The sequence below is a fragment of the Apium graveolens genome, chromosome 6 (genome assembly GCF_009905375.1).
Source record: "Apium graveolens cultivar Ventura chromosome 6, ASM990537v1, whole genome shotgun sequence".
Taxonomy (NCBI): Eukaryota; Viridiplantae; Streptophyta; class Magnoliopsida; order Apiales; family Apiaceae; genus Apium; species Apium graveolens.
Window position 1 is genome coordinate 25,547,891 of NC_133652.1, and position 144,179 is coordinate 25,692,069.

At 34.4% G+C, this 144,179-nt stretch overlaps 7 protein-coding genes across 10 annotated transcripts; 4 read left to right on the forward strand and 3 right to left on the reverse strand.

Moving 5' to 3' along the window:
• The first annotated feature begins 37,753 nt into the window (after positions 1–37,753).
• Positions 37,754–41,807, forward strand: LOC141666539 (uncharacterized). The gene is made up of 8 exons (XM_074472596.1): positions 37,754–37,999; positions 38,229–38,250; positions 39,405–39,461; positions 39,545–39,626; positions 40,471–40,566; positions 40,677–40,801; positions 40,908–40,926; positions 41,329–41,807. Exons 1-8 carry the CDS (start codon positions 37,900–37,902, stop codon positions 41,587–41,589), a joined length of 762 nt encoding a protein of 253 aa, XP_074328697.1. The 5' UTR covers positions 37,754–37,899; the 3' UTR covers positions 41,590–41,807.
• A 2,706-nt stretch (positions 41,808–44,513) lies between these two features.
• Positions 44,514–45,311, reverse strand: LOC141668770 (brassinosteroid-responsive RING protein 1-like). Its single transcript, XM_074475778.1, has one exon. The coding sequence runs from the start codon at positions 45,158–45,160 to the stop codon at positions 44,657–44,659; it is 504 nt and encodes a 167-aa protein (XP_074331879.1). The 5' UTR covers positions 45,161–45,311; the 3' UTR covers positions 44,514–44,656.
• Positions 45,312–62,365: 17,054 nt separating this feature from the next.
• LOC141664801 (uncharacterized) lies at positions 62,366–64,839 on the forward strand. The gene is made up of 6 exons (XM_074470754.1): positions 62,366–62,759; positions 63,173–63,423; positions 63,499–63,631; positions 63,740–63,944; positions 64,132–64,232; positions 64,346–64,839. Exons 1-6 carry the CDS (start codon positions 62,366–62,368, stop codon positions 64,837–64,839), a joined length of 1,578 nt encoding a protein of 525 aa, XP_074326855.1.
• Positions 64,840–74,924: 10,085 nt separating this feature from the next.
• LOC141666512 (BTB/POZ domain-containing protein At1g63850) lies at positions 74,925–78,015 on the forward strand. 2 transcript variants are annotated; one of them, XM_074472565.1, is made up of 3 exons: positions 74,925–76,125; positions 76,756–77,638; positions 77,823–78,015. In XM_074472565.1, the coding sequence occupies exons 1-3, from the start codon at positions 75,349–75,351 to the stop codon at positions 77,846–77,848; spliced, it is 1,686 nt and encodes a 561-aa protein (XP_074328666.1). In that variant the 5' UTR covers positions 74,925–75,348; the 3' UTR covers positions 77,849–78,015. The 2 variants fall into 2 exon arrangements, with proteins under 2 accessions (XP_074328666.1, XP_074328665.1); XM_074472564.1 differs by having other exon boundaries at positions 74,926–76,125; positions 76,756–78,015.
• Positions 78,016–92,793: 14,778 nt separating this feature from the next.
• On the reverse strand, positions 92,794–93,420 carry LOC141664802 (secreted RxLR effector protein 161-like). The gene has a single exon (XM_074470755.1). It carries the CDS (start codon positions 93,418–93,420, stop codon positions 92,794–92,796), a length of 627 nt encoding a protein of 208 aa, XP_074326856.1.
• A 278-nt stretch (positions 93,421–93,698) lies between these two features.
• Positions 93,699–95,672, reverse strand: LOC141664804 (uncharacterized). The gene has a single exon (XM_074470756.1). The coding sequence runs from the start codon at positions 95,670–95,672 to the stop codon at positions 93,699–93,701; it is 1,974 nt and encodes a 657-aa protein (XP_074326857.1).
• Positions 95,673–108,803: 13,131 nt separating this feature from the next.
• LOC141664276 (homeobox protein BEL1 homolog) lies at positions 108,804–114,462 on the forward strand. Of its 3 annotated transcripts, none has more exons than XM_074470196.1 (5): positions 108,804–109,151; positions 110,221–111,286; positions 111,942–112,324; positions 112,884–112,944; positions 113,617–114,462. In XM_074470196.1, exons 2-5 carry the CDS (start codon positions 110,339–110,341, stop codon positions 114,244–114,246), a joined length of 2,022 nt encoding a protein of 673 aa, XP_074326297.1. In that variant the 5' UTR covers positions 108,804–109,151; positions 110,221–110,338; the 3' UTR covers positions 114,247–114,462. The 3 variants fall into 3 exon arrangements, with proteins under 3 accessions (XP_074326297.1, XP_074326295.1, XP_074326296.1); XM_074470194.1 differs by lacking the exon at positions 108,804–109,151 and adding an exon at positions 109,259–109,700; XM_074470195.1 differs by lacking the exon at positions 108,804–109,151 and adding an exon at positions 109,724–109,954.
• The last annotated feature ends 29,717 nt before the right edge of the window (positions 114,463–144,179 follow it).

The window sequence follows — 144,179 nt, forward strand, 5'->3', positions numbered from 1 at the left end:
CAAATCAGGATCATGTATCAATGAATTAAAATCAATACTTTCATCAATATTCTTAGAGTCAATACCTTTATTAACATCATGTTGCTCAGAATTTTTGTTTGTCCGGGCAAAAATTTGAGGCTCGACTCTATGATCTACATCTCCAGTGACTTCAACCGAGGCAGCGGTAGGAGTATGTTGTGTTTCATTTTCGTAAATAGTTTGCTTCTTCTTGGGTTGAAAATATGATATAATTTATTTTCTCTTGCTCATATTTATTGATGAGATTCAAAGAGAGGGAAGAGATAGAGAGGTGAAATTAGGGATTGTAAATACGTGTCTGATGACTCTATTTATGAGCCATATATTTAGGAGGAACTTCTCTTTATTGATACTTTAATTTTCCAACCTTTTACAAGTGAGGCAATAGCCTTCTATTTATAGGGAGTCCTTAACGGGCTTGCTTTAACGAGATGGGCCTACATTCTATCTCTTTGGGCCTTATTACACATTATATAACTTATTTCCTATTTCCTATTCTTCTTGCCCCAATATTTGTCACGAACGAACGATTTGCAATATCGTTTAGATTTGCTGCTTTATTCCTAAGTCGGTACCTGCACATAATATAAACAAAACCAAAAGTGAGATAAAAAATATCTGAATGATTTTTTATTTTCTTACTTTGACTTCCAAATAAAATATTATTTATATATTTATTTTTTCCTATTTTCAATAGAGTGACACAGGTGTTTTTGTTTGTTCTCGTTATATTTTTAGTATATAATTTATGATGTATATTATTTGTCTCTTAAACTCTTCAGTGTCTCTTCGTCTTCTCCCCGCCTAGAACAAAAGGAGGATGTGCTGCAGTATTTGAAGAGCATTCACTCTCCTTCTTCCCGCATCTCGCTTGTAAGTTTTACTTGGTTCATTACTACTTCCTTTTTTTGTTTTAAGTCTTTTCTCCGTTTACACAGTACCTTTAGAAATAGTGTGTTAAGTTATACTCATGGCTGATTTAGATTCTTCCTCATCTCAAATGCCTTCTGCTCGTAATCCAGGAAAGCGTCCCCTCAAAGAAGGGGATGAAGAGTCAGCCCTTAACCTAGATAATCTGGAAATCCCCAATCTAAATTCTTGTGCTTCGTTTGATTTTATGAACGAGGAAGACATTTTCTTGGATGTCGAGGTTGTACCGAAGACTTCTCCCCCTATGAGCCCATTTACCGTGGCATTTAGGGAAAAAGTTCTTCGGGATAGTTTAGAGTTAGGTCGAATTGAGTTTCCTCGTGGTAGTACTCTTGACTACATCATTCATTACCCTAATCATAAACTAGATATGACAAAGTTAGGTTCTTGGGTAGATTTTAAAAATGGGTATAGATTTAGGGTTCCGGGGGCCGACGACCGTGTGTGGGTAATGCCGGAATTTGGTATGCATGGCATTCCCTTACTCACGTTTGAATACGGCCTTCGACTACTGATGCACCCCTTTCACCTTGTGTTAGGTATGAATACAACACGGAGGGGGGGTGAATGTGTTTTGGCTTAAATGTTTGATTTTCGATTGACTTAGGCTTTAACAGTTGGTTGTTGTTAATGATTTAGTAGAATGGATGTTAAACATAAATAGCTGAGCAAATATGTAAAACAAAGATCTTCAAAACTCACTTAATTTTATATTAAAAATCAAGAAGTGTTTTGCTACAAAATCTCTAAGTTCTTGTTTTAGAACTTAGCTTCTTTCTTGAGAGAGAACACACAATTTTTCTAATCTAATTGTTCTTCTTTTTTTAACTAGAGGACCAGTGTTAACTTTATAACTCAGTTAACTGCTGGTTTACATGGTGGATAATAAACATGCTATTAGCTTTTCTAAACTGTCATTTGTCACTTCTATTTATAGAAAGCAAATCTTCCATTTCTGGCTTAGCATATCTTTAGCTTCCCGTGATTACTTTAATCTCCTCTGTCAGTTAATCTTTTTCATTGATCTTGCACATCTCTCAAGCTGCTTTGTGTAGACTTGTCAATCCAGCTGTGTGAATTGTTTGTTGATTTGCAACTTTGGATATTGAACTGTTCTGCAATTCTATACTTAGAGAAATTTCTTCACTTCGAGATCTCCAATTAAGCCGTAGAGAACTCGACATCTCGATAGGCATGTTGGCTTGTCGATATCTCTGAAACTTCATTGTTGCCTAGACTTATCGACAACTCTGAGTTCTCTAGTGAATTTTGGTTTATCGATAACTCAGAGTTCTCTAATGGACTTTGGCTTATCGATAACTCAGAGTTCTCTAATGAATGTATACTTGTCGATATCTCTGAGTTCTCGACAGACAATTCCTGAGTTCTCTACACCCGGTGGATGTTGCTTATCCGTCAAGTAGTGATGGTTTATCCGTCGAGTAGACATTCCACATCCGTCGAGTAGATATTGCTCATCCGCTGGGTAGATGTTACTCATCCGTCGGTACTCTTTGGAGTTTAAATGACTTCTCGATAATTCATTCTGGAGTTCTCGAATGATTTCTCTATAACACTAATTCTGTGACTTGTAGAGATCTTGACTTAGAATGTTTTACACCAAACAGATTTATTCAACTCCAAGCTTCTTCATAATTCTTCTGAGGCATGATCTTCTTGATCTTCTTTCAGATAGAATTCTTAGGCTTGACACTGTTCAGAGAAAAATGCTCCATTCTTCTCCATTTATATTTTACAGACATTAAGTGTTACAAGTATGAATTTCAGATTAAGGTTACAATACAACTAATCTTAGGGTTGTCATTATGACTTAGTCTTGTTATGATATAGGCATGTCTTGCACAACAATCTCCCCCAATTTGTGAGAAGATTGCTTATCACAAATTCATGTTTGTTAACAAGACCAAACCCAAGTTAAAGAATGAAAATAAAATGATACAAAAGCTGATACAATACTTGTACATTGGACAGTTTACAATAATTAAGTAAAGACTGAGCTGTCTGATTCTTTCTCAATTATGTTCTTAATTTGCACAAGTTTTTCCAATTCTTCTAGGATGGGGGTGTCAGCTAGAGCCTCTATTAGTTTCAGCAAATATGGCTTAGGATATTTAGCTAACATCCATATCCTGTAACTTGACAAAGAGCCAGCTTTTATATTCATAAATCTTCCATCCTTTGATATTCTGCTCTTGCCTGCTGTTGATGATATTATTACCTCCAGTAATCTTTGACATTCTTCTGAGGCATAATTCTTTGACATCATCTATTATATATTACAATCTCCCCTAACTTGTTCATTATGAAATTATGCACAAGTTCTGATTGATGATGTCAAAAACTTTAACTAAATGCAGAAACGAAAACCAGTCTTCCCATCAGGTCTTCTTTTGTTGAGTTGCATTTAGATTTATTCAACATCCATTAGCTATTTTGGCATTTAGATATATTCTCCCCCTTTTTGACATTATCTCCAGGAAGAAAAATCCAGCTAAATGCACATTGTTCAAGCTGCTGTCATTGTCCATTTGGAACATTGTCTACAGCTTCAAGCTCCATTGAGATTCATGGTGATAAGTTTCAAACAATAGAAGTTTCACTTAGATCTGCAGAAAAATCTGTTAGTGATAAAAAAATCCTAAGCTCTCTGTTCTTTTGAATAAGTGGTCTCACCAATTCTCACTGCACTAGTCTCATGACTTTTGAGAGTCAGAGTTCCCTCACAAGGATTACTAAATCCATACATTCATCTACCTCTCCTTTTTCCAGGAAGGATCCTGCCTTTTTTATTCTTTGTTTTTCACTCAATCTTTTCTCTTATTCTCACATGAAAGGCTCAAATGTTGTTTGACCTACATAAATAAGAGGTGGCTGAGAGGAGGTAATTTGTGATCATATGATTAGAGGAAAACCATATAGGGCTAATCATACTCATTTCACAAAAAAAAATGCATAAGCATCTATGACCGGGGTCACAGTTTGACTCACAGATTGCTCTGTGGTTGTGACAGTGTGTTGTCCTCCACTTGTAGTGAGAACTTCCATTGGAATTGGAGAGAATTTGACTGGGTTACTGTCATGTACACCAGCCTCAAACCTTTGTGCACCTTGCAGAGCACTGTCACATAAATGTGATAAGATTGCCCTTTTTATGACATTGTCATAGGCAATTGTTCTTCTAGCTTTGACTGCTGAGACAGCTTCTGCTAGAGTTATGAGGGGAGTTGTTCCTTCTTGAGGAACCTCCAATTGAATTGGAAAGGATTTAGATAGCTTCCCCTCAGGAGTACTACCGTCAAACCTTTCAGTCTATGAAGACTGTTTGTGCACATGAAGGTGCATAAGTGATATTCATGAAAAGCTTGATAAATTTCCATGTTTATGATACCAGTTCCTTTTTCTCAAACAATCTGTACAACTGAAGAACATTTTGGGGATTTTGTCCTGTTGTAAAACAGGTTCCTTTTGAGAGTTACCTGTGTGGGATTGTGTTTGAGTTTGTGTTTGTGTTGATGTTGCTGTTCCATATTTAATGAAAGTTCTGATTCTTGTCTGAAAGTTCTAGTTTGTGTTTGAAATGTTTTAGCTGCAGTTTAACACAAATACATGTTGATTGAAACTTGAATCTCCTGTTATTGTCTGAGTGGATTGTGTTGAACCTGTAATGCATTGAACATATTTATTTGTATTGATTAGGCATAACCATTGAGACATGTAGTTGCAAGTATATTGATTAGGCATAACCATTGAGACATGCAGTTGCAAGCATTATGAGAGGAAAACTGATAATCAATTAATTTGTAAACAAAAGGCAATCATGACATAAACAATCAAGCAACAAAAACAAATTGATAAAGAAGAAGATAATTTCATTGATATTAAATATAGAGTACATTAAGATGCAGATTACATAAAGTAAATCCTAATCCTAACTACTCTAATTTAGACTTCTTCTTCTCAACCTTCAACCTCCTTGCCCTGCGCTGGTAAGCCCTGGACATGGAGTGTGCAAGAGAGATGATCCTCTCCTGCAGCTCCAAAGCAGCAAGGCGTTGCTGCTCAGCTACCCTGGCTCGCCTCTCCTGCTCGAAAGAGGCTTCCATCTCAAAGAAAAGAATGTCGATTTGATCATCCCACGAGAGTCCGTAAGAGACCTCAAGTGGAACATCAAAGGGGCTGTAAACTACCCCCTTGATGCGGATACGAAGTCCGAAAGGATCAAAATACACCAAATCATCATTCAAATGATGAACCGGTAGATAAGCTCCATTAACAAGTCTGTAGAAGACTGGGGCATCCATTTGAATGAGAGAGAGAGAGATGAACAGAAGGTGAGTTTGAAATTTGATGTTCTTGTTGAGAGTAGAAGAGTGATGAGTGATAAAGAGCGAAGCGTTTTAATTTATAGAGGGAGTAAAGATAAAAATCAAGAGACTCTTGAGTTGCCCGAATAATAGGAGTAATAATCACATAAGCCTACTAGACAGCTAGAAATGACTAATGACTATTCCTCATGCAAGTACTCAAGAATATTAGTTTTTTTTTTAAAATAACTATTCCCCATGCAAATAAGCATGTACTCCCTACACAAAAAGTAACTTTCCCTATCAGCAAGCAATCAGATATGATTATCACTATCAGCATACGCAAAACAACACAAATAATGTACTAGTCTGCTAACATTAGACTAACATATTTCCACGTAAGCAAGAAATCATATAAGCATGTAAATGTGTCAATAAGTCAGAGAAAATTAGAGACTAAGTATGTCAAAATTATTTTTGTGAACAGAATTTATGAATTAAATTTGTTCAGTTTTTCATACTTTTTGCTTCTTTTGATATGTTATTTATTAAGCTCACATATTGAAGATATGACGTAATAAATATTCAGTTTACTTAGAGTTTTAAGAAATTCCAAGTTAATATTAATGGAGAAATCTGGGTATTTATAGAAAAAGTAACTTATCGAGAAGTCAAAGATGACTTATCGAGAACACTGATAAATACCCAGTTTGTCCGAAAATGGACTAAAATAATTCTAATTTATTTGAATTGAATCAAATTGAAATCAGAATAAATTTTCCAAAAGTATTTGTCTAAAATAATTCATTGAATTAAATTATTTTAGTTCTGAGTTATTGATAAGTCTTAAAATATCCTTGTCGAGAACTCTGTGAATTTACATTATTAGAGAACTCTTCATGGTCTTATCGATAAGTCATAGTAGAGCTTATCGAGAGGTCATTCGAGAAGTCTGTAAATAGACTTATAGAGGACTCACTCTAGAACTCTAAAATGACTTGTCGATAAGTCATTTTGACTTATCGAGAACTCAGTTCTCTATACTTTTGAGTGCTGTTTTTCTGCCTTGTGTTAATTTTACACATTAAAGATGTAAATTAACAACTAAGCAGTTTAATTAGAATTTGAAATATTCTAAGTTAATTTTTTTTTTAAAGAAAAATAAATATACAGAGATTCTGAAATATTTATAATTCATATTTCAGTTAATTTCTAATTAAATTAAACTAGGTTGATTTATTAGACATTAATCTGCTACAAATTATTAGCTGAGTTCTTGCCTTAGGATGAAGAATTGAGCATTCCAATCTCACTCACAAGTCTAGTGAAGGTTGCTTCATCTAAAGGTTTAGTAAAAATGTCAGCTAATTGTTTCTGTTGGAATAAAAATGAGCTCAATGACACCATTTGCAACATGTTCCCTGATAAAATGGTACCTAACATCAATGTACTTTGTTCTAAAATGATTAATTGGATTAGCTACTATAGATATGACACTAGTATTGTCACACATAATAGGAATTTTGTGTAACACTAGACCATAGTTCATTAGCTGATTTCTAATCCAAAGCACTTGAGCACAACAACTTCCAGCAGCTATATATTCAGCCTCAGCTGTGGAAGTTGACACAGATTGTTGTTTCTTACTACACCAGGACACAAGTCTTCGACCAAGAAATTGACAGCTTCCACTAGTACTTTTCCTATCAACCCTGCATCCAGCAAAATCTACATCTGTGTATCCAACAGCTTCAAAACCAGTTCCCTTAGGATACCATAATCCCAAGTTTGGAGTTCCCTTTAAGTATCTGAAAATCCTTTTTACAGCCATCAAATGTGATTCCTTTGGATTGGCCTGAAATTTGGCACATAGACAAGTAGCAAACATGATGTCTGGTCTACTAGCAATCAGATAGAGCAATGAACCAATCATTCCTCTGTAGCTTGTAATATCCACACTTTTGCCTTTCTTGTCTTCATCCAACTTGGTTGCAGTAGACATTGGTGTAGATGTAGGTGAGCTATCCACCATACCAAATTTCTTCAATAAGTCATTCACATATTTGGTTTGGCTGATGAAAATACCATCACTTCTTTGACTAACTTGAAGGCCAAGGAAGTAACTCAATTCTCCCATCATGCTCATTTCATACTCACTCTGCATTAGCCTAGAGAATCTTTGACAAAGCTTTTCATTTGTAGATCCAAAGATGATATCATCCGCATAGATTTGAACTAGGATCATATATTCATCATGCTTCTTGTAGAAGAGAGTCTTATCAATAGTACCTCTGGTAAAACCATGTTTGAGTATAAATTCTGACAGTGTGTCATACCAGGATCTAGGTGCCTGTTTCAGTCCATATAGAGCCTTGAGTAATTTGTAAACAAAGTTAGGGAATTCTGGATCTTCAAAGCCAGGTGGCTGTTGCACATAAACTTCTTCTTCTAGTTCACCATTAAGAAAAGCACTCTTGACATCCATTTGATACACCTTAAAATTTGAGTGTGCAGCAAATGCCAGAAAAATTCTTATTGCTTCTAGTCTTGCAACAGGACCAAAAGTCTCATCATAGTCAATTCCCTCTTCTTGTGAATAGCCTTTAGCAACCAACCTTGCTTTGTTCCTAGTAACAATTCCATTTTCATCCATTTTGTTCCTGTACACCCACTTAGTTCCAATTATGCTTCTGTTCTTTACTGCAGGGACTAATTTCCAAACTTTATTTCTCTCAAACTGATCCAGCTCCTCCTGCATGGCACATATCCAGTCAGGATCCAATAGGGCTTCTTCAGTTTTCTTGGGCTCTACTTGAGACAGAAAACATGCATGTAGGCATTCAGTAGCAGTTGCACTTCTAGTTCTCACACCAGCTGAGGGATCACCAATAATTGCTTCTACTGTATGACTCATATCCCACTTTCTGGTGTGTGTCTATTGACTAGTGTTACCATGACTGTCATTTCCATTCTCTCCTTCTCCCCCTGAGTTTGTGCCATCAAATTCAGGTGTCTGAAGAGAGTTTTAATTTTCATGATTTTGTTCAGAGATCTCTTTATTTGTCACTTGTTGTGTCACAACTTCATTTTCCTCATCAGAATCACTATCAATGGTTAGATTTCCAAATACAAGGGCTTCAGCATCATTTACATCAAGGCATTCCCAGCCTGGACACTTATCATCATCAAAAGTTACATCTGTGCTTTCCATAATTTTCTTTTGATCAATCACATAAACTTTATAGGCTGTTCTTTCCAATGAATATCCCAGAAAAATTGCTTCAAAAACTTTAGAGTCAAATTTTCCCACATATTCAGAGTTGTCTTTTAGAATATAACACTTGCTTCCAAACACATGTAGATGTTTCACTGTAGGCTTCCTGTTAGACATGATTGAGTATGGTGATTTGCCATGAGCTTTGTTGATGAGATATCTGTTTTGAGTGTAGCATGCAGTATTAACAGCCTCTTCCCAAAAACTAGTTGGCAACTGAGCATCTTGTAGCAAAGTTCTAGCAGCTTCAACCAATGTTCTATTTTTCCTCTCAACTACTCCATTCTGTTGAGGTATTCAAGCTGCTGAAAATTCTTGAACAATGCCTTTGCTTTTGCAGAATTCACTTAATGTTGAGTTTCTGAATTTTGTTCCATTATCACTTCTCAATCTTTTCACACTAACCTTTCCTTCAGCTTGCTTCTCAATTTTCTTGATGTGCTCAATTATAATGTTTGGAGTTTCATCTTTAGAGTACATGAACTCAACCCAAGTGTATCTTGAAAAATTATCAACCATGACAAGGGCATATTTGTTCCTTAAAATGGACAAGACATTTACTGGCACAAACAAGTCCGTGTGAATAAGTTGCAGAGGTGCACTTATAGAATTCATAGATTTTGACTTGTGACTTGATCTTTTCATTTTTCCTTTCTGACAAGCTTCACAAACTTCCAGTTGAGCAAATTCCAGATTGGGCATGTCTCTCAAAAGTTCATTCTTGACTAGGGTGTTGATTGCTTTGAAATTCAAGTGAGATAGTTTTTTATGCCACAAATTGCTTTGCTCTTCTGATGCCTTGGTGTAGAAATAACACATTCCATCCTTATTTGTTAAGTCTAAGTCTGCAACAAACAAGCTTCCCTTTCTTACTCCTTTAAGAGCAATTTCACCTGTCTTTTTGCTAATAAAAGCACAATCTTCTTTGTTGAAAATAACTTGAAAACCTCTGTCTGCAAATTGACTAACACTTCGGAGATTTAGTTCTAATCCAGCAACTAGTGCTACATCTTCAATGACAACATTTTTAGAAACAATCTTGTCATATCCCATTGTGAATCCTTTGTTGTTGTCTCCAAAGGTTACCAAAGGGCCAGCCATCTCCCCAAATTATGATAGCAGGGCCTTATCACCTGTCATATGCCTGGAGCATCCACTATCAATGATCCATATGACCTTCTTTCCTTTTCCCTGCACACAATAAGGATTAAGTGTGTTTAGCTACCCAAACTGTGTTGGGTACTTTCTTCATGTTAACTGATTTTGCAGAAGTAGAATGAGAATTTTGAGATAAAATGGAATTCATAGACTGTTGAGCATTTTCCCTTTCAGATATAGAACCAACTTTTGATTCTATGAGATCAATTCTCAATTTGTAGCAACTCTTCATCACTTTCATGTTGCAGGGAATGCAATCAAACTTGTCACAGAATGAATAGGGATCATTTGCCTTAGCTTCATTGTACTTGCAGACTCCTTCAGGTGGATTGCTAACAGTCTTTTTACAAAGATGAGTTAGGTGATTCATTGATCCACAATTCTCACACTTCTTTCTAGGAGCATCTGCAACATAAGCAAAATTATTGCTTTTGTTTATCCCAATCTTTCCATTTCTATTCTTCTTTTTCCTTTTGACCTGTTTAGCTTTAATCTCCTTCATAGGCTCCTTAGTTTCTTGATTGGCTTTTGCTGTTTCAACATAGATGGAAGGCTGAGTTGTCTCATCATTTTTCTTTTGCTTGTCCTCGTCAGCTATCTCTTGTTTGATGATCAACTCTTCTTCACTGAAGTTCACCTCACATGCCTTGAACAAAGGTGAGTCAACTTTCTTCAAAATAATTGGAACATCTTCAATTTGAGTTGATTTCCCTTTATCACTGACAGACTTTTTCTTGTTGTTCAAATCCTCATAATCAAGACCAATGGCAATGTTTGCACATGGCTTGTTCTTTTCATGATATTGTCCAATCAACTCAGAAGCATTTTTGAAGGATTTCAGCTTCACTTCATTCTTCTCCAGCCTTTCTCTCAACACTGCTTCAATTTCACTTGCACACTTTAATTTATTCTTTAAGTATGCAATTTCTTGTTTATCAGAATCAAGCTCAACCAGCAACAATTCAGTCTCTTGTTTTTCACTCTCAAGTTTTTCATTGATCTTTTTCAATCTGCTAACTTCCTCATTTGCAGCAACCATGCTTGTATGAATGTGGAACATTTCTGTGCTCATCTTTTCAACAGTTTCCTTATATTGACTCGCGTTTAAATCAATTGTGGTGAGAGTTGGTACCTTTAATTTAGATGATGAAGAGTCTCCTTGCTCCAAGGCCATGAGTGCATAGTTTCCAACTTCTTCATCTTCATTATTATCTGAATTATCCCAGCACTTGCCCTCAGCAATATAAGCTTTCCCTTGTTGCTTCTTTAGAAGAGCATCATACTTTGCTTCCAATTCAAGATAGGCCTTGTCTTTTTTTTTGCTTTCTTAGGTTTCCTACATTCTGTAGCAAAATGGCCCAACTCATCACAGTTAAAGCATCTTATTTTTGATCTATCAATAGATCCAGTTTTGTAGCCAGTTTTGATATCAGGAGCGTACTTCCCTTTTCCTTTCCAGCTGTTGTCTTTGTTGAAGAACTGTCCTTTGCTTTGGAAAAATCTTGGTTTCTTTACTCTAATATTAGAGAATTTTCTAGCCAAGTAAGCCATTGATTTGTCCAGCTCATCAAGCTCATCAAGAGTGTAGAACTCATCTTCTTCATCCAATTCCAGTATGACTTGCTCTTCAGTATTATTGACTTTTTTCTCACTTGTAGGAATGACTGGAGTTGGGGATCTTTGCTCATCATTAAAAGTCTGGCCTTCATTCACAATCAGTGCACTTGAGCCATCCATTACATATCCTTGACCAGCCCTTAATGACCTCTTTTGAATCATTTCAAGTTCATAAGTTTTCAGAACCCCATAGAGCACTTCCAGTGTGATTCTACGCAAATCCCTTCCTTCTCTGATTACAGAGATCTTTTGTTCCAAATGGTTAGGGAGAGTGAACAAGAACTTCAAATTCACTTCTTCAACATCATAAAATTTATCATGAAGCTGCAAGTCATTTATCAGCTTATTAAACCTTTCAAACACATCAGTAATACCCTCCTTTGGTTTAGCCATAAAACCCTCATACTGAGAAATCAATATCCTTCTTTGATTTGACCTAACCTCCTCAGTTCCTTCACAAAGTATTTCAATCTTTTCCCAGATCTGTTTAGTAGTGTGACAGTTGACAATGTTATTATACATTACATTATCAAGTGACTCAATTAGTATCAGTTACAAAGCACTGTCTAGGGAAACTTTCTCTTTTTCAGGTTCAGTATACTCAGAAGGATCCTTGGGAGCATAATGAGCTGGAATAACCATATCTCCATCTGTGGTTTCCTCAACTCTAACTACAGGAGTGAAGGGGCCATTCTTGAGGATACCAATGTAAAGATGATTGGCCATTCTTATAAACAGCAACATTTTCTTTTTCCATAAAGTGTAATTGGCCTTATCAAAGGGAGGAATCTTGATACTACTGATTTTCTGTGTATTCATTTTTCCAAGATCTAATCTGTTTATTTTCATATTTTGCTCTGATACCACTTGTTAGGTATGAATACAACACAGAGGGGGGGGGTGAATGTGTTTTGGCTTAAATGTTTGATTTTCGATTGACTTAGGCTTTAGTAGTTGGTTGTTGTTAATAATTTAGTGGAATGGATGTTAAACATAAATAGCTGAGCAAATATGTAAAACAAAGATCTTCAAAACTCACTTAATTTTATATTAAAAATCAAGCAGTGTTTTGCTACAAAATCTCTAAGTTCTTGTTTTAGAGCTTAGCTTCTTTCTTGAGAGAGAACACACAATTTTTCTAATCTGATTGTTCTTCTTTTTTTAACTAGAGGACCAGTGTTAACTTTATAACTCAGTTAATTGCTGGTTTACACGGTGGATAATAAACATGCTATTAGCTTTTCTAACCTATCACTTGTCATTTCTATTTATAGAAAAGCAAATCTTCCATTTATGGCTTAGCATATCTTTAGCTTCCCGTGATTACTTTAATCTCCTCTGTCAGTTAATCTTTGTCGTTGATCTTGCACATCTCTCAAGCTGCTTTTTGTAGACTTATCAATCCAGCTGTGTGAATTGTTTATTGATTTGCAACCTTGGATATTGAACTGTTCTGCAATTCTGTACTTAGAGAAATTTCTTCACTTCGAGATCTCCAATTAAGCCGTAGAGAACTCGACATCTCGATAGGCATGTTGGCTTGTCGATATCTCTGAAACTTCATTGTTGCCTAGACTTATCGACAACTCTGAGTTCTCTAGTGAATTTTGGTTTATCGATAACTCAGAGTTCTCTAATGGACTTTGGTTTATCGATAACTCAGAATTCTCTAATGAATGTATAGTTGTCGATATCTCTGAGTTCTCGACAGACAATTCCTGAGTTCTCTACACCCGGTGGATGTTCCTTATCCGTCGAGTAGTGATGGTTTATCCGTCGAGTAGACATTCCTCATCCTTCGAGTAGATATTGCTCATCTGTCGGGTAGATGTTACTCATCCGTAGGTACTCTCTGGAGTTTAAATGACTTCTCGATAAGTCATTCTGGAGTTCTCGAATGATTTCTCTATAACACTAATTTTGTGACTTGTAGAGATCTTGACTTAGAATGTTTTACACCAAATAGATTTATTCAACTCCAAGCTTCTTCATAATTCTTCTGAGGCATGATCTTCTTGATCTTCTTCCAGATAGAATTTTTAGGCTTGACACTGTTCAGAGAAAAATGCTCCAGTCTGCTCCATTTATATTTTACAAACATTAAGTGTTACAAGTATGAATTTCAGATTAAGATTACAATATAACTAATCTTAGGGTTGTCAGTATGACTTAGTCTTGTTATGATACAGGCATGTCTTACACAACACCTTGCAATGTATGAAGCCATAGGTTGTGGTGTCGCACAATTTTCCCCAAATTTAGCCACACAGATAAGTGGATTTATAGCGTTGTGTGACGAATGCAATCAAATTCCTTTTATCAAGCTATTTTTTTATATACTGTGTCTGTTATCATAATGGGCAGGTGTATTTTGACACTCAAAAGAACCGTTCTAAGATAGTTAGTGTTAAATCTTCAAATTCTGGTTATCATCCTAAATGGATCTATGTCGGTGGGAAAGATCTTAAGTTTGTGAGGCCTTGTCGAAAAGTAACTCAGTCGATGATTAATTAATTAAACAATTTAGACACATTTGATGCCACGTACCTCGATGTATTTCAAGGGTCAAGACCTGTTTTTACTCATAATGATTTGAAAGATCCTCGGTTTCTCGAGGAACACTGTCGTATGAATTTAAATTTTTTGTAATATTGTAGATGATATGTATATTTTTCCTTTAACGCCTCTAGTTTTTTTAATGGATTTTTCTGTTTTGTTGATTTTCCTTTTAGTTTCAGTAAAATCGTTGAAGAAGTTATTGGAGAGTGGGTTTTCGAAGGAAATGGACAAAGCCATTATGATGCTCGTGCAGAAGTCGGCTTCTGGTGTTGTGGATATGTCAAGGGTTGGAGAGAAGCCATCATCGCAGTCAGTATCCATCGAGTTGTTAGATGAATCTGGGAATCGTATTGAATGAGGTTCAGAGAGGATTATTGGTAATACGTCTCGAAAAAGGTCGAGGGTTGAGGTTTCTCAATCGCCCTGTTCTACTGGTAAGAAGATTGTTGAGGGTGTCCCTGGGGATAGTGTGAACAAAATGCTCACTTTGATTGGTAATCGAGGTATAATGCGTCCTACCATCGACGCCACAACAAACAAGGAAGCTTCCCATATTAAGATTCGTCCCTCCGAGCGATGGACTGGGGGCTCAACCGTGCCTCTTTGGGCGTTTCGTGTTTTCAATTTGCCACAAGACTCGAGCCCGTAATTTATTCTCTTGAATAAAGGACGAGAAGCGAGCTCGTGGATCGATGTTTGGGACGCGCGGGACGGGTATCGTTCTTAACTTCCTCTTTTCTTCTTTTTCTCTCTTTGTTTTTTTATTATATTCATTTGCTTATGTTGTTGTTCTTGTTTGGTGTTAGTTTTTGTCCGATGTTACGCATATCTTGGAGGACTATAAAGCTGAGGAAGATTCAAGTCCGCCTTCGAAGCTGAAGGAGGAGTGTGAGATCCTGAGAGGAGAAAAGAAGAAGATGGTCGTTGAGCTGGGGGTTATCAAGGATCGAATCACGGAGCTGTCCAAAGCCAACTCTAGTTATCGGGCAAAGGTACGGGATCATTTCCTTTCCTTCCCTCTTTTTTTTAGTTAACGACGTCTGTATGTTGTTGTCTATATGGCATTTGGTGGTAGTTTGATATGCTTTGTTTTTTATATTTCGTTCAAGTAAGTGAGCTTAAAGTTGCTAATGGAAATCTTGAGAAGGGAATGGAAGAGATTGGAGTAAAAGTGAAGGAGCTGGAGAAATCCCTGTCTGACGAACAAAAGGGAAAAGGAGACTTAGAAGCCGAGCTATCAAACTTCCGTGAAAAGTATCAGGATTTGGAGAAGGAGAATGCCTCCCTTTAGTTAGAAGTGGATAAGGGGATCGAGGACAATGCTAAAGCCCTCGGAGATGGTTATGGTCACTGTTATATGAGGATGTAGTCCGCGGGTCTCGATGTGTCAGATCATTGCTTTGAAAATTACCTCTGGGACTATGATGCCGCTAGGAAAGGGCAAGAGCAAGTTAATGATGAGCCTAACGACACTTGAAGGCGAGGAATGCCTCGTGATTTTATGTAATCTTGACTTATAGATTTTATGTGTTTTGATTTCACTTGGTTTAATACATTGGTTGATTTATTTTGTGAAGACCTTATCTGAACTCATTGAGTATTATTATGCAGCATCAGCAAGCTTATCTCTAATTCGTTTTAACATTCTTTCTTTTCTTTTCATTACTATTCGTTTATGTCATAAATTATTTATGTGCCTTCTATGTTTACAGTAGGGAACATTTTGTTTACTCATGGTATTTTCATATCTCCGAATTTATATGAATAAGTTATCATAAAAATTGGAAATTTATTGTCCATTTGTGACTTACCATTGTTGTAAACATTGTTTTGGTCAATATTATAGTGCTTTTGTGTTTCTCTTCCCTCTCTCGTCCCTATTATTTGTAACAGAGTGTTATATAAGAGGATAAATGTCTATAGAATTTGGAGTTGAATTTCATTTGATTCCCTAGTTTCTTTGCATGAGTTTGTTATAAAATATTCGAATTCAAAGTAGTAGGAAATGGACTTTTATTAATAATTTAATGGAATTTTAACGGGGATCTCATATCAACCCCTTTTCGTTAAAACAATTTCATAGGAGGAAAAAGGTAGCGTTCATTCCTAACTTCTCTTAACAAATCATTGATAAAACTTCTTTAAATGGATGCCATTCCAAGTGTTTTTAACCGGAGTTCCATCGAGCTGCGCTAGTCGATAAGTCCCAAGTGCCACGATGTCGGTTACTTGATAAGGACCCTCCTACGGGGCCTTGAATTTTCCTGTTATAGTGGGTTGTGATGCCGCCGACTCTCGGAGTACTAGGTCTCCAATCAAAAATCTTTTCACCTTCTTGTTAAAGTAGGTCGTTGTTCGTTCTCGGTGTTGGAGAACTTTTGTTGCTGCCTCGTCTCTAACTTCTTATAAGAGAATGTTATGAAAGTTGAGTCCTTCTTGTGAGGTATCAGAATCATTGTGCTCGACCTTTGGAGAGTTTAGAAAGTCTTCGACGGGGGAAACAACCTCGAGGCCAAAAGCCATTTTGAACGGAGAAACCCCCATCGCAGTCCTTGCAGTCGTCCTGTAAGACCATAATACATTAGGAAGTTCGTCGACCCATGGTCTAGGTAGCTCATCGACCATTTTCTTCAGTCCTTGTAGAATTATATGATTAGAAACCTCTACTTGCCCATTGGCTTGTGGGTAAGCCACTGATGACTTGGCATGTTTTATCTTGAGCTGTGACAAGGTCATTGTGAATTTCTCCCCCACAAACTGAGTTCCATTATCAGTAACTACAATTCTTGGTACATCAAACCGGAATAATGTATTCCATCAGAAATTCCACCATTTCTTTCTCATGTATTTTTGCGAGAGGTCGGGCCTCAATCCACTTTGTCGCATAGTCGACAGCGACCACGATATATTGAGCTTGATTATTGGACTTTTGGAATGTTCCTACAATGTCAATGCCCAACTGAAAAAATGGGCAAGGGTTGAGAACATGTATCATCATTTCTACCGAAGGTCAATGTGACACTATACCGTAGATCTGACATGATTTGCATTTTCGGACAAAATCATCACAATCACTTCGCATTGTTGGCCAAAAGAAACCTTGTCGCACTATTTTCAAAGCCAAGTTTTTGCCTCCCAAATGGTCTCCACAAATACCCGTGTGAACCTCGACTATCGAGGCTTGAGCTTCTTCTGGCCCTAAGCACCGAAGAAGCGGTTCTACGAGGCCTCGCCTATAGAGCTTTTCGTTTAATGCATAATAGTTTTTTGCCTTGTAAGCGATGGCTCAGGCTATATTCTTTTCTTATGGTAGCTTGTCCATCAAAATGTATTCTAGTATTGGCTGACGCCAGTCAAGAACTGCAGAAATCTGGTTGACACTTAGTGCTTCGATAGATGACATATTCCTCTCCTCGACAAAAATCGCCTCCGACGTTGTTACCGTCGAGGATGCTAACTTGGACAGGGCGTCGGCCCACTGAATCTCCTCTCGACAGATGTTTTTAATAGTCCATGAAGGAATTTTATTTAGTAAAGTCTTGGAAAGATCTAAATATGCTGACATCCGAGAGTCGTGAGCTTTAAATCCGCCTTGCATCTGTTTTACAACAAGGTGAAAGTCACCAAATATTTCTATAACCTCCACTTCAAGTCATTTGCCAAACGTAATCCTGCAAGCAAGGCCTCATACTCAGCCACATTATTCGTTACCGAGAATAGAAACTTGAGTGTTTGTTGTATTTTGAAGCCTTCTGGACTAATTAAAATCACACCTGCACCACCTGTTAACATTGTGGAAGATCCATCGAAGTATAAAGTCCATGCCTTCTGAGAAAATAAATTATTTTTGTTTTCTAGTGTGTCAAATTGGCATTCTACGATAAAGTCTGACAAAGCTTGGGCCTTCATCACACTTTGAGGGAGGTAATCAATATGGAATTGACTAAGCTCGATGGTCCATGTGGTTGATCAGTCATGACCTTGATCTGTCGACCTTGGAAGTAGTGTCGTAACTTTCTACTTGTTACAACGAGCGCATACACTAGCTTTTCTACTGAAGGATAGCGAGTCTCAACATCCTTTAAGGTGTGACTAACATAGTACACAGGGGCTTCATGTCCCTCGACATTTTTAACCAGAATTGCGACTACCGACCCCTCAGAGGCGGATATGTAGACTTTTAATTCTTCTCGCGGTAGCGCTCTAGCAAGAACATGCGTCTTTGTTAAGAATGTTTTTAATGCTTCAAAGCTATCTTTGCACGCAGCATCCCACACCAATTTTTTGTTCTTTGAAGCTTCTTTGATCACTTTAAAAAAGGACCACAACTTTTGGAAGCTTGTGGTATAAATCTACGGAGGGCTGCAATACATCTTGTCAACCGCTGAACCTCTTTGACTGTCAAGGGATCTCTCATTTCCGTTATGGCTTTTATTTGGGCATGGTCTGCCTCTATACCGCGCTGTGAGACGAGAAAACCCAGGAATTTCCCCGATGCTAAACCAAAAGAGCATTTTGCCTGATTCAATCTCATGTTGTTAAAACGGATGTTTTCAAACGTCTCTCGCAGGTCGATGGCGTGATTGTCAGCAGATTTCGACTTTGTTATCATGTCATCGACGTATACCTCCATATTCCGCCCGATTTTACTTTTAAAGATGTAATCCATCATTTGTTGAAATGTTGCACCCGTATTTATGAGACCAAATGGCATATTTCTGTAGGAGAACACACCTCGATGTGTGATGAAGGTTGTTTGTTCCCAATCTTGATCATCCAATTTGATTTAATTATAGCCTGAGAATGCGTCCATAAATGATAACAATTCATGACCTGTTGTTGCATCGATGAGCTGATCTATATTTGGCAATGGATAGTAATCTTTAGAACAATCTCTATTGAGGTCCGAGTAGTCGGCGCACATTCTCCACTTGCCATTGCTTTTCTTTACTAGTACGACATTCGCAATCCATGTGGGGAATTTTACTGGTTCAATGAAATGAGCGCTTAAACGTCGATCAAGCTCTTCGTCGATTGCCCGACGCTTTTCATCGAAGAAGATACGCTTCTTTTGCTTGACTGGTTTTCTCGAACGGTCGATATGCAATGAACATCGTTCCACGGTAATTAGGATCCCTGACATGTCAAAGGGTGACCAAGAAAAGATGTCAGAGAATTCGCGTATCAGGCTTGTTAACTCCCTCTGCACGTGGGGGCTTAGATCTTTCCGAAATCTTAACTATTTTTTTGGGAAACCTTCTACAACCTCGATTTCAATCATTTCATTAATGGGCGAGACTGCAGGATCTCTCGGGATGTCGAGAGTACCAGAAGGATCCATTTCTACGACTTAGTTTACCGATTGAGGCTCGTATTCCTGTTTTTTATGTACTGTGGTGAAATAACATTGTCGTGACACAGCTTGGTCGCCACACATTTCTCCCACTCCGAACTCCGTCGGGAATTTCATTTTTAGGTGGGGGATCGACGTAATGGCTTGCAGCGCTGAAATTGTCGTTCTTCCAAGTATAGCGTTATGGCTTGAAGCCGCGCTGACCACGTGAAACTTAACGAGTTTCCATACTTGACAAGGCAATGTGCCGAAAAGAACTGGCAGATCAATTATACCCACGACTTTGACTTCATTTCCTGTGAAACCATATAAGGGGGAATGAGTATTATCTAACTTTCTCTCCCCTTTGTCCATTATTGCTAAGGCATGATGATATAAGACATCGACAGAACTTCCATTATCGAGAAGGATTTTCTTTACTGTATTGGTGCCGATTTTGGTTGTGATGACTAAAGCATCTTGATGGCCTCGAATAATATTCGGAGCATAATCATCGGAGAAAGAAATGACAAGAGATGGAGATGTCTTGTGTCTTTTAGGACACTCTGGATTGACATTGCACACCTCACGGGCATATGACTTTCTAGAATTGTTTGACATACATCCGGCCGCATAGCCCCCAAAAGTCACATCGACTATCATGCATCTTGTCTTTGGTGAGTTTGGCCTTGCCCCTCGATATAATGAAGGAAGTGGCATTTCTTTATCTTGGATTTGATTAGATTACTTAATTGATAACATTGTTCGGTGGTATGACCGGTGTCTTCGTGATAGTCACAATAGCGAGAGCTTGGGGGATGACCAGCTTTCATCGGCCTTAGAGGTCGAAAATCAGGCTCCGTTTTTAGAATTGCTAGGATTGTAGCCTTGTCTACAGTGAGTATAGTAAATTCTTTCTCCAATCTGTCCTGACCTTGCCATCTTCGGTCTGATACTGGACGTCTTTGATGTTCGCGATTTCTCGAGGAATATTTTTCCTCTCTCCGAGTGTCTCTTCTTCTCGTGACCTCGGGGTACGAGGGCTATAAGTCTTTGGCCTATCATATCTTTGATAGGAACATCCCGGAGATCGTATACTCCCTACAACCTCTTGTAGTGTCATACGATGCTCGACGATCTGGAAAGCCGCATTAAGGTGTTGAGGATGTTTCTCAATAAGTTCTTCTAGTAGTATGCCATGTCTGTGACGCCCTCAATCTCGGGGTTAGGAAATGAGGACTCACACACCTCTATTCTAATAATTAATTATGCATAAACCCCGATTAACTACTAACAGGATCAGCAGGATAAAGTATGAGACAAGATTACAACTACCAATCACAGAATATAACTTACAAACCCAAAATATTATTAAATAATCCATATCGGTTCCGGCTGGAAACCGACAGATAACCCATTGTATCTTTATACACCTCTTTCTAGGCGCGAGCTCACTCATAACCTGCACTACCTGCTCTGGCAACTGGAAGCCCTCAACACGGTAGGGACCACCAGGTACGCTCTTACGAGCAGTGCGCCTAAGCCTGGCCATCTTCTTGCTTAACTACCATGGTTAGATTAAGACAAAACAAATGAGTAGAAAACTCAGCAAGTAACTATATAGCAGTTCCACAATATCAAATCTCAATATACTTTGAACAAACTAGGGAATTCTACTTTAGTTAATCTAGGTGGCAGATTTCCATATATTTATTTTTGTTTTCTTTGAGATAAGGAAAGGGTATCCGAAGAATAGTTGGGCTTTCAAGAAACAAGGCTCGAAACAGAACAAAAGCCGATATTCTTCACAATTCATTATAGGATCAAAATAGATCTTTCGATAGAGGAAAGCAACAGTATTTCAAGATATAGAATCATTCGTATGATCAACAATTTCAGGAATCAGGGTTCTGAGCTTTAAGCTCCACAATAACATAATCAACTCTTTTCAAAACAGTATAAACCATTTTCATTTCCAAAAATCAATTTACTGAATAAAAGTTTTCAGTTCCCTTTTTAAATAATCATTTAAAACCCTTGATTGGATCACTTATCTTTCCATTTCATTAATACAGGTGATCAGCCCGTATCGACCTCCATTCCGGTCTTTAAGGTACCATTCGGCATAATTTCAGCCTTAAATTGGACTAGTCCCACTAGCCTCTTACCATGACTGGACTAGTCCCACTAGCCTCTTACGTCTCAATCCAATCCATCAGGAATTCATTTGGAAAACCTTGAGTTGGAAAATAATAGGTTTTCTAAAATTCATTTTATCATTACCAAGCCTCTGAAATCATTCGGACTCTTTCAAGTCGAAACTCATTCTTAATTCAGATTTTAAAGAAACAAAGTTCAGGGAGTGAATCAAAGATACGCAAGGAACAATTCTCAAGAATTCTGTATCAAGGATAATAAGGTACTAAATTTGAAGGATCAGTAATAACTTAGGGATCATTAGGGCGATCAAGAGAAACAGGGTATCATTAACAGAGTTATCCAAGATAATTAAAGGTTCAATATGATTCATGGCATTATAGGAAACTGGAACAGAAAGGCAGATTATCAAAGGGTGAAATTAATAGGATTATCAATAACAGGTTATCAAGAACAAGGGTACTTCAAATCAATATCAGGGTTTCATAAAGCAAGGGTTTTATACTTTGACAGTTCAATACTCTACATGATATGAACAACATTTCCTTTATAATCATTTACACAAGTAATCAGAGTTACTTGCCTGAAATTGCTTTCCTGAGGGTTGAACTACTACAACCTAGTATACTTTTCCCTTTCCTAGCCCGAATGCCCTCACGCTCCGAATCTACAATAAAAACCAAAAATCTTAATTAGATTCTCAACTCTCGTTCCCGGAATGATCTCTCTATACGATAACTCGATTATATCTTTGACTCGAACTATACGAGTATAGCTTATACAAATAAGCACACAGCACATAGCACATAGCACAATCCTTTCTCGTAGTTTTTATATCCTTATATTCCTAGCAATCAAAGCGTACTCGCTTGACCTAGGCTATTTCTCAAATCACACTAACACGACTCTTTTACGAGTACTAGACCCATTTACAACCAAACATTTACGTGCATACTATCACTTATATTAATCGACTTAATTCCCTTTTCTTTTATTCCTTAATTCGAACCAAAACAACAATCCAATCAAGCAAAATCAAAGATTTTCAAATATAACACTCAATCATTCTTTCAATTACCAAAATCAAGTTTTGACCTTTATTTCTTATGGCCTATTCGGCCTTAACACTTATCACAATCAAGAATCAAACATGCAAAAATAGATTTTGACATGCAAGGTTATATACCACATTTCTTTCTTGTTTTAATCCCCTATTAAATCATTCCATTCATTAAGTCACCAAACCATGCACTACTTAGTGATTTCAACTTAATCAATCCATCAAATCAACATGCATACACTTAATCACCAAGTTATCCCCTTTTTATCTTGTTTTCATTCGGCAAGAACATAATTTTCAACTCAAAGACTAATTACTAGCATGCACTCATTGATCTCCTTTAAAACTATCATGCAATTGCTTTTAAATCATACAAACTTAGTGTTTACCAAGATTATCTCACCAAATTCAATTTCCTTTCTTATTAACACAAAAATTCGAACCTAAACTTAGCATGCAACAATAATTCATTCCTTATTAATCTAATCACCATCCATCATTACTTTAATCAAGTCTACTCACAACAAACCACTTTAAAGATTCAACCCATTCGGATTTATCAAGAAAATACACATACAAAGATCAATCTTGATATGCAAGTCCTATATCACATTTTCAACTTATTTTAAGCCTTAACTTAGTCATTTAACTCATTTTCATCAAGATTTCTGAAGCAAAAAGCCAAACATCACCTAATGACTCGACTTTAATCAAATTATTCAATCAACATGCTTGCATTCACTTAATCACAAATCAATCTCTTCTAAACCCTTTTTCTATTCGACAAAAATTCAAAATTCACAATCCAAGAACCAAACAAGGACATGCACACTAACTCCTCTTTTAAATCAACATGCAACTCTATTTCCTACTAATTAAGCTTAGTTCATACCAAGATCAAGTCACAAAATTCAATTTCCCTTTTTATTAGCATAAAGCCGAAGCAAAAACTCACATGCAAATCATCAATTTTGATTTTCTAAGCAACAATCACATGCACACATTCATTTTACAATCAAGGAAATCATTTTACCAATCACATACTCAATTTTCAACAAAAGAAACAAAACCCTTTTTCAAGCTTTCAAGAAACTATAACATGCAACATTAAAATCCAACAATCACATCATGGAAAACCCACCGACTCTCCTTTGGATCATTGCCGGTGGTGGTCGAACTTGAGAGAGTCCATGACGGATCTCTTCTCGAGTTTATGACCTCCAAAACCTCTTAAAATCACTCTTATAGTTATGCTTCAAGAAATTGTTTTTCTTAAACACAACCATAGTGATCACTTCAACAAAACCTTTATAATCACTTACATGCAAGTAGGAATTGAAGTATATACCAAGAATAACAACTAATGGAAGCAATATCTCGGTGTTTGAGTGTGTTTTAATGGTTGCATGCGAGTGAGAGAGGTGAGAGATGAGAGAGCCGAGAGGGAGTGAGAGAGAGGGAGTGTGTGTTCGGGAGAAAGAAAGAAAAAGAGAGAAGAGAGAATGAGTGCTCGGGAAAGAAAGAAGAAAATGGGGAGGAAGGGGTTGATTTATACTCCACCAAAGCAAGGGCAAGATGGTAATTTAATAATTCCTTTTTGACTCACACATACTTTCTCTTTTTACTTAAATGCAACAAAATTCAAATATAAAATATATCTCTCTCGGAAAGTCGAGAATTATTGAAAATGACAATTTTAACACGTAGGTCTTGAAATTAGCTTTTTATCCATTACTCATAATAAGAATTTGAGCGAACGGTTGATTTTATATGAATTTCACAAACTTGCTTTAATAAATACATTTTCCACATAAAATCAATTTAAAAATGCAAAGATCAACAATCAAATTCATTTATCATTTTTATAAAGTCTCTAAGGTCTTTACAAGGATAACAGAACAAATCCCATATTTTTATCTTACTCGGATGATTTTATAAAAATGCACGAAGGTTAAATAAACCCTTATTTAAATCAAATAATTCCTTTAAATCCATAAAAATGTCACAGAGCACACAATCATGCACACAGGCTAGCAATCACACATATACGATCATATAACGACTCAGGTCTGATCATAAATTTATTCCTCTTTATATTTGTATTCCCTTTTTATTCTTTATCATCTTTTACGCGTACCGGGTCACGTTCAGTCTGACGGCCTGACGCTCAGCGTTTCGATTACGCTTCTCATTATATTTTCCAATCAACACGTCTCTTAAGACGAAATACTTTATTCATTCACTTCACATATAATTCACATTTTATATTATTTAATTCCATATTAGGACGGGTTCCGTTCTACCTGACGGCCCGACACCACAGCTCGACTTCTAAGCTGACTCTTTAAATTGGAACGTTTTTATTCACGCTCCTTAACTCTAGTATACAGATAAGACAAATAATCACCGCTTAACCACATAATCTCATCACATAACACATACTTTACTTTCTTAATTACGACACAAAATTCTCGGTCGTTACAATCTACCCTCCTTAAAAGGATTCTGTCCCCAGAATCTAATCTAAGCAAATAGATGGGGATACTTTTCTTTCATTTCACTTTCTAATTCCCAAGTCGATTCCTCGACTAGTGGATTTCTCCACAACACTCTAACTAGAGGTACAACTTTATTTCTAAGCGTCCTTTCTTTTTTATCCAAAATTCGCACTGGTTGTTCCACATAGGACAAACCTGGTTGGATTTCTACTGGTTCCAACTCGATCACATGGATCGCGTCGGCATTATACTTTTTCAGGAGAGATACATGAAATACATTGTGCAGATATTGCATTTGCGGCGGCAGCGCCAATTCATACGCCATTTTCCCAACTTGTCGCAATACTTCAAATGGTCCAATGTACCTTGGACTTAGCTTTCCTTTCTTTCCAAATCGAGTTAAACCTTTCCAAGGAGATATCTTCAACAAGACCTTGTCTCCAGTTTCGAATTGCACATCTTTTCGCTCTTGATTCGCGTACTTTGCCTGTAGGTCTTGAGCTGCAATTAATCTCTTTCGTATCATTTCAACTTTTTCCTTCGTTTGCTGCACTAGCTCGGGGCCAATTAACTTGCGCTCACCAACTTCGTCCCAATAAGTAGGGGGTCTACACTTTCTTCCATACAACGCTTCATAAGGCGGCATGCCAATACTTGCGTGATAACTGTTATTGTAGGAAAACTCAACTAAGGGCAAATGATCGTCCCAATTTCCTTTGGAATCTATTGCGCAGGTTCACAACATATCCTCAATTGTCTGAATTGTCCTTTCACTTTGTCCGTCTATCTGCGGATGATATGTTGTACTCATTTTCAATTTCGTTCCCAAATGATCATGGAATTGTCGCCAAAATCTCGAGTTAAACCTCGAATCTCTATCAGACACGATAGATACAGGAACTCCATGACGCATCACGATTTCATCCAGATATAATTTGACTAGCTTCTCTAATGAAAACCTTTCGTTTATCGGCAAGAAATGCGCTGACTTTGTCAACCGATCAATTACCACCCAAATCGCATCATGATTAGACTTGGTTTTAGGTAATCCTACCACGAAATCCATCGCGATATGTTCCCATTTTTATTCAGGTATGTCCAGTGGCTGAAGCAATCCACTTGGCCTTTGATGTTTCGCTTTAACTCTTTGGCACGTGTAACATTTGCTTATCCATTTCGCAATTTCCTTTTTCATGTTTGGCCACCAAAAATTTTCTTTCAAATCCTGGTACATCTTCGTACTTCCAGGGTGAATTGAAAATCTCGAGTTATGCGCTTCTTGCAAAATCTCGTGCTTTAGCTCCACAACATCAGGTATCCAAATACGTGAGTTAACACGGTATATCCCTTTTCCATCCTTTTGAGCTTTAATTTCTTCTCCCGTCAACTTATTCTTTTCGCGATTCATCATTTGCTCTTGACAACATCTAATCTTTTCCAAAATTTTAGGTTGAAACCGTATTGCATAAATGGCTTCACCTCCACATTCTGGAGTCTGCACCACTATTTCCATCTTTTCAAAGTCCTTGATTAATTCTTCTGATGACGTTAACATATTCAACTTTTCCTTTCGACTTAAAGCATCAGCTACCACATTTGCCTTTCCAGGATGATAGTTTATCGCACAATCATAATCTTTGATCAATTCCAACCACCTTCTTTGTCGCATATTTAGTTCTTTCTGAGTAAAGATATACTTTAGGCTCTTATGGTCCGTATAAATCTCGCACTTTTCCCCGTACAAATAATGCCTCCAAATCTTAAGGGCAAATACAATTGCTGCCAATTCCAAATCGTGCGTTGGATACTTTTGCTCATGCGGCTTGAGTTGCCTTGACACGTATGCTATTACCTTCCCGTGTTGCATTAACACGTATCCAAGTCTTTTATAGGAAGCATCACTGAATATCACAAATTCACCTTTATCATCTAGTAATACCAATACAGGGGCGGTTACCAACCTCTTCTTTAACTCTTGAAAACTTTCCTCGCACTTTTCTGTCCAAACGAACTTCTCATTCTTTCTCGTCAATTTTGTCAATGGAACGGCAATCTTTGAGAAATTTTGCACAAATCTTCTATAGTATCCGGCTAATCCCAGAAAACTTCTGACTTCCGTCGGAGTCTTGGGTCTTTCCCAATTCATTACAGCTTCTATCTTGGCTGGATCCACTTTAATTCCTTCTTTATTAACTATATGACCAAGAAATTGCACTTCCTTTAGCCAAAATTCACACTTTGAAAACTTTGCATACAACTTCTCTTTTCGCAGAATTTCCAAGGAAATCCTCAAATGCTCCTTATGATCTTCCTCCGTCTTGGAATAAATAAGTATATCGTCAATAAACACAATCACGAACTTGTCCAAATACTGCTTGAACACTCTGTTCATAAGATCCATAAATGCAGCTGGCGCATTCGTCAAGCCAAATGCCATCACCAAAAACTCATAATGTCCGTATCTTGTTCGGAACGCTGTCTTGGGTATATCTTCCGCTTTGATCTTTAGTTGATGATACCCAGATCTTAAATTAATCTTTGAAAAGCACGAAGCTCCTTTTAATTGGTCAAACAAATCATCGATCCGTGGTAGAGGGTACTTATTCTTGATTGTCAACTTATTCAGTTCACGGTAATCGATACATAATCGCATACTTCCATCCTTCTTCTTTACAAATAACACCGGTGCGCCCCACGGGGATACACTCGGTCGGATTACTCCTTTGTCCAACAACTCTTGCAACTGAGCTGCCAATTCCTTCATTTCAACCGGCGCCATGCGATAGGGAGCTTTTGACACTGGTTCCGTACCAGGAGCCAATTCAATCGTAAACTCGATCTCTCTGTCTGGAGGTAGTTCAGGAAATTCATCAGGAAACACGTCCGGAAATTCTCTTACTACCGGAATATCGTCGATCCTTACAGATTCTTTCTCCACGTCCACGACATGAGCCAAATAAACCTCGCATCCTTGACGTATCAATCTTCTCGCCTCAATAACCGTTAGAAATTTCTTCTCTTGTCTCTTTCCTTTAAATATCACTTCCTCGCCATCCTTGGTTTTTAACTTCACTTTCTTACTTTTACACTCTATTTGCGCCTCATGATTTGACAACCAATCCATTCCTAGTATAACCTCAAATTCTCCTAACTTAAAAGGAATTAAGTCAGCAGAAAAGTGCCGATCTTCTATAGACACATCACAATCGGGACAAATCTTATTAACAACAACTTTCTCTTGATTTGCTACCTCTATAATCAACTTAGGCTCTAGAGGGTACGCAACACAATTTAACTTATCAAGAATGCTTTCAGAAATAAAAGATCTGGTTGCTCCAGAATCCATCAAAACTTTTACTTCTACTGAGTTTATAACAAGCATACCTGCTACCACGTCCACATCTTGCACCGTATCTTTCATTGTCATGTTAAAGGTCCTAGCTCTGGGTTGAGCTGATGGGGCGGGGAGAGACGGCAGTCCAGCAATTCTGAGAACATTAGCCTTCTGCACAGGCTCCTTGCAATTTCTAGCCATATGGCCTACCTTGCCACACTTGAAACAAGCCAAATCAGGCTTCCTTATTTCATTTGAACATTCCGAAGAATAATGCCCCTTCTGGTTGCACTTAAAACATGTTATATCCAACTTATTACACCTCCCCGGGTGTCTCTTTCCACAGTTCCTGCATTCTTGCATCTGGGGTCTGCTTTCCTTTCCCGGTTGTCCAGCTTTCTGGAAACGGTTCTTCTCAGCTCCATTCCCGGGTCTAAACTTCTGAAACTTTTTGTTCTGACCTCCACCATTCTTTCCAAACTTTCCTCTGAACTTTGAACTTCCTTGCTCTTGCTCAGAGCTTTCAAACTTCCTTTTTCTTCCTTCATTTTCTCTTCGAGCAGCTTCCCGCTCACCTTCTACTATCATTGCCTTCTGAACCAAAGCAGCATAGTTCTTGATCTCCAACATCGCTATTTGACTCCTAATCCACGGCTTAAGTCCCTGCTGGAACCTCTTAGCCTTCTTTGTTTCAGTATTCACGTACCCTGGCACGAACCTTGCCAACTCTGAAAACTTCACCTCATATTCTGCTACCGACATTTCCTCCTGTCTAAGATCCAAAAATTTCATCTCCAACTGATCTTGCATATAACTTGGCAAATATTTTTCCAGAAACATCTCAGTGAACTTCTCCCAAGATAAGTCTTTGCCTTCCAACAACGCCTTAGAAGACTTCCACCAGAAACTTGCTTCATCCCTCAAATAATAACTTGTGTACTGAGCTTTCTTATCGTCCTTAACTTCGGCTAGCTCAAAGGCTTTTTCCATCTCTCTCAACCACGAATGTGCTTTAATCGGATCTGGCAAACCTAAGAACTCTGGAGGATGAACAGATTGAAAGTGCTTAAAATTTCCGACTTTTGGGGCCACAGGTTGTTGCAAAAGCTGATCAAGTCTGCTCATCAAAGTGGTTTCTGGGTTTATTTCTGGGTCTTGGGTGGGAATTTCTTCTTCTTGGTGATCTGGTGAGTTGGCCATTTCTTACAAACCTGATTGAGCAATTATGTAGCAATACGATAGCATGGCATATATATAACAACAATTTTTATGAAATCTCTTTTGTGGGTTTAAGTTTTACCCAATTTGCACATGCAATCCTATTACTACATAATTCTCATATCAGTGTTATTTTATCATGGCAAGGAATAGGGTTTTACGATCTTTAGACATGGTTGTATGAAAATATAGCTGTATTTAAAACATGGCATTGAGAACAGTTTATAAGATAAACAAGGTGCACAAAGGAAAGCAAGATAATGGATTTATTTAAATCAAGGGTTACATAGGAAATATTCTGGATTTTAAGGTTCTGAAACAAGGTACAATAAATAGCAGGGTTAAACAGAGGAAAAACTGGAAAACATCCCCCTATCTACCCCTAACTTCCAACTACTACTACTACTACACTGATCTGAAATACAACAAGATAAATGAAAAAGGGATCCCGGCATCTGACCAAGTATCCCAAAGCCTACCGGCGCTGAAAACAACAACAACAATCTACGGGCTCAACCAACAGTCCTGTCTAATCATCTAGGATCTCTCTCAACACAACCAACATCCAGCGAATGATCTTATACAGCCTCCGGGCCTCAGCATCAGCATCACTAGTGGATGGTCCCTCATCCAATCTCCTCCTGGCAACCTGCTCCACCATCTTCACTCGAACTTGCCACTCATCATCCATAACAGAAGCACTCTGCCTAGACTCTCTGGCTAGTCTATCCACCAAAGCTCCTAACTCAGGAATGCGGGAGTACACAAAGTCTCGGTCCTGGGCTATTTTGCCACCAATACTGACAGGAACAGTCTTAGGCATCTCCGACTCTGGCTCAGGGGCAGGGGTCTCTGAATCAGGCCTCAAGGGGGAAATCTGCATAGGGATCTCACTACTCTCAAAAGGGTCCTCCTCTGGGTCTGAACTAACATATACAGGCTCCTCTGGAGAGGGTGGAATAGGGTCCACAGGGGTACCAGTCAAGTTAATCTCTGAGTCTGAATCACTACCACTACTAGGATCCTGAGAGAAAATATAAAACAGCAACCAAGAAACAATGTTAGGGTCAAATAAAGCTTCCAGCTAACTCACACCCTAACTCTAGTTTCTGCTTTACCAATCAAACACTTTCCTTAGACTATAGCTAACTCAACTCTACATGAGTCGAACTCTCTCGCGATATAGATATATTCCCAAAATACCCCTTTTTAAAACCTAACTTGTCTCAGGGACTAGATCCTGTAGCTCTGATACCAACTTGTGACGCCCTCAATCTCGGGGTTAGGAAATGAGGACTCACACACCTCTATTCTAATAATTAATTATGCATAAACCCTGATTAACTACTAACAGGATCAGCAGGATAAAGTATGAGACAAGATTACAACTACCAATCACAGAATATAACTTACAAACCCAAAATATTATTAAATAATCCATATCGGTTCCGGCTGGAAACCGACAGATAAACCATTGTATCTTTATACACCTCTTTCTAGGCGCGAGCTCACTCATAACCTGCACTACCTGCTCTGGCAACTGGAAGCCCTCAACACGATAGGGACCACCAGGTACGCTCTTACGAGCAGTGCGCCTAAGCCTGGCCATCTTCTTGCTTAACTGCCATGGTTAGATTAAGACAAAACAAATGAGTAGAAAACTCAGCCAGTAACTATATAGCAGTTCCACAATATCAAATCTCAATATACTTTGAACAAACTAGGGCATTCTACTTTAGTTAACCTAGGTGGCAGATTTTCATATATTTATTTTTGTTTTCTTTGAGATAAGGAAAGGGTATCCGAAGAATAGTTGGGCTTTCAAGAAACAAGGCTCGAAACAGAACAAAAGCCGATATTCTTCACAATTCATTATAGGATCAAAATAGATCTTTCGATAGAGGAAAGCAACCGTATTTCAAGATATAGAATCATTCGTATGATCAACAATTTCAGGAATCAGGGTTCTGAGCTTTAAGCTCCACAATAATATAATCAACTCTTTTCAAAACAGTATAAACCATTTTCATTTCCAAAAATCAATTTACTGAATAAAAGTTTTCAGTTCCCTTTTTAAATAATCATTTAGAACCCTTGATTGGATCACTTATCTTTCCATTTCATTATATACGGGTGATCAGCCCGTATCGACCTCCATTCCGGTCTTTAAGGTACCATTCGGCATAATTTCAGCCTTAAATTGGACTAGTCCCACTAGCCTCTTACCATGACTGGACTAGTCCCACTAGCCTCTTACGTCTCAATCCAATCCATCAGGAATTCATTTGGAAAACCTTGAGTTGGAAAATAATAGGTTTTCTAAAATTCATTTTATCATTACCAAGCCTCTGAAATCATTCAGACTCTTTCAAGTCAAAACTCATTCTTAATTCAGATTTTAAAGAAACAAAGTTCAGGGAGTGAATCAAAGATACGCAAGGAACAATTCTCAAGAATTCTGTATCAAGGATAATAAGGTACTAAATTTGAAGGATCAGTAATAACTTAGGGATCATTAGGGCGATCAAGAGAAACAGGGTATCATTAACAGAGTTATCCAAGATAATTAAAGGTTCAATATGATTCATGGCATTATAGGAAACTGGAACAGAAAGGCAGATTATCAAAGGGTGAAATTAATAGGATTATCAATAACAGGTTATCAAGAACAAGGGTACTTCAAATCAATATCAGGGTTTCATAAAGCAAAGGTTTTATACTTTGACAGTTCAATACTCTACATAGTATGAACAACATTTCCTTTATAATCATTTACACAAGTAATCAGAGTTACTTGCCTGAAATTGCTTTCCTGAGGGTTGAACTACTGCAACCTAGTATACTTTTCCCTTTCCTAGCCCGAATGCCCTCACGCTCCGAATCTACAATAAAAACCAAAAATCTTAATTAGATTCCCAACTCTCGTTCCCGGAACGATCTCTCTATACGATAACTCGATTATATCTTTGACTCGAACTATACGAGTATAGCTTATACAAATAAGCACACAGCACATAGCACATAGCACAATCCTTTCTCGTAGTTTTTATATCCTTATATTCCTAGCAATCAAAGCGTACTCGCTTGACCTAGGCTATTTCTCAAATCACACTAACACGACTCTTTTACGAGTACTAGACCCATTTACAACCAAACATTTATGTGCATACTATCACTTATATTAATCGACTTAATTCCCTTTTCTTTTATTCCTTAATTCGAACCAAAACAACAATCCAATCAAGCAAAATCAAAGATTTTCACATATAACACTCAATCATTCTTTCAATTACCAAAATCAAGTTTTGACCTTTATTTCTTATGGCCTATTCGGCCTTAACACTTATCACAATCAAGAATAAAAAAAAAATAGATTTTGACATGCAAGGTTATATACCACATTTCTTTCTTGTTTTAATCCCCTATTAAATCATTCCATTCATTAAGTCACCAAACCATGCACTACTTAGTGATTTCAACTTAATCAATCCATCAAATCAACATGCATACACTTAATCACCAAGTTATCCCCTTTTTATCTTGTTTTCATTCGGCAAGAACATAATTTTCAACTCAAAGACTAATTACTAGCATGCACTCATTGATCTCCTTTAAAACTATCATGCAATTGCTTTTAAATCATATAAACTTAGTGTTTACCAAGATTATCTCACCAAATTCAATTTCCTTTCTTATTAACTCAAAAATTCGAACCTAAACTTAGCATGCAACAATAATTCATTCCTTATTAATCTAATCACCATCCATCATTACTTTAATCAAGTCTACTCACAACAAACCACTTTAAAGATTCAACCCATTCGGGTTTATCAAGAAAACACACATACAAAGATCAATATTGACATGCAAGTCCTATATCACATTTTCAACTTGTTTTAAGCCTTAACTTAGTCATTTAACTCATTTTCATCAAGATTTCCGAAGCACAAAGCCAAACATCACCTAATGACTCGACTTTAATCAAATTATTCGATCAACATGCATGCATTCACTTAATCACAAATCAATCTCTTCTAAACCCTTTTTCTATTCGGCAAAAATTCAAAATTCACAATCCAAGAACCAAACAAGGACATGCACACTAACTCCTCTTTTAAATCAACATGCAACTCTATTTCCTACTAATTAAGCTTAGTTCATACCAAGATCAAGTCACAAAATTCAATTTCCCTTTTTATTAGCATAAAGCCGAAGCAAAAACTCACATGCAAATCATCAATTTTGATTTTCTAAGCAACAATCACATGCACACATTCATTTTAAAATCAAGGAAATCATTTTACCAATCACATACTCAATTTTCAACAAAAGAAACAAAACCCTTTTTCAAGCTTTCAAGAAACCATAACATGCAACATTAAAATCCAACAATCACATCATGGAAAACCCACCGGCTCTCCTTTGGATCATGGCCGGTGGTGGTCGAACTTGAGAGAGTCCATGACGGATCTCTTCTCGAGTTTATGACCTCCAAAACCTCTTAAAATCACTCTTATAGTTATGCTTCAAGAAATTGTTTTTCTTAACAACAACCATAGTGATCACTTCAACAAAACCTTTATAATCACTTACATGCAAGTAGGAATTGAAGTATATACCAAGAATAATAACTAATGGAAGCAATATCTCGGTGTTTGAGTATGTTTTAATGGTTGCATGCGAGTGAGAGAGGTGAGAGATGAGAGAGTCGAGAGGGAGTGAGAGAGAGAGGGAGTGTGTGTTCGGGAGAAAGAAAGCAAAAGAGAGAAGAGAGAATGAGTGCTCGGGAAAGAAAGAAGAAAATGGGGAGGAAGGGGTTGATTTATACTCCACCAAAGTAAGGGCAAGATGGTAATTTAATAATTCCTTTTTGACTCACACATACTTTCTCTTTTTACTTAAATGCAACAAAATTCAAATATAAAATATATCTCTCTCGGGAAGTCGAGAATTATTGAAAATGACAATTTTAACACGTAGGTCTCGAAATTAGCTTTTTATCCATTACTCATAATAAGAATTTGAGCGAACAGTTGAATTTATATGAATTTCGCAAACTTGCTTTAATAAATACATTTTCCACATAAAATCAATTTAAAAATGCAAAGATCAACAATCAAATTCACTTATCATTTTTATAAAGTCTCTAAGGTCTTTACAAGGATAATAGAACAAATCCCATATTTTTATCTTACTCGGATGATTTTATAAAAATGCACGAAGGTTAAATAAACCCTTATTTAAATCAAATAATTATTTTAAATCCATAAAAATCTCACAGAGCACACAGTCATGCACACAGGCTAGCAATCACACATATATGATCATATAACGACTCAGGTCTGATCACAAATTTATTCCTCTTTATATCTGTATTCCCTTTTTATTCTTTATCATCTTTTACGCGTACCGGGTCACGTTCAGCCTGACGGCCCGACGCTCAGCGTTTCGATTACGCTTCTCATTATATTTGCCAATCAACACGTCTCTTAAGATGAAATACTTTATTCATTCACTTCACATATAATTCATATTTTATATTATTTAATTCCATATTAGGACGGGTTCCGTTCTACCTGACGGCCCGACACCACAGCTCGACTTCTAAGCTGACTCTTTAAATTGGAACGTTTTTATTCACGCTCCTTAACTCTAGTATACAGATAAGACAAATAATCACCGCTTAATCACATAATCTCATCACATAACACATACTTTACTTTCTTAATTATGACGCAAAATTCTCGGTCGTTACAATGTCGGCTTCCATCAATGCCTACTGCTAAGTAATTTACTGCCAATGGCTCCTCCAAGTCTGTTATTTCAGATATGGCTTGACGAAAGTGACTAAAATAGCTTCTCAGTGATTCGCTAGGTCGTTGTCGCATTGCAATCAAAGATGCTATGATTTTGCCTCCTTTGTTGTGCCCTGCAAGCATGTGGAGAAAAATTGGCAACGGGCAACTTCTGAATGTCCAAAAAACGTCATCTGACCATCAAAAGTGTTGAGAAACCCTGACGGGTCCGAAGATCCATCAAATTAATTGAGAGTCGGAGTTTTTAACGTCCTGTCTATTTTTGCTTTCTCGATGCTTCGAGACAAGGGGCTCTCTATCGGGGCTTCGAACCTCGATTGAGTACGAACTAGATCTCGCAACTGTTCCATATCCTCCTGCATTTTTAAAAATTCCTCTTGTGAGATCGTGTCTGTCGACACCGATCTTTGCGAAGTACCCCCTGATGACGTTGTCTTAGGACGTCGAGGTTTTCAATATATAGATTCCATAGAAACCTCATCCTCATCGTAATAGTAATCATCATTTTCCGAAAGCTCTACATTATCGAGCTCCTTGTCACCACCTTCCTTGATCGACGCTTGCTTCAACTCCTGCTGCAAATATTGAATTTCTCTTATTTTCTCCAGCTTCGCCTCCAATCGTTGAGTTTCAGCTTCCAGCATCTTGAGCTCTTCATCTGAGCCTTCAACACCTTCTACCTCCTGTTCTCGTAAGAGTTTCTTCTGTTGCAACTTTTGCAAATGCAATCTAGCATCACTTGAAAGCACTTGATTCCCCTTTTCTGTGAGGATACGAGTGCGAGTATCCCTAAGTACTCTCCTTTTTACGCTCAACTGGCTGTTTCTGCGCCTTAGATCCTTCAAGTGGAGGGTTTTCCTCCACCGAAAACAACCGTCTTGGCTTGAGGGTCGATGGTACCTTATCATTCTCTGTTGGAGCAATATGCTCTGATCTTTGAACAATTTCGATCTCTGTCGTATTCCCACATTTCTCTTGATCTGTTTCTTCAATAATCATGTTGGAGTATCAAATTCAAGAGCTCCTTTTAACGCCAAATGATGACTCTATTTATGAGCCATATATTTTGGAGAAGCTTCTCTTTATTGATACTTTAATTTTCCAAACTTTTACAAGTGAGGCAATAGCTTTCTATTTAACGGGCTTCCTTAACGGGCTTCCTTTACAAGATGGGCCTACATTCTATCTCTTTGGGCCTTATTACACATTATATAACTTATTTCCTATTTCTTATTCTTCTTGGCCCAACAGTGTCTATTAGGGATTTTTGGGGTTCAAAACAGGTGTTTTGTTTTTGATACTTAATCGATATATTTTTTTGTCTCAAATTGTACTATCTTACATGTTTATTTTATTTCCTATTAAGTAATTAAGATTAAATGAATAAATTCACTAATTTCCATCTAACCTGTATTATTTTAGATAAAATATTTAAGAAAATCAATAAAATTTGTTTATCCAATTCTCAATTTCAATTTTTTTATATATATTTAGGGGTTCCGAGAAAAAATTCTTAGTAAATTTTAATATTTTATATTAAAATTTTGGGGTTATTCCGGAGTTGGCGGAACCAGAGCTCTCTTTGGTCCTATAATTCCTCCGGTGAGTAACTCCCTATATATACAAGTACTACAAATATATACAAATACTACAAATAATTCATGTGTTATTTTTTAACAAATGACCTTTTCTTCACAATTTTTTTTTAAATTTTAAAATTATTCATGCAAAAATTTTAACCATTCAAAAAATAAGGCTCAGTTTTCAGCCCTCATAATTATTAATTACAGCAAGTAGAAAATGAGTTGATGGAGAAGGATCACAGAAAAAAATATAACAGGAATACGAATATTTAAAGAGGTGATTTGCTACGAACGTGTCTACATAATTTTTTTTCAGGCAAGTTGATAAAAAAAACTCGAGGAAAAGTCATATTGTAACTAACTAAAAATGAATTATTTTATTGAAATTGCCATATAGCATAAACTAGAAAATAACAGTTTTCAAACAAAGGTATTTTTGAAAAATATCAAATATATATTCAAACAAAAATAGAAAAATAATGTTATTTAATGATCATTATACCGCTCGAACTATCCATTTGAGATCAATAAAAAATTGAGAATTAATCGGAATAAAAATCAGATTTACTATAAAATTAAATTATATTTAATATATTAGTATGAGTATATTAGTTATTTATTAATAAATATATATTTTTTATATCATAATTTTTATAATTATTTATGTTTAAATGAATATAAAATTTTAATTTAAATAAATAATTATATATATTTCAATAAAAATTCATAAAAATTACCGCGGCTGCAACTAATTAATCGGAATTAATCGGAAGATGGGATTTTGAGAACACACAGGTAAGCAACAATTAGGTAAAGACGGGCCTAGAAACAAGTTGTTATAAAATTCAAAGGAAATAATCCTTTCCCGGAAGCTTCCAGACAAGAATTAGCTGTTTGGCATTCTTTTATAATTTTAAAGTTTGATTTCCCCTAAATTGACTTGAGTCTTTCTATTACCCAAATTCATTTCCTCTACCCTCAGGCGACTGCTTCTTCTCATCGCAAAATTGTGCAACCATGACGTCTCAGGCTAGCTATGAAAAAATGCAGCTCCGTCAAAATTACCGCAATCTCTGGCACTCCGATCTCATCTCCACTATGAAAGTCGACACTCCTTGTACTGTCCTCTCTCTCTCTCTCTCTCTCTCTCTCTCTCTCTCTCTCCCTCCCTCTCTCTCTCTCTCTCCCTCCCTCCCTCTCTCTCTCTCTCTCTCTCTCTCCCTCTCCCTCTCCCTCTCCCTCTCTCCCTCCCCCTCCCTCCCTCTATATCTCTTCTATTTATGGGTATGATCTGTATTTTATATTACTAATTGGATGCTTATTTGTGTGTTATTAAATTTTTGCAGATTGCTGTCTTGCTTTGTGGTGGTAAGTCTTGTCTTACTTTCAAGTATTTTTACGCGGATCTATTATTTTTTTTAAAAGTTCGATTATGTTTGATTTAATCATGACTAGTTAAATACACATATATTTGCGTTTTGTAGATGTTGAGCAATGTCATGATGATTTAGGGTTGACTTTTAATTGCCTCTTACATTAGATTGGTATCTTCTGATTATGTAATTTTGTTGTGGTTATAGATTGATGAACTGCAGCTCGTAGGTTTCATTTTCTTTTGTTTGCTTTGGTATAAATTGTGTAGTTGATATGTTAAATGTGTTATGGCCTTGAATGAAGATTTTCATTAGTGTTTTCCTGGCTTCTAATTACTCGGTTTGACAGTTTCAGAAATGCAATCTAAAAAGTTAATCAGATTACTAAATGAAAGTTTGTGAACCTGCTCGTGCTGTATGTTTATTTGATATTAGACTTGAGTTTGTGCTTGTATCAGTTTTTTGATTACTGGTTATAGTATTTCATAAATGGTACAGCAACATTGTCTGGAAACTTGCTGTAATAAGGCTTTGTTGGCATACAATACCGTGTTTTGGATAAGTACTTTGACTAATTTTCTTAGGCTGTTAGGCAAATAAACACTGTAAAATTAAGTATAAATTTTCGGGTAAAATTACCCAAACAAATAGAGCCAATATGGTTTGCTTGGATCATAGATTATAAAAAACTTAAATATATGCAGCGAGAGCTGTACATATGCATTTTAAAGGTGTAGACAGGGATGCAAATTGTAAATTTGCTGTAGGACAGAGATTATTAATTTAATGGTTTAGAATAAAACTATAACCTTTAAGTTAGGATGTATATCATCAGCAGAAGAGAAAGTTTGAATGGAATAACTGAGAACTGAATTATCCAATGTGCTCCGGAAATAATTAAAGATATCATAGAACCTAAAAATAACTCTAATAATAAGAAACTAGTTACCACTGTGATCAAGATGTACTTCTTGATAGTATTAACTAACATAATTAAATAGAAGTAACTCATTATATTATTCTACTACAGTAAAATAGAATGTTTTTAGTAATCTATTATCTTCTAATAGAAATTGCTTGTAAGTTACAAGCAATGTTTGTGAAAGATGATGTGTTCCAATTTAACGTTTTGTTTCATTGATGTGCCAGTGGACCATGTGTATCGTACTTGCTTCGTAAGCGCGCACTTTACAATGACATGTCAAGGTAATTCGATGACTCTATATTCTTTTAAAGCTAAGTTTTTGGACCGCCTTTACGGTAAATAAGGTGCTTCCTATTCGCCATAGGTACGTGTGCTGTGCTGGTTATATGCCTTGCAGTGGTCGGTGTGGTGAAAGCAAATGCCCTGAGTTTTGCCTTTGCACCGAGGTATGTGACCCAAATTAAGAGCAATTTACCTTCTATCTTCCCAATTTTACATTACCTGTATATATCTAAAGCACACTCCAAGTTGGTGATCGAACCACTTTCATTTACAAGTTGTCGTGGCTAAAGGAGAATTAGAGGGGGGGGGGGAGGGGAGAGGACATCTGGATGATTAACACTATTAGGTAGTCTAGATGCTTAAAACCATAACTCCCCTCATAGTTGCTTCTTATTTTGATTGTGGAGTCTTCACAAGGCTAACAATTATAAAACCTAAAAATGTTAAAGAAGAATTATAATAATGCTTCATTTACATCTTTTTTATGTTAAAATTAAGTAAAACTGCTCCAGTGTCTACCAAAATCTAATGAATTTTTTTATGTGTTGGAAGGCACACTTCTTTGTGAATTTCCAAAAAGAGACCTTATTGAGTGTTTCAAGTGTCCTTCTCAGCTTTAATACCAGTAGAAGTTGGGACTGTCAAACGTAGGTGGGCATATTCGCGGTTTTAAGAACTGATAATTTCAAATTATTATGTGGATCCAGTTTATGCCCAGTTGACTGATTGCATTAGGAATTTTGATAGAAAGATCTATAGTATATCTGTTTCCTGAATCTATTTCCATCTTAAACTTATGTTCAGATGGTGGAGTACTTGGTTATTTGTCTTTATAATCTTGGTGGCTGGCCTAAACCCTATTCTGTTTAACTTGCGGGACTCTCTTTCTGTTATTATATCTATATGTCCTATACTCCTATCACTTTGACTAATTGAGCACCAATTTATAATTTTTGAAGGACATAATATTTATCCGTCGTTATTATTGTTCTGTTCACAAATTTGCAGGTAGTGTGTTGCTTTGGAAATTCAGTAGCTTCAACTCGCTTTCTTCTGCAAGATGAGTTCAACATACAGACAACAAAGTGTGATAATTGTATCATTGTAATTTTTCTGTCCCTCTCGATATCTCATGCACAAACGTGCATGCTAGTCACTCCCACACAAGCACTACAGTTTTGTATGTGGTTAATATGCTTCTAATTGATGTGCAGGGTTTTATGTTCTGCCTTCAACAAGTTGCATGCATATTTTCCATTGTTGCAATGATAGTTGGAAGTGATGAACTTTCTGAGGCCTCCCAGATACTGAACTGTGCAGCGGATCTGGTCTACTGCACGTAGGTTATTCTTTCCTCACCCCGCATGGATTTTAAAAACAATTGTACTATAAGTCTATAATGTACTAACTCTTTTTATTTTACGTTTCTCTTTTTTTTTCTCTAGGGTGTGCGCTTGTATGCAGGTATGAAAATATCCTCTTAACTCTTCCAAATATGTACATATAGTTCTCTTTAATATTTTACAAGCTCTGCTTGAAAGAATGTTACCTGATATCGGCTGCCAGTACTGAACTTACTGTACACGTTTAAAGTGTTAAAACCAGTGATATTTTAAAATTCGTTCATGTTTCTTGTCCTACATAAAAAAATCCACCAAGTATTGAATGTTCAAAGTGTATACTTGGGGATAGTAAAGATTCCGGGTATTGTAGGCTTGATAGACCTTAAATAAAACAAGATGCTTGTTTCACCCTTGGAAACAACCGTAATAATGAATTTGATAGATGAAGGGACTTTTAAGTGACATTGTCGCTGCTATGCATTTATTCATTTTTGCTAAACTACATTCTTTTGGATTTTTGCAGACACAACACAAGATTGAAATGGATAAGCGAGATGGTATGTTTGGTGGACAGCCAATGGGAGTTCCCCCAGCACAGCAGATGTCTCGCCTTGATCAGCCATATCCACCTGCAGCTGGATATCCTCCTCCACAGCCCTATGGGCAACAACCCTATGGCTATCCACCCCCTCAAGCTCAGGGTTATCCTCCAGCAGGTTATCCACCTCCTCAAGCTCAGCCTTACCCTCCTGCAGGTTATCCTCCACAGGGATATCCTAAGTGATCACTTCAAGTTCCTAATACATGTAAATTTGGCATTACATTTGCATCTAGATTCCATTCTCATTCTCTTAGATATTTTTCAAACTGGCATTGCTCTGAACAAGGAGAGATAACAAAGGTTGCTTGTGTGCTGAAGATTTAATGTGTATACTAAGTTGAATTCTGCATGTTTACAATTCAAACCTCTCAGTTTCCCCATCTATTTATATTTTAACATCATCTTGTCCTGAAATGCTTAGGTAAGTCTTTTTCATCCATTTGTTCCGACTTTGCGTGTTTATGATATTATAGCTACAATATAATCCTTGGTGGAAATGGGCATATCAGTAAGATGGTATTAGAAGGTGTATGACAAAATTTTGTCTGATACTTTTGCAAGTGCCATTCAATGAATATCATGGATAGCTAATAAACTTATTAAAATTGAATAGCTACTACAGATTTGATTACTAAATTGAGTTGCATTAATTAGGTCCTGCCATGTACTCCGCCATCACAAGACCTACTGTCAAGTCTTAAATCAAAAACTGAAAAGGGGAGGAGATGAGGGAAACTGTGAAGCAAAGTAAATTGCCACTTTACAAGAACCTCTCGTGGATATGTCTGTTTTCCCATAGAATTGGATGCTAAAAAGTGAGCTTTATTCAAGCTCAACTATCCTGGTGTACATTTTAGAAGCACGCTTCTTTCTAAGAACAATTAGTAGCCTTGTTGAACATTAGTATATTATGAAGTTAAGGTACACAGGTGACGATGAAACTCAAAAGCCACCTCCTCGACCGCAGTAAAGTACTTAAAGTCTTAAAAGAAGGCAAAAGTAGTCCAGAACTAAATTTGAAATAGATATTTTCTAAAGAGTGCGGGTCGGCTGTTACGCCTGCAATTTGAGCAACACACCCAATTTCAAACTTGGAAATACCTAATTTTCTTATCCTAACTGGCCCTTTGTAAATGGAAACTCCAGTTCACATGACATTTCTTCCCCTCTCTCTGGGGATTTCTATTAGAAGCTATTGTATTTGTTTTGCCAGGTAAGTAGGGTAGATAAATGGTATCAGGTTGGTTATAAACAACCTTATAATGGTAACATTACGGAAGTTTTTATTATACCAACATTAAGCTGGAAGTAGCCTAGTATGCTGGACCTGGTGGTGTTTATGATTGACACTGCACATGCATGTTAAGTAGGTCTCGAAGCATCCATCAAACATCTGTTTCAGGAGCCGGGATGGTAGATTGTTGATAACATCAACTCTCGATTTCTCATGAAAAGTGAAGAGTTATTTGCCAAAATGGTTGAAGAATATAGGGTCCATGTCAATGACTATACTTGTTGGCCAGCCATGAAGATTACAAACATTAATCATGTAGCATTGAGCTACTTGCACCCAGAAAAGGGGGTGAGATAGAGACTTGATATTAGCATATTGCTCAGTGTATACACCACTACCAAGATAACAACATCCTTTCTTGCTCACCTAAAGTAACCAGTAACAATATCCCCACACATTGATTAAGAGAGTTGCACACATCTATATATAGTGTGAGTTTAGATCAAATAATATTAAACATACTCTAATTAGAACCAATAAAAAAATCCTTTGAATTTGAGGAATTTTTACATTACTGGGCAGCATAGTTACAGAAATCAGTCAATTTTTTAAAAATTGCAGATAATTCGCTGAAAAATAGGTCAAAAATATTTGACAGATTCATTAAATTTCCTGTAAAATAATGATAAATCATCTGATTTTAAAAAAATTCTGATAAATTATAAATCGATAACTTAACTTATTATTTTTGATTTTCGAAATTTATAATGGAACAGACCTATCATTTTTATGAAAAAAACAATTTATTTTGTTACAGAGGCAAACAAGGTAGGCCTACTGCCTAGTAGTCATTTGATTGGGTAATTAAGTGTGGGCTAATTATGTCTTTAACTTTACCCAGTGGTGAGTGGGAAGTAGCAAAAAGAATGAGGTAAAATCAAAGGCAACGGTGAGGAGTAAAATTGATGTATAAGGAAACAAACAAAGAAGGTACTACTGTCTAATCATTTAATTTATCGACAAGATCCATTTAACCCGGATACTTGCACCCACAACCCAACGAAACCAGTAGGACACTTGTAACTGTTTACTGCTACTCCCACCTATGGCCCCTCCCCATTTCCCTATACTACACCACCCCCACCACATTATTAACTCCTTAATATCTTCTCTAAAGTCTAATCTAATCACCATCTCACAATACTAATTTCTCTTTTCTTTCTAGATTTAAACACTCACATCTAATTATTTTTCATTCCACTTAACTAATTCCTTTCTATTTTATCTTTTCCTTCTTAAAAGTTAAGTTACATTTGATTTGATAGTCAAACTTTCCACATTAATAACACAAATAACTAAGAAAAAATTCCTTCCATCCTTTCTTATCCTTACCTTCAATTACCCTACAAATTTATCACAATATATCATCTCTTCAATAATCACTTGAATTTTAAGGTTTTTAGGTTAAAAAAAATTGACACAATTGCAAAAATCAAAACTAAATAGTTTATAATAATGTTATTCAATTGATTTTCGCTCATGTCAAGATTTATTATAATACATACACAAACAGTTAAGCCTAATTGTTAACAAAAAAAACTAAACAACCTTGGTAAACCAAAATTAGTAGCATAAAATCGCTTAAAAAAGTCGATACCAATTTCATTAAAATTTACATTTGATTTGATAGTTAAACTTTCCAAATTTGTAACAGAAAAGTACTATAAATATTTTTACAAAATTTATCACAACCAATTTTGTGTCCATTAATCATACGAATTATAAGAATTTTTAGGGCATAGAAAGAACGGCACAATTGCAAGAACCAAAAATAAACAACTGTAATTAACTAAAATTAGTAGCAAAAAGTCAGTTAAAAAGCAAAGTCGATACCAATTTCATTAACAAAAAAGCATATCAACTCTCTTGTATATACACTTTTTTTCACCCCACTAAACTTTCCATTACATATACACATCTGTATCTATATATCTGAAATCTCCCAAAAAAAAAACACTACAAATTGGAACTAATCGTGGAATACTCTTCGTAATAATCCGAGATTCCCGAAGCAGCCCAAAGCCTCTCATTAAACTCATCTTGTAAATCGCCCGATATAAACGGCGTTCTACAAAGCGGACACGTCTTCTGATCATGATCCATCCAACGGTCCACACAGTTCCTGTGAAACACGTGTCGGCAGTTTGTCAGCCGTCGGATCTCATCACTTGCATCAAACTCGTACAAACAGACAGCGCAACTGTCAGGTGGATCAATTATGTCGGAGAATTTTACTACTGGTAAGAACTCACGCATTAAGGCTGCGGAGACGCAGGAGTACTCGTCGACGGTGGAGGTGTCGGGTCGGGTCGACCAGGAGACTTCGGGTTCGAGAAAGTCGGAGAGGCCGAGAGTTCGGAGGAGAATGGAAATGAATTTACGGAGCAGGCCGAGGAGTGTTAGAGTGTGGATTAGGAGCTTCGGGAAAAATAGGTCTGTGTAGCCTAGTGGAAAGCCCATAGCTATATATAGAATTTTGTTAGTTTGTAAGTTATGTTGGAGAGAGAGAGAGAGAGAGGGAGAGGGAGAGAGAGAGAGAACGGTGAACGGGGAAAGAAGTGAGGAGAGAATATATAGGGAGAGAGATGAGGGAGAGGAAAGAGAGAGGAGGGAGAAGGGAGAGAGTGCCGTGTAGTTTATAAAATAAATGGATAGGTAGATAGATATGTGTTTGATTGTGTTGTGTACACATTTACTTACTGTCCTTAATGTACCGTGTTATTGAATTTCGACGCCAAAGCTATCTTTTTTAAATATTGGAGAGGTTGACATCATTATTAAAAAAAATAAATTAAGCAAGGTAACAGTTAATATTTTTTAAGAAATACGTGAATGTTGGAAAAACTTGTTTTTACTAGATTCTTTTTATATTTAGATTTGTAAACCTTCAATAACCTTATATAAAGAGTAGTAGCGAACCTTAATTTGATTATTGAATTTTATCAAATTCGTTATTAATGTAAAATAATAATATATTTAATGTTAATAAAATATTTATTAATTAAAATTTGAAAAAAAATTGATTTTACCTTTGATTTTATTGTAGAATAATTTTTGATAAATGTGATTTTACTACAGAGCAACTTTAAAACTATTTCATCAAATTTTAATAAATTTTTGAATAAAAAATTGTGTAATTTCATTTGTAATTTGATAATTAAAATTTATAATTATATATGATGAAAATAAAATAAATTATTTATTTATATTTTTTAAATAATAGTGCTTTATGGATCTTTATCTAAGGTATGGGTGCATATGAGGTGCTCAAATCGATTAGACCGACCCAAACCGATCATATTTTAGGCCGATTAACCAGAATCATTGTAACCTGATATTTTATTGTGTCAGAAAAATATCAACACGACTTTAATGAGTCGGATACGGATTTTTTTAACTGACCCAATTAACCTGATTTTTGAATACGTCACTACAGATATAACATACCTAGTATAAATTAAATTCAATTTTTGGTCAATAAAATACTTCTACAAAGGGCGTGTTTGGCAATCTGATAAGTCAGCTTAATGACTTATAAGTCCGCAACAACATATCGACGAGTGTTTGTCGACTCAATTTATAAGCTGAATTTACTATTTATAAGATGATAAGTTGAATGTGAGTAACGACCTACTTTTTGTCAACTTATTTTTTATTTTTTGATTTTTTATTAATTTTAGTTTTAAAAAATATTTTTTAAATGTTAATCTAACTTAAAATATAAGAATCAAGATAATTATATTTAAAAATTATTTATTTTAGTCTATATATGTACAAAGAATTCTGAATTATAAGTAAAATTATCAAAATACTTTTGATCTTATAAATATTAATTAACTTATCACTTATAAGTCACTTAATAATTTTTAATTATAAGTTATTTATTTTAAAATTTCTCAAACGGGTATTTTGTCATATTTTAGAAGGATGATTATAAAGTATGAAAAGTCATTTGTTCCATTTTAATTTCAAAGGTTCATATGCTACCCCCATTTCAATTTTGAGTTTCGACTTTTGACTAATTACCTCCGCAAGGCTTGTGTACTTCTACTTAGAGCGGACAATTTGGTACACGACACGAAAAATGTGGATATGCGTTTTAATTTTTGGTACACGAAACACGAATGTACACGAACACGAAATTACACGATAGATTTAGTGTCGGGTATGGGTTTCAATTTAGGTACACGAAAGTACACGAAATTACACGAGATAAATATATTTATAAATTAATATATATATATAACACGTACATATATTTATGTAGATAATATAAATATAATTTAATTTTTTACAAGTTTTTATAGAATATTATGTAAATATATATATTTATATATACACTCTCCATATTTCATTAAATTATACATTAAAATAGATTTTTTATATATTATATATATATATAAAAACTTATCACCCAAAACTAAATGCTTATCACCCAAAACTTATCATACTCTTACACATATCCTTATCAATTATACATAATAATCACAAATAATATAATCGAAAGAATAATGATAAAATAAAATCATACCCTTACACATATTCTCACACTTACAAAATAATACACAAAATAGCTTACATACGAACATGGGAGATAATCTTACATTTACAGGATGTCCTACAATTCCGGTAATCCAGAAATATGCAGTAATCAAAACTTAGAGGGGCTTGCACAGCACAAAGCAAATGCTACCCAATATCTTACAGGGGCTTGCACGGCAATAAGCACGTGCTACCCAAAAGGCCAAATCATACACATACTAATCATGGTTATACGTGTCCCACAACTTCGGCCACACACCCATACAATTTAAGTACACCGCATAGGAGGTGCCAAGCACGAAATTATCCGCTCGCGACGGATGTCTTACAAATTCCCAAGTCATACAAATAACATAAATAACTCAAAATAAATACTCAAATATCACACATTCAAATATCTTACATTTCCAAAATCATATATAAATTTATCAAATAACCTCAAAACACTATGACCCAATATCACGAAACAAAATAACATAACAAATCACTAATTATTGATAAGTTCAAATCTGATCAGTTTCAAAAAATATCTAATTACTGCATAAAGATGAAGTCAACTGAAAAAGTACGAAACACGAAAGTCGTAGGAAATTCTGAGACCTTTCCAGAATGGTAAGGCTCGTAAAAAATGAACAAGTAACGAATTCAGAAAACAAATAAATGCGGACTGCAGAACATAATCAGCCCCTGATTACAATTGTATTTTGATGTTAAAGACATCAAAATCACATAATTTAGCAGCAGAATGTAAACGCAAATTGCAGATATCAAAAAGAGCTTTCCAGAATGGTATTGCTCATAATATTTGAACAAATATTCAATTTAATATGATTTTTCAAAGGTTGAATATTCAAATCCCGAAGTCAAACAGGCAGGTCATACAAATTGCAGAAAAACTCATATCTAGAGACCGTATTTCACAAACGGCAACGAACGAAAGTTGTAGATAATTAAAAGACCTTTCCGAAATGACCGAAATCAACAAATTCTAACAGATAACGAATCAGATATGAATTTAACAAGAAATCAGATCGTATACAATGAAGAATACGGAAACGAAAAACAAGAGAACAAAGAAGATATCCGTACCTCGAGATCTTAGTAATCGAGAATGCTAATAATGATTTGAGAAACACAAATCACAAGAACCCTATTCCACAAACGCCAAATTCATAACCCCCAAAAAGTTCTTGATATTCATCTCAATCTCCATATATTTTCTCTTTCTCTCTCCCTCTCTCCTCTCTTCTCCGATCAAATTAACGCAAACCCTTATTTTTTTAGCAAATCCTAACTCTCCCTTCTTTTTCCCTTTTTTTTATTAAAATCCTCACTCTTTTTTAATAAAAGCCTTACTATTTTTTTAAAACCAATACTCTTAAAACAATATTCTGATTATAAATATAAAAATAAACTTACACAAACTAATTTAATTACAACACATTGACATAAATAATTAATTAAATCAAATAATATAACTAAAAATAATTATAAAATATCGGGTTGTTACATGTGCCAATTGTTCGGAAAAGCTGCTTACCATGATTAAATTTGGAAGGAATTTATAAAAGAATTGCGGTATCAAGTCATATCAATTTACAGTTGAAAAACAAATTTACTTTGACAAATGTACTAAACATGCATCTAAACTATCAAATATATCAATATGCATGTACGTTTAGAAGTATGATTAATTTAGCTTTTAGTTGTAATTAAAATACGAAGAATATTGCATAAGATCTAGCTTCGAACATGCAAGTGTTGAGCAAATTATTAAATTGAAGTGTTCAATAATCGAACACCAGCTAATTAATTATCTATAGTACTACAAAACCACATTTGGTAGATCAAGTAATCCAAATTCCAGCAACCTAAGACCATATCAATATTTGTTGACCAGAACTAATTTAGTTTAATCAGTATAGTTGACTAGTTTTTAACCATAGATACAGTGTGTTTGTATATTTGTTACAGAGCTCTACCTACCGCAGCATTAGCATCTGTCCGTCCGAGAAATGTTCCTACAACATACGTAATTGATTTTTTCCCAGTCTCTCCTCGATTACGTATATACATGTTTGTGTTCCTGTTTTTCGGAAAAAATGAATGTTAATAATATTTTTAAACTTATTTCTGAATAATTTTTACGAAAGATATAAAAAGAAAGCGAAGATTTGAAAAAAATATTTTTTTTAATTTTGTAACTAAAATCTTTTTCTCATTTTGAAAGAATTAGAACCAAAAGGAAAATAAAGAATATTCTATTATTTATTTTGTATCCTAGATTGGGGAATATAGCGTAAAGTATGAAAAATGAACTTAATACTAAAAACAAACTAAAATGAATAAATAAAAAGAGTGTCGGACATAAAAATTGTGATAAAGGTAATTGCATGGGCAGTGGCAATGTAAAGCTAAAATTGGATTCATTATTAATGTAGTTTTATCCCCTTTAAAAGCCCCCCACAAAACAGGTGAAAAGAGAGACCCTACACTAATGGAGGATTACAAATGAGAAAAGAAATCAATCATCTCATTTCTTTTGGACATTTCCAATCATTATCATGGAGCTGCAACAAAGTAGTTGCAGCTGATGAGACGACATACGTATGTAGCGAAATTAAAAGAAAACAAAAGAATGTAAAAAAAAAACACTGATAACAGGATAGGCATATGTTGATGATGATGAAATTTTTGGGGTGCCCTAGCTAGGCTTCACCCATCTTGGTTCTATCACATTTATATTATTATTATTATTATTATTATTATTATTATTATTATTATTATATTATTATTATTATTATTATTTTGTTCTTGTATGAATTTAGTTATGATCCAACACAACTAATCAAAGATATGACAGTAGAGTATGATTAATTTGGCATGTGTGTGTTTGTGTGTTGAGGTGAGATCCGGTGAATATGTACACCCCATTTTTATTTAGTGCGACAGGTTCGGGTGTAAATGCATGAACTTAATTAGGTGACAACCTATTTTCCTATATATCTCCCAGTTTCTTTTATGCCATAACTTTTGTTATTGTGAAATAAAGCTCAAACTCCAATTTGTTTATCATGATTTTATAACTAACTTTGGACTCTCCAATTTATTTTGTTTAGTTATCATTGGTGACCGAGAGAGTCGAACGTGAATTTTATGTCAAAACTCTAATATGATGTTAAATGCATTTAAAATTTAAGTGGACGCAAGAGAGGATAGATTCAACTGGATCTATATTAATATTTTTAACACGGAATCCCAAGTTGTTATATGTAAAAACGGAATACACAAAAAAATGTAATGTAGGTGGTTTGGGAGGTTGAGGAGGACGGGGGGAGCATGGATAGATGGTGGGAGGGATCCGGAATAAAATGTATGTGGTAGAAAAGTAGAAATGGTGGGAGGGTGGTAGGGGCGGTGATGGTGGTGGTGAGCCAATCTCCAAATTCAAATTGTGTCGCCAAACTCACTGACATTTCATCCCCCCACTTTCACTATTCCTCACGCTACACCCCCTATTGTTTTTCTTTTTATTATTCCTCCTTCCCTCTACCGCGATTTTGGGCCGACCTCCTTTTTTAACCTAAATATATACTACCTCCTTCCCTCTCAATTATTATCGTTTCGGAAGAGTTTTTGACACCTGTTTTAAGATCAAGAGAAAGTATAGTTTTTTAACTTTTTTTTAAAAAAAATTCTGAATAAAAATTTAAACATTCTATTTTTATTTAGAGAAAGAATTCTTTTTTTAAAAAAATATAGAACTACACTTTCTATTCATCTTAAAATGCGTGTCGGACACTCTCTTAGAAACGATAACAATTGGGAGGGACGGTGGGAGTACTTCACATCGTACCCTCCTTTTAGAATTTATATATGTCAAATTCTTAATATTTAAAATAAATATTATAAAACTATACTTTATATAAATCTTAAAATACGTGCAAATAGTAAACGTATAGAACCCACGGAGTTAGTACTTCCCATCACACCCTCCATTTTAGAATTTATATATGTCAAATTCTTAATATTTAAAAAACTCTCAGCAGTTTCATCTATATTTATTTATTTTACGTGCATTCTTAATAACACTATAATTCTTTAGAAATAGATAGTAAAACATATTTTCAAGTTCGAAGAAAAAAATTGTACTACCCAATAGAAATTGCAAAAAAGAGAAACATTCCTTAAAGATCCTATATTTGTTAATTTCGCGAAAAATTAAACACATCCATTAGTCATTCAAAAGGTAAATCAGTGGGAGGAATCACCATAATGACAGATTAAGATGAACGCAAATAATGGATGCTAGAAGATAGAAAAATTAACAGTACGCAAGATCCAAAACACATAAAGAACTAGAAAATTACATAAAAATAAATCTAAACAGATGACTAATAGTTAAGTAATGAGTCAGTCTAAAATTTTAAGTTGATAGAGAAAGGTCTAAATCTTATATTTTTTAACTCTCCTCTAAATAGTACGATAATTTTTGTTACGATTGTCAATAACAAATATAACCAATACCAAAATTAATATAATAATAATAAATATTAAATTAAATAAATATGGATGAAAGTACTTAAAACCGAATCCCACCCTAAATCGATTTTTGATACTATGTTAAATAATCAGTGTATCTAAAATTTTAAAATGTTAAGATAATAGAAAATACCAAAATAAGATGTTATACTCTTTATCAAATTGTTTTACTTGAACTATACAGCAAAAGAGAAGTTGAATACGGGAAAGAATACATATGTTTGCGTATGTTTGTAAGTATAGATGTGCACTGTACATCATGTGAAATTACACATCCACCCATGATGTATGGTCTACCGTCTTTCTTTGCTTGTCACCGATTTCCACTGGCTTGGCTCCCCCCACTCCCTTTGTCCTTTCCCTTGTCTCTGTGTGTGGTTGTCCCCTTGCCTCATTTTAAACATTTCTTTTTTAATTATTTTCTTTACTTTGCATGTGGTCCTCATTATTCTCTTTTTTCTTACTTTCATGACGCATTTTAACTCAAATTTATTCCTACTGGATGTGGTACGGAAATTTTATATCATTAACTTAACTGCTGTTAATTAAATATACACAGATATGCTTATTTTATAGGACCAAATAATAAATTACCTGATTTTTTTAAAAGTTTATTATATATCATACTCCCTTCGTCCCTCTCAATTATGGGAAAGTGTCCGGCACGTATTTTAAGATGAAAATAAACTATAGTTCTTTAACTTTTAAAAAAAATTATTTTTCTAAATAAAAGTTTAAATAATCTATTTTTAGTCAGAATTTTTTTAAAAATAAATAAATTATAGAACTATATTTTCTATTCATTTTAAAATGCGCGCCGTACACTCTCGTTGGGAGGGATGGAGAGAGTATATGTTTGTTAGATACGACTTCCGTCCCAAAATATAAGTCCATTAAAAAAATGATAACTTTACAAATTATTCTTTAATTTTTTTTTCTGAATATATAGAATTTTATTTCAAGAAAATATTTTAAAAAAAAATATGCGTTACAATGACTTTTATACATTTTAAAGTACTTAGGACGAAGGAGTATTGATTAATACTAAAAAAATAAAAAATAAAGGCAAGAAATTGAATTTACCTGTCTCCAAACACATTCAATCTATATTATATTATAATAGACGAAACATTAAAAGTTTGGTAGTCGGTCGGTCGGTACTTGCTGAAATTACTTAATTACCCTTATTTAATTATTTTAATTCTAATTATTGGGTTGATCAATTCTAATTCTAATTGATATTGAAGTCAACTTCCTCTATTGTTTTACCAATTTCAATTCTATTTTATAACGAACTATATATCATTCTAATTTATATTAAATTCAACTTCTTTTACCAATTTATATTTTAATTCATATAGAGTTTTATATTATTCTAATTTATTACTTTAGGTTAAATTAAATTTAAGCAAACTAAATATAATTATTAAGATTTCGTTGATATATCATGTGATTCGGGTTAAAATAAAATAATAATATTATCAATCCTCCTAAAAAAATAATAATAATAAATTTGGATAAACGAATAATATATGTTATTTATCCAGGATAAAAAAATACATTATACAATTGATTGAGACTAACACAAAACTAAAATAAAAATACAGTTCGACCAACAAAAATAAATTCATATAGGCTTTTCTTTAAGATAAAACCCTCTTATATAGAGAGAACCGTAGAGAAACCTTAATTCTGTTATAGAATTTCATCAAATTCGTTGCTAAAGTAGAATAATATTTATATTTAAATATAATAAAAATTTTAACAATTGAAATTAAAAAAAAATTAATTTGATTATATTGTGGAATAATTTTGGATAAGTGTGAGTTTGCTGTGATTCTACTACAGAATCACTTTAAACTATTTCATCAAATTTCATGATTTTTTAAATAAAAAAAATTATGCAACTTATTTTTTAATTTGGTAATTTAAATTTGTTGCTATATATGATGTAAAATGATACAAATTATTAATTTATATTTTTTTAAATAATGGTTCTCTACGGACTTCTGTCTAAAAGAGCATTCAATGGATTGCCACCTAATTTATATATACTAATTATTCAGTCTAAAATAAAATTATCTTATTGATCTAGACTTTAAAAAAATTAAAATTAAATTAAAAATAATTAGTTTGATTTGATCGGTGAATTGGGCGCCGGGTTAAAATAAATTAATATAAACCACTGATCCGAGATAAATCAAATTTATATTAGACTAAGTAAAATTCGAATCCTATTGATGTGGACTAAAAAAATCAAATTTTAATTAAAACATAAATATTATTCTTTAAAAAAAAAATACACATTAAATTATCAATAAAACTATATTGTTCAATCAGTAATATTGTCTTTTTCAAATATTTTTTATAGAGTTATAGTTAATCGATTAAGTAATCATCGTACAAAAATAATATTTTTTAAGGTTCCAACATAACATAATGGAGACATTATATCTTTACCCTCAATAAAATAATAATTTCGTTATAATAATATTCCCCTACCAATGCTATCACTTTAAATAAGTTTAAATATTCTAAAAAGTTTTGAACATATACGTCTACTAATATAATTATCATTATGTCATATTATTTAAAATTTTAAATGGACAAAATTAAGAATTGAATTCAAAATATTTTTTAAAAAAATTATATAATATTATAGAAAAGGGCCAGAGAGACATTCGTTAGGTAAATTGGAAATATGTTTCTAAGTTTGAGTTGCGGAATTAGGTTATATAATAGAATTAGATTAGGCTGCTCAGTGCTAAACCACCTCTAATTATGCCACCATTTTTTAATGTTTAATTATAACTAAATTACCCACTTGGCTTAAACATATGTACATGCGTGTTTATATTTCTAATTTCCAGCAACTTTGTTCTCCATGTAGTCATTTCTGCTTTTGTGTATGCTATAACTTCCAACTTGGGTACACTTTTCTCTACCTAATAATCAGAAATTGCTCCCCATTAAGCCAAGGAAATGAGACTTACTTGTTCATAATCTCTGTAATTAAGGATTGTTAATTAAGATGGAGTTGTGTCCAACTTTACTTGTCAGGAAATGTCTGCCCATGCTTATCAACAGTACAAGCCGTGCCAGGTAAACTGCTAGTTACTTAATTAGTTAACTAATACACATTGTGGAATTAAGTAATTAAATTCGTACATCAAGTTGCATCATAAAGCCAAAGGCGGTTTTGATTAATTATATCTGTCACGCTCCCTTAAACATGTGAAAACTCAATGATTATAAGTAATGAATGGTCAAGTTTTTAAGGCTAAATTTGGATGTTTGTAAGACTAATTCATTAAATATATCATTAGGAGTTTACTTAGACGCGTGTGCCTGCTTAGCTTTGAGCAATTCTCTTTTACTTGTACATAATTAGCAGTATCATTTACCGGTTCTTTCCTTTTATTACAAAAATAATGTATGAATATATATGAGTCAGCCATTATTAGCATATAGGTGAAGACGGACGAGATGTACTTGATCGTCATGTAAGGAGAGCCTTGGACTAGGGTGAGTAAGGAGCACTGCCGCACAAACACAGAGAACCCAGGATGGAGATGAGAATAATAAGGATTAATATATACGTGAAATTTTATGTAATTTAAATTCGCAAAAAACACCTAGAAATACGTACTTATAACTGGGGAGCACAGGGGAAACATTAATAATGTAAACAGGGTCTAACGAACTGTTCATCATCATATGATCCATGCATGAGGGGCAGTAATATCTGTGGACAACGGTGTCCAGTGAAGAGGCTTATCTAATGAAGACGTTAGGTGATATGTGATTGGAACTCATCATCAAAATCTTTTGACTCCTCACTTGTATTTTCTTTCAATTAATTTACTACTGGGTTTGCTGATTCTGCATGTCCCCATCCTAATCCCCCCTATCTAATCTTTTCTTTTATATGCGAAGTAATCACTGTATGGTGTCATTTCTTGATGTTGCTTGTCTTCCTTATGTTATGTATCATATATCAATCACACTTTCATTTTACGCCATTTCATATATTATTATCAAATTCATAACCATCCTAGTTCTTGAGTTCAGATAGTGATAACTCTGTGCTACGAAAGATATTGCACGTACCGCCATCTACTCTGGTTACATTATACATACATTGATGTTTGACATATATTAATATAGTTTTTAAATTAACAGATATATATCGACGTGAAATGCTAATTTCACCACATTTGAAGTTGATCAACATACCCAATAATTAGAATTAGTGAAATCAGATTCACAACCACATATTTTATTATTATTATTATATACTCCTTCCTTTTCATTTTTTTTGTCCACTTCACTTTTTGCGTATCTTAATGTGCATAGTTATTTTATAAATATTTTTTTTTTATTTTTTTCAGGATAAAAATTAAGGATTTGATTTTTTATTCAATTTTTTTTTTAAAAAAAATGCATGAAACTATGTTTTATTTAAATTTTAAAATAAGTGCAAACAAATAAAGTGGACAAAAATAAGGGACGGGGAATATTATTTATTTCTTAACATAATGTTATTAACTTTATTCCCCTAAAAGATATTAGAACCTCAATATATGCCTGAAAATGAAATATAAACATGAAACTTTGTCCGCTAAAAACCATGAAATAGTTTTGTTTATATATAAGGGAGGGAATAATAGAAATAATAGTGATTAAAGATAGGAGGGGAGACATAAGTGACGAAGGTGGGGACAATGGTGGCATGTGGGATGTTGGTTATGTTTGTCTACCTAATTGATCCTCTCCAAAATATTTCCAATTTATTCAATATCTCTTTGTCTCACCCCCTCATGTGACCCCCCCCCCCCCCTCCCTTGCTCTTCTCCTTCTAGCTCCACGTCCACCCTCTCTTTCACACACCCGCAATTCTCAATATACTGGACTCCTGTACAATTCCCCAGGGTTTTGAGGTACAATCAGGTGTTTATGCGCGTAACAGGAGGTTCCTTGGAACAACTTCAATGAAGGGTGTCAACAATAGTGTTAAAGTTATGTGACATAACGTAGATTGTGGTTAACACTCTATTAGAGTTGAGTGATCCCATTGGGGTGTCAAATGAGTTAACATGGTGTGTCAATTTGTGGTACCAAAAATTGACATCTTATAAATTATTAATTAGGGTGCCAACTTCATTTGTGTCCGAATGTGGTTGGTGCATAAAATATCATTTATCTAATATATTTTAATTAAACATTTTTTTATCAAGTTAATGAAGTTGACAATTAGAGTGTTTCTTGAAAGAAAAATGTTAAAAATGATATGGAAGTGAGATAATTCTAAATATAATATTTTTATTTATGTGACGAAAGTGTCAAATATTGGAGTAGCTCTTAGAAATATATATAATGACGACGTTTTCAGGCATTAAAAAAGAAATTCTTACAATGTTAAGAAATTTCTTTATTATTATAATGTTAATAAACTTCTTATAATGTACAAAAATTATTTACTTTTGAAAGTTAATTGTGTTTCAGCTTAAGATTGCTTCTCAAGTTACTCCTACAATTCATTGTAGCATACATTACCATAAACAAAACTCCAAAGTCACATAACAAATTACTCCGATATATACTCCCTTTAATTTTTATTATATAATATTTGACTTTTTCGCACATTTTAGCTGTATAGTTTAAATATTTTTTCTTTTATAAATTATATATATTAAAAATAGAGAAAATAATTCATATATATATACCACACGCTAGTGGGCTCATTATTTTGTCAATTAAAATTTGCATTCACGTCATATTTGTGAATTTCTATCATTTTCCAGTTCTCATCTGCAAAAATGTTGCCAACTTCTTAAAAGATTTGAATCCCAAAATTCAATTATGAAGAAAACTGAAAAAACCAATTGCGGAAAAGCCCGATACGGTGAGATAGTTCCAAGGCCTTAAACCGACGACATATTTTTCATTGAAAATCATCGTGGCCCAAAATCAGATATATACTCCCTTTAATATTCTAGTATCTGCTTCGATCTATTGATGCAAGGAATCGCAGGTCTGAGGAGCCCGTTTTGGTTGAATCTCCGGAAGGCCCATCAAAGGCAGGACCGGCCTTGTACTTACTACAGATTGATGCTACTACGTATTACGTATATCTTACACTTTAAGCTAAAGATCAGTTTGAGATGTCACATGAATTCAATTGGCTCCCATAAAAGAGATAAGGAGTTAATATACTGCACAGTTACACAATCAATCTAGAAGATATGCATGAGTATTGATATATCATACAATAACCTAGCAGATCCCAAGGAGATCTGTTCATTCTTTGAGATAGTATTGTAATAAGTTTTTATTTATTAATATAATTTTTTTTCTTATCTGTTGAGTTCTTTATTTCAATTTTGATTGTTTAACTGTATTCACCGCTTTACAGTTGATTTAAGGCCTAACAAAAAAAATTTAAAATTATAGTATCTCAAGTGATTTGACACATAAAGTACACACATATATATAGTGCACTTTACTCTAAATGTATTGGAGAATAATGGATGGAAGAACTGAATTCTTCCGAGTATAATTGTTTTTTCTAGCTAATTTCGAGTATAACTTTCAAGTACACCACATGTCTTTGATTTAATTTTGACCACAAGCATATATCTCTATTTTTATTTTCTAAAATATAATAAAATAATAATTTACTAAAATGTAGGGAACTAGAAAGCTATTTTATCGCAAAGGTATTAGAAAAAAACTACCTAAATATTTCATTTTTGGAGTCTAACTATACAAAATGTATAAAAACTCGGAATAATGTTCAAAATAACCCATGTATAGGCATGATGAACATGTGTATATGTTTTATTTAAAAAATCTATATATCTTAATGACTACTCCTTAATTTACCCATGAGTAAATAAATTTACCCATGACCCAAATCCTATATTTTGCCATATCCATGGACTATCCAATTAGTTTCAATTGACCCATCTTAATTACTAATTACCTATTTTTGAATTTCAAAATCAACCTATCTATGGAAAATAATTTTTTAAAAAAAAGAAATCATGCATGATTTGATCATTCTGTTACATCACTCTTTCACTCTTCCTCCAAACTCTCTCTTTCTCTCTCACTCTCTCTCACTTTCCCTCACTCTCTCGCGCTCGCTCTCTCTCGCGCGAATTAGAAGCTACAATGGATGACCATTGGATCTGAAAACCGAATCTTGGCACTGAAACGTTATCAGAATCATGGAATCTCAAGGTATTGCTTATCACCAGTTTCTAATTTGTTGTGGGATTATTATCTGTTATTTTGTCATGCGATTCACCGGACTATACATTATGTACGTTAATCACTAATGGTAGGATCCAAACGTGTTCGTGGTCGTAATACTGAAAATATTTTGAATGTATCGCACACCTCAGGTAATCAAGGTATGAAATCTGATGACCATGTCTCATTGTTACATTTTTTGTTTTGTATTTGGTAATGATTTTTCAGTTTTTGTCCAATAAAAAAAACGTCGCGTCCGTGGCCGGAATGTAGTTTCCATTCTTACAGACATGACTAATTCTCAGAGTGCAGATAATTACCAGATGAGTTCCTCCTGCAATGATTCATGTAAAGTTTCTTCATTTTACTGACGTAGTTTGAATCTAAAAGTTATTATGCAGACGTTAATAAGTTTATCTTTATTCTTTGCTTCAGTTAAACCCGGATCTGATCCAATAAATATGCGTGGAAATGCATTGTCAGATAGTAGTAAGGAGAATCAGAATCCACTAATTTTGTCAGGTTAAGCATCTCTCAGCCAATCAACTATTGAACATGGCCAAAGCCGGACATTCTAACAATTTTGATGTATAGTTAGTGTTGTTTATTTGTGATTGTTACAGGTACCAAACTGCAGCCGTTCAATCAGTCTTTGAGGACTAATAATGCAGAATATCTTAGCCGTAATCCTCTAAAAATAATTAACGGTAACTTGAATTGCAGAACAATCATGTATGTTAATAGGCCTGGTATTTTAAGTTAACTTTGTATTCCCCTTTCATGGATACATGTAATTCTGCAAGCCGGTCTCCTTTGACACCCTTATCAAAGAATATCGAATTTAGTCAGAATTTACAGTCTGCAGGTTCGTCCACTTTGAATGGTTTTTGTTTGCTTCTTAATGTAATATTAATGTTGTGTTTACATAATACCATAATCAGCATTCCGTGGAATTGAAAATAAGTTTTTCTCTATTCTTTGCTTTAGTTAAACCCGAATCTTATCCAATAAATTTGAGTGGAAATACATTGTCAGATAGTAGTAAGGAGAATTAGAGTCCAATAATTCTGTCAACTATATCATTTCTCAGCCGATCAAGTATTGAACATAGCCAAGGTCTGTCGTATACCGCGGTTCAGATAAAACTATGCTTCCGAACATTCTAACGATTTGAGTATATTTAATGTTTTTTATTTGTGATTAATTCATGTACTGTTCAAGCATTCTTTGAGGACGAATGTCTCAGAATATCTTAGTTGTAATCCTCTAAAAATAATTAATGGTAACGTGAATTGCAGAACATACATATATGTTATTAGGCCTGATATTTTAAGTTTACTTTGTATTCCCCTTTCATGTATGCAGGTAATTCTTTTAGCGAGTCTCCTCTGACACCCCTATCAACAGATCTCGAATTTAGTCAAAAATTACAGTATGTAGGTTAGTCCACTTTGACATATTTTTGTTTGCTTCTTAATGTAATACTAATGTTGTGTTTATACAATACCATGTTCAGCATTCAGTGGAATTAAAAATAAGTATCTTAAACACACAGAGCTACAAGATATTAACGTTGAACTATGTAAGCAACAAATCTCCGGAGATTTGCCATTGTGTTTGGAAGATTTAGGCAAACAGTCTCTGCGCACTCTTGACATGACAAAGGCTGGTAAATTCCCAAATTTACATTTATAGCTAGAATATTATTAATTTTAATTTACCTTTTGATTATGCAGTTCCAGTTGTCGGTAATTACCAATCCAGTGATAAGGATAGATTAGCCACCTGACAGATGTTAATGTCAAGTCTCCATGAAGTTCAGGTTGATAGTAATTTCTAACCCAGTTTTGAGAAACTAGGTACTGAAGGATATTGCCTCAATATTAAACCAAGTGCAAAACCAAACCTGAAACAACCTGGTAAACAATAATAAGTGTGGTCAGTTATTTTTTTTACTAAAGAATCCTGTTTGATAATATAAATGTCTTTACTGGAAATTGCAGGAAAAAAAAACCAGATGAGGGTGCGTCGAAAGAACTGCAGTTTTAAGGAACACAAAATATTCATGAGTACACTGACGGATGATCCAACTTTTAGCGAAAGCATTGTGCACAAGCCTGTAGGAACTGCGTCACCTTCATATGCTTCTCAAACATCAGGCACATTTTACTTGACTCATAGTTGGAAACATTTGTGTTTAAAATTATATCATATTGGCTGAATTGGTTATGTTTTTCTCCAGGTAAAAGAAAAAATAGGTTGTGCGGAAAGACTCCGCGTGACAGAGAATTACTCGATAATTCTCCATACACGCCACCTGGAAACACTTCAGGTTCATACTGTTCTCAAATATCAGGTCAAAACATGCTAATTATTATTTTTTATTTCAGCTGTCCATGGTTGTCTTATTGCTATATTGGCAAAAAACAATTTTGGAATTGTTAAATTCATCGCATAATTTGAAAATTTTTGAGTCCATTATGTAGGTGTACAGATAAATGGAAAAACATGCGCAACTCCTAATACTCCATGCGTTCATAAATTATGACCCATGGGATTTGAAGGTGCATTTCAAAATCAAAATTATAAATTAGAGATGCTTACTATTTATGCAAATAAAGATAGTAGGAGTTGATCTTATTAACAATGTTGTTGTTGTAGCAAGAGAACAACGAAATATGGCAGCTCCAAAAACTAATCAAAGTGCCAAGAGTACTGTCACTTTTGCACTGCCCGCATCCACTATATTTAAACGACCACAAGTAACTTTAGGTTCCAGCATTGATATCGCTGTAAAACAACAATCCAAAAAAACCTGTGGTAAAATTAGTCCAGGTTCTTGGGCATATGATACATCTTCCGTAAAAAGTAATTATGAGCAAGGAGAAAGTTCAGGTTCTAAGAACTTATTAGGAGAATTTAACAATGTTGAAGATTGTGACAGCAGTGACAGTGATTGTATATCTAGCGGTATGAACTTAAATTCAGTTTCATTCTTAATTACTCTGATGTTCCACAGTCATAATAATTTCAAATTTTGTAGGTGATTGTGACGATGCTGATGTACATGAATTTGACAATACTGTTACTAAGTGGAGTGAGTACCTCGATGTCGGTGATCCTGATAGAATTTGTTCAAAGTGTCAGGCCATCATGTGGAATCATGAAAGAAACTATAAAAGTGCGACCAAAAAGCCTCCAACTTTCTCTCTTTGTTGTAAAAATGGTCAGATAATTCTTGAGAAAGAAAAGCAACCTCCGGAACCTCTCGCTTCACTCCTTACCGGTGGATCCCGTTTTAGGCATTTCAAGTAAAATATTAGAATGTACAACTGTATGTTTGTCATGTCTTCCACCGGAGGTCAAATTGATCGTAGTATCAATCGTGGCGGTGCTCCTTACTGTTTCAAGGTAAAAGGTGTAAATTACCATAATATGGGAAGCTTTGTACCACTTGATGGTGAGATCCCCAAATTCTGTCAACTCTACATATATAACACTGAAGATGAAGTACATAACAGAATAAATGCCATTAAGGGAGGACACAATTTCGTGGATGAAGATATTGTTCAGTCGTTGTTAGAAATGTTGGATAAATATAATCGTTTGGTCAAAGGTTTTTGTATGGTACGTGAAAGAATTAGTCAGAATGCAGTTGATGAATTTAGATTGGTTCTAATATCTTCGTCTTCCACATCTGGTCGACCTAACCATATTGGTCCGTCGAATGAAGTTACCGGGTTGATTGTCACTGACGAGTATGCTAAAGGATGCAGGGATACAATAATCCATTCGAGAACCAATGTATTGGAGAGAATTTTTGAAACTGATCAACGGTTTATGCAGCTTCAGTACCTATTCTTTTTCCTCATGGAGACATCGGATATTACCGTCAAATCCCTTTAAACAGACCAAATCAAAAAAATCAGAAACAACGTCAGAATACCGAAAATGAAGATCCGGATGAAAAAGGGGAGAGAGAATTCATCACGTTGAAAGAATATTACAATTATAAACTCATGATACGGCCTTCGGAAGCTATATTCAAAATCATGACCTAAATTTTAACACTTATATATTAGTTTTTTCTCATATTTGAATTTTTTCCGAAATTGTCTCATGTATGTTAAGGTTTGACTCCACATCTGGGAGGTCGTTTATGGAAGCAATATGTTGTTGATGCATTTACTGCGATTGATCAATACAGACTTGACTGGATCAGAGGTCACCAGACTACAATTCATTCTAATATGAACCATTACATACGAGATGCACTAAACAATGGTGACATCAATCCTGAAAATATCGGCAAGGCAACAATTTTACCAGCATCCTTCACTGGTAGTAAAAGATATATGAACCAGTATTTCAAGGGCGCAATGGTAATTTGTCGAACACTTGGACACCCATCATTGTTCCTTACGATGACTACTAACACATAATGGCCTGAAATTCAGAGGATGTTAAAGTTTCTACTTGGTGTTGATGTTGTTGACGCACCCGACGTCGTTGTAAGGGTATTTAAAATGAAAGTTGACCAGCTTCTTGATCAAATAAAAAGTAAGAACTGCTTTGGACGTTGTATTGGAGGTATGCTATTTTTAGGATTTCTTCCTCTAACAATTTTTTATGATTTAAATTTAATATGACATGTATGTCATGCTTTATTTAATTATTTTCCTCAATTTCATATTACAGTAGTGCACGTCATAGAGTTTCAAAAGCGTGGATTGCCACATGCTCACATGCTAATATGGTTGCATCCAAACGATCGTCCCAAAATAACTGAACAAATAGATAAAATGGTTTCTGCAGAAATTCCTGACCCAAGTATTGATCCAGTTGGTTATGACGCTATCAAGAATTACATGATCCACGGACCATGTGGCACTGACTGTGTCAAGTCTCCGTGTATGGTTAAAAGCCGTTGTATTTAACATTTTCCTAAAAGGTAATTCATCATCTTTTACATTAAATTAATTTTCCAAAGACTGCTGAAAGAATACAATATTCTGAATCACCTTTTAGTAAAACATTCCTTTTAGATTTATTTTTATTAAATTGAAACATCGTTCTTTCCTTTTTAACAGGTATAATTCTCACACATACTTTGACGAATGTGGCTTTCCCATCTATAAGAGAAGGAAAACTGGAATTACCGTAAAGAAAAAGAAATTGACCTGGATAATCGGTATGTTGTCCCCTACAATCGAGATCTTCTAATAAGATTTCAATGTCACACAAATTTGAAGATTTGTAACAGCTCCAGATCATTGAAATATCTGTTCAAATATTGTTTAAAAGGACATGATACCGCCACCATGTGTTTAAGGAAAAAAATAAATAACAAAAAAGGGTGCATAACCACAATCACTCCTGAGAAACGGCCGCTTGATGAAGTCAAACAATACTTGGATGGAAGATATATTTGTGCATCTGAAGCATCATGGAGGATATTTGGTTTTGACATCCATTCCCGTTGGCCTTCTGTTGAACGATTGCCAATACATCTATCGAATGACAAGCATGTGTCGTTTAAAGGCTCACAAAATCTACAGGAAGTTTTCGACAATGTTGGAACAAAGAAAAGCAAATTAGAAGCATGGTTTGATGCAAATAAAACATATGCAGAGGTCCCAAATTTAACCTATTCAGAATTTCCAAGCAAGTTTACATGGCATCCACAACCTGGTATCTGGAAACAGACGAAAAGAGGTGATGTCATTGGTAGGCTTGTCGAAGTATATTTATCTAGCGGTGAACTTATTATATCTCCGCATGCTCCTGCTCAGGATTAAAGGTGCTGTATGTATTTATGATTTGAAGACAGTCAACGGCCATGTTTATAACTCCTTTCACGAAGCCTGTGCCGCGCTAGGTATCCTCCAGAACGACCAGCAATGGCACGAAGCTATAGGTGAAAATGCGCATACATCCATGCCTCCACAACTACGTGCCATGTTTGTCAACATTTTAGTTTGATTTAGGTGCCATGTTTTCCTCTCTGTTACAATAGATCAGTGAAGTGTTACATTAGGGTGTCTATTGTAATGCTCGTATACGTAACGCCCACTGGTGTTACAATAGACCTATTGTAACGCTTTTAGGGCTTATTGTAACACCATTTAGGTACAATAGCCCACTTATGGCGTATTGTAATAATATCACATATAATCAAATAAAACCCAGAAACAATTAACTTTTGTCTTATACATTTAGGGAGAATGGAACATGTTGAGCGTGTATGACAATTTCCTCTTAATGGTTGGGTCAAGATCAATGTCCATAGTGAGTTTATCCAGAATTCTCCCGAAGGTGATAATAGAAATGGTATTGGTGTTGTTGTAAGAGATGTAGGATGTCATCTTCTCAGACTTACTTATGGCACAATTCCAGGACTTACAAATTTGAATAGTGCATTATGGGCTATTTTATTAGGCATGCGTTGTGCATTCCAGGATTCTTACGAACGGGTTATCATTGAAACCGACAATATACAAGCATACCTAGAATGCAAATATTACAAAGAAGAAGGGATTACACCACATTCCAGACATATTTTTAGACTTATTCTTTCAAGGCTTAGTGATAAGAATATCCGTTATGAACTTAAATTGGTTCATCCTAATAGGAATGCAGTTGCACGTCGTTTGGCAACACTTGGAAGATAAGATACGCATGACCTTCCAACATTTGATAGGCCTGTTGCAGATATGCAGAATTTCCTAAACATGATTTAGGTATTGGGCCAGAGCAAGCAAGATTTCAAGACTTTAAAGTTAATGATCCTGAACCAGCAATTGATGGTCAGGTTGTGCAGGTTTAAAATTCTTTCAATGTATGTGAATGTGATATATGTCTATCATGTAAGGAAGACAAATTTTTATATAGAATAAACTGCATTTGTAATTGTTGTTCAATGTATATATATCTTTTTAATCATCCACAGTAAACACAACATGACAGTAATCCAACATAAACAATCAATCATATCTGCAATACATCATCACAGTATATCAACTACAACATAATTTATATATTTCGAGCATAATCATCTAATAATATGCGAAGCTTTCCACTTTCTTTAATCAACATATCAGCACGAGAAAACAAATTATTAAGATGTTATTTTCATCCATCACCAAACTTTTCAAATGCACTTACCATTTCTTTTGTGTTCTGTTTGAATTTGTTCTCATGACCATGTAGAGATGTGGCCGTATCACCTAGAAATCTGCGTGAATTCCCGTATAAGAATGTGGAATTTCAGTACTACTCTGTGATGACTCTCCACGTTTTTTCCTTGATCCATTCTTCAGAGTACTTTCTATTTCGCTGTGAAATATTGAAATTGAGTCCATTAAATTTGTAATATAAAGCAATATAAATCATAAAGACATATAAACATTTGAGTATTACTTGAATTGTTCCTCAAGGCCAATAGAACGAGAAAACAATTCAGATTGCCTATTTTCCATTATAGCATACATCTCTGAGTAGAAAATCTTTGTTTCTTCCATGTCATTATTGAATTCTGCGCACGCTATAGGCAAATTTTGCAACTCTTGCTCCGCTACATTCTTTATACCTGACCATCTCTTCCTCTTTTTACTTCTTGAAGTCATTTTGTAATTTGTAATATACATCTAAATGTTAAAAACACCCAAAGGTATATATACATGTGAGAATGGCTGGTAGTTTTTGACAGTTCTTTTCTACTAAATTTAACAGTTACCATGATCTATAATAACTGAATGGTAGTTAACAATTTGAATATTTTTTTTCCTGTTTTCAACTGTCATGTTACTCTGATTTTGTGATGTGTCCTTAAAGAATATGATGATTAGGTCCTCATTATGAGAAGATACTTTTAAAAAGGTTTACAAAAAATCATTTTACATGTGTTGGTGCTTACTGTGCATATTCACATACTCATTCTTTTCCTCATGTTTGGAGATCATCACTCCTACTGCAAGAGGATATGAATCAGGAACATTACATTGTTTTGGATTACTCATGCATCAGCCTATGAATGCGGCTAAGTGTATGCATCAGAGTTTCTCAGCGTTAGGAATGTAATTAGCATGTGAATATGCATCCCATTATATACATCCTACTATTTTTGACAATTATCTATTATGGTTGGATCTATTTTTATCTTGGAAATTAAATTTAAATACTATCCGCTTTAATCTTTAGTAGCATGACATTATGAATTGGAGTGAATGTTTTAACATTTATCACATTTTTGTACTTCTTGAACATGTCTGTCTCAATATATTTTTCAAATTAGATAGAACACTAAGAGGGATGAATTTTCATTTTATATGTAGTAATCATATATTCTCACAGAAAAATGTGATGCATTTGCAAAAAGAATATCCATATGTTGTAGTTTGACAATGTCCGTGATGTACTTAACGTTAAATTCAATTTTCTAACTTTATAGCTACTATGATTTACCTAAAAAATATATGTGCCAACTAAAGAAAATTTAAAAAAAGATGTAGCAATCTCTTGAGATCAAATTTCAACCGGAAATGATTTTCCAAAAAAAAAAGTTTGTACATTACAATATGCAAATCATTACAAACATACAGAGGTTTATAAGAGCCCAAATTTATAGATAAGTATCAAAACGAAAAAGGTAGAGTTTACCATGTGCATATGAGTCATCAACTTGAAAATATATAAATACTATATATTAGTCTGCTATTGACAATAAAACAACACTCCCATTTTAATATTAAGGAATCGGTTCAAGGTTTCATCACCAGCCTGAAAACTTAAGTTGCATATAAAAATACAAAATTACAATATAATTCAATGTAATTTAAAGCATAAGCACATGGAACACGTTCAAATTGATATAAAGAGTATTCCAACAACATTACAATATCAAAATTCAGTCTCCAAACTACATTGATACTGTTAAGTAGCAGGGTCAGATTCTAAGAAATATATGGAGGATAATTACTAATCGGGAGGATTGACTTCAATGTTAAAAGTTGGAACAATACTGTCTTGCTGTAATGTGAAGCGCAGATTATCATCTTCCTTTAAGTCAAGATCTTTGACAAATTTGTTCCATCCACGCGAAAATCTGGCAACTATCCCGTTTAGCACTATTTTTATATCACAAACTCCTTGGCCAGTTCTAAACTTCACCATGTCTCCGCTTTTCCACATTTGATGTCGGAATCTTATAGTTCTAGGAATGTGCTGCACAATAGTTGAACATGTTAGCATGATTTGATCAGTCTGTTCCTAAACATAATACAACAAGGTATTCAAAATAGTTATATTATACTCTTATATATTATTATTTACCGCTCCATGACATTTAGAGTTCAAGAGACTTCCAACCAATAATTTAGAAAACTGGAGATTCATTTCAACTTGCGCATCATGTGGATTGTTGTTTTCCATCAACTCCATATTCTGTATTCCAGCATTGTCCTGTGCAGGGTTATCATATCCTTCCACCTCCATCTCAGTTGACACATCCACAATTTCAACATTTTGTTCTAAGTACGGATATAAGACAATGTTAAATTCAAGACCACTGCCTATGTAAAAGGAGCCTGCAAAGTAAATAAGGAAACAAAACATATGGCATACCAATTTCAGGAGGTGAATCTGTAACATTATCTTCAAAAAGAAAAAAAATTGCCACTAGGCCTTCTCCTCTGATTACTTTCTGCTGTGGAACGTGTAATTTCCTTTCCTTCACACATAAAAATCCTTCCACAAAACTCACCATTCCCACCGAAACTAAATAATATCATATCATTCTCCACAAGACCAAAATACTTAATCAGTTGTTTTAGCCCATAAAGTATTCTTAATTTAGTATCGTATCTCACATCCTACAGAATCCCATTGATTATAATATGTTCAACACCAAGGAGCTGCTTTTCAGTCTCATGGCCTAAAAACCTTGGGATTGTCTGTTACAATGTTAAAACATAAAAGAATTATTGATCATTTAATAATAACATACAAGAATATGGGTAAAAAATAATAGGTTACTCACAATATATCCAAGCTTCAAAGGAGCCTAAAAAAATCTTATAAAATGATCTTCTTCCACTTCTATCCCTTGTTCGTTAATTATCAAATTTAAATTTATTACTAAATATATTTGAATCTTCTAGATATTAAAAAACTGATGTTTCAAATAAAGTGTTGCACCCTCATAGCAAAATCAAAAGAATTGTGAGATACCTTCTTTTTTCTCAGCTTCCACTTCTTTCTCATTAAAAATAAAAAGTAGAACAATTTCTGGTAGCTCATGAGCCATATTCATAGCTATTACATCACCTGCGCAGATATCCAACTCCTTTAGAACTCCAGACCATCCTTTCCCAAACCAACACTTTTCTTCAACCCAATGGATGAGTACATCCCATTTTCTGCAGTCATGCTTCAAACAGATCTTGGACAATCCTTTCCATCGCTTATACAAAATTTTCAAATGAGTAGGCAGTTCATGTTCAATTGAGCACATTGAATATTAGATTTAAGATAAGTAAACCAAATATTTGTACATATGAGGTAAATAATAAATGTACAGATAGAGAGAGTTGTTACCATATTATCCAAGTCCTCCATACTTGAGTATTGTCTGATCACCATCAAGGATTGTTCACAATCAAGTCTTACAAGTGAATACAAGCAAGGTACCTCTCAGTAACATCATGATTACGATAATATATAAACTCATCCATAATCCAACTGCTATAGTTCTCTTTATTGAAGAAAAATATTGGCTCAACTAATGGATGTGTAATTGAAACAACCATATGGTTGTAACACTGGACATTAAAGTTTCCATACCCATAATAATAAAAAACAACAGCAGAATACATCTTTAAATCATAAAATCTCATAAATTCTTGAGGGCCGCATATTTTTTTTCGTTACTTATCATATTCCGCATTCCAAACAATTGTCTTGAACTTTAGGTGTAATTGGGAATGGAGTTTACTCCTGAATTTATCAATAAAACTAGGCGGAACCCTCTGCAATTTTGGATAGATAATGCAGTGAGGTACAATATAAATTCATCTTCTTAATAACGTTCAAATACAATCAATTAAAAACTTACAAATGCTCCATCCTCATCTTTCTCCACATTTGCAGAAACAAAGCTGCCTAACGGTTTTCGTCCTCTACCTACATTTAACATTTATCAATCATGTATACCTAAGTTTTTAAATAAGCATCCAACAAGCAATGAAAAACATTGTCTGACATATTTACCCATATCCCAGTCAACATTTCATGAGTCATGCTTTCTCTTAAGTTCCTGAACATTCAAATTTAAAACTCAATCCAAAACAGTTCATGAAGAAATCTTCAAAAATTCGTGAATAATCTACTGTTGGAAATCTTATCAATTTGCTATACGGAAGTATAGCCATCCAGTGGTAAACTAATTATATCAATTTGAAATCAAATCATTGTCTATATGACTCCGAACTAAAACATGCAATCAACGTCAATACATGAAATACTCTTATACATACAAATGGAGAATTACATATACTGAAAATTGATATTTGAATAAAAATTAAAGACTTAAACAAACTATTAGCCATGAACTCTACAACCAATTGACAACAACTAAAATATGGATAGATGGGGTTACTAACCTCCAGAAAATGTTCATAATCTTCTGATTGAGAGAGTTGGTTTCCATGATTTGAAGTAGTAGCCATCAATTCTCCCTCGGCAGAGCTCTGTTCAATGTTTTGTTTGTCGTTAACGGTATTGTGTCTAAATCCAACACTTTGTTAAAGATATGTTGGGTATGAATTACCTAATCTTAAAATATAAACTTAAATTCTTTTAAATTAAATATTACAATATACATACTATTGAAATTTTGTAAAGATTATTAAATTAAATTTTACGTTTTATCATTAAAATAATATCAGAACAAAATATATTTTAATTATAATCCTTATATGCTTATAAATTAATAATTATCACATTTTATTAATTTATAATTATCACGTTCTATATTTTGTTTGTCGTTAACGGTATTGTGCCTAAATCCAACACTTTGTTAAAGATATGTTGGGTATGAATTACCTAATCTTAAAATATAAATCTAAATTTTTAAAATTAAATATTACAATATACATGTTATTGAAATTTTGTAAAGATTATTAAATTAAATTTTACGTTTTATCATTAAAATAATATCAGAACAAAATATATTTTAATTTGAATCCTTATATGCTTATATATAAATATATCACATTTTATAAATTAATCAACACAAATTAAAAAACACATGTTGAGATTATTTTATTTTTTTATTAATTAAATAAATTATTCTTAAATCATTTTTCTTAATAAATTGTAATATACCTTAAAATTAATCTATATCATATGAAAAAACGTGAAACATGCGCTTATTTTATTACAAACAATATTTAAAATTAGTTAATTATGTTTTAAAACAAAAATTATGACAATACAACATATCTTTTTCTAACATACGTGAAAAAGTATATCCGCGTACATTTTTTTCATTAACTGAAAAGTTACATAAACATTTCTCTTTATATTATTTAATATTTTTAAAAAAATTAAATATATTTAAAACGCGTAGCGCGGACAAAAATCCCTAATTACACATAACACGCATATTGAACATACATGTTTCATTATATTTTTTGAAAAGGGTGTGCATTCTAAAATTGCGTATTCGGTATATGACAAAATGGAATATGCATTTTAGTAATAAGTTTTCTTTGTAAATTTTTGGAAAAATTGAATGCCCGTATTTCCTAAGGCATATTTTATTGGTATTTTGGGCGAAATATCCTGCTTTTAAATATTTTGAATAATTGACCGCAAAAATGAGTATTTTGGTCCAACACACATGATATTTCCTAAGTCGGTTCCCAATATTTCAAAAATTATATTTGTTAATATTTTGAAATCTTAAATTCTTGCAATTATATTACAACCACAATGCTATAACGGTTATACTACAATGAAAATAATCTAATTTATGACTTGTTATCGTAAACTCCTTTATATTATAATAAACTTTAATTTATAATTTTTTATCATAAAATTTATCCGTTTAAATTTTAAATAGTTAAGCAAATAAACCAAATAAAAATTCTGCATCAAATTTACCCAATATCAAATTAAAATCAGGTATGCAGCAAAAATATAGGTAATGATAGATGCTCTAAGCCTCTAATGTACGGCCAATCATCTTCCATTCTTCCTCTTTACTCCTCCAGTTCATAGTGAGCTGCGCTTTTTAAAAATTTTCAGGGGATCTCTCCTTTAAATTAGCAAATAGAAATAAACGGGCTCTCTATTTTATTTAAGCGCTGACTTTGCTTTATTAGATGAGCGAGCATACAAATATAAAGTTAAACAAGACATTAGGCGTTGCTGTCGTGTAAAGGTTTGTGACATTTGTTTTAATTGTTAAATGTGCAGTGACATTTGATTCAACTTAGTATATGAAAATATAAATTTAATTTAATTTCGTCATAGATCGAGTAAATTTGAGGTTCAACTATTTATTTGTGATATTTAGTAGTAATTCGAAATTGAAATTTCTTTTGCAATATTTGTAAGTACATGAACCGGAACTAAGCCACAACAAACAGAGAGATTCATAATGGCTCATCGACACAGCGGCAACATTTCTGAGCAACGGACATATGATCACGTGATTCTCATTATATCTCTGCATTATACTTTATACATAACAAGAGCCTCAATTTTTCAATATACAGAAATTAATAGTACCAAACGAATCCTCAGAATAAACTTGCAAAGAAGATACTATTCATTCCGTAGTTGAGAAGTGTATAAAGAATCTGTATGTAAAGAGCCTAAAGGCAGGCAGATGAATATTTTTATGGGTAACAAAAAACAAGTTACTGCGTAAAAAACTAAATGATGCTATTAACTATATTTATTAACTAAAATAGTATAAAATAAATATTATGTAAAATTTATTGAACCCGTAAGCCGTAAGCAATTATATTTTAGTGGTACTAGCATAAATCTCGTGCTATGCACGCGTTTCCATTAATATTTTAAATTTTTATTTATCAAGTTATATTATATTTTTAAAATATTTATATATATATATAATGATTATAAATTTATAATAAAAATAATAGAATAACATTATTTCTACTAGTTTAACAATTTAGTAGCTTAGTAGATATGTAACACTATTATTTATATCTTTTAATAATATGATAAGTTGTATTCGTAGTTTAGTAGGAAAAATATACTATATTTAGTAGTAGTTTAATAATTTAGTAGTTTATTAGAATAATAACACCATTTATCTATTTTTGTAATAATCAAAATTTGGAAATTATCGTTGAACCAAACCGTTGAACCAAATTATCTCTATTCTGGCTATTATAATATAGTATAGATTAGCTAAAATTATTAGCTATATTTGAAAAGAGTTTTATTATAATTTTCAAATTTCAACAATTATATTAAATGATTGTTTTCAATATATATAGTTGTGAAGAAATTATTAATAACAAACTAATTATTTTTTAGTGAATACAAGTGAAATTAAAATATTAAATTAATTAAAACATATTTAAGGATATTATTCTTATAGTATAAACATCAAAAGAATTAGTTAAAATCATTAAGTTTATATATTATAAAATATTTAACTAAATTTATTATTATATTAGTTATTTAATAATTTTAAAATTATAAAATATATATTAAAATTATCATATAAGTATTTAATGAAATTTGGTTAACAATGAAATTTTTTACAATATTTCATAAAATAATTACACACTTCATATTATATAAAATTAAAATAATATATATGCGTTGATGAACAAGTATATACTAGTTAAAGTGGGAGAATTCTTTTCTTCATTTTAGAGGGAAATATAGTTGAAGATAAAGTTTTTTGAGAGGGAAATGAGATGGAGTGAATAGAGATGATGATGTTTCAATCAACAAATGCGTGTTTGTTTATCGACATCTAAAATGTCTCTGTTGGAATTACAGTTTTTTTTTTATATATCATCTATATTTTTGAAATTATAGCTAGCATGTAAATTTTATTTCTAATAGATGCATCCGAGGCTTTAATAATTTGACAGTGCTTTAGATTTGAAACAAATTTCAGATTAAACTACTTAAATTAGAGGGGAAGGAAACTAGTACCGATTTAAGATGCATAACGTGCGTAGCACGTGAAACACGAACCTGTTTAGTTATTAAAATGTGAAGACGCGTTCACATGGCTAACAAAGTACTACAACATCCTTTTTATCTTATGTAGAATGTAGTTAAAATTAATTAAGATTATGAATTTCTAAGTTCAAAATCATAAAAAAGAGGATTATGAAATCATAACTTTTTACTCCTTAAAACTGGACTCTCTGCAACTGATTCGAAATCCACCCATCAAGTATGGGACTTTTTATTAATTTATAAAAAAATGTGAATCTTACATATATTGCTGGGAGCTCACTCAAAGAACCAAAACCATCCCTCATAATTGGAGTGGCTAAAGATTAGAATTGTTTTCTAAGTTTTGTTGAAAAAGCATGTCAAAAATCATTGTTGGAAAAGCATGTCAAAAATCAGTCCGTTTTCACATCCCAAACATGCACTAGGGTTTAGTGGTTTACTCAAACTCCAGTGGTAATCATTTACTTGTGCTAGGAATTTTTAAGTCACGGATGAGAGGTCCCGTGTTGATGTATTAACACTTAAAAACAAACTCATCCAAATTAAAATTTATTTTCTTCGTAAATTTGGTGACTCGGACAGTATTTTCAATTTTGTTTGGAAAAACAATGTTACCATACATCTTTTACTATAATATAAACCAGATATTCCCAACAACTAGCATCCAAGGGCAAACCAAAAACAAACATTTCCTTGGACCAATCGCTCATGTATTCCTCTCCCAAACCACCCATCTCCGCCGTACTCCACCGAAGAATCTCCGTCACTATAACCCTCCAAATTTCCAAACCACTCCCTTGAATCAAACCCACCAAATTTCACGTCGTTTAGCCTCCCTCCAACCCACTCCCTATACACACATCACATGTAACTATCCCTATCCTCGTTTCTACCGCCCCCCCCCCCATCCTAACTCATTTCACCTCTCCTCCTCTCTCTCTCCCTCCCTCCCTCCCTCTCTCTCCCATCCAAACTCACCTCTCTCTCTCTCTGCCCTAAAAATAAAAAAAAAGGAAAATAAACAAAACGACAGCATCTCACAAAACCCCTCTATTAAACTAACACTTACTCACATGACAACCTCTTCACCTCACCTCACTTTCCAAACCCAACCCATCAAACCCAAACGCCGTCGTTTTCGCGAAACCACAATCTCCTCTTCAGCCACCTCACCCCCCTCCTCATCACCACCGCCACAACCCATGTCTCCGTCACCGTCAAATCTCAACCTCCGTTACTCCCCCACCACAATCTCCCAAATCATGGACCCCACCACCACTCTCTCCTCCTCCGCCGCCGCCGCCCCAGATTACTACCCCTCATCATTTTCAAAATTCAACTCCGCCCTAACCGCCGGCCTCTTAAACCCCATGTCCCCACCACCCTCATCCGACAAATTGACCCGATCCAGCCCGACCCTTTTCGAAATGATGGCAAATGAACCCGACACTCTGACCCGAACTCAAATCCCAATCACCCCTAAATCAAATTTAGACAAACAAGCCTTAGTGCAACAAAGGATTTATAATATTTTATCGTGTCGGAGCCCCGATAGTCAGTTTAATGACCCGAATAGTAGTGATGTGAAGCTCACTTTGAGTTCTAAGGATAATTTGAGTGTTACTATGAATGTTCATAGACAGATTTTGGTAGCTCATAGTCGGTTTTTCGCGGTTAAGATTTCCGATAGATGGAGTAAACAAGTGAAGAATTGTACTCCGTATATTGTTGAGATTGCGGATTGTGATGATATTGAGGTTTATATTGAGACTATTCGGTTAATGTATTGTAAGGATTTGAGGAAGAAGCTTTTGAAGGAAGATGTCCCTAAAGTTCTCGGAATCTTGAAGGTAGTAATATTATCTTGCGTTGTTTCTATATTTGTATTTGAATTGAGATTCAAGTTTTGTAGGATTGTTTCTATAATAGGTGCAACTCGATAAAGAACAAAGCTTTGTAGGATTCGTTTAAACAAAAATTATAGTTTGGTAGGATTGTATCTGTAGGTGCATTTGAACAAAGAATCTCAAAGGTAGTATTTTTTTATATTGTTTCTACATGCTTAACTTGAATAATAATCAGGTTTTTTAGGATTGAATCTCTAGGTGTACATTAACGAAAAATCACATTTTGTAGGTTGTATATGATTGTATCCATAGGTGTACTTGAACCAGGACTCTTAAAGTTTAAAATTCTTGTTTTGTAATTATAAGTACAATAAAATTGAGAATTAGGACTTGTAGGATTGTATTTAGAGATTATAATCTGTATATAATTGGAAAAGTATAATGTATGCCTAATTGTACAAGTATCATATAATAGATGTCATGTTGGAAGATGAGGCAAAAACTGCTGGTTTCTTGTGGTGGAAGACTAGAATAGATTAAATGTGTTACACTCATTTATAAGTTTGAATCAATTTCTGGAACAAAGATAGTGTTTTAGGTTTTGATTTTTGGGCTATGATTGTTGTTAAATAGGTTTCAGCAGCGATTGGGTTTGATGCTGGAGTTTTGTCTTGTTTGGAGTACTTGGAGGCTGCTCCATGGGCTGAGGATGAGGAAGAGAAGGTGGCTTCTTTACTGTCAGAGCTACGCCTTGAGGCAGTTGGTGCTGGTGAAGTTCTTAAGAGGGTTTGTGTTGATGTCACAACTGGGGTTGAGGAGGGAAACGACAGTGAGGAAGTTATTCTCAAACTTTTACATGTAGTTCTTGAAGGGAAAGATGAGAAAGCGAGGCGAGAAATGAAGGCACTGGTGTCTAAAATGTTCCATGAGAATTCGTCTCATAATGATTTGAGAAAAGAATCATTGTATTCTGCCTGTGATGGGTGCCTGCAATTGCTTCGTCACCACTTTTTAAGGGTTTCAGCAGCAGACTTACAAGACGTGGGCCAGATAGCTCGGCAAGCAGATAATTTGCGTTGGATATTGGATATTTTGATTGATAGACAGATTGCTGAGGATTTTTTGAAGACGTGGGCCGCACAGTCTGATTTAGCTGATGTACATTCAAAGGTGCCTCCTATCCATAGATATGAGATTAGCACAGTCACAGCTAGGCTGTTTGTTGGAATCGGTAAGGGCCAGCTATTAGCTTCAAAGGATGCTAGGTGCTTACTTTTGAAGACATGGCTGGTTCCTTTTTATGATGATTTTGGGTGGATGCGGAGAGCATCAAAAGGCCTTGACAGGCATTTAATTGAGGATGGCCTTAGTAATACTATTTTGACTCTTCCTTTGGCCTGGCAACAAGATATCTTAATGTCTTGGTTTGATCGATTTCTGAATTCCGGTGAGGATTGCCCTAATATACAGAGAGGCTTTGAGGTTTGGTGGAGGAGGGCTTTCTGGAGACGAAATGGTGAGCCTGAACGACCTCAGCAAATCCGAATTACAACTGAGAATTCATGAAATCGAGAGAATAATCATCCTTGAAATTGAGAGAATTATCTTGCTACAGCCATATCATAGTACACGTTATTTTCTGTTACATTTTGGTGTTTTTCTGTTCTTCCGTAACCGAGTGCCACTATTTGTTTCTGCAGAGTTGTTTTTTAAGGGAGGCCATTGATGTGCATAATTGACAAATGAGTTGAGTTTAGTGCTTAGGGGGTATTAATTTGGAGGGAATCATGTTCTTTGTAATCATTACAAGAATTTGCAGTTCTTAGGCTTATTTGATTTCATCAACTAATCCTCTGCTGCTACTTTATAAATAAAAATGAGCTTCCGCTGTTACGAAGTATTCTTGTGGCAATTTTACCTTCCCCTCCCTGTTCAGCTGAATGTTTCTTTTGATAGTCTGTGACTTGATGACATGTTCAAGATCAAGAATCTTTTGAAAATGGATATCACTACTCTCTGTGGAACCAAACTAGGCAAGTTCTGTTATATACCTGCTGCTTGCCTGCTTCTATTCTACTGATTTCACACTGTTTAATTATATTTCTGTCAAGCCTTTATTATTTAGTCTCCAGTGTTTCTTTCTTTCAACAAAAATAAGTCTCGTTTCTTTCCGCAGATCAGAGTAGAGTTAAGATATGTGTTCATCTTAGTTTCAGAAACCCTACTTTCACGCGTAAGCACCATTAAGTTTTGTTTTCTGATTGTAGTAGTTACTCTGTGATATCATAACCAAGATATTTTACAAAGAGTTGTAAAAAAATTGCTGTTGCAGACTACTGGAAAATCAATGTACTTCAGAAATGTTGTTGGGTTGCGGAATAAGTAACAGCCAGGGACGGGTATACAAGTATGCATAATTCATTATGGTACGTTTGCATTCTGTCTGAATTTTGTATATATAGTTCTCTACTACATAGTTCACCAGCAAACATGCTCGCATTTTTTTAAGTTGTTATTTGTAAATTTATTTAGGATAGTTTGAGAACGTTCTTAGTCTTTTTGATGCAGTCTTAGTGTCTTGTCTTAATTCATGTGTTTCTTGTTGGTGATGCACACCTCAAGTAAATCTACCATTTATGTATTGATTGAAGAATATCATCTGAAAGCAGGCATGCAAAGTTTATGCCTTCTTTCAGGACTAATGAGAGTTGAGACCATTTCCGAAGCGTTTGGGCCTCATATTGAGAGTTGAGACCATTTCAGTCACCTCATCATCCATTCTATTCAACCAATAAGCACAGTCCGGGGACTAAAGTGCACAGAAATTCAACTTTTAAAAGCAGTCTTCTTTTTCTGATTCTACCCCTTCAAACTATTCTATTCAACCAGGCAAAACTAATTTGACAGATCGGCAATGAGTATATAGTGGTTCAAGTTCTCTCTTTCCCCCTTTCGCTCGTACTCGCTCCGTCCCAATTTATCTGTTTGATTTTTTATGGTCAAATTGATTCAACTTTGACCGAAAATTTCACATAGTATAATATCGAAAATACTTATAAAATTTATATCATTAGAATTAGAAAATATGTTTAATCTTCTTTTATATGTATATTTTAATTTTTCAAAATGATGAAACAATGAGTTTTTATTTACGGTCAAAATTGAGTCAATTTGACCATCAAAAGTCAAACAAGACAGATAAATTGGGACGGAGAGTGTAATAAACAAGGCAAAAAGCAAAATGTTTGGAAAATATTAAAATAAATAACTTACGACTTAAAATAAATAAATGAATTATAAGTGAAAATTTGAAAAATACTTATAAGTTAAATAAGTGTTTGGACAATTTTAGTTATAGTCAATTTTTTTTTCTTAAATGAACTAAAATAAATACTTATTTAATATAATTATCTTAATTCTTGAATTTTAAGTTTGGTTAACATTTAAAAATATATATTTTAAAACTAAGATTGATAAATAAGAGAAAAATCAAAATAAGTTGAGAAAAAATACGTCATTACTAACATTGAACTTATGAGCTTATAAGTTATAAATTCAACTTATGTGCATGTTTGGAAAATCATAAAATAACTAACTTATGACTTAAAATGAAAATGTGACTTATAAGTGATAAATAGATAAATACTTATAAGTTATGTAAGTGTTTAGATACTTTTTTTTATAAGTCAGAATTTTTTTACTTGAATAAACTAAAATAAATAACTTTTAAATATAATTATCTTAATTCTTGAATTTATTATTAGACTAATATTTACAAATAAAAATTTTAAAACTAAAATAAATAAAAAAGCGAAAAATCGTAATAAGTCGAGAAAAAGTATGTCGTTACTAACATTCAACTTATCAGCTTATAAGGTGTAAATTTGACTTATAAGTGAGGTCGACAAACAATTATACGATAAGTTCTTACGGGCTTATAAGTCATTAACTGACTTATAAGTTGTGGGCAAACAATCCCTGTAAACATTTGTTGATAAACTGTTACAAGCTTATAAACCATAAGTAGCTTATAAGTTGGTTGACAAACACGTACAATAACTCCACTCCACTAGTAGCCAATATGGCCATACCTCACATATACATGGTGTCTGGTGAGGTGTGTCCACAAGTAATTTCCCTTGTGAAAAACTCCTTTTGTGCAGTTCATGATTTAAGATTGTGACAGTCTGTTTACCATTTGCTTGACTTATTTGTGGTTAATTGGAATAAATTTTTGATTGGAAATTAAATTTGGAGTTCAAGTTTTATAAAACTGAAAATTACATTATATATTTTATGAATAACTGTGTACAGAAATGTACGGAAATGAACCGTATCTATTCTAAGATACAGATGTGTAAATAATGTTTTTGATATTGATAAAAAGGTAAAATGATTATAATTGACTATCATTTCTTATACGGAAATGATTAGCTTATACTCCCTCCGTCACTTTCAATTGTTTACATTTTTTAGAGAGTGTCCGACACGTATTTTAAGGTGCATATAAAGTATAGTTCTGTAAATTTTTTTTACAATTTTGTTTTTTTGAATAAAAATTAAAATATTCAACTTTTATTCAGAAAAAAAAATTGTAAAAATAAGTTACATAACTATACTTTTTATGCACCTTAAGAGTAATAGAAAACTCTTATAACAAGTAAGACATTGTTTGGCTAAATGCTATTACTAGTTTGTTACTCAACTGTGGCTTTATTAACCTAACATGAGAGGAGATGTTGACCCAATGATTGACTTCTTGGTATAGTCATTAGCCTCCCCTGCAATTGATATATTGCTGAGTTCATGTATGTCTTTAGCCTCCCCGTAAGTCAAATCCAATGTAGAAAAGCATTTTCAGTGTTGCACTTTGCCGAAACCTTTAGTTAACATATCTACTGCATTGTCCTTAGAAGTAGGGGTGAGCAAAACCGAAACGAAACTGAAAAACCGAACCGAATTATATAATTTCGGTTCGGTTTAGTCCGGGATTTTAGAAAATTCAGCCTATTCGGTTTTTTTAACCGAAATATTTTCCGGTTCGGTTCGGTTCAATTTTATTTTGAGAAAATTCGGTTAAACCGAAATAACCGAACCAAAATTATAAATATTATATATGTTATATATACTATTCTTTTATTAGTAGAATATTAGCATCTCACATTTAAGGTCATCCCATTTTGTCTTCGGCCTTCAAGTTTCGTTGTATTAAGCCTTTTACATTTGATCTTTTTCCTTTCGAAGCTTCTTGCCCGCAATTTGAAGTATTATGTAAGTCTGTTATAATGTATATATTCATGTGTGTATCTAGCCCGGGGAATTCACCATTTATTTTGGGATCTTAGTTTTGACTTTGTGATTAATAGATTTGATAGCATTCTGTGAATAATTTATGCCTTTCAACCTATACTATAACAAGATTGTACAACTAATGATTAGGTAGTTGGCTTACAAGAGATGTCTTGCAGAACAAAAGTAACTAAAGAAGAAGGGTTTGGTTTAAAAAAATTCGGTTTGTTAATGAACCGAACTGAAATAACCGATTTTTCATCGGTAATTCGGTTCGGTTTGAAAAGATAATTCGGTTCGGTTCACAAATTTTATGAATTTCGGTTTTCGATTTTTTCGGTTTGATTCGGTCCGAACCGACTGAATGCTCAGCCCTGCTTAGAAGGGAATTGTAAAACAGACAGAGGACCACTGATAATTTTTTCTATGATAAAATGACAATATATCTCTATATGTTTGGTCATGGCATGATAAACAAGATTAGCAGTTAAACCAACTGCAACCTTATTACCACACAACAATAGTATAGGATCGGGAGAATGTAAGCCATACTGCTTCACAAGAAGCAAATGCTAAAGCCCAATATTCAGCCTCTACAGAACTCTTACAAACTACATGTTTCTTGGATCTTCAAGAGACCACCACACTGCCAAGAAAGAAAGTATAACCTCCAACAGATCTCCTACTTAATGGACAGTCACCCCAATCACTATCATTATAACCCTTAAGACTCAATGTATTCTGAGAAGGGAAAAATAAACCATGATACTTAGTTAATTATAGATATATAAGAACTTTTATGCAAAAATTCAAAATGTTTAGATCTTGGGGCAAGTAAAAATTGACTGAGATGTTGAACTGCAAATGATATATCAGGTCGTGATGAAGTAAGATATAACATCTTTCTAATAATTGTTCTACACAATGTAGCATCTATCAATAGTTCACGAGACTCAAGATTATCATGCAGCTTTATGTGGGGATCAATTGGAACAGAATGGTTTACAGTCAACTAAATCAGCTGAACTAAGCAAATGTTGAACAAACTTTTGTTGTCCCAAAAATATCTCTATATCAGTTCTCTTAACCTCCAAATCAAGATAATATTTGACAGGACCCAAGTTTTTAACACTAAATATATCATCCAACAAAGTCTTAAGATCCTGAATAGTTGACATATGATTTTCACATAACAAAATGTCATCAACATATATCACAATAACAACAAAGATATTGTCAGATGTACAAGTAAACAAGGAATAATTCATCAAAGGCTGTTTATATCCCGCCTCAATTAAACAAGCTGTTAACTTAGCAAACCATCTTCTGGATGTCTGCCTTAAGCCATAAATGGATTTAGGGGTGATCGCGGTGTGGGCGGTGCAGTTTTTTCCTCAAACCGCAAACCAAACCGCACATGCGGTTTGGTTAAATTTCCAAACCGCACCCGCACCGCGTAATCTCAAAAATCACATAAACCACACCACGAAATACTGTGTGGTGCGGTTTATTTATTCAAAAAAATTAATATTTACATGCAAATATAATAAAAATTTAGCTAATAAGAAAGCTAAAAATAATATGTTTTTGATTAAAAATAAAAATATATAGATAATTTGTAATATGTAAGCTAGTTTTATAACACAAAACTATATTAAACAAGAAATGAGTTTATATTATATAAATATATCTATATATATCTATATTTATTATAAATAAACTTATATATATTTTTATATATATATATGAACTTGCGGTGCGGTGCGGTTTGAATCACAATGTTAAAATATCAAACCGCAAACCGCAACCGCAACGCAAAAAATTAAAAACCGCATTTTGCGGTGTGCGGCGGTGCGAGTGATTTATGTCGTTTGATGATCACTGCTAAATGGATTTATGAAGCTTACAAACCAAAAGAACAGTTGAATATGGTAAAATATACCACAAAGGTGGTTGAATGTATATCTCTTCTTCTATGTCTCCATGTAAGAAAGAGCATTATTAACATCTAATTGTTCTACAAACCAGTTTTTGACAAAAGAAATTGCAAGTAAACTTCTGACTGTTACCATCTTAACTATAGGTGCATAAGTCTCAAGAAAATCAATACCAACTGATTGAGTATAACCATTTGCTACTAATCTAGCTTTATACCTCTTAATATCTCCATTAGACTTGTATTTTAGCTTATAAAACCATTTAGACCCAACAACAGTTTTTCCTTTTGATAATGGTACCAAAGACCAAGTTTTATTCTCTTCTAAAGCTTGTAATTCAAGTTGCATAGATTGGATCGATTGAGGGTCTTTAATAGCTTGATGAAAGAAATTAGGTTCTCCAGGTGAATTTAAAGTACTATAGGCATGAAAACTTGGGTATCTGACTCAAATATGTCATAATCAAGACCATGACAAGACAAAGCTGTGAATTTAGCTGACTGAATGTGATAATCATCCCACTAAACTGGCCTAGATTTAGACCTAGTGGACTGTCTACTAGTAATTGGAAAAAAACTGTAGAAGCAGGAATAGAAACATGAATAACATCTTATTGAGCTGAATGTGAAGCAATAGGAGAAAAAGGATCAGGTGCATTATTAAGGAATGATATGCCAATAGAATTATCTGGTGAGCCAGAAACACATAAGTCAGAAATATGTGGAGAAGAAATAGAATTAGAATCATATGACAAATGGTCAACGATCTCATTTAAATTCCGGTGAGACAACCAATTAAGAAATGAATAAGAATTTCCTGAATCATATGTAGTGTATGATGAAAATTTGTCTTTTGCGTGATAAGAAAAAATGTGTTAAAAAAACTTGACATGTCTGCTCACAAAGGCGGGGTGATTATCTAACCTGAGTAATATGTATCCCTTCTAGGAAGAAGGATACCCTAAAAAATACATTGAATAGCTCTTGCATCAAATTTGTCAGTTGAATGACAAGAAGCATAACACAGACAACCAAAGCATCCTAGAGATGAATAATCTGATAGAGTATTGTGTAAGATCTCATAAAGACTTTGTACTTAAGAACAACAGAAGGAATGACATTGATTAAGAAAGTGGATGTTAATATTTATTTTCCCCAGTATTTAGGTGGAAGGTTTGATTAAAATCTAAGAGCTCTAGCCATTTCTAAAATATGTTTATATTTTCTTTCTACTCTTGCATTCTATTGAGGAGTATGAATGCAAGAAGTTTGATGAGAAATACCAATATAAGCAAGATATATAGTGAAATTGTGATTTAGAAATTCACTACCATTATCTGTTTTAATGATCTGAATGGCGGATTTAAACTGATTGTACATAGGCAGAAAATTGTTTAAATTTGTGAAAAACGTCTTGTTTAGTGGTTAACAGAAAAGTCTAGGTTGCTCTACTATAGTCATCAACTATAGTGAGGAAAAATTTACAACCATGATTGGTGGATATTTGACAAGGACCCCATACATCAAAGTGTACCAAATAAAATAAGGATGATGCATGAGAACTACTAGAGGAAAAGAAAGCATTGTCTGCTTGGCAATAGGACAAACATGACAATCTTTGTTACAATTGAGAAGTGTACCAACACCTTGAACATGTTTCAAAACATCATTATGTGCATGACCTAATCTAAGATGCCAGAGTATAGAAAGAACAAAGTCTTTGTGATAAAAAAACTGTATAAGAAGATGAATTAGTGGTTAGTGAACTAATGAAAAAGAAGTAATATAAACCTCCTTTCTCAAATCCTGTAGGAATGGTAACATCGTTTGATTGAAACAAACATTGTTTGGGTGTAAAGATGACTTGATAAGAAGAAGAATTTTTTATTTACTTATGGAAAGTAAATTACAATGTAAATCAAGAAGATATAAAACCTTGTCCAAGAGAAGTGTGTCACTTAACCTAACTGAACCAGCATGATATGCAAATATAATTTGCCCATTTGGAAGTGCAATATGGAAAGGATTAAGTAGTTTTTGAATATTAGTCATGGCATTAAAATCACAACACATATGATTTGATGCTCCAGTATCTATTATCCAAGTAAAAGTAAATTTATTTGAAGAATAAGATAACATGGAGTAAGTCAAACCTTCAACATAATCCTCTGAAGTATTGCACATGGTAGATTTATTGTTCAACATTAAAAACATGTTTTGTGAGATCTGAGCAACCTGTTGCTGGAGTTTCTCAAAATTTTGTTGAGAAAACTGCTGAGAATCTTCCTTGTTGATGAAAACACCATTCCCAATCATACTATTTCCAGAAAGACCATTTGCAGATGTAATGGTGTTGTCATGAAGTTCAGTGACATTCATGGCCTGTGGATAATGTATGAAATCTGAGGTTGATTGTTGAACACCAAATTTCCCCATTCCTCTACCCTTAAGAGCATAGCCAATCAACTTGTTGCAAGTCTCCTTGAGATGTCCTTCCTCGTGACAATAATTGCATTTAGCTTTCTTGATAACAGAACTTGGAATACCAGAAGTGCCATATGTTTCTTGAGTAGCAAAAGTCTTAGGTTTCTTGGCATTAACATTGCCAAGAAAAGAATTGTTTAGATTATATCCATGTCTCTGCATTTATTCTTGTTTAACCAAATAATAAGCTTGTGGAACACTAGGCAAATGATTCATTATTAGAATTTGACCTCTTGCTATAGCTAAACTATCATTCAGTCCCATCAAGAATTGTAACAGTTTCTTCCTTTGCTCTCTCTCTCTCTCTCTCTCTCTCTCTCTCTCTCTCTCTCTCTCTCTCTCTCTCTCTCTCTCTCTCTCTCTCTCTCTCTCTCTCTCTCCCTCCCTCCCTCCCTCCTTGTAGCTTATGAGCTGCAAATAACAACAGGTTCTAAAGCTGAATATTCATCTCATAAATTCTTCATCTTATGATAATAAAACTCCACCGATTTCTCACTCTCCTCCAATGTATGAAAATTTTTGGACACTTGATAGACCCTATGACCATCTATACTTGCAAATTGATCATGTAATTCATCCCACACTTCAAATGCATTATTGACAAAATCCATTCCTGAACTAATTTTATCTGAAACTGTGTTCAAGATCCAACTTATTACAATGATCATTGACCCTATCTCATTATGCCTTCAAAGGTTCATTTTCAGGTCCGATAACAGTTCCATTTACTAAACCTAACTTGTTCTTTGCTGATCAAGCAATTGTGATAGAACGTTTTCAAGCAATTGTGATAGAACGTTTTCAGGGACCAAAATTCTCCGTCAATGTCAACTTCTCGGGAATCAAAACTAATCCAGGATGATCAATATTTTGTAAAAATAGTGGATGCATATTTGAGATACTATTCTGGTTATCTTGATTCTGATTCTCTTTTTCTAACATCTTTATATTGTTATCATCAATTAAGCCTTGATTATTATTATTACTCGTACGAATAACGACATTAGCATAAGAATTTCTCCTTATATTTACGCACAAACTATTATTAAACACAATTTTCAACAATTACTGAACAAATTTATCAACAACAAACAAAATCGATTAACAAATATCGATTGTCAAAGCTTAACACATCTCTACTTGTAACGAAGAAGAATTGGTAAGAAGATTCTTAAAGATACGACGACAAAAAAAAGATAAAATTATCAAGAACACCAATAAATGACTTAAATTATCTTCGAAACCCTAAATATCACAAAATTTCTCATCGTTTTGATCAAATCAAAGTCAATATATGATATTTTCTATGAATTGATGCAGAATATTAGCGAAAGTTGAGATCGAATCACTCTAATACTATATGAACAATCGTGTATTGAAATGTACAAAAATGAACTGTATATATATAATAGATATACGAATGTGTAAAGAATGTTTTTGATATTAATAAAAAGGTAAAATGATTACAACCGGCTACTAGTTCTTATAGTAAAATGATTAGCTAATAACAGAAAACAACTATAATAAATAAGGCCTTGTGTGACTAAATGCTATTACTATTTTATTACACAATTGTGGTTTTATTAACATAACATAACATGAGATGTTGATCCAATAGTTGACTTCTTGGTATAGTCATTAATATATTAAGTATGTCATTTTATAATTATAAAACTGAACACTAAATATATCTTCTTAACAAATTAATTTTTTTAATCTAATAATATATGATTTTCAGTCTAAACTCTATAATTCTTGATCAAAATTTCATCAAATTTATTTAAAAATTTTCGAACATACTTAACAATTTAGGTTGGAAGAAGTACAGGGCTTGGAACTTGGAAGACTAGGGATAAGTGTAACATTTTTCTACTTGCAAGAAATAATTTACGGGGCCTTGAGATCCAAATTCATACAGCTATTAGGTGTTTAAATTCTAGGCAGAAGCCCTTGGGCTCAATTGGTCACCGACCCGCGTAAATGACTCGACCTCCTTAAGAATTTTTTCTGTCATTCAGTTTATTAAAAAAATAAAATAAAATAAGAGTAATCAATTCTTCGTGTAAGAATTGTACTTAGAAACATGATTAGATATTTTGAAAATCGGACTATTCGGTTGAATTATCGATTTATAATTTATCGAGCCATATTTTAAAAAACTGATGATTTATCGGGAATCGGTTAAATCAAATAAATATTTTTAACTAATTTTTGAACAATTTATCGAGCGATTTCTATAAGCATGCTTAGATCTATATAAAATACCTGGCTTATGTTTCTCTCAAATAAAAATATTACTAGGCTTCTGTCACAAGCATTTCACATCTTTAATTTATATTTATTTATTTATTTATTTATTTATTATCAGATTGGGCAGATTCTGTTTATAAATACTAAATAATCTCACAACATCGTTCTCAAAAGTTTTGGATTTTTCACATCTACTCTCATCCGAAAATTCTTGTATTTTTATTTTAAATATTTTTTTGTATACTTTTATTTTTAGTTATTAAAAAAATATAAACTAACCAACCAGATCCACTTTAATAAGTATTTAAGAAAAGTAAGTCCAAGTACATGTTTTAAAATTATTCAGATAATTATTTATTTTAATAACTTTTTACTAAAACGAGACAATAATGGAGTTGTTTTGTAATTTTATTTTGGATGAAAGCTGGCTTTTCAGTAACTGTACTCATGGATAAATTTAAAATAGGACGGTGGCTTGTTTTACTAAGGATAAGTTACTGCTAGTCTTATTCTACTACGGTTATATATAGTGTTACCGCATATTGTTTTTAATAATTAGTAATTAGTTTATGTGAAAATGAAAATAAAATAAAATTATAGAGCAACCAATATCATACGACAAGAATATAGATATAATAGTATAAGAATAAAGTTTCAATCAACCATTGATCACCGCGACAATAGAAAAAGATTAAGTTTTGTTTCTCATGTTGAGAAGATGCTCCATAATTTCTCACTTCAGACAAGTTTTGAGAAACTGGATTGCTTCTTCAACTATACCCCTTTTTTATTTGCCGTTAAAATTAAATGAAGTAAATTTTAGTTATTTCCCTAACAAAAAAAGAGAGAGAGATCAGTTATATATTAAAACATATTAATCTGCATTACACATAATTTCATTGTTTTTATTGATAACGGATCAGAAACGAAACTATATTTGACTATAGGGGATCATATAACAAATGTGAGTCAACAGTATAAAATTCTGATTAAACTCATAAGATTACTTGGTGCAGGCGAAATACTGATATCAATGTCCAAAATGTAATATTTTGTGTATTAAAAACAGCATAAATGTAAATATTAAAGAGAGATCGACGCACATAAGGCCGAAACACTAGCTTTAAACTTTGGTATAATTTTGTCACTTGTACCGACTAGAGTCGTTTCATGCGAGCGACGTGCTGAAGAAGGACAATTATCACTTTTATATTATTAATTAAATGATAATGATACAGTACCCCCAACACCCGCCTGTGAAAAATATAGCATGAAAAATTCAAAAAAATGTGCAAAAATTCAACAGTTTATTTAAAAATGCAAATTAAAAACTATAGAATGCAACCCCATGTAAGAACATTAAATTTTCAAATAACGACCCAAATAATATAACTATTAAAAAATGTATTATAACTAAAATTCAATTAAACTTTTAATTCTACTTAGGCTATATTTGTTTTATGGTATATGATAAAATCACAATCCTTTAAATTTTCTAATTTCATGTTTGTTGTGTAAAAATTTAGTGAAGTGTTATCAAAATATTATAAATATTCAAATAATCATATCTCATATTTATTTTGTTGAATTAGAGTTCTAATACTTGGTGGAATGAAATATTACTTTATCATCTAACAAATCAATTTTTAAAAGATTATAATATACTCCTTTTAATCTTATGTGAAACACATATAATATTAGAAAATTAAAGAATTATATATCAATCTTAATGACTCTCTCTCAAAATATACATACAATAAAATTTTAAAAAATTATAATTTAATCTTAAATTTAATCATTCCAAACAAATATAAGATAATATTATTTAAAATATATGATTAATAATAATGAAATTAATTATTCTAATATTACTATCCCGCGTGAAAAATAAAATCCCCAAAATAAATTTGATGTTAATGATAAAGATAAATATGGCATAACAATAATTAAAAACTTAGTGTACCTAATTTAAGTAATTATCTGTATTTCAAATTAACACCTATAAACCGTCATTCTTTGAAAAATGTAGACCATAATAGAAGGGGACCAATACATTGCATGAATATAATGAAGTTATTCGGGGACCATATTGTCACTACGTTATTGATATATGTATTTTTATTGGGAGCACTTGGATTCTTAAAACACCACCAATATGAATGGAGCCATGCACTTCAATTATAGACTTTTGGTCATTAGTATTAGATTATCATTTATAATTTTTAAACATTGCTGGCTGAAAAATGATTATATTTGACTAAATACAAGTCAATTAGTTACAAGTTATTATGATTATCAAAGGCATGAGCTGGCATTTATCATAAAATTTTAGTGAAAAATATTAGAGTTTTCAAATGATTCCCAAAATCGTTAAAAAATTAAAAAAATTCATGCGTATATATAAATTAAAACGTAATAAATATATCAGACCGTATTATTAAAAAATATTTTAAAAATCGATTACTCAATTGTCAGAGCCAATAGATTTACAGCTAATATATCTTCCTGAACTCTTTCATAGGGAAGATTAACACAGCACACAGCACACGACAATATCACATGACCAAGTATATATTATTGATGAGGAAAATGTAACTTGAATGACTAAAATTTATATTAGAAAAGTTAATACGACTTGATATTTAATGATTAAAAGTACTATCGAAATAGTGCAACATCACTAGTAATTAATTAAACTCTGATATTTTTGTAAAAAAAAAGAAAAAAATTTATCTCTGATACTTTATTATAGCATGAATAGTTTGAGGATCATAGTGCAAAAAATTATTAAACAATTATTATGTTAGCTAAATACACGCGTGAACAATTAAAGACCCTAAATTTGGACATTTCTACTCAAATCTAAATCTAAATTAAATATATACAATTTATATTTCGGTACTTCGTACTCCTATCTTAAATTATTTTTGGTGTTAATTTGAAAGAAATGTGCAGGTAATGTCCCTTTTTTTATGTTTGATCTCTATACTCCTAAATTATCTTCCTTATACTAGAAATATATATTTCTATTTTGTTTTTCTTCGAGGCCTCTAATTTTGGCATAAGCGAATTTACTTTAGGACAATGCACGTAAGTACTAATAATTGAATTTACTAGAATATGCAAGTTAGGTAAAAAGAAAGCATATTTTGACGTAATAAGTGAGAATTCACTTTTACTTTGATGTGATTTTGATGTGTTAATGTCATTTTACTTAGTTTCACTTTGTCTAGTTTCAGTTTTGTGATTTATCCAAATCCGTATGTGTTCCAAAATTTGTTAGCTACGGTTGGAAGTTTAAGAAAGCAACCTTAACTTTACTTAAAAACTCTTCATCTGGCAAAACTTTAAATGAGTTTATGATTTTAATTTTCCCAAACTTGACCTTAACTGGAATAGTTACCCAGAATTGGGAACTTACTGATCATTGCGTATTTACACAACTAAGCCAAGTACGGTTGTTTTGCCCAAGGAATCGATTAGTTTATCAGTTCCGTTCCGTATCTAACTTGCCTGCACTAAATATAACACAATTTACTCATTTCACTTATAAATTAATATGATTTAACTTTATTCAGAAAAGATATACAGACATATGTTATATAAGAGAAAATCAAGACATGCTTTAGTGTACTAGTAATGATTAATTCCGGCATATTGTAGCATCTTGTCCGGGTGTTTTCATTTTCAACTAATTTGGACGTTTTTCTTATGCACATGTTAATTTTAGTATTATACAAATTCATAATTACCAAACATCCAATACTAGAAACAAATCGAATTTGCATACAAATCAATATCAAGAAACGGAAATTAATTTGGACAGCTACTTGAGAAATCTGCTAAATTTGATGCTCCGAGCAGAAGGCGATAGTAAAAAAAATATGACGAATATTGAACTGTTATATCGTATGATCGAGGACGGGGTGTATCTATCAAATATTTAGTGACAGCATCATATAATTCAACTTAAAATCAGCCGTCTATTTGTTGTATTATGAAGCACATACATGTATGTATCTGTTGCTGATTAGGGAACATCGAAATCTGTTGTTCTACTAATAAATTGACCACTTTTATATACCACCATTTTTATATGAACTTGAAGACGTTTGATTATAAATTCTTCTTATCGTATCTGAGCTAGAGATGTTAAAAAGGCCGGATCTAAAATCCGATTTGAATCGGAGAGCACAAAAAATTCACTTTGAAAAAAAAGTACGGGGGTCCGAACTCCGAAAAGCCGGAATTTAAAATTTTATGGATGAAAAATTGTAATAGATCCAAAATTTTCAAAAATTTTAAAATTTTGGAACCAACATTTAAAATTTTCTATATAGTAATCGGGGCCCTAAATAAATAGGATTGAGACCCGACCTACTCTCGGTTAAAATATGTGAGACCTGACCTAGCTTGATGAAGAAGATGAAGTTATGTAAAGATGTAAAATGTATACACAATGAAGAGTTTGTTACAAAACTTACTGAGTAAGTAATCTGGAGACTATGCCTAGGTATATATACAGCTCTGTTACATTCCATAACTTACTAATCTGTCAATAACTAACTAGTCATTACAATAATGGTTGACTAATGCAGCTTTGACTTGTGTGACGTCAGCAGCGTTGTCATCACTTCCAACACCCCCCCTCAAGTTGGAAGGTGTAGAATGCACACCCAACTTGCCAAGAAGATGATGATGTTGTAATCCAGTCAGTGGCTTAGTAAATCTGCTTTTCGTTCATGATAAATCGGGTTTCGAGCAATGTAAATGGCTGCTTGATTGTCACATTTCACAGAAATAGGAGTTATATTGGGAACATCCAGTTCATGTAAGAGGCGAGAAAGCCACGTCAATTCTGAAGTTAATCGTCGCAAAGAACGATATTCAGTCTCTGCTGAAGATAGTGAAACGGTATGCTGCTTCTTAGATTTCCAAGAAAGTAAACTGCCACCCAGCAGAACTACAAAACCACTAACAGACTTGCGAGTATTCGGACACGCAGCCCAGTCGGCATCACAAAAAGCTTCGAGTTGAAAAGATGTGTCTTTAGTGAATAATAAACCTTGACTAGAATGATGAGAAAGATATCTGAGAACATGGAGACCAGCTTCCCAGTGAGGTACTCGAGGTGTGGACATGAACGGACTTAAATGTTGTACGCAGAAAGATAAGTCTGGACGAGTGTTAGTTAAAAAATTTAACTTGCCAATAAGACGTCTATAATTACCAGGGTGTGGAAATAGTTCTCCTTGATCAGGAAAAAGCTTAACAGTAAGATCCAAAGGTGTAAAAACAGGTGCAGTATTTGTGCAACCAAACTCAGATAGAAGATCCATGGTAAATTTCCGTTGAGAAGCAATCATACCAGTGGTACTTCAGCAAATTCAAGTCCCAGAAAATAGTGTATTTTTTCCAGGTCTTTGATTTTAAAAACATCATCTAAATAAGCTTTGATAGAGACCATCTCTGTGGTATCATTGCCAACAACCAGAATATCATCAACATATAATGCTAAGTAAAGCACCAAATTATCATGTTTCTTGTAAAATAAAGAAGAATCATTTTCTGAGACCCTGTAGCCTTTTGTGAGCAATGTAGATTTAAGTTTGGTGTTCTAATTTCGAGAAGCTTGTTTTAAACCATACAACGACTTGTCCAATTTGCAGAATAAGGTGGGATCAGAAAGATGTAAACCTGGAGGTAGATTCATATACACGTCTTCATACAGGTCTCCGTGAAGAAACGCGTTATTGACGTCCAAGTGACTCATTTGCCAGCCTTTCTTAACTGCAGTATCAACAAGGCATCTAATAGTTGTAATTTTAACGACTAGAGAAAAAGTTTCAGTATAATCCACTCCTTCCTTTTGAGTGTAACCACGAACGACCAATCTAGCTTTATATCGTTCAATCGTCCCATCAGAATTTTGTTTGACTTTAAATACCCATTTACAAGAAACAGGTTTCTTTCCTTGAGGTAATTTGACAAGTGACCAAGTATTATTAGTTCCCAATGCTGTAAACTCAGCTTCAATAGCCTTTTTCCATTCAGGAAATTTCACTGCTTCTGCATATGAAGAAGGTTTTGATGGTGGTAGCACATAAGATGGTGAAATAACGGAGGAAGAATGACAATAAGCCTGGATTGAGTATGAAATAAGGGGGGGGGGTGTTGGATGCAACATGTACAGGCCTCTCTGAGATTCACCAATTTCCAGTGGCTTCCTCAGAGAAGGGCCCTGTAAATAACATCCATTATGAGTAAACATGACACTATAGTTAAGAGATTGAATTAACTTGCTAACAGAAAGCAAATTATACTTGAAATGTGGAACAAAAAGAACATCTGTGAGTGTGATGTCAGGAGTGACAGGAACAGTACCAACAAAATCAATGCTCAGTACTTGACCATTATGCATAGATATAGTAATAGATTGTGATAAAGGAGATAAAGAAAAAAATAAATTTTTCTGAAAACACATATGGTCACTTGCTCCACTGTCTAGTATCCAACTAGCATTTGTGGAATTAGAAAAACAAACAACTGAAGATAAGGTGGTAAGCGTACCAACAAAGTTAGCAGAAGAAAAAGTATTAGGTGTACTGGTGTTTTCAGACAATGGTTGAGATGATTTCAGAAGTTGCATAAGTTGAGAACATATCTCAGGAGTGAGTCCATTGTTGAGATTTGATGCACTTTGATGAGTAACAGATCCATTTTTATTGGAAGCATTAAACTGTTCAGATGATTCAACATGAGCTGCCATCCTCTTCGGCTTTGTAAACTTAAAATCAGGTGGAAATCCATGCAACTTGAAATATTTGTCAATGAGATGCCCTGATTTCTTGCAGTAGTTACAGAATAACTTCTTTGAATCAAACTGAGACCTCCTATTAGTGCTACCTTGATTAGAATTTCCAGCAATATAGGGACTAGATGCATTGAGAGATGCAGATTCAGGCAAAAAATGACTTGTTGTATGAATTTCCCTCTGAGTTTCTTCTTGGAGTAAGAGGCTGTATACCTGACCAATGGATGGAAGAGGTGAACGCATCAAAATAGATCCTCTAATAATGTTAAAACTGTCATTCAACCCCATGAGAAACTGGATAACTCTTTGGTCTTGTTGAAATTTGGATAGTTTTTGAGAAGCTCCACAAGAACAGCCACAAGAACATACTGGGATCAAACATAATGCGTCAATATCATCCCACAACATTTTCATCTTAGTGAAATAGTCAACAATATTGTTATTTCCTTGAGAAATTTCAGCAAGTTCCTTATGAAGACCAAATAACTGTGCACCACTAGAGACTCCATATCTCTCTTCCAATTCCAACCAGATTTCATGAGCAGAGTTATAGTATATAACGCTCCTGCCTATTGTTTTTGATAAGGCACCAAGAAGCCACGAAATCACCATGTCGTTGCATCTCGACCAACTCTTGAAATTAGGTGAAGTAGTGATAAGTTTAGGAATAGTTCCATCCACAAAACTTAGTTTGTTTCTTGCAGAAAGTGCAATTGTTATGGACCTCTTCCAGTTGCTAAAACCAGTGCCGTCAAAAGGTTCACTAACTAGTTTCATCCCAGGGCTATCAGATGACTAGAGATGCAACGGATTATCTTGATTGAACTGAGTATTAGCATTGTCATGATTATCTCTAATATTATGATGTTCGATGTTTGTATTAGAAGATTCAGCCATTGAGTAACTTGACGAAGTGTTTGAGATCAATCGGAAGAAGATTATATCAATAACAAGAAGATTTGTGACTTATGAATAAGTAATTTCTATGTGAATTACTTAAGAAATGAAGGAAAGATGATGAAAAAATCACAATCAGGAGATTTTGAACAAGAATAAAAAGACTCCTAGAGAAGATCGAACAAATATAAACAATCTCTATGTGTATACTATCAATTCACATATGAAATTGAACATAATGTGATTAATTCAGTAATGTAAATGGAGATTGCAAAGAGATTGATATTGAAGAGAGATTACGCCATTACGAAGAAAAGAGATCTATCAAGATTACGGAGAGAGATCGAGAAATTAGCCGGAAAAACGTACCGGAACCTGAGAACATTGAAGAAAAAACGCGGAATTAATCAATTGAAATGACTACGCCATGAACAGTTCTTCATCTGCTCTGATACCATGTGAGACCTGACCTAGCTTGATGAAGAAGATGAAGTTATGTAAAGATGTAAAATGTATACACAATGAAGAGTTTGTTACAAAGCTTAATGAGTAAGTAATCTGGAGACTATGCCTAGGTATATATACAGGTCTATTACATTCCATAACTTACTAATCTGTCAATAACTAACTAGTCATTACAATAATGGTTGACTAATGCAGTTTTGACTTGTGTGATGTCAGCAGCGTTGTCATCAGTTCCAACAAAATATGCCGACATGGTTGTAAAAAAACTGGTACATTTAATTATGTAAAGTTCTAAATGTGAGTGCTGTCTTTCATGAATGAAAAGTTTTAGCTTAACTGGGTGCAAATAAAATTCAAGATTAAAGATAATGGAGGCAAAAGATTCTAAAACATGCAATGCAACTAGGGTAGTTTCATGCTTGCATGGAGTATGGTTAAATGACATGATATTTATTGACACTTATACAAAAGGACAATAGTAAAACTTTGCACTCTCGTAAGTAATATGCGACTGAAGCTTAGGGACGAGATTGTCTTGTACAATACATATATGCTATTTCATGATAAGATATTTGTTATATAATTTATAATTCTAAGTTTTGACGGGTTGATAGAGAGATTTGAAATTGTTGTATTTGTCTGTTTATGTTTGCAACGAACCATATTGGTACAAAATACGTTCAAGTAAAGATTCTTTGCTGGATTTACTTCATTAACCTAAGTACAAATTATTTTTTATACTACATTTTTTTTAATTGAAAATCTATAGTTTAAATGAATTGACCTATGAGAAAGATAAAACTTATATATAATTAATTGATTAAAGACATGCATTATAGGAATCTTTTAATTTTTAAAAATCTTTAATAAAATTACTGATAAATATTTTACCGATTCAATAGAATTGATAAATTATTCAATTCTTTAAAAAATTTGATAAATTATAAATTAGTAACTCAATTGATTATTAATTCCGATTTTTAAAATCCCGAACCATGATTAAAAAGAATAATAGAATTGTGCTGTATATCCCCTCCATTCTATAGCTCTACATGCATAAGTAGAATGCTCTAATATAACTTTTCTAACTTGTTGATGCATTTTGTTTGGATATTGTATATTTAGAAACAAGCAACCTCCTTTAAGAAAGGGGGGGTTTCTGTATAGCCGACACTAATTAAAGTGTGATTAGTTTGGCATATTTGTTCCGTAATCAAATTCGCAACCCCGCCATTTCAGTATTAAATAATATTTGTTGTTTTGCATGTCTATAGCTATATATATACTTGGAAATTTATCGTTTCGAAAAATACCCCAAGCGTTCATAGTCTTTATACATAGTTTTTATAAGCGGTTTTAAGTACAATCTTAGTGTTTATAATTAGACGGACCTAAATGCGTACGAACTGATTATTGTGTATTAGTTAACAGAGTTTGAAGATACAAAACTAAGGATCGTCGCAAATGGAGAAAGAACCAAGCAACCTTTGACATTAAAAACGTGGAAAAGAATACGGTTTTGAAATTTCCCAATCCGCTCACTTGGGAAAGCTTAAAGACTACAACTACACCAAAGGTGTATTTATTTTTACTAAATTCCTTTATAAAGCCAAAAACATTTTCCCAAAACTTAGCACTACCTAGCTGCCCTATATATCACTAGCCTCTACTCAATTATCTGTCAAGCGAATCAAGAAAGCTCTCCAAAATATTACTAATATAAATTTATATCAGAATCTTTTTAGGTGAGAGCCTACCCACCTATCATATCTACAAAACTTAAATTTTAAACTTAATTTCTATTAATAGTTAGGTTTATATGTATTACCATATTTTAGCCGTTTAACAAATTTTAAAATACAATGGACTCGAATTCAGAATATGAGATGATAATAGATAAGTCCTCAATTTCTTGAGTTATAATTTACTTAATTTCAGTTAATTGTATAATTTTCAAATTAAGGTTTTTTTTTTATTTTTTAAAAAAAAATGAGAAGGGAAAAGAAAGTAAAATTGACCAAAGTATTATGATGAGGTCTGGTCCAACCGTCCAAGGCTAAGAAGTAGGGAAGAATTAATAGCCACCAATAAGAAGAAAACATGAAAAGGAAGAGATGAGAGCCAAGTATATATATATATAGAGAGAGAGAGACGACACCGATTTGATCATAGCTAGCCTCCCACCTCCACCCTTCATTAGAATGGTCCCTGTACTAAACTTGTGCCTGGACCACTTCTCTTTTCTTTTTTTATGTTCCATGTCTCTCTCTCTCTCTCTCTCTGTATTTCAACTCCCCCCATTTATTCTGGGCGCTCTGCTTCTGTAACCTACACAAACACCTCTGTTAGAGTATCAGTACAGATAGCTTCTCAGCTAGTCCGATACTATATTACTATTCTCATTTCTACATTAACCTCATATATGTAGTTTACGTTCTGTACCAAATTATTTTCGTTTCTCTTGTCTAAATTATTTTTATAAATTTAATTTATTAAAATGTTTATCTAGCGAATGCGCCAAAAGGTGACGTGAATATTGCGATATAAAGAGGACAGAAGAAGGAGACAAATGGCGGAGAAAGCTTGGGGGATCATGTTAAATATGGGACCACTGAAGATGAAGGGGGCAATGTGTATTCGCCCTATTGGAGCGTGGAATACACGAGTGTGAGTGATTGGATAGTTGTACTGTAGTTGTAATAGGACTTAATTTGTGGTGCTTTATTAAGGGAGATAAATACTACTGTACTACTAGATGTCCATGTAAAACAGGGAATACATGCTAAGCTGGTCCCTGTGTGCCTACATGTACAACTTATAATTACATTTTAATTCGCTCAATTGTTTTTAAATTGCATGGTATTTGTATCTTTAGTACACGACACAAAAGTACACCAACACGAAAGTATATGACCGAGATTTAGTATTGGTTTTGTATTTATATTTCGAGTACACGACACGACACGATATATTTGACAAAAACAAATAGTATAATTAAATAATAATATTTATAATGTATATATGAATATTTATTTTTAAAATATTACTCAATTTTTTAATATTGTATATAAATGTGATCTAAATAAATATATTTGTTATATTTTGTAAAAAAATATCTAAAAAATATAATATTTTATTTATATAATTATTTATTTTAATTAATATTAATATTTAAATTTACACGAAATAATACAAAACAAAAGTACACGAATTCTAAACATGTAGGTTTTGTGTTTAGCATTCAAGCATACGAGACACAAAATGACACGAAGAAATTATTAGGTCTAATTATATATAATTAGTAGGTGTATTATCATTTCGAGTTCATATCACTACAAGAAAACATGACAAAACCGACCGTAAAAAATGGTCGGTTAAGAGGCAAAACGGTCAGTTAAAAGTGTCATAACCGACCACAGGCCGTGGTCGATTTTATCCTGGTCGGTTATGACCTTTGGTCGGGTTTAACCCTCATAACTGACCAACATTGTGGTCGGTTAACTGCCTGGGCATTTTACTCAAATGTGGGGTCACTGTGTACACGTGGTAACACGTGTGCACACGTGTTGCCACGTCACTGAGTCATAACCGACCGTAGGTGGTCGGTTATGTCTATTTTTAAAAAGTTGACTGGAACTCATAACCGACTGTGGTCAAAGTGTGCACATCGGTCAGTTTTACACTAGAAGCTGACTTAAATGTCATAATCGACCGTCCTAAAACCGACCACCATCTAAAGGAGACGATCAGTTTTATGAAGAAGGTGGTCGGTTATGTCACCTGACGGTCGGTTTTCTGGGTTTGTAATGGTCAAAAGTGGTCGGTTATGCCTATTGTCGGTCAGTTTTAAGGTCAGATTTAAAAAAAAATTGCAGGTTTTTCTGTAGTCCCTATACAAAACCAAATCCAACAACCAAAGAACCAAACAATATTCACAACCAAACAATATTCACAACCAAATCTCCAATCCAATCAATAACCTATACTACTCAAAATCATTCCACCAAACTAGTAAATTTAATGATTAAACAATAGTAATTAAATCCAACGAAATTATTTACAAACTCCGATAACCGGAGGATCAAACCATATCATTACATAATAAGCAATCTTAAATAACCGACAAAGTATCAAACCATAACAACGTATTAAATTTACATCCCATAACCATCAAAGTAGCAAATTACAATAGTTTTAAAACCGATCAATGTAAACTAATCCGACAAATCAACATCGGATCCACCGCCATCACCGCCGCCATCACCAAAGTCCTCATCATCGGAGGTCTCATCCTCGGACGTGTAATCCTTATCGACTTCCATAGCACGCCGATTGTTTTCCTAGATACACAAGTTTAATTAATTTAGTTAAAAAGAAGAAATAAAATTTACATGTGAATGAAAACAAATAAATAAACAAGAAGGTCAAAAATTATACCTTCGCAACACGAGCTTCCGTCTTTTGGACGATATCTTCAATCAAGGAGCCCACGATATGCACGAACTCGCCACCGATAAGGTTATTCCATTGCAACCTTTGGCTAGAATCGGAGGATGGATCCGAGGCCTCGAGAGCGGTACGTGCGAATGTAGCTATCTCCGCATCGGAAAGTTGGCGAGCAAACCGATTTGGATTAGCAAGGATCTCCGTAAGCACATTCCTCACGATGGCAAGATATACATTGTCGGGGATGGCTTCACGTTGTCTCGGAGCAGATGAGGATGAACCGGCTTCATTCCTTGTGGAATCTCGGTACCGAATAGCAAGTGTAGGCAAGAGATCGGTGGCCCGAGCATTGGGGAACCCCACCACATAATTCTTTTTCGGCCTTGTACGTTGGGGGACTTCCAAGGCTTCCATCCACCAATCCCACGGCTCATCCCGATCACCCGTTTGTGTAACCTCCACGGGCATGCGCTCGAGAATGGCGGCATATCATTCCTACAAATTCATTTAAAATAATTAACGATGCATTTAAAATTAAATAAAAATACATATAAAATAACATATAAAAATGCATTTAAAATCACATAAATACATATAAAATCACATATTAACGATGCATTTAAAATCACATAAAAATGCATATAAAAGCACATATAAAAATGCATTTAAAATCACATAAATACATATAAAATCACATATTAACAATGCATTTAAAAATTACATAAAAAATGCATATAAAATCACATAAAAATGCATTTAAAATCACATTAAAATACATATAAAATCACATATTAAAGATGCATTTAAAATCACATAAAATGCACATAAAATCACATGAAAATATATTTAAAATCACATTAAAATACATATAAAATCACATATTAAAGATGCATTTAAAATCACATAAAAATGCATATAAAATCACATAAAAATGCATTTAAAATCACATGAAAATACATATAAATTCACTTATTAAAGATGCATTTAAAATCACATAAATATGCATATAAAAACACATAAAATGCATTTAAAATCACATGAAAATACATATAAATTCACTTATTAAAGATGCATTTAAAATCACATAAAATAGTCATAAAAGAACATAAAAATTACCGCAATGCACATGGCGGCCGGTGCAGTGTAGACGGGATTTTCCGGATCGGATCCAACTTTCCTATGATATTTATCCCACACCTCGAGTCTCGTCGACTTTTTATTATTTTTGTTCGTCATTACCTTTCAAAATATTAAAAAACTTATATTAGCACGTCCTAATAATTAGTTGATTATATTAAATATGGTGAACGTGTATGTATGTGTGTGTGATGGAATATAATAATATTACCTCCCGAACTTTATTGAATGACCTTGCACCGGCACTATGCAATCTTTCAACTTGTTGTCGGTTGGTGGATCCAACCGATGACCGGTGCAAGTATCCTTCGTTCTTCTCCCAATACTCCAAAAGTCCTTCCAAAAAGGAACAGACCAATAAGGCGGCTTCAAAGACAACTTGCTCACGCCCTCCTCCCTTGTTTTTTGCTCCACCCTCTTCTTAAGCTCGTTCAAAGTACTTTTTATCGTCACTTTAATGTGACCTTCCACAATTTTTCGGGCCTTTGAACGGCTTTGCCCCTTAAGATGCCTATAATATTTCTAAAATTGCAAAAACAAATGAGGATAAATGCATCCTAAAATCAAGAAATAAATGACAATTACAAAAAAAATGAATTTTTAACTTACTTGAAACTCCTCGACTCTTGCATTCAACCAACTCCGGTGACGTTCTTCGATATCGGTATAAGTGTAACGCTCAAGAGGTCACTTCTCCCGAATCATAGCCAAAAGCGTTTTCTTAGGCGTATCATCTTCAATACTATATTTAAATAAAAAGAAAACAATAAACATTAACAATTCACATTACAATATTGAACAATGAACCAAAAATATAAACATATAGGAATAATGTAATTTAAAAACTTTTTAACTTACTGTCTATCGGAGATATCAATGCGATATGGCTTCAATGGCGGTTTCTCTCCATATATGCCATTCGAATGTGATCGAGGTCGCCTTCCTCGCAATTCTCGCTCCTCCGCATTTGTCATGTGCCGAGTCGGATCATTCGAGTCTGAATCTGAATCCGTCGGCTCATCCCGCAAATGCACGCTAGCTTTGCCCTTACCCTTGGCCTTGCCCTTGCCCTTTGTAGTACTAGTGGCTTCAGCCTTGCCCTTGTCCTTCTTCCCCTTATCCTTCTCAACATCATTCCCCTTCCCTTTCCTCGCCATTGCCAAAACAACGAGACTAATCATCATCAACGTCAACAACCAAACAAAAATATCCTAAAATAAATAATAAGAATATATTAGCCAATATGTATTTAAAATCATATTACATCAAAATGTATTTAAAATCATATTACATCAAAATGCATTTAAAATCACTTAGAAATACATATAAATTCATATATTAATGATACATTTAAAATCACATAAAAAATGCATATAAAATCACATAAAATGCATATTAAATCACATTACATATAAAACATATGCTAGTAAATCACATTACATGAAAATGATTTTATAATCACATAAAAAAGCATTTAAAATCACATAAAATGCATATAAAATACATATAAAATTATCCATTTCGCAAATTAACGATAAAAATAAACATAATTAATTAGAGCATTGTTTAATTACGCAAATTAAACCATTAAATCAACTTAATCTATCTATACAACAAATTAAAGTTCCAAACTCACATATAAAGTGCAATATTTATCCATTTTCAAGTAAGGATCATGTTTACAAGAGCAAACCCCTACAAATTAACCCTAAAAATACATTTATACTTCTACTTAAATGTAAACAAACCGACAAAAAACCTAAAATTTATACTTATACATATATTCAACAAATTGACAAAACCGACGAATCTTTTACATGCAAAATTTTACATGAAAACTGAAAAATCATATGAACTTCAATTGAAAGTGAAAAAATTCAATTTAAGTGAGAATTATCCATTTCGAGTACTTTTATGTGTTAACGAGAGCAAACCCCTGAAAATTAACCCTAAAAATACATTTATACTTCTAAAAAGAGTAAACAAACCGACGAAACACCCAAAAATTATGACTTTAACCTATATTCAACAAATTGACATAACCGACAAATGTTTTACATGCAAAACTTTATATAAAAACTGAAAAATCAATGAAGTTTGATTTGAAGTAAAACACATCAATTTAAGTGAGAATAAAAAACATATAATTAACTTCGAATCATATATATAAACACAAAAAATACATACACATACACACATATATGCAATCGAGTAAAAAAAGTGCTTAATCGTAAGAAAATCTTACATCGAGAGTGAAACCGGAGGCAATGAGAGATGATTTGGGGCTCCTTCGTGAATTAAACGCCATTGAATCGAAGTTTTTTAGTGAAGTTTTGAGTGTAATAGAGAGATCAGAGAGAATATAATAGAGAGATAGAGAGAATAGAGAGATAGAGAAAGAAATAGAGAAAAGAAAAAAGTGAACCGTTTTTTTATTTATAACAGACTTAAAACCGACCGCCTGTCGGTCGGTTTTAACCTTGAACCCTGTGCAGCATGCAAAACGACGTCGTTTTGCTAAAGGCGGGGTTTTTAATTTTTCACAAAAAAACCCACATTTTTTTAGGTGGTCGGTTATGACCCAAAGTGGTCGGTTTTATACAGTTTAATTTTTTAATTATGTTTAAATTTTAGGGTTTAGGGTTTAGGGTTTAAGGTTTAGGGGTTAAAAATCCATAAATTTAAAAAAATCTTCTAAAAACATGATTATTATTATTTAAATAGATTAATTTTTGGTACATTTGCTCATTTTTACCACGTCGGTCCATCCGTACGGTTCGATCATATGTATTTCATAATTTTTATTTTTTATTAACTATTTCACCTTTTTAATCAAAATTGCTAATTTTCTTATAAAAACGTATTTGTGATCGTTCAAATGTGCTAATTATTTGCGCATTAACATATTTTGACATGAAGTTAACATCCGTACGGTTCGATCGTTAAAAATAAATTTTAAAATTATACTTATAGTATCAAATGGTTTGTTCAACTTATTTTGTCTACAGAATGCCGACATACTTACTGAAATAATTATATTCCATATGATTTTGATTATAATATTTTTTAAATAGCCTAATTTTTGGTACATTTGTTCATTTTCACCACGTCAGTCCATCCATACGGTTCGATCATATGTATTTTATATTTTTCATTTTTTTAATTTTTAAATAAATTTGCTAATTTACTTTTAAAAACGTAATGGTACTCGTTAAAATGTGCTAATTTTTTGTGCATAAGCAAATTTTGACATGAATTTAACATCCGTATGGTTCGATCGTTAAAAATACCTTTTAAAATTAAACTTTTCACATCAAATTCATTTTTTTTAATTTTTAATTAAATTTGTTAATTTACTTATAAAAAAATAATGGTACTCGTTCAAAAGTGCTATTTTTTTGTGCATAAGCATATTTTGACATGAAGTTAACATCCGTACGGTTCGATAGTTGAAAATAAGTATTAAAAAATATACTTTGACCAAGACTGCTAAAACCGACCGAGGTCAAATGTGCAAAGTGGTCGGTTTTACTTCTGAAGCCAATTTAATTCTTATAATCGACCACCTTAAAACCGACCGACCCTTTAAGGAGACGGTCAGTTTTATCAAGAAGGTGGTCAGTTTTAGGCAAGGAGACGGTCGGTTTTCTGGGAAATATTATGGTCAAATATTATGATTTTTTGGCCCTAACCGGACGTAAACGCATAAAAATTTAGCATTAAAACCAAAAATTCACGAACCCATTAAAAATTTACTATAACTTATAAATAAGTATCCTAATCATTAAAAAATTTACTAAAAAAACATCTTTAAAATATAAATGATGTTATTCAAAATCGTCAAAACCATCATCATCTTCGTCATCATCATCATTCTCATTGTCACATTCACTTATTTCTTCTTCTCCTTCATATTCATCTTCGTCATCCTTCAAATCATCTTCTTTGTCTTCTTCTTCTTCTTCACGCCGAATAAATGGTATTTGTCCATATTATGCAAAATCGACAAAGAGCGAAAATGAGGTCGATGCATTAGATCTAGCTTCCTGAAAAGCGTCCTCTATATCATTTTGCGCAACGATAGATTCATCAATTGGGCGACTTTTAGATTTGACCACCGTTTATATTTTCGCTTTTTGATCCAATACACTAGAAGCATAATATATTTGTGAGGCTTGACTAGCTAAAATTAAAATCTCATTTGACTTCAATCTTGAAGTCATATCAATTGTAATCACACGATTCTTATCAATCCTCACACCATTATCAACACTATCAAACCATATACATTTGAACAAATATACATGATTGTATCCTTGATAAATAAGTCTAATAATTTCTTGTAGTTGACCATAATAATCAAGATTATTTCCGTGCAAATTTCCTTTAACAACAATACCAGAACCAGATGTAGATTTTGTTGAAAATTTATATCCATTAACTTGACAAGTCTCAAAAGTCATAACTTTTAATACCGGCCCTTCAAGTAAGTCCCTAAAACGAGGTCCTTCCACCTCATCTTTATCAACCTAAAAACAATTCAAATCGATGAGACGTTGTAATTATAAGAATTTAAAACAAAAACAAATCATGCAAATTAAAAATAGATAAATACCTTTTGTTTAAACCAAGTTTTAAATTGACTTTTGACAATACGATCTAAATCTTGAGGTGTTGTTTCCGGGCGTTGTCGCATAACACGATCTTGGTACTTCCTAAAATATAAACAAAAATTAACAAAAATCATGCATGTGTCATTAACAAAATTATTACGCATATTTTTTAAAGTAAGATTTTGGTACCTTAGATAAGGTTGAACTTCAGGAGAGTTTAAAAGAACATATTCTTCCGCTAACTCTCGTTCATCATCACTCATGTATTGAGTTCCTTCCTTTCCAAGAGATTGAATTGGATATTTGAACACTTCTAAATTCTCAGAATTTTGCACATCAAACAAAATCTCGTTACGACGTACCTTATTATGGATCGTGTCAGAGGCAAAATAAAAGGAACAAATATTAAGAATCTCCTCCTCCATATATCGTTTGGCAATTGACCCCTCAACCCTTGCTTTATTACCGACTTTTTGTTTTAATTTGCCCAACAAACGCTCAATCAGATACATCCAATGCCAATAAGCAGGTCCAGCAAGTCTAATTTCTTCGGCTAAATGTACAACCAAGTGTTCCATTGAATCAAACCAACTTTGAGGAAAAATCGTTTCCAACAAACTCAACGCTTTGATAACTGATTTTTCCATTATTTCCAAGTCGGTTTTTGTAACCACGGATGAACATAAATCTTGGAAAAATTTAGAAATTGTCGTGATTGCATCGGCAATAGGCGCCGGTAAAAGTTCACGAATTGCGAGAGACAATAATTTCTGAAGAAAAATGTGACAATCGTGCGATTTGAATCCATAAAATGTACACTCATCAACATTGCAACAACGTGATATATTTGAGGAATAACCATCCGGAAGATTTAGTGAACTAATTCATTCACACAAAAGTTTACGTTATTTTCTAGTAAGGGAATAAGGTGCTTTAGGTGACTTTCCTTTCTCATCGATCCACAAATGTGGTAACACCCCAAAATGCTTGCAATCCGCTCTTGCTTTTTTTATGATCTTTTGACTTTGCCGCATTGACAATAGTAAAAAACATGTTTTCAAAGATATTTTTTTCCGTATGTTTTCAAAAAAATTTCTACACCAATTCCACATTTCGGGGTCAATGAAATTTTATCGCTTTGCAATTGATTACCAATCCAACTTCGATCAATGGTTTCCATCTACAATAATATTTTTTAAAATTAAAAAAACATATTTAACAAATAATTTATCATTAATCTCATAATTATTCATGTATTTCATAAAACACACACACGCGCACACACACACACACTATAATTACAATAAATGAAACTAACTTACAAATTATCTACTACCAAACTTCAATTTTCACAACAAACATTATATAAAAAAATAAAAACATTAAATACATACAACAACATTTAATATATACACTAACATAAACACACACACATTAATTACAAAATATGGAAAGAACTTACAATTTTCTAAAACCCCTCTACTTCAATCCTCAATCACTTGTGTCTTTTTAATTTTTTGCCCAAAATCAAGAAATGAGGGATATAACAAAAAAATTAAAAAAAAGGTTAAAACCGATCGTTAGCGGTCGGTTTTAGGCAGAAGAATAAAACGACACCGTTTTCTCTGTAACGGGTACTTTTTTTGTACTTTAAATTAATTTTTTATTATTCTACAAAACCGACCACAAGATATGGTCGGTTTTAACCTGCAGAATTTGTGGATATAACCGACCACATGTAGGTGGTCGGTTTTAAAAGTGACACATCAGCAAAACGGTGTCGTTTTTTTCCAATAAAACCGACTACTGGTGGATGGTCGGTTTTATGTGTGCCACGTCATCGATACGGTGTCGTTTAGTTGGCATATAACCGACCACTGACGTCGGTCGATTTTAAGGTGACCAAATCGACATCGATCGGTTATGTCCGGTCGGTTTTACCCTGTTTTCTTGTAGTGTATCCGATGTACAAGATTCAAGACTTTGTATAATTTTTTGTTCGAGTTCGAATATTGCACGCATGCTTTTAATAATTTTGAATTGTATAAAATGTATGTCAGGAATAACTTGTATGTTTTGGGGTTGGCTTGATTTACACAAAAGTTGCAATAAAATCACTTACAATGGAAACTGTGGTCAGTGCTTACTATTAACTGAAAAAAAATCATAAAAGAAACTCAAAACTTTAGTAATTTTAAATTGAAAAGAATACAAAACTGAGTAATAATAATAGGGGGTAGATGAAGAGAGGAAGTGGTGGTTTTAATTAGAAGTTTAGTTGGAAGTAGAGGACCACAATAAGTTATGACATAGGCAGACTCCAATATTAGAATAATTTGGACAAACATCATTGGCATCTTATTCTTTTGCATATTTTAAGCCCACCCCCTCTCTCTCTCTTTCTCTATCAAATTGTGAGTAGCTGCAGAGAGAATCAGAAGTTGTAATGAATCAAACAGTACTAGTACAGTAGTAATTAGTTTTCATCAGATTGAGTTTCAGACTCCTTCAGTCCCATGCTAGCTTTGCCTAGCTTCTGTCTTTGCCACATCATCTTCCAATTTAACCCTTCTGATAAAGCCTGTGTGCAACTCTTACTTCTCTCCAAGTTCTTGGGATTTGTGCCCTCCTTTCATCCTCCATCCCCCTAAAGATTTCCTGTGGGCCACTCCCCCTGCCTGCATGCCTCTGTGTAAAAGTACACTTGCAGCTGAGACCATATTTGCATCCATATATTGCTTAGTTGAATAGTAGTACTGGTAGCATCTAATTAAATGAATTTTATAAGTAAGCGTTGATTAGCAGGCAATTAAGACATTATGTTTTTCTGTATGGTCTTGTGGAATCATTGTAAAAATATGCACAGTAGAAGCTTCTTACTTTGTTTTTTTATTAGGAGAAGGGCAATAGTTTATTTAAGAATTAATCATATTTATTTATGTAGGGTTGGTGATTAATTATATATATTGGGTTTGAACTTACTCTTATTTTATTGCATGGAGAGGAAAGAAGGTAAAACAGATATCATGAAATAATTGAGGAGGGGATTTGAATTGCATGATGTCTATTTTGGATGTATTTATTTCTTGTGCATAGACTTAGTTGTGTGAAGGCAAGGAATATTATTAACACACACCACACACACCATCTATACATACATAAATGCTGTAAGTATAGGTTTGATTAAGGATTGAAGCTTGGAAGCTAGTCATCATCACCCCTGCCATATATTATCATCTTCCCAGTAGTAAGTAGAGATGATATCTTCTGATCTTTTATATTTTACCTACTTAGTAGTCTGGTTTTCTTGGCACACCATATATATATAAAGATTGTTTTTGAATATTAAACTAGTACATAACAAGTTTAACACAAAAAACAAAGTAAAAAACATGAGGTGAAGAAGGATGAGAGGCCTATTTTTATTTGTTTTCTTCTCTCTATATCATCTCCTCTCTTTAGCCACCATCAAGACACTCTCTTCAACTACAAAACTAAAGGGTATGTACTATGTGCTAGTTTGTTTAGACAGTATGCAAAGAAAAAGTATGTTCAACTTCATCTTTTGAGCAAAAAAGATTACCTAAGTGGCTTATCTGAACTTTTCTTTTCGGTGGTGGTTGTGTTAATTGATCTAATTAATTTTTGCTTTTATGTTCTCTCTCCACTTGTTTGTACAGACTTTTCTTTTAATCTTTTGTGTGTGTTCGTGTGTGTGTTTTTAGTGGAGTGGAACTTCTTGATGATAGATCAATTTGTGGTTGCAGGAAAAGCAGATATCAAAGTCATCCCCATCAATACTAGAACAACAACATAGTTAGTTGTGTGTCAAGAGCATAAAAAGGTTGATCCTTTTTGTGTGTGTGTGTGAGTCTTGGTTGATGTATGGCTAGTGATCAAGAAAAGGCAAGATCAAACAACAACATGGTTCCATCATCTAGAGGAGAGTATTCTTGTTTTGAGGATCAAACTACACCTCATCTGGTGAGGCAATTGCAAAGCTTTCATGATCAGTCCAACAATCCCACTGAAATCTATAACTTGACTACAAGCATGGAGATGGTAAATTTCCCAACAAATAATAAGAATCTTGATACTAACTCTTTGCTCTGGAAAGGGTTTTATGATGGCAATAAGGATATTGCTGGTGGCTCTTCGTCTTCGTCGAAAGCAGTGGTGACTATCAATGAGCCAACAACTAGTCATGATCTTTATCATCATCAGCACCAAGATCAGTTTAATACAAAGGGATCCAGTTTCACAAGTGAGAGTAATTTTATGCTTATGGATGATCAGAATGATCCGTCGAGGTCATGTCATGTATTTCTTTGTGGAGCAAATGAAAGGCCTAGCCAAGGTCTTTCATTATCTCTTAGTTCAAATAATCCATCCACTATTGGATTACAGTCTTTTCAACTAAGGCAGCAAGAGCATGAGGTTGGTAATGATGATATGAGGTTTGATCATGAGTTTTTAGGACCTAAATCTTTACCACACCATCAACAAGTGATGCAAGATGGTGGTGTTACAAGTATGCTGCAATATCATCATCATCAAGAAGGAGGAGGTCATCAGTTTCATATTAGGAATTCAAAGTATTTGGGTCCAGCTCAGCAACTTCTAAATGAATTCTGTAATCTTGGAACAAGCAGGAAAGGCCATGATTATAGTCATGAATCAAAGATGCATAAGGCCCAGAAACTCAATCAATGGAATCAAGTTCATGATGAGAATATTGGAACTAGTTCCTCTCTAAACAAACATTCTTTATATTCTCTTGAATTCCTTGAGTTGCAGAAAAGAAAAACAAAGCTGCTTCAGATGCTAGAGGAGGTACACACTACTCTCTCTCTCTCTCTCTCTCTCTCTCTCTCTCTCTCTCTCTCTCTCTCTCTCCCTCTCTCTCTCTCACTGTCTCACACACACACACACACACAAAAACACACATACACACAGTCACAGTCACACTCTCTCACAGTCACACACAAATGCATACACTATACTCTCTCTATATATATATCTCCCCCCCCACACACAAATATATCTGTGCATGCTTTTCAGATCAAGTATTGATCACTTGTGTATCCTTTTCTCTAAGAACCTGTAATTTCTTTAAGACAGTATTAGATAAATTCTAAAATCAAAATGATATAATGTACAAACATGCAAGAAATGTTATCTCCTTGGAATTGACGAATGTTAGGATGAAACAAACAATCTCAAACTGGAATTTGTGGTAGTTGCTGACTGGTAGGGACTCGAAATTTTGAACTACTTGAGAGACTGATAGGGCCTTTCCATTAATGCTCACATGGTTACAATTTGGCATATACAATTCATTTGTTTTTATAACTTGATACTTGTCCATTCATAGTTTCCTCTGCCTTCTTCAAAAGCTCTTTAATACTTAACACTATTAATTACACATGTACAATTGTACATATATACTATGTTAATTAATTCTTAGTGTATTAATTTGTTGATGCAGGTGGATAGAAGATACAAGCATTATTGTGATCAAATGAAAGCTGTGGTGTCTTCATTTGAAGCAGTTGCTGGTAATGGGACAGCCACTGTATATTCAGCTTTAGCTTCAAAGACAATGTCAAAGCATTTTAGATGCTTGAGAGATGGAATTGTTGGTCAAATTAAGGCAACAAAAAAAGCTATGGGAGAGAAAGACACTGCACCACCAGGTGGTACTCGCGGCGAAACCCCCAGACTTAGGGTTCTTGATCAAACTTTGAGACAGCAGAGAGCTTTCCAGCAGATGAACATGATGGAAACTCATCCATGGAGGCCTCAACGTGGCTTACCCGAGCGATCTGTCTCTGTTCTTCGAGCTTGGCTCTTTGAGCATTTCTTGCACCCGTAATTCTCTCTCCCTCTCTACCTCTCTCTCTCTCTCTCACTTGTTCATTATTTATATGCACTCTTGTGAAAATGATATATCACTGAGTTGTGCTTTGTTATTTTAGTGTGCATTACAAACTTAATTTCATAAGGGTATGAATGTTTTTATGAAACAAAGGAGGAAAATGAACCCCACTTGTAGGTTTAAGTGCTATGGAAGTTGTTACAAGAAGTCTGAATTATTTGTTTGCTAGTTTAAAATGAGCTACTTAAGTTTATATATATTTTGGTAGTTTCTATCCACCACTATTGAGATTCCTATATTCATATTGTCATGCTTTAGCTTTGGATTCAATAGTACATACATGTATTTTCTTGTATAAATGTTCTTAGGCTTTGTGCTTTCCTTTTAGACATATTTGTGTGGGTTTGATTCTTTGTCACACCAATCCAAATAGGACCCATGCATCTATTTACACCATTTGTTCTAACTTGATTTTCTCAGATAGTACTCATACTATAAATATTTAGTCTGTGTACTGTATGTATATGCTGATGGAAGTACTGCGATTTGCAGGTATCCGAGTGATGTGGATAAACACATTTTAGCCCGCCAAACTGGTCTCTCAAGGAGCCAGGCATGCCATCTCTCTCTCTCTCTCTCTCCCTCTCTCTCTCCCTCTCTCCCTCCCTCCCTCTCCCTCTCCCTCTCCCTCCCTCCCTCTCTCACACATACACACACTTATACATAAAGTTACATGTATGTCTTGCACCATCGATCCCACTTCATTTGAAACAATATTTTCTTAGAATGTTATATTTATTTGAAACACTTTGATTATACAATTTTACTTTAAACATGAATAAATTATCTACAATTCTTACCACTAGCTATTAATTTACTCAATAACTCAATCAAGAAAATTCTTATAATCAAATTGTGGATCCTACGTACTGCCTCTATGATTCCTAGTTACATCAGTCACTTTGAAAGACATTTGGAAAATCATATTAAGCTACTAGTATATTTTTTTCCTATTATTACTTGTACGCCAAACTTAATTTATTCAATAACTCATCTAAAAGTATTCATAGAAAAAGCCAATTTAAAGGTCTAACCATCAAAGAGGCTAATTCAAAATTGCGCCACTACTAAAGGCCGACTTCTAGACAAAATACTCGTACATGAAAGCGAACAACATTTTGTTGTTACTAGACGGACGAATCTAGGTTATGTAAATTAGTCAATAATATTATAGAAGCTAAAAAGTTTTCTTGTGGAATAATGTAACGTAATTTATATGGTTCAGGTATCTAATTGGTTCATAAACGCAAGGGTTAGACTTTGGAAACCAATGGTGGAAGAAATGTATGTAGAAGAAACCAAGGAACATGACAACAACATGCATGGTAATGATTCCCCTGATCATGGAGCTCCGAATCTCGATCACGACAACAATGCCGATCATCTGATCAACGACATGAATCAACACAACGAGGATCATAAACCAACACAAGATCAACTTGTTCGTATTGATTCCGAATGTTTGTCTTCCATCATCAACCACCCTGACAAAAATGAACACAAACAGTTTCAAGACCAATTACACCAGCACCCGCAGCATCATACTTTTGGTCGAATTTCAGATTCATTTGGAGCCGTTGAGTTGGATTTTTCATCCTACAATCAACACAACAATTTTACTAGTGGTAGTGGTGGTGGTGGAGGCGGAGTTTCATTGACATTGGGATTGCAACAGCACGGGGGAATAGCGTTTTCTCCAACATCTCAAAGTTCACTTTATTATCCAAGAGACCAAATTGAAAATTGCCAACAAGTTCAAGTTCAATATTCATCACTTTTGGATGCAGGTGAAGCACAGAATTTGCCTTACAGAAATTTGATGGGTGCACAGTTGCTTCATGACTTGGCTGGATAATGAAGTAGCTGGTGATTAATAACTACATCGGTTATGATTCTTGGCAACAGAAATTATTGGGGATATAAAAGCATGATATTGCTTGAAAGTACATATTAAAATTTGGTAGTTACTAGCTAGTTAGACATGTTATAGTACTATGTTATTCCTAAGCTGATTTTGAATGCTTAATTTATATGTAGCATGGAATATATTAATATATTATCGTTATAATTATCACTGGAAGAAATTTGAAGGGATCCGCATTTTGATTTGGCTGATCCGTGTATTCATAAATCACCCAGGCAGAAGAAAAATTTAGCTTCTAAAGATTGAGTGCAATTTTCTAATTATAACAATATAACAAATAATTATTTAAAGAATATGTGATAACTTGACAATGATTTGTCATTTTTTTTATAAAAAAACCTATTAGAAACCGTTAAAATGCAAAGCTTTTAGCTCACAAACCTATACAATCAGCCATTACTGACGGATGAAGAAGACGAGTAAAAATGTATTAAGAGATAGATTTTACAGAATGAAGAAATACAAGTGTTTAATGTCAACCTAGTGTAGCTTATATACAAAATGAAAATTGTAACAGAAAATGCAACAGAATGTGTTGAGCGGTCACTAAGCTGTCAAATGAAATGGATGAAGGCAGGGACGAGTGTGATGAACACATCATGACGTGCTGATGACAGAAGCAAGAAAAGACTTCAACATCCCTCCTCAAGAGAGGAGGTGGAACCACTTCGATCTTGGACAACAAAAGACGAAATTGAGAAGATGGAGCTAGTTAAAGTATCTGCCAGTTGAGAATAAGTAGGCAAATAAGTGAGTTGTAAGAGTCCTTCGAGTACCTTATCACGAGTAAAGTGGCAATTAAGTTCGATATGTTTGGTACGTTCACGAAAAATAAATTTTTTAGCTATATGTAAGGCAAATTGATTATCATATAGGAGCTGGAAATGTAACAAATCACGAACACCTAGCTCACTAAGCAAACGAATTACCAATATGACTTCAGCAACAATAGATGCCATAACACGATATTCTGCATGGCAGAAGACTTAGAAATGATAATTTGTTTATTAGATTTTCACGTAATCGGTGAATTGCCAAAAAGTAAAATATACCCGGTTACAGAACGGCGTGTATCAATGCATGAAGCCTAATCAGCAACAAAAAATGCCTGGACTTTGAACTGATTGGAAGCATATAAAAGTATGCATTGAGTGACTGTACCAACTAAGTAATGCAAAGTGTGATGCAAAGCTTCTATATGAGATGAGCGAAGAGTATGCATATATTGGCTCAACGTTTGGACAATGTAAGAAAGATCAGGGCGATTATTAGTCAAATAGTCCAGTTTCCCAACCAAATAATGATAAACATTAAATTTGAAAGATAAGAACTCTGTTGTGCAAGACATGCCTGTATCATAACAAGACTAAGTCATATTGACAACCCTAAGATTAGTTGTATTGTAACCTTAATTTGTAATTTATACTTGTAACACTTAATGTCTGTAAAATGTAAATGGAGCAAACTAGAGCATTTTTCCCTAAACAGTGTCAAGCCTAAACATTCTATCTGGAAGAAGATCAAGAAGGTCATGCCTCAGAAGAATTATGAAGAAGCTTGGAGTTGAATAATTCTGTTTGGTGAAAAATATTCTAAGTCAAGATCTCTACAAGTCACAAAATTAGTGTTATAGAGAAGTCATTCGAGAACTCAGAAAGACCTATCGAGAACTCAGGAATTGTCTATCGAGAACTCAGGAAATGCTATTGGAGATATCGATAAGTCAGATACCCATTCGAGAACTCAGAGATATCGACAAGTATATATTCATTAGAGAACTCTGAGTTATCGATAAGCCAAAGTCCATTAGAGAATTCTGAGTTATCGATAAACCAAAATTCACTAGAGAATTCAGAGTTGTCGATAAGTCAAGTCAACAATGAAGTTTCAGAGATATCGACAAGCCAACATGCCTATCGAGATGTCGAGTTCTCTACAGCTTAATTGGAGATCTCGAAGTGAAGAAATTTCTCTAAGTACAGAATTGCAGAACAGTTCAATATCCAAGGTTGCAAATCAACAAACAATTCACACAGCTGGATTGACAAGTCTACAAAAAGCAGCTTGAGAGATGTGCAAGATTAATGGTGAAGATTAACTGACAAAGGAGGATCAACCAATACACAGTGGATGAAGATATGCTAATCTAGATATGGAAATCTCACTTTTCCCTTAAATAGAAGTGATTAGTGACAGGTTAGAAAAGTGATTAGCACTTCTTATTGTTCACTGTGTAAACCAAAGTTAACTATCATATAAAGTTAACTGAGGTCCTTTGTTTAAAAAAGGACTGAATAGATAAGAAATTGTATTCTCTCTCAAGAAAAAAGCTAAGTTCTAAACCAAGAACTTAAAGATTTTGTAGCAAAACACTGCTTGATGTTTAATATAAAATTAAGTGAGTTTTGAAGATCTTTATTTTACATATTTGCATTGTTATTTATGTTTAACATCTATTCTACAAAATCATTGATAACAACCAACTGCTAAACCCAAAGTCGATCAAAAAGTAAACATTTAAGCCAAAACACATTCACCCCCCCTCTGTGTTGTATTCATATCTAACAAGTATTATCAGAGCAAAATCTGAAAGTAAACAGATTAGATCTTGGAAAAATGAATACACAGAAAATCAGTAGTATCAAGATTCCTCCCTTTGATAAGGCCAACTACACTTTATGGAAAAAGAAAATGTTGCTGTTTATAAGAATGGCCATTCACCTTTACATTCAGATCCTCAAGAATGGGCCCTTCACTCCTATGGTTAGAGTTAAGGAAACCACAGATGGAGACATGATTATTCCAGCTCATTATGCTCCCAAGGATGCCTCTGAGTATACTGAAACTGAAAGAGAGAAAGTTTCCCTAGACAGAGCTTTACAACTGATAATAATTGAGTCACTTGACAATGTAATGTATAATAACATTGTCAACTGTGACACTGCTAAATAGATCTGGGAAAAGATTGAGATACTCTGTGAAGGAACTGAGGAGGTTAGGTCAAATCAAAGAAGGATATTGATCTCTCAGTATGAGGGTTTTATTGCTAAACCAAAGGAAGGTATTACTGATGTGTTTGAAAGGTTTAATAAGCTGATAAATGACTTGCAGCTTCATGATAAATTTTATGATGTTGAAGAAGTGAATTTGAAGTTCTTGCTTACTCTCCCTGATCATTTGGAACAAAACATCTCTGCAATCAGAGAAGGAAGGGATTTGAGTAGAATCACACTGGAAGTGCTCTACGGGGTTCTGAAAACTTATGAACTTAAAATGATTCAAAAGAAATCATTAAGGGCTGGTCAAGGATATGTAATTGATGGCTCAAGTGCACTGATTGTGAATGATGGCCAGACCTCTAATGATGAGCAAATATCCCAAACTCCAGTAATTTCTACAAGTGAGAAAAGAGTCAATGACACTAAAGAGCAAGTCATACTGGAATTGGATGAAGAAGATGAGTTCTACACTCTTGATGAGCTTGATGAGCTAGACAAATCAATGGCTTACTTGGCTAGAAAATTCTCTAATATTAGAGTGAAGAAACTAAGATTTTTCAATAGCAAAGGACAGTCCTTCAACAAAGTCTGCAGCTGGAAAGGAAAAGGAAAGTACACTCCTGATAGCAAAACTGGCTACAAAACTGGATATGTTGATAGATCAAACATAAGGTGCTTTAACTGTGATGAGTTGGGCCATTTTGCTACAGAATGTAGGAAACCCAAGAAGGCAAAGAAAGACAAAGCCTATCTTGAATTGGAAGCAAAGTATGATGCTCTTCTAAAGAAGCAACAAGGGAAAACTTATATTGCTGAGGGCAAAAGCTGGGATGATTCAGATAATGATGAAGATGAAGAAGTTGGAAACTATGCACTCATGGCCTTGGAGCAAGGAGATTCTTCATCATCTAAATCACAGGTACCAACTCTTATCACAATTGATTTAAATGTGAGTCAATATAAGGAAACTATTGAAAATATGAGCACAAAAATGTTCCACATTCATACAAGCATGGTTGCTGCAAATGAGGAAGTTAGCAGATTGAAAAAGATCAATGAAAAACTTCAGAGTGAAAAATAAGAGACTGAATTATTGCTGGTTGAGCTTGATGCTGCTAAGCAAGAAAATGCATACTTAAAGAACAAATTAAAGTGTGCAAGTGAAATTGAAGCAGTATTGAGAGAAAGGCTGGAGAAGAATGAAGTGAAACTGAAATCCTTCAAAAATGCTTCTGAGTTGATTGACCAATATCATGAAAACAACAAGCCATGTGCAAACATTGCCATTGGTCTTGATTATGAGGGTTTGAACAACAAAAAGAAGTCTGTCAGTGACAAAGGAAAATCAACTGAAACTGAGAATGTTCCAATTATTTTAAAGAAAGTTGAATCACCTTTGTTCAAGGCATGTGAGGTGAACTTCAGTGAAGAAGAGTTGATTATCAAACAGGAGATAGCTGATGAGGACAAGGAAAAGAAAAATGATGAGACAACTCAGTCTTCCATCTCCGTTGAAACACTAAAAGCCAATCAAGAAACTAAGGAGCCTGTGAAGGAGATTAAAACTGAAGAGGTCAAAAAGAAAAAGAAGAATAGAAATGGAAAGATTGGGATAAACAAAAGCAATAATTTTGCTTATGTTGCAGATGCTCCTAGAAAGAGGTGTGAGAATTGTGGATCAATGAATCACCTAACTCACCTTTGTAAAAAGATTGTTAACAATCCACCTGAAGGAGTCTGCAAGTATAATGAAGCTAAGGCTAATGATCCCTATTCATTTTATGACAAGTTTGACTGCATTCCCTGCAACATGAAAGTGATGAAGAGTTGCCACAAATTGAGAATTGATCTCATAGAATCAAAAGTTGGTTCTATATCTGAAAGGGAAAATGATCAACAATCCATGAATTCCATTTTATCTAAAAATTCTCATTCTACTTCTGCAAAATTAGTTAACAAGAAGAAAGTGCCCAACACAGCTTGGGTAGCTAAACACACTTAATCCTCATTGTATGCAGGGCAAAGGAAAGAAGGTCATATGGATCATTAATAGTGGATGTTCCAGGCATATGACAGGTGATAAGGCCCTGCTATCACAATTTGAGGAGATGGCTGACCCTTTGGTGACCTTTGGATACTACAGCAAAGGATTCACAATGGGATATGGCAAGATTGTTTCTGGAAATATTGTCATTGAAGATGTAGCACTAGTTGCTGGATTAGAAGTAAATCTTCTAAGTGTTAGTCAATTTGCAGACAGAGGTTTTCAAGTTGTTTTCAACAAAGAAGATTGTGCTTTTATTAGCAAAAAGACTGGTGAAATTGCTCTTAAAGGAGTAAGAAAGGGAAGCTTGTTTGTTGCAGAATTAGACTCAATATATAAGGATGGAGTGTGTTGTTTCTACATCAAGGCATCAGAAGAGAAAAGTAAATTGTGGCATAAGAAGCTATCTCACTTGAATTTCAAAGCAATCAACACCTTAGTCAAGAAGGAGCTTGTGAGAGACATGCCCAGTCTGAAATTTGCTCGACTGGAAGTTTGTGAAGCTTGTCAGAAAGGAAAAATGAAAAGATCAAGTCACAAGTCAAAATCTGTGAATTCTATAAGTGCACCTATGCAACTTATTCACATGGATTTGTTTGGGCCAGTAAATGTCTTGTCCATTTCAAGGAACAAATATGCCCTTGTCATGGTTGATGATTTTTCAAGATACGCTTGGGTTGAGTTCATGTACTCTAAAGATGAAACTCCAGACATTATAATTGAGCACATCAAGAAAATTGAGAAGCAAGCTGAAGGAAAAGTTAGTGTGAAAAGATTGAGCAGTGATATTGGAACAGAATTCAGAAACTTAACATTAAGTGAATTCTGCAAAAGCAAAGGCATTGTTCAAGAATTTTCAGCAGCTAGAACACCTCAACAGAATGGAGTAGTTGAGAGGAAATATAGAACATTGGTTGAAGCTGCTAGAACCTTGCTACAAGATGCTCAGTTGCCAACTAGTTTTTGGGAAGAGGCTGTTAATACTGCATGCTACACTCAAAACAGATATCTCATCAACAAAGCTCATGACAAATCACCTTACTCAATCATGTCTAACAGGAAGCCTATAGTGAAGAATCTACATGTGTTTGGAAGCAAGTGTTATATTCTAAAAGACAACTCTGAATATGTGGGAAAATTTGACTCTAAAGTTTTTGAAGCAATTTTTCTTGGATATTCATTGGAAAGAATAGCCTACAAAGTTTATGTGATTGATCAAAAGAAAATTATGGAAAGCACAGATGTGACTTTTGATGATGACAAGTGTCCAGGCTTGGAATGCCTTGATGTAAATGATGCTGAAGCCCTTGCATTTGAGAATCTAACCATTGATAGTGATTTTGATGAGGAAGATGAAGTTGTGGCACAACAAGTGACAAATGAAGAGACCTCTGAACAAAATCATGGGAATGAAAGCTCTCTTCAGACACCTGAATTTGATGGCACAAACTCAGGGTGAGAAGGAGAGAATGGAAATTACAGTCATGATAATACTGAAGAAAATGATGAAGGCACTAGTCAACAGACACACACTAGAAAGTGGGATAGGAGTCATACAGTAGAAGCTATTATTGGTGATCCCCCAGCTGGTGTGAGAACTAAGTGCAACTGCTAATGAATGCCTACATGCATGTTTTCTATCTCAAGTAGAGCCCAAGAAAACTGAAGAAGCCCTATTGGATCCTGATTGGATATGTGCTATGCAGGAGGAGCTGAATCAGTTTGAGAGAAACAAAGTTTGGAAATTTATCCCTGCACCAAAGTACAGAAGCATAATTGGAACTAAGTGGGTGTACAGGAACAAAATGGATGAAAATGGAATTGTTACCAGAAACAAAGCAAGGATGGTTGCTAAAGGCTACTCACAAGAAGAGGGTATTGACTATGATGAGACTTTTGCTCCTGTTGCAAGACTAGAAGCAATAAGAATTTTTCTGACATTTGCCGCACACTCAAATTTCAAGATGTATCAAATGGATGTCAAGAGTGCTTTTCTTAATGGTGAACTAGAAGAAGAAGTTTATGTGCAACAACCACCTGGCTTTGAAGATCCAGAATTTCCTAACTTTGTTTATAAATTACTCAAGGCTTTATATGGATTGAAAGATGCACCTAGAGCCTGGTATGACACTCTGTCAGAATTTCTACTCAAACATGGTTTTACCAGAGGTACTATTGATAAGACTCTCTTCTACAAGAAGCATGGTGAAGATATGATCCTAGTTCAAATCTATGTGGATGATATCATCTTTGGATCTACAAATGAAAATCTTTGTCAAAGATTCTCTAGGCTAATGCAGAGTGAGTATGAAATGAGCATGATGGGAGAATTGAGTTACTTCCTTGGCCTTCAAGTTAGTCAAAGAAGTGGTGGTATTTTTATCAGCCAAACCAAATATGTGAATGATTTATTGAAGAAATTTGGTATGGTGGATAGCTCACCTGCATCTACACCAATGTCTACTGCAACCAAGTTGGATGAAGACAAGAAAGACAATAGTGTGAATATTTCAAGCTACAGAGGGATGATTGGATCATTGCTTTATTTGACTGCTAGTAGACCAAACATCACGTTTGCTACTTGTCTATGTGCTAGATTTCAAGCCAATCCAAAGGAATCACATTTGATGGCTGTAAAGAGGATTTTCAGATACTTAAAGGGAACTCCAAACTTGGGATTATGATATCCTAAGGGAACTGGTTTTGAAGCTGTTGGATACACAGATGCAGATTTTGCTGGATGCAGGGTTGATAGGAAAAGTACTAGTGGAAGCGGTCAATTTCTTGGTCAAAGACTTGTATCCTGGTATAGTAAGAAACAACAATCTGTGTCAACTTCCACAGCTGAGGCTGAATATATAGCTGCTGGAAGTTATTGTGCTCAGGTGCTTTGGATTAGAAATCAGCTAATGGACTATGGTCTAGTGTTACACAAAATTCCTATTATGTGTGACAATACTAGTGCCATATCTATAGTAGCTAATCCAGTTAATCATTCTAGAACAAAGCACATTGATGTTAGGTACCATTTTATCAGGGAACATGCTGCAAATGGTACCATTGAGCTCATTTTTGTTCCAACAGAGAAACAATTAGCTGACATTTTTACTAAACCTTTGGATGAAGCAACCTTCACTAGACTTGTGAGTGAAATTGGAATGCTCAATTCTTCATCCTAAGGCAAGAACTCAGCTAATGTGTTGCAGCAGATTAATTTCTAATAAATCAGCCTAGTTTGATTTAATTGGAAATTAACTGAAATATGAATTATAAATATTTCAGAATCTCTGTATATTTATTTATTTTTTTAAAAAAAAACTCAAAAATTAACTTAGAATATTTCAAATTCTAAGTAAACTGCTTAGTTGTTAATTTACATCTTACATGTGTAAAATTAACACAAGGCAGAATAACAGTACTCAAAGATATAGATAACTGAGTTCTCGATAAGTCAAAATGACTTATCGAAAAGTCATTTTAGAGTTCTCGAGTGAGTCCTCGATAAGTCTATTTACAGACTTCTCGAATGACTTCTCGATAAGCTCTATTATGACTTATTGATAAGACCATGTAGAGTTCTCTAATAGTGTTAATTCACAGAGTTCTCGACAAGGATATTTTGAGACTTATCAATAACTCAGAACTAAAATAATTTAATTCAATTAATTATTTTAGATAAATACTTTTGGAAAATTTATTCCGATTTCAATTTGATTCAGTTCAAATAAATTAGAATCATTTTTAGTCCATTTTCGGACAAACTGTGCATTTATCAGAGTTCTCGATATATCATTTCTTAGTTCTCGAAAAGAATTAATAAAATGACTTATCGAATGTACCTTTTTCAAATTCAAAATTACTTCTCGATAAGTTTAATATTAAACATTTATTTGACTTCTCGATAAGTATTTTACTTTTTCTATAAATACCCAGACTTCTCGATACATACACTGTACTTACACTTTTTTGAGATCTCAAGTGACCTAGCTTTCAGACAAAAGGCGATTTCTCTCTTGTTTTTGCTCCTTTCTCAAAACTTTTTCTTACCCACTACTTCTAAACACTAAAATGGCACAAAACATTGTTAGAGCTATCATTCTAGAGAAGGGAACCAACTTTATTGCTTTTCTTGATGCTAACCAAGCCCCTGATAGTTTCAAGGGGTTTGTGAAGTTTCTTTCTGATTCCTATATTGCAGGTGCTTTAACTGCAAGTCCTGTGATGTATTTGGATGTTCTTCATGAATTTTGGACATCAGCTATAACTAGGAAAGTTATTCTAGAGAATGTCACTTCTATGGTGGTCACCTGCACAATTGGAGGCCAAGAAATTGAGTTTTCAGCTGCTGATGTGAATACAGCCCTGGGATTGCCAACTGAGAACTATGGAGAGATTCCAACTGCAGATGAGCTGAGTGAATTCATGAACTTCATCAACTACAGTGGCTCAATCAACTTGGCAAGCCTGAACATGACAAAGCTTGGGAAGGAATGGTCCTTTGTGTTTGATTCTGTAGTGAGGGCTTTCACCTGCAAAAAAACTGGCTTTGACAACATCTCAAGTGTGATGCAGAAGCTGGTGTTCTCAATAGCTCACAACAGGCATCTGAATGTTGGGGCTCTAATTCTGGAGGAGCTGGCTACCAGGCTTACTATGCCTTTGAAGAATAGAGGTAAAGAAATCTTTTTGCCAAGGTTTATTATGTCTACTTTAGCTCATAAAGTAAATGACATACATTTGTTAGCTGGTATTGATAGTAGTAGAACTGACAATTGTAAGCAAGTGTCCAAAATAATATTTGGCTCACTTACTACAAAGAATAAGGTGAGTGTAAGTCTTAGAATCACTTCATTTATGTTGGAGAGATTCAGGATTTATCCTTACCCTATGCCAGACACGAGGGCTCCTCAATTTGCTAGTTCGGCTATGGTTCCTGAGCCTGTGGAAGTACAAACACAGGCACACCAACAGGGACCTTCCAAAGCTGCAGCCCCTTCTTCTAAACCACTAGATGTTAGCAAACCAACCACTTTAGTCTCTCAAAAGACTGAAGTGAGTAAAAAGAAGAGAAATGAACCAACCCTTGCTGTTATAAATGAGAGTGAAACAGTTCAAACTGAACCAGAGTCACCCTTGGTCAAGAGACCAAAGAAGAGTAAGATACCTGAGTTGACCACTCAAAACACCTATGTGTCCTCCCAAAAGGGCACAATTGAACAAATGGGGAGTAAACAGTTACTAGATGCATCCTCTCAATAGGGTGTATCTATTGAAAAGAGCATTCACCCCAATGCATCCTGTACTGAGTCAGCACAACCTGCACCTAGAGTGTATGGTAGAAGAAATAAGGATGGCACACACATTGAGGCCACATCATTTGAAGCTCCCTCATCCATTCAGGGGGAGCTGCCAACACTCACAACTGAGCAAACTTCTCTAATCTCTCAAATTTCTTCATCATATAGAGCACTTGAATCTGATTCTCAAGTGCACCAACACTCAAGTGACATGGTTCATGAAACTGTGATCACCACCCAGAACCAACATCTAGACGGTGAGAGGCTACTAGCTGGGGTAGACCTTGATGACACCATCAAAAATATGGGGGTTTCATCAGTTTTTACTGAAGACCCCATGGTCACTCTTGCACCTTCATGTGCACAATCATCTTCACAGATGAATAGGTTTGAGGGTAGTACTCTTGAGGGAGAGCTATCTAAATCCTCTCCAATTCAATTGGAGGTTCCTCTAGAAGGAACAACTCCCCTCAAAACCCTAGCTGGAATTGCCTTGACAGTTGAAGCTAGGAGTACAATTGCCAATGACCCTGTTATGGGAGAGGCAAGTTCATCACATTTATATGACAGTGCTCTGCAAGGTGCACAAACGTTTGAGGCTGGTGTACATGACAGTAACCTAGTCAAATCCTCTCCAATTCCAATGGAGGTTCCCATTACACGTGGTGAACAACAAACTGTCAAAATCACAGATTTATCTGTAAGTCAAACTGTGACTTCAGTCACAGGTGATAATCTGGACATTTCTTAACAGCCATCCACATCTCAATCCAGCCAACCACATGTCATGGCTCAATGGCTACAAGATATAGAAGCTCAGCCTTCTACAGTTGATGACATGTTGGTAGATCAAATCTCAGGCTTGGCAAATCTCTCTCAGCAATTGCTCACTTCAGACATGGGGAACCAGGACTATCAAGCTATACTGCTATGCTTCAATGAAGAGGTTGAACAACAAAAAGAGAAGATAGTAGATGAGGCTGAAGAGGATGGCAATGTAGATGCCTGGTTGTCTGATGACCATGTGGCAGAATTGGATGAAGTTTTGGCTAGATTCAGGAGGGAGTACATAACTATCATGGGAAGCAATGATAAATCTCTCACTCCTCCTGAAGTCTATGATGCCATCATAGATGTGCACAAAGCTCAACTCAAGGATTTCCATCTCTTTGGAAAGGCCCTTGAAGTAAAATTGATTGGACATGAAGATAAAATCAGGAAGTTGATCAAGAAAAAGATGGATGACATTGTGCCTTCTCAAAAGGACATCAAGAATAAATTCCAGTCTTTCACTGAGCAAATGTCAAGGATGAATCTGGCCTCCATGGAGAAGGAAGTATCAAATACGAAGAGTTCTTTCAAGGCCCTGTGTGAACAAGTTCAAGCTCATATCAGAAATTCAAATGATACCTGGGTCAAGCTAAATCAAATGCATACTGCTAGGTATGAGCCTTCATTTCTTCTCATGGAGGGTGTCAGAAAAGTTATTGATGAACACTTTGGGTCCTTCTGAGCTACAACAGTCTCCACTACCTCTACTCCTCAAATAAAAGAACTTCAAAATCAAATTTCTTCACTTCAAACTTCCAACTCAGATTTATCTTCACAAGTCAGAACTCTAACCACATTGGTTGAGAGTCAACAACATGATATTCAGGCCCTAGTGGAGTCCCATAAGCATTTATAGATGCAGAATACAGTTGCTTTGGGAGCCATAATGGGAAAACTCAACATACCACTGCCACCATTGCCTGAAGCTGTAAGACCTGAGATTCCTACTCCCCTACTCATGCCTGTCACCAAGACTAAAGGGGAGATAGATGCAAAGCACAATCAAAACTCAAAAGTCAAGTACAAGGTCTAGAACAAGAGAGGCTCCTTATGGCTGCCCAAGGTCCAGGAATGACACAAGAGTTTGACAATTTGCTCACTGGACTAAGGAACTGTCTCAACAACAACTTCTTCACTTACAAAAAGACCTTGGAAAAGACTATCAATTACATCAGGGTGCTGCAGATCCCAGTCAAGGACCAGTTTTTGGAGAAAAGGATAGTGATCAATCTTAATGATTTTGGTGTAGACAGATGTATGCAAGTCAATATCAATTATCTAATTTCTAGAAGAGCATCTAAGGTGGATATTTTGATTAACAAGGTAAGGATCGTAACCAATGAAGAGAAAATGCTACTAGCAGAGTTGAAGAAGGCTCATGAAGCTGCATTCCCAGAAGCCTATCTACATCCAAGCAAAGGGGTGCACTATATCTGCTCTACAACCAAGCAATTGAAACATTTCCAAGTATCTAAAAACTGTGTCATGGCCAACAGAAGACTGATAATGGTGCTTGAGTCTGGGCTGAAAAGTAAGAAATTGAAGACTAGTGAAGATGAAGCTATGATCAAGATTCTGAGGAGATACATTGATAACCCTGAAGCCAATTTGCCTAAAACTCAAATCAACAAAGATGACTTGGGTGATGATGAGCAAAAGAAAGATGGTCAAAACCCTTCTGGCTCAAACTCAAGATAATCTAGCAAGGCAATTGGTGGAAAAAGTGATAGTGAGAAAGAGAAGGAGAAGAAAAGTGGATCTGAGACTCAAAGGAGGGGTGGAAGAAGATAAAGACAAAATAATGATACCTCACAACCCCTCCAAACCCTAAATATCCAAATACCAATTGCTAAACCTTCACATTCAACCTCATCAAAAACTTTTCAACCTCAAACCTCTAAGTCTAAATATTTCTACAAGCTCACTGCAAACTCTCTCATCAAAACTCAAATCACTCACAGCCATACTTCTCTGAAAAGACTCAAAACTGTACCTTCATTCAAGCCACCTCATAAAACACTCTTCAAAACAGTTGGAATAGGTCCAAAATAAGCCAAGGTCAAGAGAAGATTCAGAAGACAAAGAAGAAGACAACTGATAGCTGAATTTTTCAATGATCATGGATTTGGTGAAAAGGCCATCTGGAACAGATATGATCAAGATGATTTCCAACCTCTAAATGTTGTTGATTCAGATGAAGACTACTTCCAACAGCTAGCTGAAAGAATGGTCAGAGTTTGGGTTATTAACATCAAAGAAGTTAGAATCTACTACAGTGATGGGTCCTTTGAACAGCTTGGAAATAGACTAATGGATTCTCTCTCAGTTGTTGAACTGAAAAGGGTGCTAAGCTTGATGAATGGTAAAGATTCAGCCACTAAGGCATGGAGAACAATATTGGCAGTGTTTGTGGTTAACAGAGAGGAGATGAGAGATGAGCATAGAGCTTTGCTAGCTGAAAAGAGGAGAAAGTATGAGAATGACATTGATGAGTATATTAGAAGATCAGAAGAGTTGAAGGCAATAGGCAAGAGCAGAATATCAAAGGATGGAAGATTTCTGAATGTAAAAGCTGGCTCTTTGTCAAGATACATGATAGGGATGTTAGCTAGTTATCCTAAGCCAGATTTGCTGAAACTAATGGAGGCTCTAACTGACACCCCCATCCTAGAAGAATTAGATATACTTGTACAGATTAAGGATATAATTGAGAAAGGATCAGAAAGCTCAGTCTTTACTTAATTATTGTAAACTGTCAAATGTTCAATGTACAAGTGTTGTATCAACTTTTTTATTGTTTTATTTTCATTCTTTAACTTGGGGTTAGTCTTGTTAACAGGCATGAATTTATGATAAGCAATCTTCTCACAAATTGAGGGAGATTGTTGTGCAAGACATGCCTGTATCATAACAAGACTAAGTCATATTGACAACCCTAAGATTAGTTATATTGTAACCTTAATCTGTAATTTATACTTGTAACACTTAATGTCTGTAAAATGTAAATGGAGCAGATTGGAGCATTTTTCCCTAAACAGTGTCAAGCCTAAGAATTCTATCTGGAAGAAGATCAAGAAGGTCATGCCTCAGAAGAATTATGAAGAAGCTTGGAGTTGAATAATTCTGTTTGGTGAAAAACATTCTAAGTCAAGATCTCTACAAGTCACATAATTAGTGTTATAGAGAAGTCATTCGAGAACTCAGAAAGACCTATCAAGAACTCAGGAATTGTCTATCGAGAACTCAGGAAATGCTATTGGAGATATCGATAAGTCAGATACCCATTCGAGAACTCAGAGATATCGACAAGTATATATTCATTAGAGAACTCTGAGTTATCGATAAACCAAAGTCCATTAGAGAACTCTGAGTTATCGATAAACCAAAATTCACTAGAGAACTCAGAGTTGTCGATAAGTCAAGTCAACAATGAAGTTTCAGAGATATCGACAAGCCAACATGCCTATCGAGATGTCCAGTTCTCTACAGCTTAATTGGAGATCTCGAAGTGAAGAAATTTCTCTAAGTACAGAATTGCAGAACAATTCAATATCCAAGGTTGCAAATCAACAAACAATTCACACAGCTGGATTGACAAGTCTACAAAAAAGCAGCTTGAGAGATGTGCAAGATTAATGGTGAAGATTAACTGACAAAGGAGGATCAACCAATACACAGTGGATGAAGATATGATAATCTAGATATGGAAATCTCACTTTTCCCTTAAATAGAAGTGATTAGTGACAGGTTAGAAAAGTGATTAGCACTTCTTATTGTTCACTGTGTAAACCAAAGTTAACTATCATATAAAGTTAACTGAGGTCCTTTGTTTAAAAAAGGACTGAATAGATTAGAAATTGTATTCTCTCTCAAGAAAGAAGCTAAGTTCTAAACCAAGAACTTAGAGATTTTATAGCGAAACACTGCTTGATCTTTAATATAAAATTAAGTGAGTTTTGTAGATCTTTGTTTTACATATTTGCATTGTTATTTATGTTAAACATCTATTCTATAAAATCATTGATAACAACCAACTGCTAAACCCAAATTCGATCAAAAAGTAAACATTTAAGCCAAAACACATTCACCCCCCCTGTGTTGTATTCATATCTAACAAACTCCATTAGTAGTTGAGAGTTTGAGATGCAGAGGAAGAGGAGTACAAACAGATTTAGAGAAAGCAAGACCTGATTTATCTAGCAGCTCCTTATAAAACTTTTTTTGACACAAAATAATACGATTAGGATTATGTGTAACTTCAATCCTAAAAAAGAAATTTAATAGGCCAAGATCTTTAATGCCAAACTTAGCATCTAAATGTTCTTTTAGAGAAGAGATAACAGTAATATCACCCCAAGTTAAAATTACATCATTCACATAAACGATTGCAATACAAATAATATAACCATTATATTTAATAAACAAACTATAGTCATTCTTTGATTGGACAAAGCCTTGACAAATCAATCCTTCAACAAGTTTGGAATGCCATTCGCGAGAAGTTTGCTTAAGTCCGTAAATAGAGTTTCGCAGTAAATAAACCAAATTATAAGGATTAGGAAGACCTTCCGGAACTTGCATATAGACCTCCTCCTTCAAAGTTTCATGTATAAATGCATTATTTACATCGAGTTGATACAAAGACCAACGTCGACTAGCAGCCAAAGATAATAAAATACGCACAATACTCATCTTAACAATCAGAGAAAACGTCTCCTCATAATCAATACCAAATTTTAGATTGTAACCCTTAGCAACAAATCGTGCCTTGCAATATTCTAAACTCCCATCAGATTTGAGCTTTACTTTATAAACCCATTACGACCCAAGAGCCTTCTTATTTGGTGGCAAAGATGCCAAATCCCAAGTGTGGTTGAGATGTAATGCCTAGAGTTCAGTTTCCATGGCACAGACCTAAAGAGGATTAAGCACGTCTTCTTCGTAAGATCTAGGTTCTGGAATATTGCACTAAGAAACAGTTGTGGGAGAATGCACCAGATTATACCAGTGAAAAGATGTAGAAACGACATTACATTTGTATGAAGACAAATAAGATGGTGGATTGTCAACCCTGGTAGATTTTCTCACATGAAGTTGAACAATGGAAGATAATGATTTATCGGAATCAAGAGTAGCACTGAAATCATGAAATGCAGAAGAATCAGAAACAATACTAGTAGTACTAGTTGTCTGATAAGTGTCAGGTGAAGAAAAATGCATAAAGGGAATAGAATTATGATAAGAGGTATGATCTAGAAAAATAGAGGGATCATCATAACTATTTAAAAATGTAGTAGATGGAAAATAGATTGCAGTAGGAAACAAAGTGGTGCATAAGAATGAAATGGGAAATGGGTCTCGTGGAAAATATCTCGAGAGACAAAAAACTGGTTATTAGTAAAATCAAATACTTTGTAACCCTTTTGAGTACTTGAGTAACCCAAGAAAACACAGGCAATAACTCGTTGGTCAAATTTATGTCTAACACTCTCAATTGTGAAAACAAAGCATAATGCCAAAAACTTTTAACTGAGACAGGGGAGGGTGGTTACCAGTGAGCCTATGATAAGGGGTGTCATTTTGTATGCTTTATAAAGGAACCTTGTTTATCAAATAAGTGGCACATAAAACACTTTCACTCCAAAACTTGTCTGGAATTCTTGAATGAAAGAATAAAGACCTTGTTGTTTCCATCAAGTATCTATGTTTGTGCTCCATAACTCTATTTTGTTGTGGAGTGTAGCGGTAAGAAGTTTGATGGAGTATCCCTTTATACAGAAGTAAATCTTTCATGGAACCCTAACATAACTCTGGAGCATTGTCTGATCAAATAGTGAGAATTTTAGCTTTATACTGAACTTCAACATCAACAATGAAATCCAACATCACCTTTACACAATCAGTTCTATGCTTTAACATATGGACCCAAGTAAAATGACAAAAATAGCCTACAATTGTTAAAAATTGATCACATCCAGTGTAAGATTTGACCCTATAGGGTCCCCATACATCAATTTTGAACTAAATGAAAAGGTTCAGTAGTTTTGATACTACTACTTGAAAAATGGACTCTAAATTATTTTCCCTGCAGACATATCTAACAAATGACACCTTCAGTTGGACATCGTAAGCCTGATAAGTCTGGTATGAGCTTTAGTTGATTGACAGGTAGATGCCTAAGCCTTAAGTGCCATACATTCAAATCTTCTCTAATACTAAGAAAACTTTTGCTAGAAGGAAATGTATCATCAACTCATGCAATGTTGTATAAACCACTCTGAAATTTATCAAGAAGAATTAGTTTCTCTTTCTTAAAAAGGTCCTAAGATGTACATTCATGACCATTAAAACTTACTACACACTTTAAATCCTTGAAAATCAAATTATATTGATTAGGAATATGCAGAACATCATGAAGAACCGGATCCTGATTGACTTTAATAGTCAATGTATGCATGATAGGAACTTGCCTTCCATGATGAACAACTATATATTCAGTCTTACCAGTTATTGGTTTGTAAGATTGAAAAAGACTAATATTGGAACAAATGTGGTCGGTTGCACCACTATCAATTAACCAACCTTCTTGAAAATGATTTTCGGCCAATAAAAAACCTTACGAGCTAACATAACATGATCAGAATGTTGAGAAGAAATTTGATGCTTGGTAGAATTAGAATTTGATTGCTTATTCAATAACTCAATGAGCTGATTGTACTGTGCAACATAGATAGAAGCAAAATCATCTTTGTTGTCTGTAGAACTAAGAGACATTACATCATTCACTTTCGTGTCCTTAAAACCTTTAAATTTTGGTGGATGGCCATGTATTTTAAAGCATCTATCCACACTATGGCTAGACATCTTGCAGTGAGTGAAATAATAGTTAGTGCTTTTCTTTGCGAGGTGCACTGAAATATGCAGCATTATTGAAAGTCGCAGCAGAAGTACCATTGCCTCTTCCAGAATCATAACACCGTCTCTATGAATTATATAAGCCTTAGTTCCTATTTTGTTATCAACATGAGAAGTCAAGTTTTCTGTTTGCTTTCCAGATTGAGACATCTCTTGATGCCTTTCTTCTTGAGAGAAAACTCTAAAAACATTAGATAGACTATGCAAAGGCTGCTGCATTAAAATATTCCCTCTCACAGTTATAAACTTATCACTTAGTTTCATTATAAATTGTATGAGACGTTGATCCTATTACATTTGCATCACCCTTTGAGTAGCATTGCAAGTACATTTAGAACAGGTACAACAAAGCAACATGCTTATATCACTCATAACATCCCACAATCCTTTGATCTCAGTAAAAAACTCAGAAACACTCTTGGAACCTTGATTTAGATCAGTTAATTATTGTTCAAGTGCAAATATATGTGCCATGGATGCATAACCAAATCTATATTAAAGATCAAGCCATATCTTCCTGGTTGTCTTGAAGTATAGTACACTATTCGAAATTGATTCATTTAGGTTACACAATAACCACAAACAAACAATCATTACACCATTCCCAGGCTTTACAATCAACAGAAGTGATGAGAGGTTTGACAATAAATTCATCAACAAAGCCTAGTTTATTTTTAGCAGATAAGCTAAGCATAACAGATCATTTCTAATTAATATATCCCATTCCATTGAATTTCACAAAAATAAGTTGTGTCGTGTTCACATCAGATGGATATATGTTAGGTCACACACACTGTAGAAGGGGGTTGAATATAATGTATAGTACAATCAAATCAAATTAAGAACACAAATATGTAACACATAATAATCTTATTAATAAAACAATATTGTAATGAAACCGTTCTCTCTTAGTGATAAACAAATATCACGAGAGCTGCTAGGGTTACAATGAATAATATTCTCGATTAAGATAACACGTATAGTGTAAACCCTATGTTGTGTTTATATAGACACACAGTTACAAGATAATCTTCTAATTGATATCGAATATAAGTCTGCATCCTAAAATATATCAATTAGTTATCTTTTCCTCCAAGTCTTCTATTCTTCATAGAATTCTTCTCCATGCATATATCTTCTTGTTTTAGTCCTGATCTTCTTTCCTTCCAATCAGCCGCCTTCCTTAGCTGAATGTCTTCTTAAGTCCTGATATTATCTTCTGATAAATATCTTCTGATATCCTAAGTTCTGATAACTTAAGTTCTGATATCTTAAGTTCTGACTTCAGTATAAGTACTGATTTCCAGTTAACTCCTGATTTGTCCTGTTAGTCAAGATCTGAAAACTAAACACAAATCACTATTAGACATGACATCACAAATATATCTAACAATCTCCCCCAACTTGTAAATTAGCATAATATACATGTTTAATAGATATTTGATGATGTCAAAAACATTAAGTACAAATCCATATGAGAATTTGACTAGATAACTACAACTCACAGTCCTTGTAGCTTTTACCATCCTTAAAGTCTGATATCAGCTTTAGCCTGTATATCCTTCAGAATTTAACAGTTGTAGTCCTTGACTTGGCTTCAGTGTGTGATCTCTCGAATATCAGGAGTTGTCCTGAGATAGTTCTTTAACAAACTCCTCTAAACATATTCAAGTTCATTCTGCATCCTCCTTTTTGCATCTTTAAGTTCAACTGTATCTTCTCCTGTCTGAAAGATAGCAGCCCTGAGATCATTAATCTTTGGTTTCCTTATTTCCTGATCCAATCTAATCAGATAAGCTTTGCCAGACTCCAGATTAAATTCCAGTCCCTTAATACCCAAAAATGTAGTAATTTTGGCAGTATTAGGCTTCATCTCAACTAATTCACCATTGTGAGCTCTGTACTTAGGATAGTATGGTCTGTCAGACTTTACAGAGTAAAGTTTTTTTTGCCTTTGAATATTAGATTTTAAGTAACTGGCAGCACCATCTGTTGATCAGTTCTTCACTTGAAGTAGAAATAGCACATGTTGCAATTCTTCAAAATACTTCAGACGAATAACATCCTTTCTTATCTGGAATACCCTCCCATCTGTCATGAAGTATAGCATGATATCTTCTTTTAACACAGAGTGGTAAACCATTTATACAAACTCCAATTGATTCAATCTTTCTGGAGTTGTCCCTACTCCTGGTTCAGAAAGAGATGTAGGATCTAAGGTAAAATTGTTTACTCTTCTCTCATCAGCATTACCCAGTCCTGTTTTATCTCTAGCTTCCTTTCCTTGAAGCAATCTACCCTTAAAAACATTTGTTGAAGTCTTCATTGGTTGAGCAGATTGTTGAGCTTTAGTAAACCCGGGTAGTAGAATTTTTGAAGGTTTAACATGAGCAATGTCAGAGGTTTCTTTTCCTTTATCTTCTGATATCAAGACAACTTGAGCTCTGTCAGAGGTTGCTTGCTTCATTTTAATATCAGAATTTACTAAGTCCTGATCTTGAATAACATATGCTCTGCTTCTGTGATTCTTGACTTTCACCCTGTATCAGAACATCAGGCTTAGTCAGAACTTGCTTATCAGAACTTATTCTTTTATCAGCATCAGAGCTTGATCTCTGTGTAGAAGTTCTTGCTTTCCTAGATGAAGAGCCTTTGCCTTGACCATGACCTCTACCCTTTTCAGAGTTTCCCTGGTCATCATTTCCATCATCCTTTTTCTTCAGTGCTAAATCAGTAGAGCATTTGGAGTTAATCACTTTCTCCCCTTTTTTAGCATCATCAGGTAGTAGAAGAGAGAGAAGTAGTTCCACTGAAGATTGGATTTCATTTAGTTGAACTTATTGAGAAGCTTGATTCTTTAGTCCTTCAGCAATCTGAGCTTGCTGTTTCTCGAGCTTTCTCAATAGCCTCAACTCTGTTAAAGACAGGCTTGAAAAATCTGTTCTTATCCAGTTTAAAGTTCATGTCTTGTTGAATCAGTGTTTCTTGAATTTTGTTCACCTTTGCTTGAGTTATTGAGTGTTGACCTTGAAGGTTCCTTGTACTCAATGTAGTAACTCTGAGCTGTGCTTTAAAGTCATCATTCATCAGCATCTCATCAGCTTTAGCCAGGTGCTCAGCAAGAATATCTACAGTAGGAACAAAATCAACTTTGTTCCACACCTTAATCCATTATTTTCCTCTTGGAGTTTCACTCCAAGGTACTGGTGCATCCTTTCTCATAAACTTTTTAATCAAATCAGCTTTATTAACTGTTTGTGGAGGTGCATGTCCAGAAGGACCAGCTGCATCAGCATTTTTATTTGTAGCAGCTTCACCAGTATTGTCAGCATTTACTTTAACAGAACTTGCAGAATCTTCAGTATCATCATCTTGTGATAGAATTGTATGTGAAGCAATAGAAGATTCATCTGCATGGACATCAGCATCTAGCAGAGGAGTTGCTGGTGGAGTTTGCTGAGGGATGGTTGGAGCTTCCAAGTACAGAACCTCAGGCACATTCAAGTTGTGAATATCTATTTCAGCACTTGTACCTGGATTATCAGCCTGTACTTGATCAATGATAGGAGACACAGGAGGTGTAGGCATTGGTGATGTAGCAGTCTCTGGCTCTTGAATTGGAGATTGTGGAGGTGTAGATTCAGTGGCTTCAGCAAATTCTGGTTGTGTAGATGGAAGGGATTCAATCACAATTGGCTCATTTGGGATCAGAGATTCCTGATCCCCTTCCTTAGCTGCTGCTTCCACATCCTCTAAATCTGACTCAACTATGTCCCTGTTAGCTCTCTGTTTCTTCAATATCTTCAAGGGTGGAGAGAATTTGGGAGCTTTGTCATCAAAATTTATCTTTCTAAGCCTTTTGAGGGGCCCAGAACTCTCAGTTTCCTTTATTTTCTGATGAGACACTTCCTCAGCTGCTTCAGCAACAGGTTCTGATGGTTGAACCTGTGTCTCATCATCAGATTCATCTATCAGAATCATCTTTCTTCTCTTTTGTTGTGTCTGAGGTACAGTTTTTGTCCTCTTTGCTCTAGAAGAAGAAGGCTTCACTGTAGGTGCTGATGGTTGATTGGTATGTTCTGATGTTTGTAGTTACTGTGTTTGGGTGGTGGTTGGTTCTGATGCCTGTTGTGTGTTGGTGGGTTGGACATCAGGATATAGCAATGAATAGGTTTCATAATTAGCATTTACAAGAGCTTGCTTTACTGATAAAGGAATTCTAAGGGGTCTCAAAACTCCCTTCTTGTTGTCACCAGTTAAAAGATCAGTAAAAGCCCTTTTTGCTAACCTGAACGGTTCTATGAGTTCACTTGCTAGTTGTGGTTCGTCTGAAGTACAATGACTGTAGATTAACTGACAGAACCTAGCAAAGTAAACTACATTCCTGTCCTCTTTCATTCTATCTCCTATAAAATATAACACGGTCTTTGCATAATCAAAATGAGACTGGTTTGAGAGTGCATACCCAATTTGTTGTGTCAGAATAGGAATGACATCAAAATTTGAGCACTTGTTGGCAAACGTCTTCGTGATGCAATCGAAGAGGAAGCTCCATTCCTTTCAAATATATGGGCGTTTGAGTTGACCCAATTTATCCAAACTCTGTTCATACCCAAGATTAACCATCATTTGTTGTAACAATGGCTCCTACACAGCAGAACTGAATTGATAATTTTCAGGTAGGTGTAAAGCTTTTCGAACTGTTGCCGGAGTAACAACATACTCAACCTCCTATACTGTAAACACGATACTTGGAGTCCCATTCTTACCACCATCATCATAAAGTCCTGTACGCCAAAATGTCAGAACTTGAGTTCCAGATAAATAGGGTGGCTGCGTCAAAGCGAACCCAATTTCACTATGAGATAAGAAATCTTGTATAAAATGAAGTTCCGAAGGAGCTTCACTCTTAGTGAGAATGGCAGCATAGTTGTTGGGGATGAACTTTGCTCTATTAAAGATTATATCCTTGGGTGCCATTGAGAAATAAGTGAGAAAGAAGAGTGCCTGAAAGGTGTTTGATAAAATATCTGTATAAAAAACCGTCAGAGAGAGAGTAAGAGAAAAGAGAGAGAGGATAGAAAGAAATGTAAATAAAAGATTATAAAATCTTTTATCTCTTTTACTTATACACTCCACTTGACAGCAATTATTGAGAAGTGGAATAGACGTTACACCTGTCAGCCATGCAGCAGTTAAGACAAAACTTAATGGGCACGGAAAATAAGTAATGATTACTATGCACATACAGTTTTTCAAGTATTACTGTCTTTATCTCACTTAAACCAATATTCTGATAAAATATAACCGTTCAAGTATTGACCAAAAATAAATCAAGTAAATAAATACTGCCGCGTAAGCATCAGAACTTGATTATTATCAAAATTTAAAGGTCATCAGAATATGGCTCCTGCACTCAAAAAGTGAATGTTTATTTCTGTAATTCTTCACACAAATACTGATATGGTTTCCTCAGAACTTAATCATCAGAACTTCCATCAAAACTTGTCCTCAGAATTTATGCAAATAACACTTAAACTGTTCATCTAAAACAACATTGATCATCACAGTAATTTTCATCATTCATATGGAGTGTAAGTGTGTGCGTTAAGCTAAATATCAGACAAAGAGTAAAGTCTGATTCACTTCAGTACATCTTAGAAATAAGGCATAACTAAAAACTTTGCTCAAAATCTGTCGTTAGTCTGATGTCTACTATAGAATGAGTTCATGCATGAGTCCACCTCAACTATTTTGTGGTCATTTTATGCATCGTTTGAAATTCCTTTTTACAGTGGCTTCTCAGTGTAAGTGAGTCACGACTGCTTGAAAGGCATATGTCATAGCCTATTTGTTTATTCGAGGATTTAACTCAACTCAAATAAGGATGTAACAAGTAAATAGTGGTTCAATCGTCAGAGAGATCTCTCAAAGTAACATATGTCAAAGGATTAAGTAACATTGTTCGTCTACAGAATTGAGGACTTAATTCACTGGAAGAAGCTCAAGAAATTGATCAAGCCTCAGTGATATAAATCAAGATTGTGGATTTAATCAACTGACAGAGATCTCGTCAGGGTATCAATTGATTACAGGGATTTAATCTGAAGAAAATCAAGACATGAAGAAACATCACAGAAGTTAGTCGTTCATGAACCAGACAGTACATCGAGTGTCAACATTGAAGTGGTGAAATGGATTCAGTGATTTTCAGAAGATTGTCAGAAGAGTGGTTGCTGTTCAAGAATAGTATTAATTCTCTATTAATTAATTAAGTCATATAATTTAATTAAGAAAATAAATTATATTTGCAAAGATTAATTTATTGATTAATTGGATTAATTGATTAATTAATTCTGAATTAATATTATGGTTTTTCAGAATTAATTTTGAATTTAAAATCAAAATTAATTCAGCAAAGACAATCTTTTGTATTAGTATGACAATCGGTATGACAATCAATAGTCATACCGAAAGTCATGCCAGTTCATTTAGATTGTCTTGCCGAAAGTCATGCCAGTTCAATAGACTGTCCTACCGAAAGTTCTACCAGTTAAAAAGGATTGTCTTGCTGAGCTATCAGGATTGTCTTGCCAGTTAAATCAAGGATTGATTTAATATAAAAGCAGCAGCTGATTTTCTAAAGACAGAGCATTGAATATCAAATTAACAGAAGAACACAGAACCAAGAAAACAGCAGAGAACTTATTGCAATTTCACAGATCATTTATTTCTAGTATTCATTGTTAAATCTAATCCACTAGAAATCCTTTTCTTGTTCTTGTGTAACTATCTAGCGGATCAAAATCCCTATAACTTAATCTCAAATTACATTTAGCATTTGATTCTTTTTATTACAAAAATAGAAAAAGTTCATGTCGAATTTATTATAGATTTGGAATAATTTATTTGAGATTAATCCCTTGTAAACAATACCGTTGTTGTAACACCTTTCAAGTTTAATAATAGTTTTATTTAACTTGAATTTTGTTTCACTTTTTTATTCCGCATTTTATTCGATTAAACGATATTGTTTGTATTCAACCCCCCTTCTACAAACATATTGAGACCTAACAATTGGTATCAGAGCCTTCTGATTAACGGACAAATCAAGATCCTAGACTTTTGTGATTCTTTCACTCCTTGAATTTTTATTTACTCAAAAATTCATAATGACTACACAAAAAGTTGGAACCGTTAAAATTCCACTATTGGATAAAGAAAATTATGTTATGTGGAAGAAGAAGATGCTATTGTTTTTACAAGTTAGAAATCCCAAATATCTGGAAGTGTTAAAGAAGGGTCCAAAAATTCCGATGGTTATTGAACCGGAGGTAATAGAAGATGATGTGGTGATTACCAAAGCTAGAAATTATGTAAAAGATCCTGAGGATTTTTCTCCTGCTGAAAAAGAAGAAGCCTCCCTGGATGCTAGCCTTCAATTAATTTTAGTAGATTCCCTTGATCCCTTGATGAATAGACATGTGATGAACTGTAAAGATTCCAAACACATCTGGGAAACTATTGAGGTGATTAATGAAGGCACATAGGAAGTTAGGGAGAACAAGTTAGAAATCCTAACCTCTGAGTATAAATACTTCAAATCCAATCCAGGAGAAGGAATCACTGAAGTGTTTGAGAGGTACAATGCATTGATCAACAACCTGAACATTAATGGTAAATACTATTCAATCAGGGAGGTCAACAAAAAGTTCCTTTTAACACTGCCAACTCATCTCGAACATAGAATCACTGCCATAAGAGAAGCAAGAGATCTGAGTGAGATTTCTTTGGAAAGGCTCTATGGTGTGTTAAAGACCTATGAGTTGGAGCAGATTCAGCAGAAGGAAGTCTACGGGAAAGGAAGAGTGGTCAGCACGTCTACTGCTCTAGTAGCTCAAGAACAATAACATCAATAACAACAACAACAACAACAATCTCAGCAGTCAGAGAGAATGGTACAGTCTTCCAAGGATGAAGAAAATGTGATAGTAGCAGAATTTGATCCTCCTACTTCAAATCAATCAGAAGATGATTTTTATTCATTGGAAGAACTGGAGCAATTGGAAGATGAGTCAATGGCCCTGATTGTCAAGAGATTCTCTAATGTCAGATTCAAGAGGAATCCCAAGTTCAAGTACAAGTCCAACTACAACAGATTCCAGAAAGGTGGATCTTCATCCTCTACCACCAGTAGTGGTGGGTACAAAACATGGATGGTTGATCGAAACACCATTCGATGCTTCAACTGCAATGAGTTGGGAGACTTTGCCACAGAATGCAGGAAGCCAAAACAAGTTAGGAAGAACTCTTATGATTCTAATCAGAAGAATAAATCTGAAAGGGCTTACCTGACAAAGGGAAGAAGTTGGGATGATACTGACAGTGAAGATGAAGAAGTTGGGAATCTTGCTCTCATGGCTAGTGATGCAAACACCTCATCGTCAAGAAAAGAGGTAAAATTTACTGATGCTGAATTAGTTTATCATCTAGGAGGTTCCTTAGATTGTGCTCGTCGTGATAATGAAATGTTAAATGAACAAATCAAAGACCTTGAGAAAGAGGTCAATGAATTAAGACTTGTGCACATTAATCAAGATAAATTAAAAGAACAAGTATCTTTTCTAGAGAATAGAGTTGACTGTTATAGACAACTCGAAACTATTCTCAAAGACAAGTTCACCGGTCTTGAGACTAAGGTCAAAGCTTACTTTAATTCTTGCTCTAAGGCTAAAGAGTTCTACAATAAGCAAGCTATTAATCAAACATCTGGAGTAGGTTATGATTATAATGTTGCTATTGGAGAATTAGGCATAAACTCCCCTCCTCATGTCTGTGCTAAAGGTAGGGAAGTACCACATGTGCTTAAGGGTGTTGATGAACCCCTCTATAAAAAATCAATTGCTGAACCATTTGATGAGACCTCATTTATTATTCAAGAAGAAATCCATGCTGAAGATCTTGCTAATGAGAAAGTTGTTTCCAAGTCAAGTGTGTCAAAGGTTCCAGTCAAAGTTGTGAAAGCAACTGAGACTAACTCAGACACACATGAGTTGGATAACAAAAATGCCATGTTTACCATGCATAAGTTGCCTGTTGTTAATCCCTCTCATAAAGCATGTGGTGTTCCTGATTGTATGTCTTGTGCTTTTAATTTGATGTATGCTTATTTTAATGGTAAGCATGTTTCTAATGATAAGACTACTCCTCGTCAGCATGTGAATAATAGGAAGCATGATAGGTCTAAGGCTGCTAGTCCTTCTAAAGCTAGAAAGGAGACATTTGTGCCTAAGCCTAAACAGAAATTTGTCAAGGCTGTTTACAAGGTCAAATGTCCAGTCAGTGAGAAAGTTGAGAACATTAAAGTTAAGAATGTTATTTTTCCTGAAAAAGGTCAATTTTACAAGTATGCCGGACCCAACCAAGCTTGGGTTCCGAAGAAGGTCTAATCCATTTGTATTGCAGGGCATTAAACAGGTACAACCGGTAATGTGGATTCTTGACAGCGGATCGTCAAGACATATGACCGGAGATAGAGCCCTGCTATCAAATGTGGTTGAGAAAGCTGGCCCAGTGGTTACCTTTGGAGATAACAGCAAAGGTTTAACTGAGGGATATGGCTGTTTGCTAGCTGGTAATGTTATCATTGAAAATGTGTGTGTTATGCAAGGACTTGAACACAATCTGCTTAGCATTAGTCAGTTCTGTGACAACGGCTACAATGTTTTATTCGACAAGTTGAAGTGTCAGATTCTGCACAAGAAAAATGAAAAACCCTCCTTGATGGGAATCCGGAAAGGAAATCTGTTCGTAACTGACATGAACTCTGGAAGCAATCCTGAAGTCAATTGTTTCTATTCAAAGGCATCATCAGATGAGAGTTGGCTATGGCACAAGAGACTTTCCCATCTCAATTTTAAAATAATGAATTCTCTTGTCAAAAGAGAATTGGTCAGAGGTCTGCCTCAGCTGGAATTCTCCCCAGAAGGACTGTGTGAGGCTTACCAGAAAGGAAAGTCAAAGAAAGCAAGTCACAAAGGCACTGACACATCCTCCATAACTGGTGTTCTGCAATTATTGCACATGGATTTATTTGGACCAGTTAATGTTCTTTCGATGTCAAAGAAGTATTACTGTCTTGTGATAGTTGATGACTATTCCAAGTATACGTGGGTTTTATTCCTTCACTCTAAGGATGAAACACCACAAGTTGTGATTGATCATATCAAGTTGATCGAGTTAGATTCTAATGTCCCTGTTAGAGCAATAAGGTTAGACAATGGAACAGAATTCAAGAATTCACTTCTCAATGGATTATGTACAGACAAAGGGATTACCAGACAATTTTCAGCTCCTAGAACCCCTCAGCAAAATGGAGTGGTAGAAAGGAAGAATCGTACATTGATTGAAGCTACAAGAACGATGTTAAGTGAATCAGGTCTTCCAATGTACTTTTGGGCTGAAGCTGTCAATACTGCATGTTATACTCAGAATCGAACTCTAATCAACAAAGACTTCATGAAAACTCCTTATGAGATTATGAATGAACAGAAACCTTCTATTAAATACTTTCATGTATTTGGTGCCAGATGCTTCGTGCTCACGGATGGAGATGATCGTCGTGGTAAATTCGAGGCAAAGGCATATGAGGGTATTTTTGTTGGATATGGAAGAAGATCATACAGGGTGTATATCATTGATCAACACAAAGTAACTGAAAGTGTAAATGTTACATTTGATGACACTAAACTCCCTAGTATCCAAACTGAAGATCCTTCTGAGAAACTGAAGTTTGATGATATGTCAGATTCAGAATCAGAACATGATCAAGAACCTGAGGTTGTTGCTGGTGAAGAACCTGTTAATCATGATGATACTCAAGGTAATGGTGATGGAAACATTGGCAACAATGGAGATACCACTGCTACTGCCGAAGAATCATCAAGTCAACCTGACAACAACTCAGGAGGAGATGCTGAAGGATCAACTAGTAGGACACAACATCCCAATGTGTTTCGAGGTGAATCATCAAGATCAAATCTTCCAAGACAAACTGTCTGGAATAAAGCTCATCCTTTTGAGTTGATTATTGGTGATCCAGATGTTGGAGTCAGAACTAGACGTGCTACTCAAAATGAATGTCTGTTCTCAGGATTTCTTTCTGAGATAGAACCTAAGAAGATTGAAGAAGCACTGACTGATCCAGATTGGGTGATTGCTATACAAGATGAACTCAATCAGTTTGAACATCAACAAGTCTGGAAACTGGTACCTAGACCTACACACAAGAAAGCTGTTGGTACTCGGTGGGTATACAGGAATAAACTAGATGAAGATGGAGTGGTTACAAGAAACAAAGCAAGACTGGTAGCTAAAGGGTATTCTCAAGCTGAAGGCATTGATTATGATGAAACCTATGCTCCAGTGGCTAGACTAGAGGCCATCATGATATTTCTGGCATTCGCAGCATTCTCTAACTTTAAAGTTTATCAAATGGATGTCAAGAGTGCCTTTCTGAATGGAAAGCTGGATGAAGAGGTGTATGTAGAGCAACCTCCTGGTTTTGAAGATCCAGATCATTTGGATTTCGTCTACTTTCTTTTCAAGGCTATCTATGGACTCAAACAGTCTCCGAGAAAATGGTATGACACTCTCTCTGAATTTCTTATTGAAAATAGCTTTATTAGAGGTGTCATAGACAAAACTCTCTTTTCTAAAAAGCATAAGAATGATACTATATTAGTCCAAGTCTATGTGGATGATATAATATTTGGGTCT

Excerpts from the sequence above, each read along its gene's own strand:
- LOC141668770 (XM_074475778.1), bottom strand. The coding sequence starts at position 45,160 with ATGGGCTTTCCACTAGGCTACACAGACCTATTTTTCCCGAAGCTCCTA.
- LOC141664801 (XM_074470754.1), top strand. The coding sequence starts at position 62,366 with ATGTACAACTGTATGTTTGTCATGTCTTCCACCGGAGGTCAAATTGAT. Across the intron at positions 62,760-63,172 it reads TGGTCGACCTAACCATATTG|GTTTGACTCCACATCTGGGA; the intron begins GTCCGTCGAATG and ends ATGTATGTTAAG. Across the intron at positions 63,945-64,131 it reads TGTGGCACTGACTGTGTCAA|GTATAATTCTCACACATACT; the intron begins GTCTCCGTGTAT and ends CCTTTTTAACAG.
- LOC141664802 (XM_074470755.1), bottom strand. The coding sequence starts at position 93,420 with ATGGATCTTCTATCTGAGTTTGGTTGCACAAATACTGCACCTGTTTTT.
- LOC141664276 (XM_074470196.1), top strand. The coding sequence starts at position 110,339 with ATGGCTAGTGATCAAGAAAAGGCAAGATCAAACAACAACATGGTTCCA. Across the intron at positions 111,287-111,941 it reads TGCTTCAGATGCTAGAGGAG|GTGGATAGAAGATACAAGCA; the intron begins GTACACACTACT and ends TTGTTGATGCAG. Across the intron at positions 112,945-113,616 it reads CTGGTCTCTCAAGGAGCCAG|GTATCTAATTGGTTCATAAA; the intron begins GCATGCCATCTC and ends TATATGGTTCAG.
- LOC141666512 (XM_074472564.1), top strand. The coding sequence starts at position 75,349 with ATGACAACCTCTTCACCTCACCTCACTTTCCAAACCCAACCCATCAAA. Across the intron at positions 76,126-76,755 it reads AAGTTCTCGGAATCTTGAAG|GTTTCAGCAGCGATTGGGTT; the intron begins GTAGTAATATTA and ends GTTGTTAAATAG.
- LOC141666539 (XM_074472596.1), top strand. The coding sequence starts at position 37,900 with ATGACGTCTCAGGCTAGCTATGAAAAAATGCAGCTCCGTCAAAATTAC. Across the intron at positions 39,627-40,470 it reads AGTTTTGCCTTTGCACCGAG|GTAGTGTGTTGCTTTGGAAA; the intron begins GTATGTGACCCA and ends ACAAATTTGCAG. Across the intron at positions 40,567-40,676 it reads AGTGTGATAATTGTATCATT|GGTTTTATGTTCTGCCTTCA; the intron begins GTAATTTTTCTG and ends ATTGATGTGCAG.
- LOC141664804 (XM_074470756.1), bottom strand. The coding sequence starts at position 95,672 with ATGAAACTAGTTAGTGAACCTTTTGACGGCACTGGTTTTAGCAACTGG.